This window comes from Lonchura striata, chromosome 21 (assembly GCF_050655825.1).
Source record: "Lonchura striata isolate lonStrDom1 chromosome 21, ASM5065582v1, whole genome shotgun sequence".
NCBI lineage: Eukaryota > Metazoa > Chordata > Aves > Passeriformes > Estrildidae > Lonchura > Lonchura striata.
Genome location: NC_140723.1, coordinates 541,127 through 677,472, shown reverse-complemented (window position 1 = coordinate 677,472; position 136,346 = coordinate 541,127). Strand labels below are relative to the sequence as shown.

At 57.2% G+C, this 136,346-nt stretch overlaps 3 protein-coding genes and 2 long non-coding RNA genes across 21 annotated transcripts; 3 read left to right on the top strand and 2 right to left on the bottom strand.

The window, feature by feature from the left end:
* The first annotated feature begins 15,944 nt into the window (after positions 1 to 15,944).
* Positions 15,945 to 18,968, top strand: LOC146765658 (uncharacterized). The gene is made up of 3 exons (XR_014949752.1): positions 15,945 to 16,845; positions 17,980 to 18,092; positions 18,415 to 18,968. It is a non-coding gene; the product is annotated as an uncharacterized LOC146765658 (long non-coding RNA).
* An 11,706-nt stretch (positions 18,969 to 30,674) lies between these two features.
* LOC116184405 (uncharacterized) lies at positions 30,675 to 35,846 on the bottom strand. Its single transcript, XR_013341141.2, has 2 exons — positions 33,700 to 35,846; positions 30,675 to 30,959 (listed from the first exon to the last, which is right to left on the bottom strand). It is a non-coding gene; the product is annotated as an uncharacterized LOC116184405 (long non-coding RNA).
* AGRN (agrin) lies at positions 31,858 to 115,001 on the top strand. 9 transcript variants are annotated; one of them, XM_085558634.1, is made up of 41 exons: positions 31,858 to 32,684; positions 38,055 to 38,316; positions 49,921 to 49,941; positions 58,784 to 58,831; positions 62,423 to 62,638; positions 63,474 to 63,695; positions 64,365 to 64,589; positions 65,423 to 65,629; positions 70,441 to 70,662; positions 73,500 to 73,694; positions 75,141 to 75,341; positions 77,573 to 77,718; positions 78,302 to 78,407; positions 79,041 to 79,154; positions 80,933 to 81,097; positions 82,292 to 82,435; positions 83,776 to 83,900; positions 84,160 to 84,265; positions 85,291 to 85,704; positions 85,978 to 86,112; positions 87,063 to 87,190; positions 87,928 to 88,042; positions 88,686 to 88,805; positions 90,064 to 90,666; positions 91,654 to 91,861; positions 92,530 to 92,745; positions 93,226 to 93,455; positions 94,002 to 94,136; positions 94,369 to 94,465; positions 95,039 to 95,203; positions 96,733 to 96,844; positions 98,920 to 98,931; positions 99,651 to 99,767; positions 100,969 to 101,158; positions 101,567 to 101,654; positions 102,213 to 102,236; positions 103,626 to 103,658; positions 104,272 to 104,496; positions 104,674 to 104,777; positions 106,046 to 106,237; positions 114,248 to 115,001. In XM_085558634.1, exons 1-40 carry the CDS (start codon positions 32,475 to 32,477, stop codon positions 106,201 to 106,203), a joined length of 6,564 nt encoding a protein of 2,187 aa, XP_085414760.1. In that variant the 5' UTR covers positions 31,858 to 32,474; the 3' UTR covers positions 106,204 to 106,237; positions 114,248 to 115,001. The 9 variants fall into 9 exon arrangements, with proteins under 9 accessions (XP_085414760.1, XP_085414759.1, XP_085414762.1 ...); XM_085558633.1 differs by lacking the exon at positions 114,248 to 115,001 and having other exon boundaries at positions 31,859 to 32,684; positions 106,046 to 108,437; XM_085558636.1 differs by lacking the exons at positions 49,921 to 49,941; positions 114,248 to 115,001 and having other exon boundaries at positions 31,859 to 32,684; positions 106,046 to 108,437.
* Positions 107,823 to 116,085, bottom strand: RNF223 (ring finger protein 223; the record flags this gene model as incomplete). Its single annotated transcript, XM_085559086.1, has 3 exons — positions 107,823 to 111,292; positions 115,785 to 115,944; positions 116,062 to 116,085. Coding segments are annotated over 3 exons (1,116 nt in total), but the record flags the coding sequence as incomplete, so codon positions are not given.
* A 2,799-nt stretch (positions 116,086 to 118,884) lies between these two features.
* C21H1orf159 (chromosome 21 C1orf159 homolog) lies at positions 118,885 to 130,635 on the top strand. 9 transcript variants are annotated; one of them, XM_085558628.1, is made up of 10 exons: positions 118,992 to 119,140; positions 120,535 to 120,619; positions 122,850 to 122,940; positions 123,879 to 123,948; positions 125,021 to 125,107; positions 125,989 to 126,123; positions 126,513 to 126,538; positions 126,903 to 126,933; positions 127,485 to 127,582; positions 127,631 to 130,635. In XM_085558628.1, exons 3-9 carry the CDS (start codon positions 122,869 to 122,871, stop codon positions 127,553 to 127,555), a joined length of 492 nt encoding a protein of 163 aa, XP_085414754.1. In that variant the 5' UTR covers positions 118,992 to 119,140; positions 120,535 to 120,619; positions 122,850 to 122,868; the 3' UTR covers positions 127,556 to 127,582; positions 127,631 to 130,635. The 9 variants fall into 9 exon arrangements, with proteins under 9 accessions (XP_077644218.1, XP_085414755.1, XP_085414751.1 ...); XM_077788092.2 differs by lacking the exons at positions 118,992 to 119,140; positions 127,485 to 127,582 and adding an exon at positions 118,885 to 118,953 and having other exon boundaries at positions 130,485 to 130,635; XM_085558625.1 differs by lacking the exon at positions 127,485 to 127,582 and having other exon boundaries at positions 118,991 to 119,140; positions 130,485 to 130,635.
* Positions 130,636 to 136,346: the final 5,711 nt, after the last annotated feature.

Below are 136,346 nucleotides of genomic sequence, written 5' to 3'. Positions count from 1 at the left end.
GAACCCCATTGAACCCCATTGGACCCCATTGAACCCCACTGAACCCCACTGAACCCCACTGAACCCCATTGAACCCCATTGAACCCCATTGAACCCCATTAAACCCCACTGAACCCCATTGAACCCCACTGAACCCCATTGGACCCCATTGAACCCCACTGAACCCCATTGGACCCCACTGAACCCCACTGAACCCCATTGAACCCCACTAAACCCCACTAAACCCCATTGAACCCCACTAAACCCCATTGAACACCACTGAACCCCACTGAACCCCACTGAACCCCATTGGACCCCATTGAACCCCACTGAACCCCATTGAACCCCACTGAACCCCACTGAACCCCATCAAACCCCACTGAACCCCACTGAACCCCATTGAACCCCATTGAACCCCATTGGACCCCATTGGACCCCATTGAACCCCACTAAACCCCATTGAACACCACTGAACCCCATTGAACCCCATTGGACCCCATTGAACCCCATTGGACCCCATTGAACCCCACTAAACCCCACTGAACCCCATTGAACCCCATTGGACCCCATTGAACCCCATTGGACCCCATTGAACCCCACTGAACCCCACTGAACCCCACTGAACCCCATTGAACCCCATTGAACCCCATTGGACCCCATTGGACCCCATTGAACCCCACTGAACCCCACTGAACCCCATTGAACCCCACTGAACCCAACCAAACCCCACTAAATCCCATCAAACCCCACTAAACCCCATTGAACCCCACCAAACCCCACTGAACCCCACTGAACCCCACCAAACCCCACTGAACCCCACCAAACCCCACTGAACCCCACCAAACCCCACCAAACCCCACCGAACCCCACTAAACCCCATCAAACCCCACTGAACCCCATCAAACCCCACCAAACCCCACTGAACCCCACTGAACCCCACTGAACCCCACTGAACCCCACTGAACCCCATCAAACCCCATTTCATTGCCCCCAGCCCGCCCCGAATTGGGGAACGCGGCCGGAAAGCGGCGCGGCCCAAGGGGGAGGAGGCGGATAAAGGGTCCGGGGGCCGGGCGGGGTTTTGGGGTTTTGGGGTTTTGGGGCCCCGTGTCCCCCCGTTTCTCGGGGGCTGCTCAGCCCTGGGCGCTCCCTGCCCGGGCCGGGCTCTAACCCCGGCACCTCCCGGCCTCCGTGTCCCCTCGGGACGTGTCACACGGCAGAAATGAAGATGTTAAGGGCTGGCAGCTCGCGAGGAGGCTTGGTTGGGGGTTTTTGTTGGTTTTTTTTTTGGTTTTTTGGGTTTTGGGTTTTGTGTTTTTTTTTTTTTTTTGGCGGCCCATAATGGGGAACAAATTACAGCGCAGCCTCCAGCCCCGAGCATCCCCGGCAAACCTCCCGTGGCCTCTTTTGTCCCCGCGGAGTTTCCAGCTCTAATCAGCTGAAATTAATTAGCAGGGGTCACGTGGCCGCCAAAATCCTCCCCCCAAACAGGGCCAGGGCCGGGAAGGGCGCCGGGGAGGTTTTGTGTCCTGGTCTGTCCCGGTGCTGTCCCATCCCTGCTGAGCTCTGCTTCCCCCACCCCCCCAGTGCCAGCTGGAGACGTCTCCAGCAGCGTCAGAGCAGGGAAAATCCAGGGAAAATCCGCAGGGACGGCTCCAGCCCGGCCATCTCCCAAAATCTTATCCAAAATCTGGATATTTCCAGGTGCCTCCGCAAAGCTCCGCAGTCTCACGGGCCAAAGGCTCTTCCATCTTTTATTTCTTTCTGATATCAGTTAAAAAAGATCACGGGAAGGGCTGTAAACATTGGGAATGGGCACTGGGGAGTCCCAAATCCCTGGAATTGTTCGGGAATCGCTGGAGGACATCACGGACGGCCTCAAGGCCTTTCCCAACCTTTAAAATTCCAGCCTCGCCGGATTCCAGGGATCCAGAGCCGTGCCCCGAGGCGCTCCAAGGGCCTCCCTCATTCCCGACTTCCTCCCGGATCCCGGAGCCCCCAGCCCCAGCACCCAGGGAACCAAATCCCAGCAAAGCCCGGGGCTGCGAGGGGAGATGTTTCCAAAATTCCGTGTGCACCGACGGACTCCTCTTCATCGCCGCCCTGCCTCCTCTCCCCGTTAGAAATGGAGATTTTGGCGGGGCGGTTTTTTTGCTCTTTTTCACGAGGAAGCGAATGGGCTTTGATTTCTTTTCTCCCCTCCTTTCCTCCTTCCCCGCCCTTGGAAATGTTCCTGCGAGGAAATTGCGGCGGCGCAGACAAAACCCCCTTTTGGAAGGTTTTGCCCCGGTTTTGTCTCTCGGGGCGCTGAGAGCTGAGGAGGAGCCGCCGCACAGAATAGCCCAGCTGATTGAGACAGATGTTCCCTTCTTCTGCCAGCGCCGAAATCGCTGCCCGAGCGCGGATCTGCTGACTTTTCCTCCCCTGGAGAACATCTTGAGAAGGCGGCGGGGCGGGGAGGGGGAGCGGGGCCGCCCCGTGCCCGGTTCCCCCAGCCCGTGCCCCTCTCACGGGCTCTGCTCCTGGGCACAGAGAACGGGGCTGAGCCTCAGGAGGCAGAAAATAAAGCCAATTCCAGAAAACCTCCTGCCCCTGATGTTATTCTGTTATCCGAGGGGTTAAAGCCCAGCGCAGACCCGGCTGCTCCCAGTGCAGAGCCCAAAATCTGCCCCGGGAGGTGCTGGTGGGGATGGGGCGGTCTGGCGGGGCTCCAAGTGAGGGTTTTGTTGGCCTCGCTTGTTTGGAGTTTGGTTTTTGTTGGTTGGAATCCAAATGTGCCCTGCCCGAGGGGTTCGGCCGCTGCTGGGTGAGGTCCCCTGGTTCATCCCCCTGGATGGGCGTTTCCAGAGCTCGGGAATCCCAAATTCAGCGGGACGGCTCCTAAGGGACACAGCAGCATCGAAACCTCACGGAAATCCATAAATCCATCTGGAATGCCGTTATCCCTCCGGGTGACCCCCATCCTGCCCGAACAGCCTCCTGAGCATCCAGGGCGTCTCCCAGCCCTTCCCCCGAGCTCCCTTCACCCCCAGCCCCCTGTTCCCCAACCTGGGAAAGGAGGGAGGAAAAGGCACCCCGCTATTTGCTTTCCTTGGAGCACATTTGTCATTTTGCCATCTGCAGGCGAGCGTGCTCCCCCACAATGGGGTTTGTTTGACTTCCCTGCTAAAAGAGTCCCTGAGGGATTTTTTTTTCTTTTTTTTTTGGTTTTTTTTATTTTCCAGGCCCTGTCCACGGCTTTCCCCGCCTCAATCCTTCAATCCTTTCACCGGGGCTGTTGATGAGCTTGGCCTAATCAGATTAACTCAACCCAGACACAGCAGCGGCAGTTTATTCTCTTTTAAAAGGACTCCACGGCTTCCTACAAACTTTTTGTAAACTCCTCATCTCCGGCTCAGCTCCTTTGTCAGCTCGGCCTTTGAGAGGCCTGAGGAGCTGTTAGAATGGGTCACTAATCCAGAAGAGGGGAGAAATTCCTTTAAAGCCGAGGCAGCCGAGAGGCGCTGGAGTTCCCCCAGAGCCGGGACATCCCGTTCCAGGCCTGAAATGGAATTTTTGGGGAAAGTTCGGCTCCTTTGCAGGCCTGGCTGTGTCCCTGGGTGCTGGGACACGCTCTGGGGTCTGTCCTCTGCCCCTTCCCATCAAAGAACCCTCGGGAGAAGCAAGGAAAACAAACGGCTCCAGGATTTTGGAGTTCTGGGTCTTCACCCCATTCTTCTTCTGGCAGGCACCAGGAAAAAATCTGTTTGGGATTCTCACACAGCAGAATTCCCAATCCACATCCGGAATCTGGGATCCACATCCAGAACTCCCAATCCACATCCAGAATCTGGGATCCACATCCAGAATCTGGGATCCACATCCAGAATCTGGGATCCACATCCAGAACTCCCAATCCACATCCGGAATCTGGGATCCACATCCAGAATCTGGGATCCAAATCCAGAATCTGGGATCCACATCCAGAATTCCGGAGTCACCGAGGTTGGAAAATCCTTCCAAGGTCACCGAGTCCAAGCTGGGCCCATTTGTCCCCACCTTGTCACCTCCAGGGACAGGGATCCAAACCTCCTTGGATGGCACATTCCCAAAAACCCCTTTGGATGGCGCATTCCCAACTTTCCCGGCCTTCCCTGGAGCAAATTCCTCTTCCTCCCATGGTGACACGGAAGGGAGGCGGGGGCTCCTGGCCGGGATGGGTCTGGAGGTGGTTCCTGGGATAGTGGGAAGCGTCCCTGCCCATGGCACATGGGAATGAGAAGAGCTTTAATTCCCTTCCAACCCAAACCATTCCATTCCCTCGGATTCCCATTCCTCCTCGTTAAAATAAAAAAACCACATTATTGAAGTTCCTTCTGTTTGCACCATTCCAGACCTTTTCCCCCCAGAATTTCCCCTCCCGCGGCCGCCTGGCTTTGTGATTGGCACCTCGGGGCGGCCTCATTGTGGGCAGGATTTCATGGCACTCACGGCGCTTTCCACCTCTTTAGAGCAGATTAACGTCGCGCCCCGTCCCGCCTTTGTCCCGAGTCCCTCCGGCCCTTTGATAAAACTCGAACCCAGCAAAAAACCCCACAAAGAGCGCAACAACTCCCTGAAAAATCCCCCATTGTCTTCCCGGCGAAAAGATGCTCATTTTTCACGGTATCAGCTTTATATTAAAAATTCAATGGGACGGCAAAAGGCGCTGCCTTGGCGGGGAGGGACGGGCGGGACACCCGAACTGGGCCACCCCAGGGTGACAGTCCCCAGCAGCACCGGGAGCACCCGGCTTCTCCCGGAGCTCTGCCCCGCGGGCCTTGGAACCTGGATGCCCCAAAGCCTCCTTGGAGTGCGGAAAAAAATGCTAATTTTTGTTCCCGTTTCCCTTCCTGGAGAAAGGACGCCCGCAGTGGAAGCTGTTGGAAAATAAAATGGGGAATAACCGAGTGCGGGGTTCGGATTTGGGTTTTGAACTCGGTTCGTCCTCAAACTGAGCTCAGCGTGGCTGGTGGCGCCAAGGGACCTGGTGAGGTGTGGGGGAAGGAAAAGGGACCCATCCAGGGGGAAGTGGCCAAAATCCCAGCACGGTTTAAGCTGTGAGGTCCCAAAAATCTGCCCATGGAGTGGAGACATCAGCCCAGCACCCCCAAACCTGTGCCCAGCAGGGATGGGGGTTCCCACTTCCCCGAGCAGCCTGAAAAGGGAATTATTCCCACCGGGAAGGGCTTTTCCAGGATGGGAAACTCAGCCAGCCCCTCTGGAGAGCTCCAGGACCATCCAGCCAGCTCAAGGGGACGCGGAATTCCCAACTTTCCGGGATCTTCCCAAGTGTCCCAGCAGCTGCCTGGTCAGTCCTGGGCTGGGATGTGATCCTGGATCCAAGAACAGCTTGGTCCTCACCCCCGGGTTTGAACAACTGGAAACCTTTTGTTTAAAAAAAAAAACAAACCCTAACAAAAACCACAAAAAACCCACAAAAAAACCCCAAACAACAACAAAAAAACCACCAAAATAAAACAAACAAACAAACAAAAAAAAAAAAAAAAAAAAAAAAAGGAAAGAAAGGGAATTGGGCCTTGGGAAAGCCAGGATTTACCCCGACCTCATGATATGCTAATTGGGATTTTAAGGAGGCTCGGCCAGGCCGAGCAGGTGGCCGGTGACAATAATTGGTGACAATTGGTGACAATTGGGGACAATTGGTGACAATTGGGGACAAGGTGGCTGTGGCAGCGGAGGGAGCGCTGACAGCAGCAGCGGCCGGGGATGCGCCGGGCTCCTCCCGGCTGCGGCTGCCTGCCCGTCTGGCGCCCCATGAATAATTAATGAATCGCTAATGAGACACCTCTGCTGGCGCTAAAGGCGGGGGAGCCGGGACTGAACCGGGATTGAAGCGGAGCTGGGCAAAAAGCGGGAGCGGGCTCCGGGTGGGGACCCCTGGGAGCTCTGGGGAACGTTCTGGGATTCCACCCTGGAAGTGCGGTCAGGATGGATATTTGGGATCGGGATGGATGGAAACCGTGGCCATGGGGACGCTCGTGGAGCTGGGAGGGAAATGCAGCTGGAGGTGGATGGGAAATGCAGCAGGAGATGGATGGGAAATGCAGCAGGAGATGGGAGGGAAATGCAGCTGGAGGTGGATGGAAAATGCAGCAGGAACTGGATGAGAAATGCAGCAGGAGATGGATGGGAAATGCAGCAGGAACTGGACTGGAAATGCAGCAGGAACTGGATGAGAAATGCAGCAGGAACTGAATGGGAAATGCAGCAGGAACTAGACTGGAAATGCAGCAGGAACTGGACTGGAAATGCAGCAGGAGATGGATGGGAAATGCAGCAGGAGATGGATGGGAAATGCAGCAGGAGATGGATGGGAAATGCAGCAGGAACTGGATGAGAAATGCAGCAGGAGATGGATGGGAAATGCAGCAGGAGATGGATGGGAAATGCAGCAGGAGATGGATGAGAAATGCAGCAGGAGATGGATGAGAAATGCAGCAGGAGATGGATGGGAAATGCAGCAGGAACTGGACTGGAAATGCAGCAGGAACTGGGAGGGAAACGCAGCAGGAAGGAGCTCGTGGGGAGAAGAAGGAACATCTCCAGGCCCTTCCATGCCCTCTGAGCTCTCCTTTCCCTGGAGCCGCCCGAGGTGCAAAATCCCAGTTCAGGCGCCCGCGGTCTGGCCGAGCTCCAGCCACGAACCCCCGGCGCTCCCCGGGATGCTCGGAGCGCTCCCGGAGCCGGCAGCGACCCAAAATTCTGCTGCAGCCATCCAAAATTCTGCTGCAGCGACCCAAAATTCTGCTGCAGCGATCCAAAATTCTCCTGCAGCGATCCAAAATTCTGCTGCAGCCATCCAAAATTCTGCTGCAGCCATCCAAAATTCTGCTGCAGCGATCCAAAATTCTGCTGCAGCCATCCAAAGTCCTGCTGCAGCCATCCAAAATTCTGCTGCAGCCATCCAAAATTCTGCTGCAGCCATCCAAAATTCTGCTGCAGCCATCCAAAATTCTGCTGCAGCGATCCAAAGTCCTGCTGCAGCGATCCAAAGTTCTGCTGCAGCCATCCAAAATTCTGCTGCAGCGATCCAAAGTTCTGCTGCAGCCATCCAAAGTTCTGCTGCAGCCATCCAAAGTTCTGCTGCAGCGCCGCCGGGAGCTCCCAGGCCGGGAGCCAGCCCCGGGGCCGGCTGGGGTCGGGAGAATCTGGAATTCCAGCCAGGCTGGAGCTCGAGCGGGATTTGCCCGGAGCTGGGAAATCCTCCATCCTCTCCCAACGTGCCGGGCATATCAACACCCCCTTCCCCGGTGCGTGGCGGGGAGAAAGGCTTTCATGAAAAATGTAAAGGCCGGCGTCTTAAAATAAATTCCAACCCCGGCTGAAATTTCACAGCGGCTGCTAAATGTCTCTTTTCTCTCTCTCTCTCTCGCTCCGGGACTTGTGAGGGGGCAGAGAAACAATCGCTCCCCTTCCGAGGGGGAATAAAACGGGCCGAGCTGGGCTGGGGCCGGAGCCGGCGGCTCCGGAGGGCCGGGAGGGGATGGATTAATTAAAACCCCGGGGGACGGGAAAGGGGGCAGGGGGACACAGGAGAACAATGAACGGACGCCGCTTATCTCGCGGCTGAGAGCTGATCTCCCCGGACGTGCAGCATATGGGATTTTCAATAATGGATAAACACTTCCAAGGGGACCTGCCCGTGTCGGCTTTTAGCGAGATGTGCCCGAATCCCCCCCGAATTCACCTTTTCTCTGCTGCCCCAGCAGTGCCCAGGTCCCGGCACAGCTGCCAAAGACCCCGAGGGCTCCAGAGGGAAAATAAAATTCCCCCGAGCTGGATTTGGGCCAGGCCAGCAGGGCCAGCTGTGCCGAGGGTCTTGAATTCCCCTGGAATTCCCAAAGCGCCGTGGGTTCACCAGCACATTTCGTGTTTGGGGCCCTCGGGAGCTCCGGCTTGTGGCTCTTCTCCAGGTGATCCCTGTGGAAAAGGGACGGGATTGGGATTGTCCCAGCAGCAGGGCTCGCTTTGCCGAGCTCCAGGGGTGCCAGGCGGGAGGAAATGTCCTGGCACGGCCCCTCCTGCTGCCCCCGAGCGCTCCGGACCAGCAGCGAGCATCCAGGGGGCATCAGGGGAATCCTCAGCCCCGAAAAAACGCGGCTCAGCCTCCCAGACCTGAGCAGCTGGAGCCTGGATTCCCACCAAAAACATTCCCAGAGAAAAGCCGGGAATGCCTGAGGAGCTCCTGGCTGCACTGACACCTTCCATGGAGCCCCTGGAGGTTTTCCATGGATGGGATTCCATTGAAAGCCCAGGATTTTCCTTTTCCCCCGCCAGAGGAGCCGTGCCCGTCCAGCAGAACCCCGGGGAGCGGGGAGGGGTGCAGGGGACCCCGGGAAGCGCTTCCCTCCCTTCCCAGGGCAGATCCCACCCAAATCCTGGATCACAAGGGATGGCCGAGCTGCTTTCCCCTTGGAATTGCAAAAAGAAGGAAAATTCGTGGACCTCAGCCGAGGCCAGAGGAGGAGGAGGCTGGGTGAGGGTGGGAGCGGGCCCAGGGTGGGCACAGGGTGGGCACAGGGTGGGTTTGGGCACCCTCCATCCCCGCCGCTGGCAGCTCTGGAAGGAAATTCCCATTTTAATCATCTGGAGCAAGGCCAGCGGAGGGGGAAGGGCAGTGCCCAGCTCCTCTGCACAGGGTTGAAGCAAATCCACTTTGGAGCTCAGCTTTGAGCTGGCACAAATCCCCCAAAGCCCCGGCGCTCCCGCGGGCGCCGCGCTCCATTTCACGCCCTAATCCCCGCCCGTGTGCTTGTCCCTGGCATTATCGGGCACTTCTGCCTCGCCTCCATCCCCCGGTGCCCCCCCAGGGCCCGCTGGCACCGCTCTGGCCTCGGTTTTTGTGGGTCAGCCTCGTCCGGACGTTCCCTGGGGAAGGAAAAGTGCCCTGGAGCTCATCCCATGAGGATTTAGAGGTGGAGAGCTCCTGAGCTGAGTTTGGGGATTCTGGAGCTCATCCCATGAGGATTTAAATCTGGAGAGCTCCTGAGCTGAGCCTGGGGATTCTGGAGCTCATCCCATGAGGATTTAAAGCTCCTGAGCTGAGCCTGGGGATTCTGGAGCTCATCCCACGTGGATTTAAATCTGGAGAGCTCCTGAGCTGAGCCTGGGGATTCTGGAGCTCATCCCATGAGGATTTAAAGCTCCTGAGCTGAGCCTGGGGATTCTGGAGCTCATCCCATGAGGATTTAAATCTGGAGAGTTCCTGAGCTGAGCTTGGGGATTCTGGAGCTCATCCCATGAGGATTTAAAGCTCCAGAGCTGAGCTTGGGGATTCTGGAGCTCATCCCATGAGGATTTAAAGCTCCTGAGCTGAGCTTGGGGATTCTGGAGCTCATCCCATGAGGATTTAAATCTGGAGAGCTCCTGAGCTGAGCCTGGGGATTCTGGAGCTCATCCCATGAGGATTTAAATCTGGAGAGCTCCTGAGCTGAGCCTGGGGATTCTGGAGCTCATCCCATGAGGATTTAAAGCTCCTGAGCTGAGCCTGGGGATTCTGGAGCTCATCCCACGTGGATTTAAATCTGGAGAGCTCCTGAGCTGAGCCTGGGGATTCTGGAGCTCATCCCATGAGGATTTAAAGCTCTTGAGCTGAGTTTGGGGATTCTGGAGCTCATCCCATGAGGATTTAAAGCTCCTGAGCTGAGTTTGGGGATTCTGGAGCTCATCCCTCGTGGATTTAAAGCTCCTGAACTCAGCTTGGGGATTCTGGAGCTGATCAAACCCCACATCCCCGGCTCCCCTGACCCCAGAGAATTCCCCATCCCCACCTTCCTTCCCGGGGAATCCGGGGGTGTTGGGAGCACCCCAAACCTGCCCGATTTTGGGGCGCTGCCCCCGTTGGTGGCAGCTCCTCAGGGGCCCCGGGCAGGTACCGGGCAGGGCTGGGAAAGGGGCACCGAGGATCCTTAATCCCCTCGGGCTTCCCCGAGAGCAATTCCAGCCCAGTGACAGAGCCAGTGAGCGCAAATTGATGCACGTAATTAAAATCCCCGGGGGAGGGCCGGGGAGATGGGGGCGCAGGGAGGAGAAGCGCTGAGGAACCGAGGGAGGTGTCGGGACAGGGGCCTGGGCTGCTTTAATTAACGAAAGAAAGAGTCTAGGGACTTATTGGTGATAAATTCTTCTATTTCCCTCTCAGAGAATTTAAACCCCCACGGATTTCAAGCCTGAAGGACAAACAGAAGCAGCAGCTCTGAGCTGATGCGCGAAGCCAGGTTTGCTCCAGCCCTTCCCAGCACAAAACCTCGGGGTGCCCAAGGAAGGGGCTGCCGCAGCCGTGCTGGGATCCTTTAAAGCTCTCCCAGGAATCCCAGAGCTCCGGGATCCCGCGGAACTTCCAGGGGCAAGGGGGGAGTGGACCAGGCCTGGTTCTTCTCCCTCTTCTCCCCTCTTTCAAATCCCTTTTTTTCACCCTTTTAAGGCCCTTTCCCCTCCTGCGCAGCCCCTTTGGAGAGCTCCGGGTGGGTTTTTTGTGGGCTTTTCCTGGAGGCAGCGGTCTCCAGGGAAAATCAGGGAACACCCGGGGCTGGGGCCGTTCTCTGGTGCTGCTCTGAGCCCAGCCTGGAGCGGCGATTCCCGGGGGGATGCAGGAGCAGGAGCCGGCCCGGAGCGTCCCAGGAATTCCCAGCTGCGTTCCGGAGCCCGGGGAAAGGACGGGGCGGGTTTGCGTCCTCACCCCGAGGAGAGCCTGGCCAGCCCCGGGACCAGCCCCGGGATCAGCTCCTGCCCCTCCCTGAGGATCCGCCGCTCTCCAGAGGGACATCCCCTCCCCATGCCCCTCCCCGCGCTGGGCAGGGATGGGAAATTCGAGGAATGCTCAGATTTTCCTCATTAGCCCAAACTCCCGCTGGTCCCGGTTTAAAACAACCCGCGGGGGCTTCCCTTGATCGCTGATGGATGCGGGGCAGCCGCGGGGCAGGACAGACACCGAGCCGGGAGCCTGCCCGGGGCCGGCACCGCTCACCGGGACCACCGGGCACCTCCCGGTCTGTGCCACCCCTCGGCTGCTCCTTCCCCTTCTCCCGGGGCTCTGGGAAGGGCAGGGGAGAGGCCGTGCAGAGACACGAGCACCCAAGGGATCAGCGAGGGCAGCGGGGCCTTGTTTGGGCACCCAGAGATCAGGGAGGGGAATGGGATCTCGTTTGGGCACCCAGAGATCAGGGAGGGGAATGGGATCTCGTTTGGGCACCCAGAGATCAGGGAGGGGATGGGATCTCGTTTGGGCGCCCAGAGATCAGAAGAGCCTTTTTTGAGTGCCCCAAAGATCAGGGATGACACTGGGATTTTGTTTGGGCACCCCAAAGATCAGGGAAGGGATGGGATCTCGTTTGGGCACCCCGAGATCAGGGATGACACTGGGACCTCGCTTGCCACAGCTGATCCAGCCGAAGCCATGGCACCCCTCCATCCCAGACTGGTTTGGGCTGGAAGGGACCTCAAATCCTGCCCGGTGCCCGGGATCCGCTGTGCCCGGTGGGATCCGCTGTGCCAGATGGGATCCACTGTGCCAGATGGGATCCAGGATCGCTGTGCCCGGCAGGATCCACTGTGCCAGATGGGATCCAGGATCCGCTGTGCCCGGTGGGATCCAGGATCGCTGTGCCCGGCGGGACCTGCTGTGCCAGATGGGATCCACTGTGCCAGATGGGATCCAGAATCTGCTGTGCCCGGCGGGATCCGCTGTGCCCGGCGGGATCCAGGACCCGCTGTGCCCAGCAGGACCCGCTGTGCCCGGCAGGACCCGCTGTGCCCGGTGGGATCCAGGACCCGCTGTGCCCGGCGGGACCCGCTGCCCGTCGTGCGGGCTGTCGGGGCTGGGCTTTGGTTGTTGTTGGGCTGTTTCGGGGAAGGTCGCGGCTGTCCCGGGTTTTTCTCGGGGCTCTGCCGGGAAGCAGCCGGGGTTCCACGAGCGCCCCAGCCCTTCCGTTCCTTTCCGCGGATTCCCTTTGATGCTTTTGTTCGCCGGGGCTGCCTCACCCCTCCGGGGCTGCCCCGCTTTCATCTCCGAGCCCCCCGGCACCCCCGGCTCTGCCCCGGCCGCATCCGGCCACAGCATCCCCGCCCGGGGCCGGCACCGCCCGGCTCCCCCGGCTGCTCCGTCACCCCCATCTGCTGCAAAGCCAAATTGACCCCGGCAGGCCGCTGCCATCGCAGCCCGCCCGGCGAACGGAGCTTTCCCGGGGGGTCTCCGGGTGCTCGGGCCCGCGGGGACGGGACAAGGGCCACGCGGCGGCAGCGGCTGCACGGCAGAGCCGGGCCGGGCTCCGGGAGCCCCGGCAGAGCTCGGAGCCGAAACACGGCGGGTAATGGACGGGGAGGGGAGGCGGAGGGCTTCCAGCGCCGAGGGAGGGGAGGTGGAGAAGTTTCGGCACCGAAATTCCTTCTCATGGCAGTTCTGCAGCGCTGCGCGGCACAGCCCGGCACCAGAGTCCCCCAGTTTGCCCACAGAGATTTCCCATTCCCTTTCCCCCTTTCCCCCATTCCCCATTCCCCATTCCCCATTCCCCATTCCCCATTCCCCATTTCCCCATTTCCCCCTTTCCCCGTTTCCCCATTATTTCCCCATTATTTCCCCCTTTCCCCCTTTCCCGTTTCCCATTCCCCATTTCCCATTCCCAGGAAATGGAGATGGGCTCTCCATCCTCCCTGCGATCCATGGGATGAGGCCGCACCCGGGAGCAGCAGGAACGCGCTCAGCTCCTGGGAGCAGCCATGGCATGGGGCTGGGAAAAGCCTCCCTGGCAGCTTTTCCTGGCCGGTGTCTGCCCAGGGCATCCCGGGCACTTCCCAGCACCTCCAGAGCCGCGGGGCCACTGCTGGACAGGATCAGGGATGCTGCTGCTTTCCCAGGGCCTAGAGTTCCCAAATTTCAGCTCCACTTTTAATTTAAAGCCTGTGACCCGCAGTGGTTTGGAGCTGAAGAAGGTCTGGAAGAGGCAGAGGGGTTTTTTTTTATCTTTTTGCAGAGCACAAACCGAGCTCCATTTCCTTCCTACTCATCTTTCAAACCTCCACGGGTTCTTCCCACCGAGCTTTGCTGCGAGTCTCCCTCTTCAATCCATCACAATTCCCGGGGTTTAACAATGGGATGAGAGACAGATCCAGGCAGGAAAACCCCGGGCCAGAACGTTCCGTGTCTCTGCAGCTGCAGCCGTGAGCGTGGGGGAGCAGAGTGGGTGGAAATTTCCCAGCACGAGCCACACGCTTCCAAAAAAGAAGAAAAAAAGGAAAAAAAAAATTAAAATTCCCTGCTATAAAAACCAGTGGGGAAAGCACACAGGCTGGTGAGAGGAGCCGGGGACTCGGAGCAGCTCATTCCAGGGGATCCCAGCCAGCACCTGCACCTCGTTCATCTTCTTTTCTTGCCCTCTCGCAGCTCCTGGCTGGCTTTTAATGCAAAGCCCGATTCCCCCCTTGGAAAGAGACATTTTCCAGGCCTCCCGAGTGCTTGGGAACGCTGCTGGCCCTGTCTCCCGGCCAGATGAAGAGGCCAGGAGAAGGATTTGGGATCAGGGGTGTGATGAAAGTGTTTTCCCCGTCAGAACTTCCCTCAGGTTGTCCCAAGCACAGCCCGGGCCGCAGGGTTGGGATCCAAACGCAGATTTTCTGGAACTGCACCTTGGCACCACTCAGCCCCGAGGCAGCTCTGGAGTCTGGGTCTGAAAATCAGGATTTTCTCCCACTTCCAGGATATTTTTATCCCTACGGCCTTCCCCCTGAGCTGGAGGAGGCAGTGCCGGCAGCGCTGGGACTCCTTGTCCAGGATCCCCTTCCCGGTGGGACCACGCTGGGATGCAGCTCAGGGCAGAGCTCCAGAAGCCCTCGGAGCCCAGGGGTGGCTTGTGCGGGGCTGGGAGGGCTGGATGGGGGATCATCCCGGCCCCCCGGGGGCAGAGTGTGCTCTGACATCCGCGGGGCTCAGCCCTTGTCCTTGTTCTCTCCTCTGCGCGGAAAGACAAATCACCGCCTTTAATCCCATTTTCCAGCTCCCACCGCAGAGGGGAACAGCCCCGCGTGAGGATGGGGCTCGGGGTGTCCCCCGATCCGGGTCTGGGGTCCCCTGAGCCTCGGGGTGTCCCCTGAGCCTGGGGTTTGCCCAGGTGGGGGATGGTGGCAGTGCTGGGGGCACAGAGTGACCTCGGAGCGGGGAGGTGACCCAGCAGGAGCAGCCCGGGCTCCTCTGGCACCTCCTGGGCTGCTGGAAGGTGTCCCTGCCATGGGTGGCTTGAAGGTCCTTCCAGCCCAAACCACCGCATGGTTCCACCACACGGAGTGTGACGTGGATTTTGTGCCACCCGTGGGTGCTCCACCTGAATTTCAGCACCGACAGAGGCTCCTGTCCCCGGTGCCCCCGGTGCCCCCGCTGTCCCCCGGGCCGCGCTGGCCCTGTCCCACCCGGTTCCTGCCCCCGGTGCCACCGCTGTCCCCGCTGTCCCCGGGCCGGGCTGGCTCCTGCCCCCGGTGTCCCCGGTGCCACCGCTGTCCCCGGGCCGCGCTGGCCCCGTCCCGCCCGCAGCAGCCCCGGGGAGGCTCCGGGGCCGCGGGGCGTGGGGAGCAGCCGGGTCCCGCAGCCCCACGCGGCTCTGCCCGAGGCTGGAACGTGACCGGAGCCGCGGAGGGTGGGTGGGATGAGACGCGCACGACCCGCAGCCGGCAGAGGCGTGGGCAGCATCCTGGGGATGATTAATGCGGGGAGAGGCGGAGAGAGCCCGCCGGGAGCGAGGGAGGGAGCGAGGGCTGCGGAGACAGCGGCGGTGACAGCGACGGTGACAGCGACGGTGACAGCGACGGTGACAGCGAGGACCTGCCCGTCAGTCACGGCCAGAATTCCCCCCTCGGGAGATGATAAATCGGGTTTGCCACCTGCTCCCACCTCTGCTGACTCAAACCATGGGATACCTGCGCTCCCACTCCCAGATTTTCCAGGCTTTGTTTATTGGAGGCTCGTCATTCACAGGAGAAAATGGAAAATCTCGTGTGCTGCCTCTCCCGGGGCAGCTGCCTCCCGGCCCCCAAAGCGCGCCAGGATCCAGCTGATCCCTGAAACCTCAGTGTGGATCCAGCTGATCCCTAAAACCTCAGTATGGGTCCAACTGATCCCTAAAACCTCAGTGTGGAGAGCTGGACCCTGGAGAATTCCCTGAGGATGAGGGTGGGGGCAGGAGTGGGATGAGCTCCGAGCAGCTCTGGGGCTGCTCCTGCAGGACCTGGCAGGACCTGGCAGCTGCAGGAAGGAATCACGAGCAATCAGCGTTCTGCCCTTCAGCCGGGAGCCGCGGCCGGAGCAGGAGCCTCGCTGGGATCAGCGAGGAGCTCCCGCCGGGCTCCCGGGCACGTTCCCGGTGGGATCTGCAGCCGCCCCTCCCCAGCGCTGTTGGGAACGGAGGAGCCTCAGCGGCCCCGCCCGGCCCGGCCAGCGGGAACCGGGGATTACCGGGGAAGGGCACAGCTCCTTCCCGGGGCTCTGTGGCCGGCCTGGGCCCTGCGGGGCTGCCCCGTCCCGGAGCAGTCCCGGGGCCGTCCCGGGCCAATCCCGGAGCAGTCCCGGGGCCATCCCGGGGCCAATCCCAGAGCAATCCCGGGGCCATCCCGGATCAGTCCCGGGGCCATCCCGGGGCCATCCCGGATCAGTCCCGGGGCCATCCCGGGGCCAATCCCGGATCAGTCCCGGGGCCAATCCCGGAGCAATCCCGGGGCAGTCCCGGGGCCATCCCGGATCAGTCCCGGGGCCATTCCAGGCCAATCCCGGAGCAGTCCCGGGGCCATTCCAGGCCAATCCCGGAGCAGTCCTGGAGCCATCCCGGGGCCATTCCAGGCCAATCCCGGAGCAGTCCCGGGGCCATTCCAGGCCAATCCCGGAGCAGTCCCAGGGCCAATCCCGGGGCCATTCCAGGCCAATCCCGGAGCAGTCCCGGGGCCATTCCAGGCCAATCCCGGAGCAGTCACGGGGCCGCTCCGGCGGCGCGGCCGGGCTGCGAGTGCCCCCGCGCGGTGCCGGGGCTCGGGATGGGGATGGAGCCGGGATGGGGATGGAAATGGGATCAGGGATGGAAATGGGATCAGGGATCGAGCCGGGAATGGGGATGCAGCCGGGAACGGGGATAGGGATGGATCCAGGAATGGGGATGCAGCCGGATTTGGTGCTGCAGTGATGGGAACCAGACCAAGAGGAGAAACCCCGGGAGGTGATGTGGGGCTGGAAGAAAGAGGCCTCAAGGGAAGTTTGGTTTGGATTTTACAGAGAAAAGCTTTTCACTGCAAGGCTTTGGAGCTGCTCAGGGCAGCGGTGGAATCGCCACCCCTGGAAGTGTAAAAATCCTTCTGAATTTGGGGATGTGGTTCAGCGCTAGGGAATGTTTGGATTCGCTGGTCTTGGAGGTGTTTTCCAACCTTCCCTCCCCAGGTTGTTCCCAGCCCCTGGAGCAAAGCCGAAACTCCCCGGAGGAGACCCCAGGAGCAGGACAGGGAGCAGGAGGAGCTGGAAATGCCCCGCTACCCCTTCCCTGCCGGGCACAGCTCCGGGACGGGCAAATCCCGGGATGGGCAAATCCCGGGATGGGCAAATCCCGGAGTTCGCCTGCAGCCAGCAGGGAAAGGGGGAATTCTGCAGGCCCGGGGCCGGCGGGAAGGGGCTGTGGTGCCTTCGGCCCCTCCCCGGATTGAACCTGATCCTCATTAGCCTGAAACCCATCGCAATTAAGCCAGGCTGGGCTCCTCCTTTGTCTTGCCTTTAATTGGACCCTTCCCGCTGCTAAATGGGCAGCTTGAGACCCTGAGAAAAACCCGCTGGGGCTGGGAAGTGCAGGAATAACAGAATTCCCGGTAAATAAGAGGGATAATCAGGCTTTTCCTCTTTGTGGCTGTCCCCACCCCTTCCCTCTCCTCCGTGGGGTTTCATGGGCCCTGTCCCCATTCCCCATTCCCAGTTCCCCCATTCCCTGCCCCATTCCCAGTTCCCCCATTCCAGTTCCCCCATTCCCAGTTCCCCCATTCCCTGCTCCTTCTCCTTCCTCCCCTCACCACCTTTGTTCCAAGCTGGGAAAGACGAGCCCAGCCTGGAATTTCCTCCTTTAAAGGAGAATATTTGGGAATTCTCGGCTCTATCCCGTCCTCTGCTCTGAATTTCCCTCCTCCACCCTCTCGTGTTCTGCAGTTTTAAATTTCGGATTTATCCACCTCGTTTCCTTCCCACGTGCTCTTCAACTCCGTTTTTTTCCCCAAAAATCCCATCCCGCCTCCCGAGCCCCTTCCAGGAGCCCCTCGGTGGCCACCACGGGCCGGCTTTGGGCTAGCAAAACTTCCCAGTCTCGGTGGGGGAATATGTGAAGGAACTGGGCGCCCGTGCATCCATTAATTGGCTCTCACGCACAAATTAATTAGCCGACATGAATAAATTAATTTTGCGCCCATGCATACATTAATTGGGTGCCCATGCACGAAATAGTTGCGGGCTCATGCGTGCTGCCATTGGGCATTCATGCATAAATTAATTGACGTCATTAGGCGCTCATGCATACATTAATTGGGCGGTCATGCATAAATTAATCGGGCGACCACGCATAAATTAATTGGGCGCCCAGGTGTGATGGCGAGGTGGCCCTAACGAGCTCACACAAGCGCGGCCTAACTGAGCGATCAAACATGAATTAATTGCGCGGGGCTCATCAGGTGCTGTGCCTGTGCTAATTGGGCCTGGTGCATTAATTAGCGGGGTGGAGCTTTGGGGGCACGGAGGGGTTTGGATCCCGTGGGGTCCCCCGGGCAGGGTGGGTTTGGGAACCCCCGAATGCATTGGTGCCCCCCAAATTCCCGTTCTGGGGTCAGAGGGGATTTGGCAGCTCCAGCAGGGACCCCCGAGAATTCCTGAGCTGTCCGTGCTGGGGAGGGCAGGGCCCGGCTGGGAATTTGGGAATTGGGGAATCTGCTGCCTTCACCCATCCCTAATTCTCATTTCAGGACGCATCCACAGCCTCTGGAGCCTCCCGCGTTTTCAGGAACCTGGGAAAAAAAGCCAAACCCACCCGGGCCTTCAAACCAACTCAGTGGCACTTGGGGGGGAAAAAAGCTCAGTAAATCACACTTAATTAACATTTAATTAATTCCCTCCCTTTCCCCCCCTTTCCTCCCCCTTTTCCCCCTCTTCCCCCCCTTTTTCCCCCCTTCTCCCCCTTTCCCCCCTTTTTTCTTTTTTTTTCTTTTCTACCTTTTATTCCCCCTTTTTCCCTATTTTTTTTTTTTTAATTTTCTTCCCCTCCCCCCCTTTTTTTTTTTTTTTTGGTTATTGAAGAAATGAATTTTAAAAACGGGCATCACTTTTCCCTTCTGCTGGGGATGAAACCCCTCGCCATTCAGAGCAGGAACCAGAGGGGGTTTTATTTTATTTTTTTTTAGGATTCCCGCTCGGAAAGGCCCTGCCTCCGCGTGAGCCCCGGGCGCTGAATGAGGAACCTCCCAATTAAAAAGTTCCCCTTGCCGCCGCCTGATGAGCGCTCGCTCCGCGGCCGGGCCCTCAGCGGGCACCGCGGATCCCCCCAAAATTCGTGCACCTTCCTCGGGGGCCTTTTCCCTCCGCTGGAGCACAAACCTCGAACACGGCCGCTCCCGCCGCTCCTTGGGGCCGGCGGGGCCAGCGGCCACCGGGCCACCACCGGGGCACCACCGGGGCACCACCGGGGGAACCACCGGGGCACCACCGGGGGAACCACCGGGGCACCACCGGGGACAGCGGCCACCGGGCCACCACCGGGGCATCACCAGGGCCACCACGGGGCCACCATTGGAGCCATCACCGGGGCATCACCGGGGCCACCATGGGGTACCACCGGGGCATCACCGGGGCCACCACGGGGCATCACCGGGGCCACCATTGGAGCCACCACCGGGGCCACCATTGGAGCCACCACCGGGGCCACCACCGGGGCCACCATGGGGCACCACCGGGGCCACCATGGGGCACCACCGGGGACACCATGGGGCACCACCGGGGCCACCACCGGGGCACCACCGTGGCCACCATGGGGCCACCATTGGAGCCATCATCGGGCCACCACCGGGGCCACCACCGGGGCACCACCGGGCCACCATGGGCCACCACCGGGGCCACCACCGGGCCACCACCGGGCCCACCATTGGAGCCATCATCGGGCCACCACCGGGGCCACCATGGGCCACCACCGGGGCACCACCGGGGCCACCACCGGGGCGCAGCAGCCGGCCCTGCTTGGATTATCCAGGAATTCCATGGAAAAACGCGGGGATGGAGCTCTGAGCCGTGCCACAGTGAAACGCCGGGCTCGAGGACGCTTCTGGTGGCACTTTGGTGGCACTTTGGTGGCCCCAGGGAAAACAGAGCCGCCCCTTCCCCTCCCACCCGCCACGGAGGGGATCGAGCTGGGGACAAAAACAGCCCCGGGACGCTGGAGGGCCTGGCTGACAGCTCTGATTGTCGCGGCCTCATTAAGCATGCTAATTAGCGGCTGGCGGGGGTGGGCTCTGCATGATTTATTGGGGATTCAGCCCAGGAAAGGCGGATGAAAAGCGGGAGAAGGGAGTGCGGGAACGCGGCGGGAACGCGGCGGGAATTCTGCGGGAATTCTGCGGGAATTCTGCGGGAATTCTGCGGGAATTCTGCGGGAATTCTGCGGGAATGCGGCGTGCGGGGGCAGGAGCTGCTCCGGCCTCTGCCGCGCCCACGGGACTCGTCCCGGGGATCCCGGTGGGACAGGAGGCAGCTGAGGGTCCTCGGGGGTTGTTCCCATCCTGGAGGAGAAATTCAGGTTATTCCCATCCCAAGAGGGAAATCCAGGGGTTATTCCCATCCTAGGAGGGAAAGCCAGGGGTTCTAGCCCTGGTTTGCAGCCTCAGACTGGGCTGGATGGGAATAACTCCACGATTCCCAGCCCTAGGAGGATCAGCCCCTGGATTTCTGCTCCAGGCTGGGAACAACCCTGGATGGACACTTTCCATCCCTGGCAGGGTCCGAGGCGGGCTCGGAGCAGCCGGGGGTGGTGGCAGCGTCGTGGCTCCTGTGCAATTCCTGCTCCTGTGCAATTCCTGCTCCTGTGCAGTTCCTGCCCCATGTTCTCCTGTGCAATTCCTGCCCCGTGTGCTCCTGTGCAGTTCCTGCTCCTGTGCAGTTCCTGCTCCTGTGCAATTCCTGCTCCATGTGCTCTGCAGATGCCTGCGGCACGTGGAGGGGAAGATTCCAAAGGCAAGGGACCCAAATGAAGGCATAAATAAATCCAATTTAACACCCCTGTTGAAAAAGCTCAGGGCGAGATTCCCTTCCTCTGGCTGATCCTAACCCCCACTCCGTGACCCTGCGGTTATCCCGTGGACCTGCCGGAGCAGGGATGTCCTCCCTCGCCCCTCCTGCAGCTCGGGGATGGGGAGGGAGATGCCCGGCCGTGCCCAAATTCCCTGCTCACATCCCTGCTTGGTGGCAGGAGCCGAGTGCCACCCGGGTGTCCCCGCGCTGTCCCCACCCGCCTTCCTGGGGACCCTCTGCTGCCCCACAGCTTCTTCCCTTCCCAGTTTTCCTGCGCTTTTCATGGATCTGCAGCGCGGTTTCCATCCACCAGAGGCCACTTTCCTCTCGCGTTTGCTGCTGCGGCGCCGGGGAAAGGCTGGGAAGAGGAACCTGGCGCAGGATGTTCCTCCCAGTCCGTGTGGATGTTCCTCCCAGTCCGTGTGGATGTTCCTCCCAGTTTGGGTGGATGTTCCTCCCAGTCCGTGTGGATGTTCCTCCCAGTCCGTGTGGATGTTTCCCCCAGTTTGTGAATTTTTGGGATTTCCCGCCCAGCTCCTTCCCAACTTTTCCTCACTTCTCGCCAAGAAGGGAGGAATTGGTGTGAAACTTCTCTGGAGTTTTTCCTTGGGGTCGTATCTCCTGAAAGAATTCCTTTGGCATTGCAGGGAGCCAGGCGGGAGCAGAGGAGTCTGGAGGTTTGCATCCCACTGCTGGTGTCAGCAAATCCAGCGTGTCCTGCCGTGGGAAAGCTCAGCTGGGAATTCCAGAGTGGTCTGGATGGGCTGGAAAGGACCTTCAATCCCACCCCACCCCAGCCCCTGCCATGGAAATCCTCAGCTGGAATTCCAGAGTGGTCTGGGCTGGAAAGGACCTTCAATCCCGCCCCACCCCAGCCCCTGCCATGGAAATCCTCAGCTGGAATTCCAGAATGGTCTGGGTTGGAAAGGACCTTCAATCCCACCCCACCCCAGCCCCTGCCATGGAAATCCTCAGCTGGAATTCCAGAGTGGTCTGGATGGGCTGGAAAGGACCTTCAATCCCATCCCACCCCAGCCCCTGCCCTGGAAATCCTCAGCTGGGAATTCCAGAGTGGTCTGGATGGGCTGGAAAGGACCTTCAATCCCATCCCACCCCAGCCCCTGCCCTGGAAATCCTCAGCTGGGAATTCCAGAATGGTCTGGATGGGCTGGAAAGGACCTTCAATCCCAGCCCAGCCCCTGCCGTGGGCAGGACCTTCCCCTCCACCCTTCCAGGAGGATCTGGGTCCGTGTCCCTCAGGCTGGGCCCGCGGAGCGCCTGGAGCAGAGCCCAGAGCCGCTGCAGTCCCTGCCGAGCTCTCCCATTCCATGAATCCTGCTGTGCCCTGCTGGAATGACCCCGGCAAGGAGGGCAGAGACCCCTCCAGGTGTGCCCGGGGACAGGAGGAACCCGAAATCACAGCGGGAAAAGCCTGGGGGGGACAGGAAATTCCCTCTGGGCAGGAGCAGAGCTGCCCTGGGCAGGGCCCGGGCCCTGAGAGGGGTGGATGGTCCAGAGGGATGGTCCAGAGGGATGAGGATGTTCCAGAGGGATTGGGATTTTCCTGAGGGGTGGGGATGTTCCAGAGGGATGTTCCTGAGGGATTGGGATGTTCCAGAGGGATGAAGATGTTCCAGAGGGATGTTCCTGAGGGATTGGGATGTTCCTGAGGGGTGGGGATGTTCCAGAGGGATGTTCCTGAGGGATTGGGATGTTCCTGAGGGATTGGGATGTTCCAGAGAGATGAGGATGTTCCAGAGGGGTGGGGATGTCCCAGAGCCACCTGGGCACCCTCCTGTGCCCTGGGATGGCCCTGCCGAGATGGGCTCTGGGGTTCCTCCCGGAATTCTGTGAATCCTGCAGGGGAGCAGAGGGAGGCTGGGCCTGCCTCACCCTCCTGATTCCTTTTCCTCTCCTCGGCCTGTGCCAGCACCTCCGTTACTCATCCCGAATCCCCAATTTCCCGCTGCACTGCGGGCTCCATCCTTTTCCCAGGGACTGGCAGCGACAGCCACTCTCGTCCTGGCTGCTCCCCGCTTCTGGAGCTCTGTGGGATTTCGTGGCACTCAGCCCTGCTGTGCCAGGGGCTCCAGCCAGCCCTTCCATTAAATCTGGCTCAGCCGCTGCTGATCTGTAATTGAACCTTCTCTGCTCCTGCTCATCCCGCCCTGGCGGCTCCAGGGCCGCGGGAAGGGAAAGGATGGAGGTGGCACTGGCTGAGCCCCACCCTCACTGGGGTGAGGAATCGGGTGGGAACGATTTGCCCCGGGGGGATGGATGGAGACGTTTTCTCCTGGAGGTAGCACAGGGAAATCCACTTAGGTTGGCATTTCTGGGAGGAAAAATGGGAATTTCTGGGAGGAAAAATGGATATCAGGAGCCAGGGCTTGCTGAAGGAGGAGAGTGATGAGGGAACTGAAGGGGAAAGCCCTGAGGAAAATAGGATCAGGTGTCAGTTCCTGGCGGCACTGAACAGGTTTCCCAAAAATGCTGCTCCTGGATGCCAGGAAGTGCCCCAGGCCAGGCTGGAGCACCTGGGACATGGGAGGTGTCCCTGGAAAGGCAGGGCTGCAATGGGGTGATCCTGAGGGTCTCTCACACCCCAAACCATTCCCTGATTCCATGAAAACGAGGGAGGGGGTTTCACCTGCAGAGAGCTCTGCCCTCTCTGCTCTGGGGCCTCTTCCCTCGGATCCCTCTGGCACGTCAGGCTTGATCCCTTCTGATCCCAAATCCGGGCCCAGCACTGGGGTTGGCCCATCCTGAAACATCCCCATGGCTCTGGCAGAACTCCGGGAGCAGGGGAAGGGGCAGAGGTGCTGCTCCCACCCCCCTCCCCAGCTCCTGCTCCATGCTGGACCACCCAAACTGGGAGAAAACCAGTGCAGGAAGGACCAGCCCAGCTTTAAAGTGGTTTTTTGCTGGGGTGGAGCAGGATGTCAGAGGGAGGTGAGGGTTTCTGTGCAGGGCCCAGCCTGGTTTGGCCACGTTTGCTGTAAAAAGCAGAAATGTAATGGATATTTGTGCCCTGCCAGCCTTTCCCAGGCTGAGCCCCTTGCCATGGAGAGTCCCGGGGCGCTCCTGCTTTCCAGCAGGGTTTGTTACGAGGCCAGCAGGGACAGGGAGCTGCTGGCAGCCAACCCTGCCCGACTGGACGGGGAGCAACCCTGGGCAAGGCTCTGGTCCCAGGCTGGGCTTTGATTTGAGCTGGGCCTGGGCAGATTTCCTTCCCTTTCATCAGAGCCTCGGCATTCCAACCTCTGCCCCTTCCATTTGGGAGCATTCTCCTTCGGGAATGGGATGGGGTCGCTCCCAGGCCCCAGAGCTCTGCAGGACAGGATCCTGCTCCCCACCGCAGACCGGTTTGGGGTGCAAGGGGCTTTGAAGATCCCCCCATTCCCACGGGCAGGGACACCCCCCAGCACCCCAGGGTGCTCTTGGACACTCCCAGGGATGGGGCAGCCTCAGTTTACCCAGGAAATCTCTTCCAGGCCTCCCCACCCTCACCGAAAGCTCCCTCAGCTCCCTCATCCCCAGGGCCGGGGGCGAAGCAGCCGGGATCCTTCCGTGGAGCGGGAGCCGAGCTCCTGCGGCCCCGGAGCCTCCCTGCTGCCCACATCCCCTCCCGTGCCACCCTGCCCGGCTGCCCAGCCCCGCCGTGCCAGCGGTGCCCCTGCGGCCGCCCGGGCGGGCTGAGGAGCTGCCCCGCTGCCAGCCCGCCTCTCCAGCCGGGATTATGTGTCTGGACAAGCCCTCGGCAGCTGTTCCCCAGCTCTTGCCTAACAAAGAGCACTTTCATGGCTCCAGGAAAGGAGCAGGAGCGGGCTGGCAGCCGAGCCAGGGGCGGAGGGGCTCAGCAATCCCCTGGGCGGGGGTGTGGGCACTCAGGGTGGCAGGGGCAGGCTCTGTGCCCCTGGCACTGCCCTCCCTGCCCGCCCCAGAACGTCCCCAAGCTTTCCTGGGCGCTGCACCAGCCCCGCTTTTGCCCTAAGGCCGAGCCCAGCCAGCCTGGGGCTGGGCAATCCGGGTTTCCCGGGTGGGCTCGGCTTTTCCCCTCTCCCCGCTGCTTGTGCCCCTTTTCCCAGCTGGAACAGCCCGGCAGGGGAGGAGAAGAGCCGGTCTGGAGTGCCTGAGTCAGAGCAGCCCTAATGGATGAGGCTGCGGCTCGGGAGAGCACTTTGGATAATTGGGAGGCTGCGCCAGGATGCGCTGCCCGGGCGGCTCCCGAGGCTCCTTGGCTCCTCTCCCGCTCCCTGCAGCAAACTCGGGGCCTCGGTGGCACCGGGCCCTTCCCCAGGTGGCTGCAGCTCAGCTGAGGGTTGGGGAGGTTTGGGGCAGGTTTGGGTCCTGGCAGAGGTGAGGGAGCTCCCCGTGGCTTCCCTCCTCTTCCACAGCCCAGCAAAGGATCGGAGAATCCTGGAATGGGTCGGGCTGGAAGGGACCTGTAAAGGTTCAGTCCCACCACCCTGCACTGAGATTTCCCCCGGATTTTTCCCTTCCTCTCTTGCCACCTTTTCAAATTCGGCTTTGGGTTTTTAAAATTGGGATTCAGTGCTTTGCAGGGGATCCAAGAGGCAGATCCAGGGAAAGGAGCAGGCTGCTCTCCATCTGTCCATGGAGCCATTCATGGATCCATCCCTCCATCCATCCATCCATCCATCCATCGATCCATGGAGCCATTCATGGATCCCTCTATCCCTACATCCATGGATCCATCCCCACATCCATCCATCCCTCCCTGGATCCCTCCCTGGATCCCTCCCTGGATCCCTCCCTGGATCCCTCCATCCCCTCACTGGCGATCCCTCGGCTCTCCCGAGCCTGTCCCACCGGGGAAGGGAATTCCCGGGCAGGGAATTCCTGCCCAGACCCCTCTCCCTCCCTGGCCAGCAGCCGCAGAGCCCCCTCAGCTCCCTTTCCCTGCTCCCCCTCTCCCTGCGGGCCGGAGCCGAGCCCGGGGAGGATTCCCGGGGAATTTTGGGTTTCCGCCTCCCCGGCCCAGCCTCCCCGGCGTTTTCCCGTTCCAGAGCGGCCGGTGCCGCGGGCAGGAAGGGGTTAAAGGCGCTGCCCGCTCCCTGTGTGCGCGGAATGCCGAATGCAGAGCCCAGCTCTGGGCTGATCCATCCCGGCAGGATGAAATATTCCCTGGTCATTCCCTGTGTGTGACTCACAAGCTGATTCCAGAGGGAAGAAATCTTTTCAGCCCTCACTCTCAATGTCTTTTTTATTCTTCTCCCCCACCCCCCTGCGACCCTTTTCTCCCTCTCTCTCTCTCTTTTTTTTTTTTTTATATTTTTCTTTTGCCCACGCAGCAGCTGCAGGAAGGGTTTGGGATAAAATTCCACACAAAAGCCTTCATCTCCTGGAGAGCTGGGCCAATAAATCCTGCTCGGAGGAAGAAACGGGGTCGGGGGAGTGTGAAACCACATTTGGGAGGGCTGGGTCCCTCTGTGCCCAGCCCTGGGCATTCCAGTCCTTCTGGGACAGGCTCCAGCAGCTTCCCAGGGGTTGCCAAGGGCCCTCGGAGGGACGGGGAAAACCTCGGCTCCTTCAATCCTCCAAAAAAAAACCAACAAAAAAAGAGGGAGAAAGGGAAAAGCTGGATCCCTGCATGCTCTGAATCTTAATCTTTCCTCTTTCAGGCCATTCTGCTCCCCAGCACAATCCGTGTTTTCCATCAGGGAGCTCCTGGAAGCTTTGTGGGATTGGGCAGTGCCGGCCCTGGGCACCCCGGGACCCCCGGGATCCCCCCGGAGCGTCACTGCTGGGAGCTGGCACTGCCCCGGCTGTGGGATTTCCCTGATTCCCGTGGCTTTAAAGGTCATGGCAGAAGGAAACCAGTGGGATTTGCCAGGAGGAGCTGTGGATTGACCCCTGGAATCATCCAAGGAGCAACCTGGGATAGTGGAAGGTGTCCCTGGAATGGAGGGGGAGGGATGGGATCAGCTTTTGGGTCCCTTCCCACCCGAACCATTCCAGGACTCCCCATTTCTCTCGGACAGGGCCGGGTTCTCGGCTCCTTGTGATAAATTTGAGGCAAATTTGACGTTCCAGAGATGGTGACAGCCCCCAAATGTCCTTGGCATGGCGTGGCCAGCTGGGAAATCCAAACCCAAACAGCTGGGAACACACTGGCACAGACCAGGGGATTCTGGAATTTAAAGCAGGAAAGGGTTTTGGTGTTTTACCCCAGATATTCCTCATCTCTGCATCCATGGCTCCCACACTGAATCCTGGGAATTCTGTGCTGGGATGAGAGCAGTGACTGGGGATGTCCAGGTCCATCTGGAAAAAATTCCCAATGTCCCTCACACGGAAAATGGGCTCAGAAATTCTCTGGAATTTAAAGCAGGAAAGGTTTTTGGTGTTTGACTCCAAATATTCCTCATCTCTGCACCCATGGCTCCCACACTGAATCCTGGGAATTCTGTGGGATGGGAGAAGTGATGTCCAAATTCCTGGACAAAATTCCCTGTGTCCCTTACACTGAGCGCAGGAATCCCTCCGGCATTTAAACCAGTGTTTCATTCCAAATATTCCTCAGCCGCACTGGTGCATCCGTGATTCCCAGCCCAAATCCCGCTCCGTTTCCCGAGGCTCTCCCCATCCCCGAGCCGGCAGAGCCGCGTTTCCCCTTGCTGGGAATGCAGAAACGCTGCGGCTGCAATTTCCCTGCCCAGCTAATCCCATTTGTCTCCTGGCTGCTCCCAAAATGCCTTTTAAGGATTCCCAGCAATGCAGCAGAGAAATCCATTTGCAGGCACGAGGCAGCCGGGAGGGGAATTTTGATTTCCCGGTTATTAGCGGATGACAAGGTGAGGGACCGGGGGAAGATTGATCACCCAGAGAAGCATTTTTTACTTTGCCCAATTAATCCTGGCTCGGCTGTAATCAATCCAGGGCCGGGAGGAATCGGGTGGGAACGCTTCCCTCTGCGGCTGCCTCGCGCGGGGGGATGGATGGAGACGTTTTCTCCTGGATGTGGCACAGGGAAATCCCCTCAGATTGGGATTTCTGCGAGGAAAAATGGATACCAGGAAAATCTCCTCAGATTGGGATTTCTGCAAGGAAAAATGGATACCAGGGGCCAGGGCTCTCTTTTTCCTGCAGGGAGAGCGGATTGAGGCCATCAATCCACATTAGGGAGGCCGCACAGAATTCCAGCAGGAGGAATTCCAGCAGGAGGAATTCCAGCAGGAGGAATTCCAGCAGCCCCCCAGGCGTTTTTGAGGATGGGCTTTGATCCTGGGGTTTGCCCTCAGGTTCACTCTGGGTTTTCCTTCTGCTTCTCTCCTTTTGCCCTGGGCCGGGTCAGGTCAAACCCTGCCAGAGGCTCAGGGCAGCTAAACCCGGCCCAGAAACACCTGAGGGGTGTGGGGGGCTCCGAGCCCCAGGATCTGGGGCTAAAAATTCCCAAAATCCGGGTGTGACCGCAGCCCTCGATCCCATTCCAGGCGGAATTCCTCCCAGGCTGTCACTAGAGCTGTTTTGGGGTTTTCTCTGCAGCCCAGAGGATTTGGGCCCATTCAGCACAATTCCCAGCTTTTCCTGCCTGGATCCCAGGCGCTGCAGGAGATCAGTGGGGATTTTTAACCCATTGTAACCCAGGTTTAACCCAGTTCAAGGCTGTCGGCCCAAGCCGGGGAGGAAAATGCTGAATTCTTTTTTTTTTTTTTTTCTCCAGGATGTGAATTTAAAGCAGGAAAGGTTTTTGGTGTCCTACTCCAGATATTCCTCATCTCTGCATCCATGGCTCCCACATCAAATCCTGGGACAAGCCAGGGAATTGTGTGCTGGGATGAGAGGACATCCAATTCCACCTGGACAAAATTCCAGTGCCCTTTGCACTGAACACAGGAATTCCTCTGGAATTTGGGCAGGAAAACATCAAAATCTCAATTTTTTTCTTTTCTCTCCAGGATGTGACAGCTCCCTGTGAGTTCCTAGATTTCTTTTTTTTTTTTTTGGAAAAGCCAAAGTTTTCCTGTCCCCCCAGCACAGCAGAGGGACAGTGACCCCCCTTGGGTGCTGCAGTGGCCGAGGTGAAGCTGCTGTGGGGTGAAACCCCCAAATGTGGGGCTGCTCTCAAACCTTATCCCCATTCTAATTAACAGAATTACTAATTTGGGGCTCATTATCCCAGAGCATCCCAGGGGCAGCTTGTTCCAGCTGCTCCTGAGTGACATTTCCAACAGCACACAAAAGGAATTGGACAGTGGCAGGGAGTACCGGGAGGGATTAAATTTGAAAGAGAAATACAGCGGGGAAAAAAATCACATTAAACCATTTTGGAGCTTGTAGGGATGGAGCAGGGATGGGGACGCTGGAAATGAGGGATGGGGATGCTGGAAATCCGGGATGGGGATGCTGGAAATCTGGGATGGGGATGCTGGAAATCCGGGATGGGGATGCTGGAAATGAGGGATGGGGATGCTGGAAATCTGGGATGGGGATGCTGGAAATCCGGGATGGGGATGCTGGAAATGAGGGATGGGGATGCTGGAAATCTGGGATGGGGATGCTGGAAATCTGGGATGGGGATGCTGGAAATGAGGGATGGGGATGCTGGAAATCTGGGATGGGGATGCTGGAAATCCGGGATGGGGATGCTGGAAATCCGGGATGGGGATGCTGGAAATCTGGGATGGGGATGCTGCTGTCACCTCTGGGGCTGGGTTTTCCTCACCAGGGCCTTTATTTGCTTTCCAGGCAAATATTTGGCTCCAAACCCTGAAGGGTTCCTGCCCTGACATGTGGGCAGTGCCAGGCCCTCCCTTCCCTCCCCCATTTAGCCCCCCCCCTCCAAAAAACCCCTTGGAATTCCCACCCAAAATCACGCAGAAGTGTGGGGAAGCAAACCCTGCCCAATTCCTCGCAGTTTTCCCCGATATTTTGATTTCCCAGCAGCAGACTGAGCCACAACCAAAGGCATTCCCAGAAGTTTTCCCGAGCCCCAGGTTCACAGGGAAGAGCCAGGACAAACCCCGGTGTTTTGTGTATTTTTGGGAGCTGCTGTTTATTTGTTTTGGGCGCTGATTTGCTAAGGAATTTGCCTTGGTTTTCCCACAGAAACATCCCAGGGTTTTTTTGCCTGTTTCTCCTTTTATCAGCTTGAGGCTCAGCAATTCCCTGTGGGAATGTGCTGCTACCTGCACACTGGCCCTGAAAAAGGTGATTTTCTTCTTCTCCTGCCTTTTGGAAATTCCTTGTCCTCTGAATCCCATGAAAACCCCACAAGCAGATCGAGCTCCTCACCAAAAAAAAACCCTCAAGGCCAAAAAATTCCAGTCAAACCACACCAGATTGGGGGCAAAAACATCAAAAAACAAAAGCTGTGAAATCCATTTTTCTCCTCACATGCCAGCTCTGAAAGCAGATGGAGGGGTGGGGCTAAAAGGAGAAACAACTCAAACCCAGAAAATTGTCCAAATCCAGCAGAAATAATTCCTCTCCTCTCCTGCTCTCTGAGTTTCTGGAGCAGGGAGTCCCAGCTGGTTCCTTCGAGCTCAGCTTCTTCCTGGTGTTTCCACTCCAGCAGTGCTCGAGGAATACAATAAAAATTAATTATTAAAACAGCAGGATTCAAAAAAAAATCAGCTGCCAGGACGCTGAAATATTTTTAGCTGATTGCTGGAGATTATAAACACAGGGATGGAGTCATGGAGCTCCACTCTGAGGAGCTGTGGGGCCTGGGCCTGGATTTGAGGGATTGAGGCTTCCCAGTGCCCCTCAGCCAAAAATCCAGGGGTTTTTTAGGCAGGCTTTTTGGTAAGAAAGTGGGATGACGTGGATTTTCTCCAGGTCACTTCATCCTGGAACTTTTTGGGGGAATTTTTGAGTGGAAAGAGCTCTGGGATGTGAGGCCTGTGGGGCCTGGCCTTGGCTTTGAGGGATGGAGGCCTCCCAGTGCCCCTCAGCCAAAAGTCCATGGTTTTGGGGATGTTTTTGGTGAGAAAATGAGAATTTTCTTTGGGTCACTTCATCCTGCAATTTTTGGGGGGTTTTACAGTGCAGGAAAATCTGGCAGGTTTGGAATTTATTCCTTAAGAGGTTTCCTGCAGGCCTGAGCAGGCTCTGGGCCACTTTTTTGGGGGAAATGAAGCCTTTTTTGATAAAGATTTTCTCCCTGAGGTGATAAAACCCTGCCTGCTTTGGATCAGCACCTTCCCTCGGTGCTGAGCTGGGAAATTCAGATTTCCAAGGGAGAAATGGAAGTTTTGGGTGGAAACAGAACTGGGAGAAGCCACGGCGCTGCACTGTGGGAATGGCTGGGTTAAGACAGAAAATGTCCAAGGTGCTTTCCCTGCAAACCCCACAGGATCTGGGATATTTCCAGGCAGATTTACGGGATCTCTGGCGCTCCATCCTCTTCAGGGACAAACTATGCAACACTCAGCAAGACTCATTTATTTCCACATATTAAATAAACGAGAGACGGGGTGGAAAAGGAGTGTGACACCCACAGGGGCAAGCAGCACGGAGCGCTCGGGATTTAGGGAACGAATGATTCGAGAATTTAGGGAAGGACAGGAGCACACAGGGCAGGATGCTGCCCTTGTTCTTCACCGGAGGACGTGGGGACACCTCGTGTGTCACATCCTGGGCTGGCAGGTGCTTCACCTTCACCCTGGGATCAGGAGCTGGGTCACACCAGGAGATTCTTTTAGGGCTATCAAGTGAAACAGAGGGGATTTTTTTTTAGGGCCATCAAGTGAAACAGAGGGGATTTTTTTTAGGGCCATCAAGCCTCGTAAAGCGCCTCTGGGGGCTGATTTATGGAGGGCAGAAACAACATCCCTCCCCCGGTGCCACTTAACTTTTCATTTTCTCTGTGCCCTAATTGCTCGGGACAAGTGGGAAAATCGCCCTGCAGCCCCCCAGGGGAGCCGGGCCACGGGGAAAGGGTGGGATGAGATGATTTTAAAGTTCTTTTCTAATCATTCCATGGTTCCACGGGTGGCTCTGTCACGGGTCACAGCGATGTCCCCAGTGCGGGTCACCCCTGTGCCCAGGGATGGATCCGGGGGGTCCCTGCGGGGCAGGACCAGCCCTGCCTCAGTTTCCCCGTGAGGAAAACCTGGGAGCATCCTTGGGGTGGAACTGGGGGTGACAGGGAGGGAAATGCCGGGGTGTCAGCCCCCTTTGAGCACCTCGGGGCTGCGGGATGGAGGGGACAGGGCTGGGGACAGCTGCCATTCAGAATGGGGGGTGACAGGGAGGGACAAACCCTCCTTTGGGCACCTCGGGGATTCAGGATGGGGCAGGGGACACCCCGGGACAGGGCTGGGGACAGCTGCCACTCAGGGGGTGACAGGGAGGGACAAACCCTCCTTTGGGCACCTCGGGGGCTCAGGATGGGGCAGGGGACACCCCGGGACAGGGCTGGGGACAGCTGCCACTCAGAGTGGGGGTGACAGGGAGGGACAAGCCCCCCTTTGGGCATCTCGGGGGTTCAGGATGGAGGGGACAGGGCTGGGGACAGCTGCCACTCAGAGTGGGGGTGACAGGGAGGGACAAACCCTCCTTTGGGCATCTCGGGGGTGTGGGATGGAGGGGACAGGGCTGGGGACAGCTGCCACTCAGGGGGTGACAGGGAGGGACAAGCCCCCCTTTGGGCATCTCGGGGGTTCAGGATGGGGCAGGGGACACCCCGGGACAGGGCTGGGGACAGCTGCCACTGCCGGCGAGGGGGTGGCGGGCCCGGCTGGGTCCCTACACCTTTAAAAGTCTCCTCACGTCGCGGCGCTGATTATCCATTAACCGCGGCTCCTTTCCCGGGGCGGCGTTCGCACCGAGCGCTGCCAGCAGGGCGGGCGGCCTCCCTGCCTGCCTCCCTGCCTCCCTCCCTGCTCTCCCCCTTCACCCCGCTCCCTCCTTATCAGAAATTCAGATTGCATGCAAATCTGCGCTCTTTCTTCCCGGGCAGAGAGCGCCGAGCGCGGCTCGCCGCCCTCCCGATCTCCTCCTCCTCCTCCTGGGATTTTCCTCCCTTCTCCCCTCCCCTCGCTCCCTCCCTCCCTCCCTCCCTGCTCTCTTTCTTTCCTCCTTTTCACCTCCTGGAACAAAAGTGGCTCTTTCGGCTGCGCCAGCGCTGCCGTAGGAGCGGGGCCGCTTTGTCTGCCGGGGTGAGCGGCACCGAGCGGGCACCGGCACCGGCACCGGCACCGGCACCGGCGGCACCGGCATGGGCGCACGGCGGGCGGGCGCCGGCCGGGCACGGCTGCTGCTGGCACTGGCACTGGCGCTGGCACTGGCACTGGCACTGCCGCCGGCCTGCGCCAGCTGCCCCGAGCGGGAGCTGGAGCGGCGGGAGGAGGAGGCCAACGTGGTGCTCACGGGCACGGTGGAGGAGATCATGAACGTGGACCCGGTGCACCACACCTACTCGTGCAAGGTAAAGCTGGCACCCGCCGCCCCCTCCCCGGGGGGATCGGGGCTTTTTGGGGGTGCGGGAGGCTCCAGCTGCGGTGTGGCCGGCAGAGCGGGGGGAGGAATCTCCAGAGGTTGCTTTTTATGGGCATTTCCCTCCCGGGCTTTGGCGTGATGCGGAGCTGCCTCCCAACTTCGCTGCCGGGAAGGTGCTGGGAGCCTCCGCTGTTGACTTGAGCAGCATCTCGAGTTCCTGCGGCCCGGGCTATTGTTTAACCACCGACCTGGCCTCGGGCTCTGGGGGGTTTTTTTATCTCCCCCCGAAGCGGGAGAGACGCTGAAGTCCCGAGCAACCTGAAATCCCATCCGCCCGCTTGACAGAAAACGCGCCGGATGCCTTAACCCTTGCCGGGGCAGGAATCCCGCTTGCAAGGACACGCTCTTCCCTCGCCTTTTCCTCCTCTCCGCCTCCCCCTTTTCCTGCTAAAAATCCTGCTTGGTGCCGAGCAGCGCCGGGGGCGACGCTGGTTTTGGTGAAGTTTCTGGCGCATCCCCCCGGCCCCTGCCCGCTCCCAGCGCCCCCCGACCCATCTGCAGCTCGCAGCCCCCCCGGGCCCGTCTGTTCGCAGTGTCTGGCACATCCTGGGTGCTCCGCCGAGCATTAATGAGCCTGTGGGGCACGGATGGATGTGGCCACCTGAGGCCGGCGCGAGGTGGCCACGGGAGGTGGCCCAGTGGCGCTGGTGGCCAGGCAGAGGTGGCAGGGTGAGAAATAAATCGCTTTTCTCCCACTGCGGACTCCCAGCGAGGTGTCTGCCTGGCAGAAAATCATCCTGCAGCAGCAGGGCAGGACTCTGGGCAGGGAAAAGCTGGGGTGGGGGAAAAGCTGGGGTGGGGGAAAAGCTGGGATGGGGGAAAAGCTGGGATAGGAAAAGCAGCTCTGCCTTTGCAAGGTGCAGTCCAGCCCCAGCTGGAGCAGCCAGCAGTGGGATGGGGCTGCCCGGGGTGGCTTTCCGTGAAGCACAATCTGAATTCCTTACCCTGGGAAGGGAATCGCTTCCCGGCCTTTCCCTGAGCAGTGCCCAGGAGAGGTTTGTGCTGCTTGCTCTGGAGTTTGGGATTTTGCTCCTGCCTGTTCCTGAAAGGGCACAGAAAGGCCTGAGAGATCATTCCAGTTTTGGAGTCGTGTGAAAGTGAAAGCAGGAGAGCTTTCATCCCATCCCATCCCATGGCGGTATGGCAGCGCTGTGACATTCAGGAATTTTCACAGGACAGCAGCTCCCTGTCCCTTTCCCTGCCCATCAGTCCGTCCTGCGTCATTTGTGGTGTCTGCCGGGAAAAACGGCTTTGGGATGGGATTTGGGATGTCCCAAGGACCTGGGAGCAGATAAATTTCCCGTCACTGCAGTGACTTGGGGATGTGCGGCTCTGCAGCAGCTCTTGGCTCATTGCCCTCCTCAGCTCTCCCAAAGTCTTGGAATGGGAATCGTGTGCATTTGCCATGCCTGCAGTTTATTTTGTTTTGTTGTGTTCTGTTTTTAACCTAAATTCCAGCAGCAGTTCGGGATTAAACCTGACCCCCGGCTCCTGCTGGCCTCGCACGGCCCCTGGGGGAGCTGGGAAGAAATCCAGGATCTTGTGCTGAGGAAATTCCTGCCCCAAATCCTTCTGTTCCTGCCCTGCTGCTCCCCAGACCCCGCCGTTATCTCCTGCCAGGCTCTGCCTTATCTGCAGAGGAGAGGCGATGTGGGGAGCTCCCACACCCAAAATCCCGAGTTTTGCTGGAGCTGGGTGGTCCGGGAGCAGCGGGCACGTGGGGATCCGAGAATTCCGTGCTCCGGGGCATTGTTCTTCCCAGCTCGGCTCCGAACCCTTCGATAGAGGCAGATAAGCAGCGGGAGAAATGTGAAGTTAATGTTAGATAAACACCCCGAAATAGCTGCCAGCCGTGCCTGTGCTGCCGGGCGAGCTGGGGGAAGGAGGAGCAGGCTGACGGAATTCCCGAAAAGTGGCTGCTGAGCCCTTTTTCCAAGGGGTTTGACATTCCCGAGTGCTTTTTCTGTCTTTGCACAAAGCTGCTGCTGCTGCTGGCATTGTCCCTTCCTGCTCTGGCCCCCTGAAGTGCCTTTTTCTGGGCCGTCCCGGTGTTTGGGAAGGCAGCTGCTGTTTGTAGGAGAAATCCAGGTTCTGCGGGTGTGGGAAAGGCTGTGCATCCCGGTCCGGACAATGGAGCACAGATTTTGGGGGTTTTTTTAGGAATTGCCGAGTACTGGGGAAGGGGCAGGGAAAAGGCACAGAGAGAGAGAGAGAGAGAGAGAAAGGGGAGAGGATAGGGTTGGAAGCAGAGCTGATCCTGGCTTTTACCTCCCAAAATTCCCAAAAATTGTGGAAGCAGAGCTGATCCTGGCTTTTATCTCCCAAAATTTCCTGGTGACCCCTTTCAGCGCTTCCCATCCCGAGTGACAGCTCCTCCAGAGGGGACTTTGCTCCAACTTCTCCGCTGGCTTTACAAAACCAAAACTGGCGCTAACTCCTGGCAGGAATGTTCCTTTACAGGTGGTCCCTTTCCCTATTAGGGCACGCATCTCCCTGGCACGTCGGGAAATCCTTTTATTTCTGGGGTTTTTAGTTTTCCCCCTGCCTATAAAACACACCCGCGCCTGGATAAAGTTGTGGCCGCTCCTCCTGTGCGTCCGCGGAGCTTTCAAACCCCTCTGAAACCCAGCGTTTTCTGCTCTGCTTGGAAAAACAGAGCGCTCCAGGGCAGGGTCCTCCTCCCAACAGGTCCCAGCCCAGATTTTTTTCTCCGTCTCCCTTCCTTTTCTGCCGCCGGTGAGTCAGCCGTGACAAAGTCTTAATTGCGCCGCGCTGATGAATGGGCTGCCCCGCAGGTAATTGCCGGGGCTCGGGCGCCCTGCGCATCCATCCATTCATCAGGGTGGGAGGAGCCCGCTGGACTCTGATGTTCCTGGCAGCCACGCCAATTCACGCCAATTAACGCCAATCCCCATCTGCTGCAGAGCAGAATTCACAGAATTCAGTTTTCCCACCTTAAAAAAACCCAAAAAACCCAAACCCCGAGCTGTGCAAATGCCCCGCACGAGGAGCCAGCCCCGGGCTGCGCTTTCTGCTGCTGGAAAAGGTGGTTTTTATCCCCACCCCCCGCATTCTTCCTCCTTTGTCTGGCTGGGTTCTCGCCCTGCGCGGCGGCTCACCTGCCCTGGGGCGGGAGGAGGTGGGGCCGGGGAAGGTGCCTGGGCTTGACTGCGGGGATGGAGCGGCCGGGAGGGGAGAGAGCGGCCGGGGAAGGGAGAGGAGAGCGGCCGGGGATGGGAGAGGAGAGCGGCCGGGATGGGAGACAGCGGCCGGGAGGGGAGAGGAGAGCGGCCGGGAGGGGAGAGGAGAGCGGCCGGGGATGGGAGAGAGCCGCTCCGAGGCTGCGGGAGCCGCTCCCGAGGCTGCGGGAGCCGCTCCGGGGCTGCGGGAGCCGCTCCGGGGGCTGCGGGAGCCGCTCCGGGGCTGCGGGAGCCGCTCCCGAGGTTGCGGGAGCCGCTCCCGAGGTTGCGGGAGCCGCTCCCGAGGTTGCGGGAGCCGCTCCGGGGGCTGCGGGAGCCGCTCCGGGGGCTGCGGGAGCCGCTCCGGGGGCTGCGGGAGCCGCTCCGGGGCTGCGGGAGCCGCTCCGGGGGCTGCGGGAGCCGCTCCGGGGCTGCGGGAGCCGCTCCGGGGGCTGCGGGAGCCGCTCGGGGGCTGCGGGAGCCGCTCCGAGGCTGCGGGAGTCGCTCCGGGGCTCCGGGAGCCGCTCCCGAGGTTGCGGGAGCCGCTCCGGGGCTCCGGGAGCCGCTCCCGAGGCTCCGGGAGCCGCTCCCGAGGCTGCCGGGCTGCGCAGAGCAGGGCTGTGCCCCGCACTCCTGCACACCTTCCCCGGGCTCACCGGGGCTGGCCCGGGCGGTTCCTGTGCCCGGGGGTGCCGCGGTTCTCTGGGGGCAGGGAGGCTCTGCCCGGCTGCTCCAGGGAGTCCTGGAGTGGTTTTGGGGTCGGCAGAGACTCCTACCCCTGTGGAAATCCCACCTGGGATAAAATTCTATTTTTATAAAACTCTATTTTTATAAAATTCTGTTTTTGTAAGAATGTATTTTCGCGATTCTAGTTTCACAAAATTCTAGTCTTACAATTCTAGTTTTCCAATTCCCTTTTCCTGCTGGAATTGATTCCCTTTTCCTGCTGGAATTGATTCCCTTTTCCTGCTGGAATTGATTTCCTTCTCCTGCTGGAATTGATTCCCTTTTCCTGGCTGAATTGATTCCCTTTTCCTGTTTTCCTGCTGGAATTGATTCCCTTTTCCTGCCTGGCTCTGCCCTGTGGCTCCGGTGCCCACCGGGAACTGGCCCCGGCCCCGTCCCGCCCTGCCAGGGACACTCTGGAGGAGTTTGGCTCAGGCTCAGCCTGAACTTTGAATTCTCCTCGATCGGGGCTGGAATTCTGCAGCTCGGGCAGCGAAAAAACCCAAAATAAATCCCCGAGATTGCTCCCGGATCTGGGATTTGCGTTCCCAGCCAGGTTTCAGCCCGGGTTGGACTCTGTGCCCTCGGATCGTGGCCGGAGGTGCCGAGGGAGGAGTTTGGCACGGGGGAAATCTCCGGGGGGAATCTCCAATCTCCGGGGGGAATCTCCAATCTCCGGGGGGAATCTCCGGGGGGAATCTCCAATCTCCGGGGGGAAATCTCCAATCTCCGGGGGGCAATCTCCAATCTCCGGGGGGGAATCTCCAATCTCCGGGGGGAAATCTCCAATCTCCGGGGGAAATCTCCAATCTCCGGGGGAATCTCTGTGTCTGAGCAGCCCTCGGGTCCGGGGGCAGCCGGGGGCACCCGCAGGAAACTGGGAATGGCTCCTTGATCTCCAGGGGGATCCAATCTGCCTGCCAGGGCCGCCAAACCTTGCCAGGGCCACCAAACCGTGAATGCCAGGGCCACCAAACCTTGCCAGGGCCACCAAACCTTGTCAGGACCACCAAACTTTGTCAGAGCCACCAGTCCTCATCTGCCAGGGCACAAACCATGAATGCCAGGGCACCAAACCGTGAATGCCAGGGCCACCAAACCTTGTCCGGGCCACCAATCATTGCCAGGGCCACCAAACCTTGTCTGGAGCACCAAACTTTGTCAGAGCCATCAGTCCTTATCTGCCAGGCCACCAAACTGTGAATGCCAGGGCCACCAATCATTGCCAGGGCCACCAAACCTTGGGAGCCCAGGGAGGGAAAAGAGGAGCCCAGAGAGGGAAAATGGGACTCAGGGAGGGGAAATGGGACCCTGGGAGGGAAGATGGGATCCCAGGGAGGACATCCAGGATCCCCGGGCACAGCCACCCGGTGACCTCTCCCTCGCCGTGCCAGGTGCGGGTGTGGCGCTACCTGAAGGGCAAGGACATCGTCACCCACGAGATCCTGCTGGACGGGGGCAACAAGGTGGTGATCGGGGGCTTCGGGGACCCGCTGATCTGCGACAACCAGGTGGCCACGGGCGACACGCGCATCTTCTTCGTCAACCCCGCGCCGCAGGCGCTCTGGCCGGCGCACCGCAACGAGCTGATGCTCAACTCCAGCCTGATGCGCATCACGCTGCGCAACCTGGAGGAGGTGGAGCACTGCGTGGAAGGTGAGGCTGTTCTGAGGGTTTTATGATTTTTTTTTTGGTTTTGTGAGGTTTTTATGGGGTTTTTGTGGGGTTTTGTGGGGTTTCCAGCCCCTGGATGGGCAGTGCAGCTCCAGGCTGATGCGCAGCCTGGAGGAGGTGGAGCACTGCGTGGAAGGTGAGGGTGATCGGGGGCTTTTGAGGGATTTTTGTCGGTGTTCTGGGTTTTGTGAGGTTTTGTGTGGTTTTTGTGGGTTCCCAGCCCCTGGATGGGCAGGGCTGTGTGTTTGAGGGGTGTCGTTGCTGGTCCGTGTGTTCGGGGTGCTGGTGGCGTTTGGGGTCGGTGGGCGATGGGCAGATGATGATTTAGGATCTTGTGGCGTTGGTCTCGTTGCTCTGTGAGCTCCCATCACAGCCCCTCGGGGTCAGTGGTGCGTGCACAGGTGATTTAGGATCACCCTGCCCTGCTCTGTGTGTTTGGGGTGGAGCTGCCAGCTCCTGGCCAGGTGATTTAGGATCTCTCAGCTCCTGGCCAGAGGATTTAGGATCTGCCAGCTCCTGGCCAGGTGATTTAAGATCTCTCAGCTCCTGGCCAGGTGATTTAGGATCTCTCAGCTCCTGGAGAGGTGATTTAGGATCTCTCAGCTCCTGGCCAGGGGATTTAGGATCTCTCAGCTCCTGGCCAGGGGATTTAGGATCTCTCAGCTCCTGGCCAGGTGATTTAAGATCTCTCAGCTCCTGGCCAGGTGATTTAAGATCTCTCAGCTCCTGGCCAGGGGATTTAGGATCTCTCAGCTCCTGGCCAGGTGATTTAAGATCTCTCAGCTCCTGGCCAGGGGATTTAGGATCTCTCAGCTCCTGGCCAGGTGATTTAGGATCTCTCAGCTCCTGGCCAGGGGATTTAGGATCTCTCAGCTCCTGGCCAGGTGATTTAGGATCTGCCAGCTCCTGGCCAGGGGATTTAGGATCACCCTGTGTGTTTGGGTGGCTCACTCTGCACTCCGAGTTTTTCCAAGCAGTCCCAGACATCCCCGAGCTCTCTGCGGTCTCTTCCAGCCCCGCTGGCTCCTGGAAAAACCAACAAATCCCGGCCTGAGGAGCTGCCCTGCCCCCCGGGAGCCATTCCCGAGCTCCGGGCTGGGAGCTCAGCTCCAGCACTTGTGTGTGGGTTTTCCCTCAATAAAGTGATTTTTTTCCCCTTTCCCTTCCTTCCTCCTGCTCTGTTTTCCATCAGAGATAGCGAGAGCAGCGTCAGCACCTCGCTCCCAGCAGCTGGGGAGTGTGGCAGAGGGGAAGGAAGGAGGGGAGAGGGAAAATCCAGCACTGGACAGCCCTGGGCCCCTTCCTGCTGCCTCAGCCAGGGCAAGGAAGGAATCCTCCCAGGGATTCCATGGAAAACGCTCTTGGAAGTGCTGCAGAGGCCGCCCTGCCCTGTGTCCCTGTCCCCATCCCTGTCCCCCAACCCAGGGTCCCTTCCCTGCCTCCCTCCCTCCCTGTGGCAGAAATGCCAAACATCCCGGGCGTGCTGAGCAAATTCCTGTGGAATTTTCATCGGGAGTGGGAGGCTGGGAGGGCTCCTGTGGCCCTGCCAGCCTGGAATTCCAGCTCTGCATCCCTGGGATCCTGCCCTGCCAGCCTGGAATTCCAGCTCTGCATCCCTGGGATCCTGCCCTGCCAGCCTGGAATTCCAGCTCTGCATCCCTGGGATCCAGGATCCTGCCAGCCTGGAATTCCAGCTGTGCATCCCTGGGATCCTGCCCTGCCAGCCTGGAATTCCAGCTCTGCATCCCTGGGATCCAGGATCCTGCCAGCCTGGAATTCCAGCTGTGCATCCCTGGGATCCTGCCCTGCCAGCCTGGAATTCCAGCTCTGGATCCATGGGATCCTGCCCTGCCAGCCTGGAATTCCAGCTCTGGATCCATGGGATCCAGAATCCTGCCAGCCTGGAATTCCAGCTCTGCATCCCTGGGATCCACAGCAGCCTCCCCCTGGCACCCTGCCCCGACCTCTTCCCGGGAATTTGGGCAATGCCAGAGCTCCAGGGGATTTGGGCACTTTCCAGGGCTGTGAAAGGAAAATCAGGATTATCATTGGTGCCTCAATTCCAGGGAATGTGGGGAATTCCCAGGGCTGTGAGGGGAAAAATCAGGATTATCATTGGTGCCTCAATTCCAGGGAATTCGGGCAGTTCCCAGGGCTGTGAGGGGAAAATTGGGATTATCACTGGTGCCTCGGTTCCAGGGAATGCCAGAGCTCACCCAGGGGTGCGGGGGATGCTGGCAGGCTCCTGCCCTGCCCGGAGCAGCTTTTCCGGGAGGATTTTCCCAGCCTCGTGGCCGTGCTGGGCGCGGGAAGCGGCCGTGCCTGGGTTTTCCGTGGCTCCATGGCGATGGAATTCTCTCCCGGCCGTGGGCCGGATGTGTCCCGTGGCGAGGCTCCTTTGGTGTTTTTATCTCCCGAGGCCCAGCTCCGCTCTGGAGCCGCTCGGAGCATCAAAGGCTGGATTTTCCCAGCCCCTTCCGCAGGAAGCGCAGGGGCTGGGCCGGGTCCAGGGCTGATTTTGGGTGCAGAGCTGGTTTTGGGTCCTGATTTTGGGTCCAGGGCTGGTTTTGGGTCCAGGGCTGGTTTTGGGTCCAGAGCTGGTTTTGGGTCCAGAGCTGGGCTGGGTCCAGGTCTGTTTATTGGGGTCCAGAGCTGGATTTGGGTCCAGAGCTGGTTTTGGGTCCAGATCTGTTTATTTGGGTCCAGAGCTGGTTTTGGGTCCAGGGCTGGTTTTGGGTCCAGGGCTGGTTTTGGGTCCAGAGCTGGGCTGGGTCCAGATCTGTTTATTGGGGTCCAGATCTGTTTATTGGGGTCCAGAGCTGGTTTGGGTCCAGATCTGTTTATTGGGGTCCAGAGCTGTTTTTTGTGTCCAGAGTTGGTTTTGTGTCCTTCTTTTTGGGTCCAGAGCTGTTTTTGGGGTCCAAAGCTCAATTTTGGGTCCACAAATGTTTTGTGCCCAGGCCTGGTTTTTGTGCCCAGGCCTGGATTTTGTGTCCAGAGCTGGATTTTGTGTCCACAGCTGGATTTTGGGTCCAGGGCTGATTTTGGGTCCAGGTCTGGTTTTTGTGTCCAGAGCTGGATTTTGTGTCCAGAGCTGGATTTTGAGTCCAGAGCTGGTTTTGGGGTCCAAAGCTCAATTTTGGGTCCACAGCTGTTTTGTGCCTAGGCCTGGTTTTTTGTGCCCAGGCCTGGTTTTTGGGTCCAGAGCTGGATTTTGTGTCCAGAGCTGGATTTTGGGTCCAGGGCTGATTTTGGATCCAGGTCTGGTTTTTGTGTCCAGAGCTGGATTTTGGGTCCAGAGCTCGATTTTGGGTCCAGGGCTGGTTTTTGTGCCCAGGTCTGGTTTTTGTGTCCTGGGCTGTTTTTGAGTCCACAGCTGGTTTTTAGGTCCAGAGCTCTTTTGGGGTCCAGGGCTGGTTTTTGGGTCCAGAGATGCTTTTTTGGTGCAGGGCTGTGTTTTAGCCCAGAGCTGCTTTGATCAGGGACACATCCCAGACCTGCTGCCTTCTTTTTCCTTCCCTGGACAGATGGACCCAGGTTCCTGCTCTGCTTCCCCGGGGTTTGCTCAGGGAAGGGAAAAGGAGCTGGAATTTCCCTGCTGCTGGAGTGGGATGCAGCATTTTTTGGGACTCTCTCCGGGTTTCATGTCCTGTCACAACAGGATCCTTCCACTTGGGAGTGATGGATAAAAGCTGCCGGGAGGTTTGGGAGGGGTTTGCCCTGCTCCAGATCGAGCATTCCTGCCAAATTCCCTTTAAACTCTGCATCCCAAAGCTCCCGCTGCCTCCAGCTGATCCCCTCGGCGCTGCTGTGGCAGCCCCCAGTTCCCAGGCAGAAATCCCAGCTGGAATTGTTTTTGCTGGAATTGTTTTTGCTGGAATTGTTTTTGCTGGAATTGTTTTTGCTGGAATTGTTTTTGCTGGAATTGTTTTTGCTGGAATTGTTTTTGGGTTTGGGGTTCCCTCCTGCCCAGCTCCTCCTTTTCCATGGAACTTTTCTCCTCCTTTTCTACGGAGCTTTTCCAGCCTGGGCAAGGGAGGAACCCGAAAGGGAGGAGGAGCTTTAGGAGGGTGGTGGGGCATTCCTGATTTTCCCCTCACAGCCCTGGAAATTCCCCAAATTCCTGGGAATTGGGGCACCAGGGATAATCCTGATTTTCCCCTCACAGCCCTGGAAAGTGCCCAGATTCCCTGCAGCAGCAGTGGATTAGCTGCAGCCTTTTTTACCCATTTTTTACCCATTTTTTACCCATTTTTTACCCATTTTTACCAATTCTCCACCCATTCCAGCGCTCAGCTGCAGCACAGCAGGCTGGGACCATCCCCAGGGAGGATTTTGGGACATTCCAGGCGTGGGAACCCTTTGGAGAAGCTCTGGAATGCATCCCGGGGTGAAAGAATCACATCTGAGGGCTGGAATGGGTGGAGAACAGATAAAAAATGGGTAAAAAATAGATTAAAAATGGGTAAAAATAGATAAAAAATGGGTAAAAAATAGATTAAAAATGGGTAAAAAATGGATAAAAATGGGTAAAAAATAGATTAAAAATGGGTAAAAAATGGATAAAAAGTGGGTAAAAAATAGATAAAAAATGGGTAAAAATAGATTAAAAATGGGTAAAAAATGGATAAAAAATGGGTTAAAATGGATAAAAAAATGAGTAAAAAGTGGGCAGAGACTGAGCAGGCCAGGCTGGAGCAATCTGGGCCAGTGGCAGGTGGAGCTGGCTGGGATTTCAATCCCTCCCAAGCCGAGCCTGGTGACTCTGGTGGCCCTGGGGTGGCTCTGGGGTGGCTCTGGGGTGGCTCTGGGGTGGCTCTGGGGTGTCTCGGGTGTCTCTGGTGGCTCTGGTGGCCCTGGGGTGGCCCTGGGGTGACTCTGGGGTGGTTCTGGTGGCTCTGGGGTGGCCCTGGGGTGGCTCTGGTGGCCCTGGGGTGGCTCTGGGGTGGCTCTGGGGTGGCTCTGGTGACTCTGGGGTGACTCTGGGGTGCCTCTGGGGTGGCTCTGGGGTGGCCCTGGGGTGGCCCTGGGGTGGCTCTGGGGTGGCTCTGGTGACTCTGGGGTGGCTCTGGTGGCCCTGGGGTGGCCCTGGGGTGGCTCTGGGGTGGCTCTGGTGACTCTGGGGTGGCTCTGGTGACTCTGGGGTGACTCTGGGGTGACTCTGGTGACTCTGGGGTGGCTCTGGTGACTCTGGGGTAGCTCTGGTGGCTTTGGGGACCTGCTCCCCCCTTCCCCGGCGGGCACATTCCTGGGCCCTGACTTCAAAGGCTGTTGGTGGATAACAGAGCCCGGCAGCCTTGGCAACCCTGGCACGAGCCCGGGCAGCTGCTGCTGGTGCCCCCCAGTGCCCCCAGTGCCCCCAGTGCCCCCCAGTCCCCCCCAGTCTCCGTGGTTTGGGACAGGAGCCCTTCCCCACCCCTGCTGCCCCTCTGCCCCTGGGGCCGCAGATTTTGGGGTGAGCCCCTGCTCTGGGGCTGAATTTTGGGGTGAATTTCTGGGGGAAAATGTGTGATTTTTGGGGTGAATATCTAGGGGCTGGGCTGGAGAATTTTTTTGGGGGAATCTCTGCTCCAGAGGGAGGGGGCTGCAGCATTTTTGGGGTGAGGGTCCTGCCCACACCCAGCAGAGCCACGCTGGGCTGTTGGGGCAGGGCCAGGGCCTTTTCCCCAGCAGGATTTTCCCCAGGAGGATTTTCTGAGCAGAATTTTTTTCCCAGCAGGATTTTTTGAGCAGGATTTTTTCCCCAGGAGGATTCTCCCCAGGAGGATTCTCCCCAGCAGGATTTTTGAGCAGGATTTTTTCCCCGGTCTGATCCAGCTGTTTTCCCTGTGTTTTTTTCCATGTGCTGCCCCCGTGTCCCACCGATGGATTGTGGATTATTCCTTAGGTAAGAACATCATTCCTCTCCTCTTTGGGACGGAGATTGGGGCAGGGAGCACAAGGATGGATCGTGTGATTCCTGAGCTCGGTGGGGGTGGGATTCCTCGGATCTGCCTGTTCCACACGGAGGGGACAGGGTAAAATCCCTCTCTCCCCCTTGCTGGGTATAAAATTCCCACCTCCGGGGTGCTGAGGCTGGAGTCCCCTTGCTGCTGGAAGGGGAAGAGGGAACCTGGTCATTCCCTCCTGGAAAACAAAGCCCACGTGCCTTTGGGATTTATGGATTTATGGGGCCTGCTCCAAATCCTCAGGGTCACTTGGTCAAGTGGGGTGAATTGGGAGAGCTTTGCCCAGGGCTGTGACACTTAATTAACTCCAGGCTGCCTGGGAAACCCGAGCCTGGGAATGGCTGGGAATGGCTGGGAAGCAGAGATTCCTCAGTTATTCCTGGGGTTATTTCTCAGTTATTCCTGGGGTTATTCCTCAGTTATTCCTTAGATTATTCCTGAGGTTATTCCATAGGTTATTCCTCAGCTATTCCTTAGGATAATCCTCAGGTTATTCCCCAGTTATTCCTTAGATTATTGTTTGGTTATTATAATTATTCCTTAGGTTATTGCAGGACCCCACTGTCCTGGGAATTCGCTCTGGAGTTAAATCCTGGGAAGGGAGGCAGCTGCCCTCCATGGGACTCTGGCAGTGGCAATTCTCCAAAGGGAAAGGGAATGAATTTTAATGGAATCTTGGAAGACTTTTAAAATTTTCATGTTCCCGTCAATTATTCAGGACGGCGGCAAAGCGACTTTAAAGCGGCGTAAAGAGCGCAGGAAAAGGAGAGGCCGCTGGGATTCCCGGAGGGAATTTGCATGTGGGAAGGGGGGGAATTGGAAAGGCTCTGCTGCTGGGCAGGAGGGATTTTGGGGAGCCGGGATGCGCTGCCTGGGGCGGGGCAGGCTCCGTGCTGGGAATGCGGGCTCAGAATTCCGGGTGGGAGCTGATCCCGCTTGGTTTTAGCGACACCAGAACTGTGCCAGCAGCAGGAGGGATCTGGGGGTGTCCGTGCCGGAACGCCGGGGCAGGGATCCATTCCCAGTTCCTGCCCGGGAAGGGTTTTTGGGGTCCTGAAGCCCACGGCTCTGACCTTGTGGGCTCAGAATTCCCTGGGGAGCCGATCCCGGATGGATCCAGGGGTCCGTGCTGGAACAGAGATCCATTCTGGTCGGGGATCCATTCCCAGTTCCTGCCCTGGAAAGGGTTTTTGGGGCCCTGAAGCCCATGGCTCTGACCCTGTGGGCTCAGAATTCCCTGGGGAGCCGATCCCGGATGGATCTGGGGGTCCGTGCTGGAACAGAGATCCATTCTGGTCGGGGATCCATTCCCAGTTCCTGCATGGGAAGGGTTTTGGGGGCTCTGAAGCCCACGGCTCTGACCCTGTGGGCTCAGAGTTCCCCAGGGAGCCGATCCCGGATGGATCCGGGGGTGTCCATGCTGGAATGCTGGGTTGGGGATCCATTCCCAGTTCCTGCCCGGGAAGGGATTTTGGGGCCCTGAAGCCCATGGCTCTGACCCTGTGGGCTCAGAATTCCCTGGGGAGCTGATCCAGGAGGGATGTGGGGGTCTGTGCTGGAACGCCGGGCCGGGAATCCATTCCCAGTTCCTGCCCTGGGAAGGGAAGGGTTTTTGGGGCCCTGAAGCCCATGGCTCTCACCCTGTGGGCTCACAGAATTCCCTGGGGAGCCGATCCCGGATGGACTGGGGGGTCCGTGCCGGAATGCTGGGTCGGGGTTTTTGGGGCTCTGAAGGCCATGGCTCTGATGCCGTGGGCTCAGAGTTCCCCGGGGAGCCGATCCCGGATGGATCTGGGGGTCCGTGCTGGAACAGAGATCCATTCTGGTCGGGGATCCATTCCCCGTTCCTGCATGGGAAGGGTTTTGGGGGCTCTGAAGGCCATGGCTCTGACCCCGTGGGCTCAGAGTTCCCCGGGGAGCCGATCCCGGATGGATCCGGGGGTCCGTGCCGGAACGCCGGGCCGGGATCTCTCCCCCGCGGGTGCCCCAGCGCTGCCCGGCCGCGGCACAATCGCGGCTCTGAGGAGCCCGGCCCTGGCAGAGGGCCCGGAGCAGAACGGCAAACAGGGAGAGAGAGAGAGAGAAAGAGAGAGACAGAGAGAGAGAGAGAGACAGAGAGAGAGAGACACGGCAAACACAGAGAGAGACGGCAAACAGAGATGGCAAACAGAGACGGCTTTGTGAGAGCCAGCGAGGGAACAGGGACACGGATGGGGACAGGGGACAGGGACAGGGACACAGCCCGTGCTGGGGCCAGGGGACACCTGGAGCCCCTGGAGCAGCCCCAAAATGGGGAAGGAGCTCCTGGAGTGTCCCAGCTGTGAGGCAGAAGTTCCTGGAGTGTTCCAGCTGTGAGGGAGAAGTTCCTGGAGTGTCCCAGATGTGAGGGAGAAGTTCTTGGAGTGTCCCAGCTGTGGGAAAAGAGCTCCTGGCGTGTCCCAGATGTGGGGAAAGAGCTCCTGGAGTGTCCCAGCTGTAGGAAAGGAGCTCCTGGCGTGTCCCAGTTTTGGGGAAGGAGCTCCTGGCGTGTCCCAGTTTTGGGGAAGGAGCTCCTGGCGTGTCCCGTGCCTGTTCTCCCCGTTTGCACCGGGACTTTTCACCGGGACGGTGCCAGGGACTGCCCTCCGAGCCCATTTCACGCCTCATTTGGCCGCGGCCAGGCAGGAAAGTGGGATTTAGGCCGAGTTTTTCCAGCTTAATCCTCCGGGATGCTTCCAGATCCCTCAGCCCGCTGCCAGCCCGGGCTGAATAAACTTTCCCTGCCTCGATCCCAAACGTTTGTGCAGCACAAACTCTGCCCTGAGGAGTTTTCCCCTTGTCCCGGCTCCTCGGAGTGTTTTTGGTGGTGACAGAGGGGAAACCTCAAATCCTGGCGAAGCAATTACCGCTAATGAGACACTTCCTCCACATCTGCTTCCAATCCTGGGGCAGGGAGGAGGGAGCGCAGCCCCGGCCTCTTCCTCTCCCTCAGTGGCTCTGGGGATGCTCCCGAGCTCCAATCCCAAAATCATCTCAGCTCCGATCCCAAAACCTCAGCTCCGATCCCAAAGTCTCAGCTCCTGATCCCAAAACCTCAGCTCCGATCCCAAAATCATCTCAGCTCCAATCCCAAAATCTCAGCTCCAATCCCAAAACCTTGAGCTCCAATCCCAAAATCTCAGCTCCAATCCCAAATCTCAGCTCCCATCCCAAAACCACAAGCTCCAATCCCAAAATCTCAAGGTCCTGATCCCAAAATCTCAGCTCCAATCCCAAAATCTCGAGCTCCCAATCCCAGAATTCCTTAATTTCTACTAAAACAAGTGAGACAATTTTAAATTCTTGATGAAGTTGCTGCTTTTGAGATAATCAGTTCTTGGTTCATCAAGGGACTGAGGAGTCACTGAGGAGTCTCCCACCCCCAGGAAACACAATTGCAGCTTCAAACCAGGACAGGAATCTTTGTTGCAGTCCAGCTCCATCCTCCCACCCTTCCCAGGAAGATTCCTGCTCCTCCTGCCCGGGAAATGTTCCACCGACCTTGGATCGGAGCCTCCCGCTCTCCTTTCGGGTTTTGTTGTGTTTAATCTGTGCTAAAACAAACTTCTGCTCCCTCTCCTGGTGCTCACAGCTGCCCCACAGCTCCGTGAAGGGGAAAAGCAAAGCTGGGGGAATTTCTGCAGGGCCTGAAAGGAGGGGATTGTGTGGGAAGGGCTGGAGTGTCCATCCAGAGCCGTGGGATAAATGGAATTGTGTGGGAAGGGCTGGAGTGTCCATCCAGAGCTGTGGGATAAATGGGAATTGTGTGGGAAGGGCTGGAGTGTTCATCCAGAGCTGTGGGATGTTCAGGAATTGTGTGGGAAGGGCTGGAGTGTCCATCCAGAGCTGTGGGATGTTCAGGAATTGTGTGGGAAGGGCTGGAGTGTCCATCCAGAGCTGTGGGATAAATGGAATTGTGTGGGAAGGGCTGGAGTGTCCATCCAGAGCTGTGGGATGTTCAGGAATTGTGTGGGAAGGGCTGGGATGTCCATCCAGAGCTGTGGGATGTTCAGGAATTGTGTGGGAAGGGCTGGAGTGTCCATCCAGAGCTGTGGGATGTTCAGGAATTGTGTGGGAAGGGCTGGAGTGTCCATCCAGAGCTGTGGGATAAATGGGAATTGTGTGGGAAGGGCTGGAGTGTCCATCCAGAGCTGTGGGATAAATGGAATTGTGTGGGAAGGGCTGGAGTGTCCATCCAGAGCTGTGGGATAAATGGGAATTGTGTGGGAAGGGCTGGGAAGTCCATCCAGAGCCGTGTCCCTTGGAGCAGAAAATCCGTGGGATTTAAGGGAATTCATGGGAGTTCTGAGCTTTTGGCTGTGCCTGGGACATTCCCCAGGATTTCCCCGAGTGCCAGCTCCTCGTGGATCAGCTCCTTGTGGATCAGCTCCTGGGGATCAGCTCCTCATGGTTCAGCTCCTGGGGTGCTCTGGGGGCTCTGTGCCGTGCTGGCTCAGTTTCGGTGTCCTGGGGTGCTCTGGGGGTGCTCCTGGGGCTCTGTGCCGTGCTGGGCTCAGTTTCGGTGTCCTGGGGTGCTCTGGGGGTGCTCTGGGGGTGCTCTGGGGGCTCTGTGCCGTGCTGGGCTCAGTTTCGGTGTCCTGGGGTGCTCCAGGGGTGCTCTGGGGGCTCTGTGCCGTGCTGGGCTCAGTTTCGGTGTCCTGGGGTGCTCTGGGGGTGCTCTGGGGGTGCTCCTGGGGCTCTGTGCCGTGCTGGGCTCAGTTTCGGTGTCCTGGGGTGCTCCTGGGGCTCTGTGCCGTGCTGGGCTCAGTTTCGGTGTCCTGGGGTGCTCCCCCCGGATTTTCGGGGCCGGGTTCGCTGCTGCTGCCCGCGGGAGCAGCGGGACCCGGCTGCCCGTGGCCCTGGCAGCTCCTGGTGCCTCTCGGGCATGGCTCGGTCCTCGTGCTCCGAGGTGGGCACGGCAATGAGCCCTGCAGGGGCTCCCCGGGGGCTCGCTGGGGTTTTTGGGGCCACTCAGCCCGAGCCTGGCGTGGGAGCGCGGGTGGCAGTGCCAGTGTCCCTCTGTCCCCCTGTCCCTCTGTCCCGGCTCCTTCCCAGCGGGCTCTGGAGCTCTGGGCGCTTCCCTCCCTCGAGTTCTGTGCTCACCCAGGAGTCTGAGGTTCACTGCCGACCCCAGAGCAGATTTTTGGGGTGACTTGAGGTGGGCAAAGCTGTGCCAGCTCTGCCCTCGCGTGCCAGGGGAGCTGAGGAGAATCTGTGACCAATCCTTGGCCTTGGGTTCCCTTGCTGGAGCTGCTGCAGGTGGGAAAAGCGCCCAGCTCTGCTCCCTGGGACCCCGGAGCTTTGGATGGCTGGGAGCAGGGATACAGAATTCCCGTGGCTGGGAGCAGGGATACAGAATTCCCTGGGCTGGGATACAGAATTCCCGTGGCTGGGAGCAGGGATACAGAATTCCCTGAGCTGCGAGCAGGGATACAGAATTCCCATGGCTGGGAGCAGGGATACAGAATTCCCGTGGCTGGGAGCCTGGCCTGAGGTGGGGCTGGAGGTGCCCCCGTGGCAGAGGGGCCCTGGGGAGGAGGAAAGCTTGGGGGGGCTGCTCCTGTTTCCTGCTTCTAACCTGATTTCTTCTCTCCTTTTTCTCCTCCCCTGCTTTCTAAAGAACATAGGAAGCTTCTCGCCGGTAAGTGGTGGGGCTGTCTGATCAAAAAAACCCAAAATTCCCATTTTCTCCATCCCTGTCAGCCTGGCTTAGCCAGTGCCATCCTCATCCCTGGGGATGTGCTGGGGCCGTGGGAGGCGCCTGAGGAGCCGCCACCGCGGCTGGCAGGGCATGGCCTGGGGGCCCCTGGGGCTGTCCCCTGTGCCCCTGGGGCTGTCCCCACCCTGGGGCTGTCCCCACCCTGGGGCTGTCCCCACCCTGGGGCTGGCCCCTGTGCCCCTGGGGGCTGTCCCCACCCTGGGGCTGGCCCCTGTCCCCACCCTGGGGCTGGCCCCTGTCCCCACCCTGGGGCTGTCCCCTGTGCCCCTGGGGCTGTCCCCTGTGCCCCTGGGGCTGTCCCCTGTCCCCCTGGGGGCTGTCCCCTGTCCCCCTGGGGGCTGTCCCCTGTCCCCCTGGGGGCTGTCCCCTGTGCCCCTGGGGCTGTCCCCACCCTGGGGCTGTCCCCTGTGCCCCTGGGGCTGTCCCCTGTGCCCCTGGGGCTGTCCCCACCCTGGGGCTGTCCCCACCTTGGGGCTGTCCCCACCCTGGGGCTGTCCCCTTGTCCTGTCCCCACCCTGGGGCTGTCCCCACCCTGGAGCTGTCCCCTGTCCCCCTTGTCCTGTCCCCACCCTGGTGCGTGGAGCTGTGCTCTCAGGGCTCCTCACAGTGCTTGGCTCATCTTCCTCTCCATCCTCAGCCTCTCACCTTCACCAGCGGGCAGGGCTCCCTGAGCTGGCACCGGGGCAAACTGGGAGCACTGGGCTGTTCCGGGGGCTGGGGCATCGCTCACATCCAGGGAATTCCTGGCTGGGCTGGGAAGCTCCCGGTGGGAGCAATTCCTGGGGAAGTTCCGGGGAAAAGCGAGGAGAAGCAGGGGTGGGTTCAAGCTGGAGGAGGGTTTAGGTTTGATAGAATAAAGGAATTTTTACAGTGAGGGTGGCAAAACGCTGGCACGGGGTGCCCAGGGAGCTGCCCCATCCCGGGAGGTGGCCAGGGCCCGGCTGGACGGGGCTTGGCTGCCAAAGGAGCTGAGGAGGAGGGATTGAACCTGGAGTGCCCCAGTTTGGGGCTGGGACTGCTCCCCTTCCCCCTTGGCTGCTCAGCCCAGGATTTTAGGATCTCTGCCGACCCCAGAGCAGTTTTTGGGCGGTGTGGGGAGGACGGAGCTGTGCCAGCTCAGCTGCTCCTCGCTGCCAGGGGAGCTGAGGGCGTTGAAGCAGCTCCAGCTGTGGAGGGAGCGGATAAATCTGGATTTCCTGGCTGTGCTCATCCCCGGGCTGGGGACACGGAGCTGGGGACAGGGAGGGGACATGGAGCTGGGGACACGGAGCTGGGACACGGAGCTGGCCGGGGACACGGAGCTGGGGACACGGAGCTGGGGACACGGAGCTGGGGACACCGAGGGGACACGGAGCTGGGGACAGGGAGCTGGGGACACGGAGCTGGGACACGGAGCTGGGGACAGGGAGCTGGGGCTGCGGGAGGAGCACAGGGAAGTTTTTCCAAGCCCACAGCATCCTCTGCTGGCTGCTGCTCCCCGAGCCTCCCGCCCCGGCAGGGAATGCCCGGCAGGGAATGCCCATCAGGGAATGCCCATCAGGGAATGCCAGGCAGAGAATGCCAGGCAGGGAATGCCAGCTGCTTCCCGGGGGCAGAGCCCTGCCCTGGCAGCTCTGGCTGGCACCTTGGGGACAGTGACACCGTGCCAGCAGCTGCCACCCCGTGCCCGGTGCCACACCAGGGCCGTGCTCCCAGAGCTCGTCACGGCCATGCCTGGCACAGGAGCTGCTGCCACCGCCCCTGGCACTCCCTGGTGTCCCCTGGCACTCCCTGGTGTCCCCTGGCACTCCCTGGTGTCCCCTGGCACGCCACCACACCCCTGAGGGCAGCCTGGACATGCCCGGGACAAGGGACACGGGACAAGTGGCACAAGACAAGTGGCACGGGACAAGGGACACGGGACAAGTGGCACAAGACAAGTGGCACGGGACAAGGGACACGGGACACGGGACCAGTGGTGGCAGCGGTGCCCGGTGATGCCGCCGCGGTGGCACCAGGACAGGAGCTGGGGCTGGCTGCTCCTGGCTCTCCCAGGGCTGGCAAAGGGTCAGGATTCCCGGGAATGTCCTCGCTGTGCCAGCGCAGCCCTGGAGCCCCGCGGGCTGCGGAGGTGAAGGGTTGGAAAGGTGCCCCCGTTTGTGCCCCCGTTTGTCCCCCCGTTTGTCCCCATTTGTCCCCTCCTCCCGTGCGGGTCTCTGGAGCTGCTCCGGGCTCCGCTCCCTCTGGAATTCCTGGCACGGGAGGGGAGGGGAAGGGCAGGAGAGGTGGGGAAGGGCAGGAGGGGAGGGGAAGGGCGGCAGGTGGCGGTGCGAGCCCGCGGAGCAGCGCGGCCACCTCGGCTGCTCCTCCCCTCGTGGCGAGGGGCAGGGACACCCTCGGGGGTTGTCACCGTCGCTGTCCTGCAGGCTCCTCCTCCTCCTCCTCCTCCCTCTTCCTCCTTCTCCTCCTTTTTTCCTCCTCCTTTTTTCCTCCTCCTTTTTTCCTCCTCCTTTTTTCCTCCTCCTTTTTTCCTCCTCCTTTTTTCCTCCTCCTTTTTTCCTCCTCCTCCTCCTTCTCCTCCTTTTTTTCCTCCTCCTTTTTTCCTCCTCTCTCCTCCTCCTCCCTCTTCCTCCTTCTCCTCCTTTTTTTCCTCCTCCTTTTTTCCTCCTCCTCCTCCTCGCTCCTCCTTCTCCTTTTTTTCTCCTTTCTTCCTCCTCCTCCTCCCCCAATTAGCTCCCAAACAACAAATCCCAATTATCTCCCTGCCAAACAGGATTAGCGGGGAGGCAGGGGTGACTGACAGCTGTCAATCATCCCACAGCTGTCAATCATCCCACAGCTGTCAATCATCCCCGAGCAGCAGCTCGGCTTTTCGGGGGTTTTTGGGGCTGGGAAGGAATCGAAGCTGCTGCTGTCGCTTCCCAAGGGTGGAGCCGCGTCCTGCTGCTCCCGCGGCAGGGGATGGGGCTTAGCTGGAAATCAGGGATTTTTAGGATTTTTATTGTGTGGTTTAGTGGGGAATTGATGGATTTTTAGGATTTTTACTGTGTGATTTAGCTGGGAAAGATGGATTTTTAGGATTTTTACTGGGTGGTTTAGTGGGGAATTGATGGATTTTTACCATGTAGTTTAGCTGGGAGCTGGTGGATTTTTAGCATTTTTACCGTGTGATTTATCTGGGAATTGATGGATTTTTAGGATTTTTACTGTGTGATTTAGCTGGGAGCTGATGGATTTTTAGAATTTTTACCATGTGATTTATCTGGGAATTGATGGATTTTTACCGTGTAATTTAGCTGGGAGCTGATGGATTTTTAGGATTTTTACTGTGTGATTTATCTGGGAATTGATGGATTTTTAGGATTTTTACCGTGTAATTTAGCTGGGAGCTCATGGATTTTTAGGATTTTTACCATGTGATTTATCTGGGAATTGATGGATTTTTAGGATTTTTACCGTGTGATTTGTCTGGGAATTTTAGGATTTTTACCATGGGGCTTAGCTGGGAGGTGATGGATTTTTAGAATTTTTACCATGTGGTTATGTTGGAAGTCGATGGAATTTTGGGATTTTTACCGTGTGGTTTAGCTGGGAGGTGCTGGAGGTGAAGGACGCAGAAGGCACTGAAGGGTGCAGGAGGTGGGATGGGAAGGGTGCAGGAGAATGGGATGGGAAGGGTGCAGGAGATGGGATGGGAAGGGTGCAGGAGATGGGATGGGAAAGGTGCAGGAGCTGGGATGGGAAGGGTGCAGGAGATGGGATGGGAAGGGTGCAGGAGAATGGGATGGGAAAGGTGCAGGAGCTGGGATGGGAAAGGTGCAGGAGATGGGATGGGAAGGGTGCAGGAGCTGGGATGGGAAAGGTGCAGGAGATGGGAAGGGTGCAGGAGGTGGGATGGGAAGGGTGCAGGAGCTGGGATGGGAAGGGTGCAGGAGCTGGGATGGGAAGGGTGCAGGAGCTGGGATGGGAAGGGTGCAGGAGCTGGGATGGGAAGGGTGCAGCAGAAGGCACTGAAGGGTGCAGGAGGCACTGAAGGGTGCAGGAGCTGGGATGGGAAGGGTGCAGGAGATGGGAAGGGTGCAGGAGATGGGATGGGAAGGGTGCAGGAGGTGGGATGGGAAGGGTGCAGGGGCTGGGATGGGAAGGGTGCAGGAGGTGGGATGGGAAGGGTGCAGCAGAAGGCACTGAAGGGTGCAGAAGTTACTGAAGGGTGCAGGGAGCGAGGCGGGATTCCAGACCAGCAATCTCCTGGGCTGATTTGGGTTTTCCCCCTCTTTCTCTGTTTCTCCTCTGGGACTTGCACCTCGGGGTGCTCCCAGCCCTCAGAGGGGAGCAGGGGGGCTCTGTGGGATGGGTGGGGGGCCGCTTGTGCCCGTCCCGGACCACCCAGAGTCCCCCCGTGGGAGTGATAACCCAGGGTTTTTTTGGGGTGATAACCCAGATTGTTGGATGATAACCCAGTTTTTTGGGGTGATAACCCAGTTTTTTGGGGTGATAACCCAGGTTTTTTGGGGTGATAACCCAGGTTTGTTGGATGATAACCCAGATTTTTTGGATGATAATCCAGTTTTTTGGGCGATAACCCAGGTTTTTGTGTGATCACCTCAGCCCAGGGTCTCCGTCGTCCCCTCAGCTTCCTCCTGCGGGGTTTTCTCGCAGCCTCCCTCCGTGCCGAGGAAGACGGGGCTGCGGTGGCTGAGGAAGGAGCCAGCGCGTCCCGGGGCCCCTTCCAGCGGCAGCAGGGACCGTGCTGTGTGTGGTGCCGGAATTCCATCCCGGCGGAGCCTCACCCGAGGGAGCGCCGGGCGAGCTCCGGGTTTCCCTCGGCCATCCGTGCCCGGAGCCGGCGGCCCCTTTCCCGTGCGGGAAAAGCCGGGAGCCCGCAGCGATGGAGCGCTCCCATCCCTGCTCCTTTTCCCCGCTGCTTTTGGGGAAGCTGTGCCAAATCCGTGCCGATAACATCCGAAAAAAATAACAGCCGGGATTTTCCCTGCGGTTCCCGTGGCTCCGGGCGTCTCCGGGTGGGCGATGCCGGCGGAGGAGCGGGGCAGAGGCTGGAGGGGCTGAGCTCCCACCCCCCCCCAGCCCTCCCTGCCCATCCCGGGGGTCCTGGGGGTCCCCACGCCCTGTTCGGGGTGGGGCCGCGGCTCCTGCGCGACCCCCGCCCGCCGCGCTCTTTGTCTGCGCCGCGCCCCTGCGCCCCCGCTCCCCTTTGTGCCGAGGGTCTCGCCGCGCCCCCTCCCCGCCGGGCCGGGCCGAGGGGCGGGCGGAGGGTCGGGGGGGCTCCGGGGCGGGCGCCGGGCTCCATCCGCGCCGCCGCTGCCTTGTCTGCTGCTGCGCGGCCGCTTCTCGGAGAGCGCCGGGACTGGGGACCCACCTCCCAGCGTCCCTGCCCCGATCCCTCCCAGCCTCCCTCCATCCCTCCCAGCCTCCCTCCATCCCTCCCAGCGTTCCTGCATCCCTCCCAGCCTCCTTTCATCCCTCCCAACCTCCTTTCATCCCTCCCAGCCTCCCTGCATCCCTCCGTGCATCCCTGCCCCAATCCCTCCCAGCCTCCCTCCATCCCTCCCAGCGTCCCTGCATCCCTCCCAACCTCCTTTCATCCCTCTCAGCCTCCCTCCATCCTTCTGTGCATCCTTGCCTCAATCCCTCCCAGCCTCCCTCCCTCAATCCCTCCATCCCTGCCTCGCTCCCTCCATCCCTGCCTCGATCCCTCCATCCCTGCCTCGCTCCCTCCATCCCTCCCAGCCTCCTTCCCTCCCTCCATCCCTCCCTGCGTCCCTCCGGCCGCTCCATGCGGGGCTCGGCGCGGAGCCGCGGAGCCTCCGGCGGGGTCCGGCATGTCCGAGTGGTGTGAGGGGGGCACGGGCAGCCGGCCCCGCCGGGGCCGAGCCGGGCCTCTTCCCACCAGCCCGGGACTCGGCACGGCGCTGCGGAGCCGGGTGAGCCTGCAACGGGAGCGGGGATGTGCTGGAGCGGAGCTGAGAGCCTCTGCCTCGGGCTGAGCTGCATCCTGGCATCCCGGGGCTGATCCTGGGGCTGATCCTGCAATCCCGGGGCTGATCCTGCAATCCCGGGGCTGGTCCTGGAGTCCTGAGGCTGATCCTGGAGTCCTGAGGCTGATCCTGGAATCCTTGGACTGATCCTGCAATCCCAGGGCTGATCTCAGAATTTTGGGCTTCTCTGAGAATCCTTGGGCTGCTCCCGAATCTTGGCTGCTCCCAGAATTTTGGGTTTCTCCTGGAATCCTTGGGCTGCTCCCGGAATTTTTGGCTGCTCCGGCTGTGAGGACCTGCGGAGGGTCAGAGGCTGCCGGACGTGTCCTGCAGGAGCCGCTGGACAGCGGAGGGAGCTGCGAGTGCCCGGAGCGAGGCCGGCGTGGATCCGAGAGGATATCCCGGAGGATCCAAGAAGATATCCCGGAGGATTCTGAGCAGTTATCCCAGAGGATCTGAGCAGTTATCCCAGAGGATCTCAGCAGTTTTCCTGGAGGATCTCAGCAGTTTTCCCAGAGGATCCCAGGGGTTTTCCCGGAGGATCTCAGCAGATATCCCAGAGGACAGCGATATTCCCGAGCCTGGGAGTGCTCCGTGCTGGTGCTGTCCCTGTCCTGCTGTGACATTCCCACCCCAGCGTGTCCTTGTCTTGGGTGGGCTCAGGCACAGATTTGGAGCCCTCAGCGCTGCTGGGAGTTTGGATTGCTTTCTGTGGATTTTGGATTGCTTTCTGGGGATTTCGGTTTCCCTTCTGGGGATTTTGGATTGCTTTCTGTGGATTTTGGTTTCCTTTCTGCGGATTTCGGTTTCCTTTCTGCGGATTTCGGTTTCCTTTCTGCGGATTTCGGTTTCCTTTCTGCGGATTTCGGTTTCCTTTCCACGGGCAGCCGTGCATGGACACCTTGGGGGCTGGCTGAGTGTCCCCGAGCTGTCCCCGAGGCCGCGCCTCTGCCATGGCCCCGCCGGGCACGGGGTGCTGAAGGTGCCCCCATCCTGCTGCCCGCCGAGATGGGAACCTGCGGGACAAGCTAGGCTGCCAGAACCGCGGGGCCGGGGATCCATGTGAGCCCTGCGGCCGCCGAGGCGGGCGGCCGGCGGCCCGCGGGGTGCCAGAGCCCAGCATGACGGCGTGCCAGCACCCCGCGGCAGCCCTGGAGCGGGACCGGCTGTACCAGCACAAGGTGTCCCTGGTGGTGCGCTACTTCATGATCCCCTGCAACATCTGCCTCATCCTGCTGGCCACCTCCACGCTGGGCTTCGCCGTGCTGCTCTTCCTCAACAACTGTAGGTGTCCCCGAGCGGGGCAGGGCCACGCTCCGGGGCTCCGGGGACAATCCCGGCCCTGGCACATCCCTGTCCCGCTGTGCCCTGGCAGGGAAGCGGCAGCAGCGCGGCGAGGGCGGCTCTGCGTGGGCCGGGCAGCGCCCACCTGCTGCTGCACTGCTGCTGCTGCACTGCTGGTGCTGCTGCTGGTGCTGCACTGCTGCTGCCGGCGCGCCCCGTCCCAAATCCGGGCGGGGATCCGGGAACGGGAGGGTTTGGGAAGGGCTGGAGGTGATCTGGGGGATGTGAGGATGATGGAGGTGATGTTTGAGGGGATGTGGGGATTTGGGAAGGACTGGAGATGATCCAGGGGATGTGAGGATTTGGGAAGGGCTGGTGCAGGTGATGATCAGGGGGATGTGAGGATTTGGGAAGGGCTGGAGGTGATCCAGGGGATGTGAGGATTTGGGAAGGGCTGGTGCAGGTGATGATCAGGGGGATGTGAGGATTTGGGAAGGGCTGATGCAGGAGGTGATCCAGGGGATGTGAGGATTTGGGAAGGGCTGGAGATGATCTGGGGGATGTGAGGATTTGGGAAGGGCTGGTGCAGGTGATGATCAGGGGGATGTGAGGATTTCCCCTGAGGTCTGGCTCTGATCCCAGGTGCAGCGACTGGATCCCACCCCTGGCTGTGGATCCCACCCCTGGTGGTGGATCCCACCCCTGGCAGTGGATCCCACCCCTGGCAGTGGATCCCACCCCTGGCGGTGGATCCCACCCCTGGCGGTGGATCCCAGCCCTGGCAGTGGATCCCACTCCTGGCTGTGGATCCCACCCCTGGTGGTGGATCCCACCCCTGGCGGTGGATCCAGGTTGTTCCTGCCACCGGCACAGCTGCTCCCCTTCCCGAGGAGCACCCCAAACTCCGGCCTGCCCTTGGGCTCCCCGAGCCTGTGGGGAGGGCAGCAGCTCCTGCAGCCCGGCCTTGGGAATAAACCCTGGGAACACACAGGAGTGTCCAGGGGGGACACACGGGAGCGTCCAGGGAGTGTCCCACGCACGGGAGTGTCCAGCCTGTGTCCCACGGGTGTCCCGAGGAGCCGGGCAGGAGCTGGGCCTGGGGGCTGCTCCCACATCCCACACCAGAGACGCTCCAGCGCTACCTGGGGCTGTCCCAAACCAGGTTTTGGTGATCCTGGCTCCTCCAGGAGCTCCTGGGAGCCAAACCTGCTCGAGGAGGGATGAACACTATCCCAAAAAGGGCTGGGGCAGGGCTGTGCCCGAGGAGAGGGATGGACACCATCCCAAAAAAGGGCTGGGTTGTGTCTGAGGAACCTGTGACAGCTCTGCTGATTCCTGGGGTTATCCCAGACCAGGTTTTGGTGATCCTGGTTCCCCTTCCTGCCTCCAAGAGCTCCTGGGAGCCAAACCTGCTCGAGGAGGGATGAACACCATCCCAAAAAGGGCTGGGGCAGGGCTGTGCCCGAGGAACCTCTGACAGCTCCACGGTTTTTGTTTCCTTGCAGACAAACCCAACAGTTACTTCACGCAGACGCCGCCGCCGCCGAGGGATGGTGAGTGCCCAGTGTCCCCAAACCCTGGGGACAGCGAGTGCCCAGTGTCCCAAACCCGGGGACAGCAAGTGCCCAGTGTCCCCAAACCCGGGGACAGCGAGTGCCCAGTGTCCCAAACCCTGGGGACAGCAAGTGCCCAGTGTCCCCAAACCCGGGGACAGCGAGTGCCCAGTGTCCCAAACCTGGGGACAGCAAGTGCCCAGTGTCCCCAAACCCGGGGACAGCGAGTGCCCAGTGTCCCAAACCTGGGGACAGCGAGTGCCCAGTGTCCCCACACCTTTGGAGACAGCAGGAGTGTCCCCCGGGCTGGCCCTTCCCCCAGGGAAGCCTCTCCTGACCCCGCTGATCCGGGGGGATTTGGGGGATTTGGGGGATTTGGGGGATTTGGGGTCCCTCCCTGGGGTGCAGGGTTGGGGTGAGCAGGGGGGGCAGGTGCCCCTCAGGGCTCCTTTTCTCTGGGGATTTTCCTGGCTGGAAGCAGGGCAGGGCTGCAAAAGGTGAATTTTTGTGTTTTCATTCTTGCCTCTCCCACTCTCTCACCTTTCCTCTGGTTTCACAGAGAATTTTGGGGTTTTTTGGGGTTTTTTTTTTGTTTTTTCTTTTTTTCTGGAGGTTTTTATCAGCTTCAGGAGCTGCTGGGAAGCCCAGGCTGAGATAAAACCATCACAGGAGCTTTGTTCCTTTTCAAAGCCAGCTTTAAACCCCTGCCTTTGCTGGCAGGCTCCACGTGCACAGATAAGAGCCCGGCAGCCAATTAATAACCTGCTCGTTGCTTTTTTAAAAACTTTATTTTTGCCTCCCCTGCTGGGGGTGGGGGAGAGAAGGATGTGCGAGATAAAATGTGATTAATCTAAAATTGGCATCCCGAGCGAAAAATAAACCCCCACGTGGGCGGAACTCCTTGCTCAGGGCTCCAAAATATGAACAGCCCAGCCCAGCCAGATGCCAGAATTCCAAAAATCCCTGGAAAAGCACAAAATTCTGGGAGGCTGCCGAGGCTCCTGGGGGGGAAATTCCTGCTGGGGGTTCAGGAGGGTTTTGGGGGGCAGGGGGCGCAGGGAGGGTCCCTGCTGCTGCTGGGGTGGGTTTTGCTGGTTTTGTGCCTGGGCTGGGTTTGACGTGGCTCTGGGCGCCCTTGTGAGACAGAGTGAGAATTTAATAAGATAAACATTTATTTAAATTTAAGGAAAAGGTGCTCCTTTGAGCTTGATGAATGTGCTGTTTAGTTTAGCCCAGCTAAAGAAAAGAATACAAATTTCCACACTAAAAATAAGAGATAAGAAAAGCTCCTTAGACCTTGAAATGGATGGGGCAGAGTAACCCAAGAGTTCTTTCTGTACTTTCTGACAAAAGCTAAGTGCAAGTAGAACTAGCTCTAAGAATAAGGTAAAATCAGCATAATAAATATGCATTAACCTATTATAAAATTCTATGCATATAGAAATTAGTAAAAATAATAAAAAAATAACCAAAAGTTCTCAAAAATGCACATGTCCATTAAAGGGCAGTAAGTCCCCACATGCGTCCACAGCGCTATAAATAAACGTGCCCATCCCTAAAAATCTTTATTAAAATTGTAGAGTTTAATTTTTCATCCGCATTTCGTTTGGCAGGTTTAGGACAGGCTTTGGGCTGGGTTTAACGGGGCTCTGGGTGCCCTTGGCCGCAGGGCTGCATATTCGAATATTGATGAGCAGGGCTGAATAGTCAAATATTGTTGGGCAGGATTGAATATTGATGAGGCAGGGCTGAAAATTTGAATATTGATGAGGCAGGGCTGAAAATTTGAATATTGATGAGCAGGGCTGGGCTCCAGCGCCAGCCCAGCTGCTCTCCATGGCAACGGGCACCTCGCTCAGCCCGAGTTAATTAATACCCACCCAGAATTAATTAATGCCCAGCCCTGCCCTTCTTGCTGATCCTTTTGGGCACAAGGGTTTTTTCCCTACCTTTCTACCCTTTTCCCCACCTTTCCACCTTTTTTCCCCTTGCCTTTTCCCCCACCCTTTCTTCCCAACTTCCCTCTTCTTTTCTCCACCTTTATTCCCCTTGCTTTTTTCCTGCTTTTTCCCTGCCTTTTTTCCCCTGCACCCTTTTCACCCCGGCCTTTCCCTCTCCTTTTATTCCCACCCCTTCTCCCTCCTTTTTTCCTCCCTTTTTGCTTCCCCTCTAAGGCAGCTCCATTCCCACTCCCAGCCCCTTCCCTCGGGCTGAATCCCGAAATTCCCATTCCCCCGGAATTTTTACACCTCATCTGCATTTTAAAAAACCCAAAGACAGGGAAGGAACAGCTCAGGCTTTATCCCAGCTCCTCAGAAAAATGGTGAATCCCTTTAGATCCCGGGCAGGAGAGGAGGGGAATCCTTTTCCTTTTGATTTCCTGGGATTTATGGGATTTATCTCGTGCTGGGGTGAGAGCAGAGAATCCTTTTCCTTTTGATTTCCCGGGATTTTTGGGATTTATCCCGTGCTCAGGCAGGAGAGGAGGAGAATCCTTTTCCTTTTGATTTCCCGGGATTGATGGGATTTATCTCCCGAGTCTCCAGGCAGCCAGAGGCAAACCCTGGAGCTGAAGTGTAGATGAGGGGTTTGATCTCAGGGTTCCTCTTCTCCCTTTGTTGTAGGTCAGGCTCTGGTTGTGAGGGTTCTGACTTGTGGGGGGCACTGGGAGGGGGCACTGGGGGCACTGGGGACACCTCAGGGACTGGATGGAGCTGTCCCAGGGAGGGGGAATTGGATTTTAGGGGAAGCTTTGGGGCTGTGTGTGCCCACGCCCACGGGATGTCCCCATGTCCCCAGGGTGCTGGGGAATGCCATGTGTGTCCCCATGTCCCTGTGCCCATGGCTGTCCCCATGTCCCCAGGGTGCTGGGGCATGCTCTGTGGTTTCGGGGCCGTGTGTCCCCATGTCCCTGTGCCCATGGCTGTCCCCATGCCCACGGCTGTCCCCGTGTCCCCAGGGTGCCGGGGCATGCTCTGCAGCTTTGGGGCTCTGTGTCCCCATGTCCACGCTGTCCCCGTGTCCCCAGGGTGCTGGGGCCGTGTGTCCCCATGTCCCCTGTGTGTCCCCGTGTCCCCATGCCCACGCTGTCCCCCTGTCCCCAGGGTGCTGGGGCCGTGTGTCTCCGTGTCCCCTGTGTGTCCCCGTGTCCCCAGGGTGCTGGGGCCGTGTGTCCCCATGTCCCCATGTCCCCTGTGTGTCCCCGTGTCCCCATGCCCACGCTGTCCCCCTGTCCCCAGGGTGCCGGGGCCATGTGTCCCCGTGTCCCCTGTGTGTCCCCGTGTCCCCATGCCCACGCTGTCCCCGTGTCCCCAGGGTGCCGGGGCCATGTGTCTCCGTGTCCCCTGTGTGTCCCCGTGTCCCCAGGGTGCTGGGGCCGTGTGTCCCCGTGTCCCCATGCCCACGCTGTCCCCGTGTCCCCAGGGTGCTGGGGCTGTGTGTCCCCATGTCCCCTGTGTGTCCCCATGTCCCCTGTGTGTCCCCCTGTCCCCAGGGTGCCGGGGCATGCTCTGCGGTTTCGGGGCCGTGTGTCCCCATGTCCCCTGTGTGTCCCCATGTCCCCATGTCCCCTGTGTGTCCCCGTGTCCCCAGGGTGCCGGGGCATGCTCTGCGGTTTCGGGGCCGTGTGCGAGCGCAGCCCCGCGGAGCCGGGCCAGGCCTCGTGCGTGTGCCGCAAGGGTCCCTGTGCCCCGGTGGTGGCCCCGGTCTGCGGCTCCGACCACTCCACCTACAGCAACGAGTGCGAGCTGGACAGGGCCCAGTGCAACCAGCAGAGGAGGATCAAGGTGGTCAGCAAGGGGCCCTGCGGTGAGTGGGGGACGTGGCGAGTCCCCGCGGCGGGCAGGGACACCTCGGGGCGGGCACGGGGCTGGGGGCACCGTGGGGACCAGCAGCGCTGCCTTGGGGGCCAGCAGAGGGGATGAGGAGGGGAAACGGTGGGGAAACAGTGGGGAAATGGTGGGGAAACGGTGGGGAAACGGTGGGGAAACGATGGGGAAATGATGGGGAAATGGTGGGGAAACGATGGGGAAATGATGGAAACTTATCCTTTGCTGCTGGGTTGGGCATTTGGAGGGATGGATTTGGGGGATATTGGGATATATTTGGGTTATTCCACAAGAGGAATGGGACATCCCATGCCAGGCTCTCACCTGTGTCCCCACCTCTGTCCCTCAGGCTCCGTTACTGCTGGATTGGGCATTTGGCGGGATGGATTTGGGGATTGTTTGGGGTTATTCCCAGTACAGGAACAGGAACACATCCCATCCCAGGCTCTCACCTGTGCCCTGTCCCCTCAGACTGGGGCATTTGGAGGGATGGATTTGGGGGATACTGGGATATATTTGGGTTATTCCCAATACAGGAACAGGAACACGTCCTGTGCCAGGCTCTCACCTGTGCCATGTCCCCTCAGATTGGGCATTTGGAGGGATGGATTTGGGGGATACTGGGATATATTTGGGTTATTCCCAGTACAGGAACAGGAACACCTCCCGTGCCAGGCTCTCACCTGTGCCGTGTCCCCCCAGATTGGGCATTTGGAGGGATGGATTTGGAGATTGTTTGGGGTTATTCCCAGTACAGGAACGGGAACACGTCCCGTGCCAGGCTCTCACCCGTGCCCTGTCCCTCCCGTGCCCAGGCTCCAAGGACCCCTGTGCAGAGGTGTCGTGCAGCTTTGGCAGCAGCTGCGTGCCCTCCCCTGACGGGCAGGCGGCCAAGTGCGTGTGTCCCTCGTGGTGCGGCGGCGCCGAGAGCCCCGTGTGCGGCAGCGACGGCCGCGACTACCGCAGCCAGTGCCACCTGCAGAAGCACGCCTGCGACACGCAGCAGGACCTGGCCAAGCAGTTCGACGGCCCCTGCGGTGAGGGGACGTCACCGGGGCAGGAGGGGCGCAGGGGAGGGACTGGGGGTGCAGGGGAGGGACTGGGGTACAGGGGAGGGTCTGGGGGTGCAGGGGAGGGTCTGGGGGTGCAGGGGAGGGTCTGGGGGTGCAGGGGAGGGTTTGGGGTGCAGGGGAGGGTCTGGGGGTGCAGGGGAGGGTTTGGGGTGCAGGGGAGGGACTGGGGTGCAGGGGAGGGACTGGGGGCGCAGGGGAGGGACTGGGGTGCATGAGAGGGACTGGGGGCACAGGGGAGGGACTGGGGGTGCAGGGGAGGGTTTGGGGTGCAGGGGAGGGTCTGGGGGAACAGGGGAAGGAGCAGAGACTGGGAAATTCTGATTTGGGCAGGGAGTGACTTCCAGGGCACAAGGGAAGGTTTGGGGGCAAGGGAAGGTTTTGGACAAGGGAAGGTTTTGGACAAGGGAAGGTTCGGGGGACAAGGGAAGTTTGGGGGACAAGGGAAGGTTTGGGGGGACAAGGGAAGGTTTGGGGGACAAGGGAAGGTTTGGGGGCAAGGGAAGGTTTTGGACAAGGGAAGGTTCGGGGGCTCCTGGGGCCAGGCAGGGAGGAAGCAGAGGGTGGCACGCCCCAATGTGGGCAGGGGTGACGGTTCCGGAGGGCAGGGGTGACTCGTGCCACCCCTGTGCCCAGACCCGTGCCAGGGCGTGCCGAGCGAGCCGGGCCGCGTGTGCCGGGTGGACCCCCGGACGCGGCGCGCGGAGCTGCTGCCCCGGCCCGAGGATTGTCCCCCGGGCAGCGGCCCCGTCTGCGGCGACGACGGCGTCACCTACGAGAGCGAGTGCGCCATGGGCCGCGCCGGCGCCATCCGCGGCATCGACATCCAGAAGGTGCGCTCGGGGCAGTGCCAGCAGCAGGGTGAGTGCCGGGCCCCTCCACCAGCTCCTCCTCCTCCACCATCTCCATCATCTCCTCCATCTCCTCCATCATCTCCATCATCTCCATCATCTCCTCCATCTCCTCCACCATCTCCTCCTCCTCCATCATCTCCTCCTCCTCCTCCATCATCTCCTCCTCCTCCTCCATCATCTCCTCCTCCTCCTCCATCATCTCCTCCTGCTCCTCCACCATCTCCTCCTCCTCCATCATCTCCTCCATCTCCTCCATCATCTCTTCCTCCTCCATCATCTCCTCCTCCTCCATCTCCATCATCTACTCCTCCTCCTCCTCCTCCTCAGTACCTAAAGGGGCTGCCCAGAACAGAGCAGTAGTTTTTAAAATAGCATTAGTTCTTTGTTAAATATATCAATGTGTTATTTTTAATATATTCTTTAATATATCAATATATGAATGTGCAATATATGTAATATATAATAGATAATATCTATTATACATTATAATATACATTATATAATATACATTATATACTATATACTATATACTATATAATATAGTTTATTTCTAATATTATATATTATCTTTTATATATATTATATGTTATATATAGTATTTTATATATTATATTTTTATATATTACATTATATATAATTATTATTGAAGAATATTGTTATTTTTATGATTATTGAATGTATGAGTATTGACTTATTCTTATTCTTATTATTCTTATTATTCTTCTTATTATTATTATTATCATTATCATTATCATTATTATTATTATCATGATAATTATCATTATTATCATTACTATTACTATTGAATGCGTTATCTAACGTGCCCGCCGTCCCCCGCAGACCGCTGCAGGGAGGAGTGCAGGTTCAACGCGGTGTGCCTGAACCGGCGCGGGGCCGCGCGCTGCTCCTGCGAGCGCATTTCCTGCGACGGCGCCTTCCGGCCCCTGTGCGGCGGCGACGGCCGCACCTACGGCAGCGACTGCCAGCGGCGCCGCGCCGAGTGCCTGCGGCAGGCCGGCATCGCCGTGCGCCACCGCGGGCCCTGCGGTGAGCACCGCGGGCGGCCCCAGGGCTGCTGGCCGGGGGGTGGCGGTCCCCAGGTTCTCCTGGGGGGTGGTGGTCCCAAAGTTGTCCCGCAGGGATGTTGTCATGTAGGGATGCTGGTCCCCAAGTTCTCCTGTAGGGATGGTGGTCCCCAAGTTGTCCTATGGGAGAGATGGTGTTTCCCAGGTTCTCCTGTAGGGATGGTGGTCCCCAAGTTCTCTTGTAGGGATGGTGTTCCCCAAGTTGTCCTGCATGGATGGTGGTCCCTCCTGTCCTGCAGGAGTGGAAGTCCCCAAGTTGTCCCACAGGGATGTTGTCTTGTAGTGATGGTGGTCCCCAAGTTGTCCCATGGGGATGCTGTCCCACAGGGATTTTGGTCCCCTCACCCCACAGGGATTTTGGTCTCCTCATCCCACAGGGATTCTGGTCCCCCTGTCCTGTGGGAACGCTGATCCCGCACCCCCCTTGGCCCTTGCCAGGCGCTCCGGGCAGGGTGGCACGCTGCCAGGCCACGAGTGGATGCCCACGGAGGCAGGCGGGGCTGAGCCCGGCGTGCAGCAGCCCGGAGCCTCCCGGCCCCGTGTTCTGTCCCTCCAGCAGCCCTGCCGTGCTCCCGTGTCACTGTCCTGCCCTGTCTGTGTCTGCTGTGTGACACGGGGACACCCGTCCGTGCTGGAGCCAAGTGTCTGTCACTCTCCTCCCCACCACGCTCCCTCCCATCCACGCCATCCATTGCTCTGCCAGGGTAGTGCCAGTCTCCACACCCCTGCCCGCTCTCCTTTCCATGCCTGCCTGCTTCTCTCCGCCGGGATCTCTTCCCTCTGTGCCCTGTCTGCAGCTCTCACTGTGTCTTTGTCTCGTCTCTAGGAGAAGCTCCCCAGTGGACCTTTCTCAGGAGGATGGGCTGGGATGGGGCTTTGGATCCTTGGGATGCTGGCAGTGCCCAGCTGTAAGGTGCTGGAGGGGTTAAAGCAGCCCCTGCGCTGATCTGGGTTACAAATTGTTCATTTTGGCTCACTTTGGGTTTTCCCACCTCTGGAGCTGCGTCCTGCTCTTTTGAGCTGAGGTTTGATCAGGTATCAGCTGGGCTGAGCCTCCTGAAATGCTTGGCAATCAGAATCCCACCTTGGGGATGTGTTTTGTTGGCTTTGTGCTCCTGCTGGAGGCTTTCGAGGCTGCCAGACCCGGCTGCTGGAAAAGAATCTGTCAGGCTCCCAAAATCCCACTCAGAATAATCACAGCTGTTATTTTTAAGCGCCCGTTTCTCCGTGCTCCTGGTGGGGGGATGGCTGGGAGTCAGTTCCCCAGGTTTTCCCTGTGGGAAGGGCTGTGATCCCACGGTGGGGGGGATTTTTTGCAGCCCTGGCTCTCTTCAAACCCTCCCCTGTGCCTCCCTGAGAGGCTGAAAATCCCCAAATTTCTGGGATGAGCAGGGAATTCACGCTGCTCTGAGCGTCAGCCACGCCTCATTCCCACCGTGTTCCGCTGGGCGCAGCGGGATGTGTCCTGTGCACCTGCCATTCCTGTCTCCACCTCCCTCGCCCCGATTCCATCCCCTCCCGGCACACTTCTGCTTCCAGGAGCTGCGTCCTGGTGGGACAGGAAAACCGGGGCTGAAGCAGAACCGGCTTTGCCAAAGCTGGGGTGGCGGAGTGCCTGCGGCAGCTCCAGGCAGCCCGCAGCCCATCCCCAGGAGCTGTGAGCAGATTGCCTTAGCCCCGGCAGCTCCGGCACGGACAAGGAGAAGCTGGAGCTGGGAGCTGCTCCGTGCCTGGGAGCGCTGGGAGCGCAGAGCTGGAAGGGCTTGGCAGTGTCCAAACCCTCACAAGCAGCTGCCTGGCAAACCCCGAGCTCTCCTGCCTTTTCCAGCAGCCAGCCGGGGAGCCAAAGCCAAACAAAACCATCCGAGCCATTAAGGGAGAAGAAGGTGATTGAAAGAACATTTGAAAAACACCTCACACAGGAATTTCGATTTTGTAGCTAGCTGTTAACAGCTCGCTTGTTTGTTCTCAGCTCAGGTCTTCATTCAAAAACAAGTTTTGCAACTTCAATTGGTAAAATAATAATTCTTCATAAGCATTCGCCATCAAATTTCTTCTTTTGAATCCTTCTGGGTGCTGCAGCTGAGAAAGAAGGGATGGGATGAGGCTGACGTGGCCAGGAGGGAAGGAAGGAAGGTGTCTGTAGTTGCATGTGTCTTCTCTTCTCTTCTCTCTGCTGTCCTCTCTCTTTCTCTCTCTCTTTCCTGTTTCGTCTGTGTCTTGTGTTTTACAGTGTTGCCTGTGTGGAGGAAGGAATTCTGTCCTGGCACCACCCTCCTGCTCCCTGCCCGGACTCTGCTGGGAGCTCGCCTCTGCCCCTCCTCGGTGGCCAGGGCTCTCCTGGCTGCTCTCACTGCTCCCACCTCTCTAGTTTGGCCTGGGAGCCCCCGGGACGGCGAGCTTGCCCTGGGGTTTGTCCCACCCCCGGCCCCAAACCCTGCTGGAGTGGAAATTGCCCTTGCCCGATGCTCGCTGTGCCCCCCGGGCAAAGGAGAGTGGGCGCAGAGGTGGGTGCTGGGAGCCCCCCGCTCCTCAGCCGGCCCCCGGGCTGCTGCAGCGCTCTGGGCTGATCTCCCCTCTCCTCCTGCTCCCAGCTCGCCCCTCTGGCTTCCCCAGCTCCTGCCCGGGGCTGCCCCAGCTGTGCCACCCCAGCTGTGCCACCCCAGCTGTGCCGCCCCAGCTGTGCCCCAGCTGTACTGCCCCTGTGCCCCAGCTGTGCCGCCCCAGCTGTGCCGCCCCAGCTGTGCCCCCCAGCTGTGCCCCAGCTGTGCCCCAGCTGTGCTGTGTGTCCTGCTCGTCCCCTGTGCCAGCCCAGGCCTCGGAGCCCCTCAGGGCTCCCAGCTCCTCTCCCAGGCTCTTCCCTGGGAGCGTTTCCCTGCGGAGCCGTGCTGGGGGTCCCAGGCATGGATTGGTGGGCTCAGTGCCTCTTCCCCAGCCCTGATCCAGCTCACATCACACCCTGGAATCACCCAGGTGCACAAAGAGAGTTTGGCTCTCCCCGTGCCTCAGTTTCCCTCCCTGCAGGACCCAGAGCAGGTCTGGGTTAAAGCCCAGCTCAGCAGGTCCTCATTGCCCCCAGCCACAGCCAAATGGGTGCCAACCCCCCCTGGATGTCTGGAGGTGCCCAGGGCTGCGTGTGGGATATTCCAGGCTGGGATTTGGGAATTGCAGGTGCTGCATCTCCAGTGGAGATGGACAGGGAGTGTCAGGGCCGGGTTCTCCTCCAGGCTGGCCTCTCTCTGTGCTCCCACAGGGCAGGAGGCCGAGCCTGGATCTCAAACCAGGGATTGTCTTTGCTTCATGCCCAGGAAAAGTGTCCAGAGGGAATTTCCCCCTGGAATCGGTGCCTCCGTGCTGGGGGATGTGGCTAGAGGACAAAAACGGGAAACAAACATGGGGACAGCACCCCAGGGAGCAACTCCTGGTCCTTGGGAAGAGCTCAGAGCTGCAGGGAAGCTGGGGACAGAGCTGGAGCTGTGTCCTTGTGCCCGAGCTGGTTTGGCACAGAGCTGTGTCCTTGTGCCCGAGCTGGGGACAGAGCTGGAGCTGTGTCCTCGTGCCCGAGCTGGCACAGAGCTGTGTCCCCATGCCCGAGCTGTCCCCTCTCCCTGTCCTTTGCAGACCCCTGGCTCTAGGCTGGGCCTGGGCAGGCAGATCCTGACCCAGCCGTCCCAGGCTGCCTGGCACAGCGGTGCCACAGCGGTGCCAGGGCCGTGCTGTGGGCAGGGATGGTGCCAGGGCCACACCGTGCTGCGGGCAGGGACGGTGCCCAGGGCACTCCCCAGGGACCTTGCCCAGCTCCCTGCCCTGCTGCCAGGGCTGTGCTGTTCTGCTGTCGCTCCGTCTCCTCCGGGCTGCCTGTCTGTCCCCACCCATGTCCTTGTCCTGTGTCCGTGTCACTGTCCAGCCCTGCTGTCCTTCCCTTGTCCCACGGGGTCACTGGGCAGTGCTGGCTCTGTCCCACGGGGTCACTGGGCACTCCTGGCTCTGTCCCCCAGCACGGCCGCTCCCTCCTGGGTGCTGGGGGAGTTCTTGGTTGGGAGCTGGGGTGAGCCCCGGGATGTCCCTGCCAGCAGGGAGGGGGACACGGCCTCTGCTCTCTGCACTTTGTCACCGCTGGGCTCGTGGATCCGGAGGGAGTGCTGCTTCCAGCCAGGGAATTCCCAGCCCTGGAGTCCCTTCCCGAGGGCTGGGCTGAGGGGAGGACAGGGATGTCCCCATCCTGCCCCACAGCAGCTCCCTGGGGAGGGGGTGGCATGGGGCCTCAGCAGTGCTGGAACCAAGTGTGACCTCCCCGGCCAGCTCCTCTCCACCTCAGGGAAGGTGCAGGTTGGACATTAGGAAAAAAAGAAAACCAAAGCACTGGAATTGTCTTCCCAGGGAGGTGGTGGAATCACCATCTCTGGGTGTGTTTAAAAAAGACTGGCGATGGCTGAAGACTTGGTGCTCTGGTTGAGGTTGTTAGGGCATGGGTTGGGCTTGACGATCTTGGAGGCCTCTTCCAACCTCGTGATTCTGTGATTCCTGGGGAGCCCCATGAGGTTTTTGGGGAGCAGCGTGACCCCTGGGTGTGGCTACAGGGAAAGGAGCCCTCCCATCCCGTGGGAGCTCGGTGCGAGGCTCTGCTGCCGTTTCTGGCCAGGGGATGAGGTGGCAATCCCAACCCCAATCCCAATAATCCCGCTCCTGTTCCCGTGCCCATCCCTGGCCCGTGCACGGCGGGGCCGGGGCTCGGGGCGCCCGCCACCCGCGCCTCTCCTGTGCCCTCTGCAGACCTGGGCGCGCCCAGCCCCTGCCTGAGCGTGGAGTGCTCCTTCGGCGCCACGTGCGTGGTGAAGAACGGGGCGGCGGCGTGCGAGTGCCAGCAGCAGTGCCAGGGCCGCTACGACCCCGTCTGCGGCACCGACCAGCGCACCTACGGCAGCCCCTGCGAGCTGCACGCCATGGCCTGCCTGCTGCAGAGGGACATCGGCGTCCGGCACAGGGGGCCCTGCGGTGAGACTCGGGGTGGGACTGGGCTGGGGGTGTCCTCAAAGGGACATCGGGGTGAAGGACAGGGGGCCCTGCGGTGAGACTCGGGGTGGCATGGGGCTGGGGGTGTTTGGGGTGTCCTCAAAGGGACATTGGGGTGAAGGACAGGGGGCCCTGCGGTGAGATTCAGGATGGGGTGGGGCTGGGGGTGTTTGGGGTGTCCTCAAAGGGACATCGGCGTCCGGCACAGGGGGCCCTGCGGTGAGACTCGGGATGGGACTGGGCTGGGGGTGTCCTCAAAGGGACATCGGGGTGAAGGACAGGGGCCCTGCGGTGAGATTCGGGATGGCGTGGGGCTGGGGGTGTCCTCAAAGGGACATCGGGGTGAAGGACAAGGGGCCCTGCGGTGAGATTCGGGATGGGATTGTGCTGGGGGTGTTTGGGGTGTCCTCAAAGGGACATCGGGGTGAAGGACAGGGGCCCTGCGGTGAGATTCGGGATGGCGTGGGGCTGGGGGTGTCCTCAAAGGGACATCGGGGTGAAGGACAAGGGGCCCTGCGGTGAGATTCGGGATGGGGTGGGGCTGGGGGTGTTTGGGGTGTCCTCAAAGGGACATTGCCATCCGGCACAGGGGGCCCTGCGGTGAGATTCAGGATGGGATTGTGGTGGTGGTGGTGGTGATGTTAGTTGTGTCCACAAAAGGGACATCAGGGTGAAGGACAAGGGGTTCTATGGTGAAATTTGGACTGGTGGTGGTTTTGGGGGTCGCTGTGTCCTCAAAGGGACGTCAGGGTGAAGGACAAAGGGCCCGATGGTGAAATTTGGACTGGTGGTGGTTTTGGGGGTTGCTGTGTCCTCAAAGGGACGTCAGGATGGAAAACAAGGGGCCCTGATGTGAGATTGGGCTGGAGGTTGTTTTTTGTTGTTTTGTTGTTGTTGTTGTTGTTGGCCTTTGTCCTCAAAAAAAAGAACACCAGGGTGAAGGACAAAGGAGCCTGCGGTGAGATTTGGGCAGGGGGATTCCTTTGTTGTTAAAATAAAAACCTCCAGGCCACCATAAACACATCCAGGCCAGGATAAAAACCTGGATAAAAACCTCCAGGCCAGGATGAAAACCAGGATAAAAACTACCAGGCCAGGATGAAAACCACCAGGCTGGGATGAAAACCTCCAGGATAGGATAAAAACCACCAGACCAGGATAAAAACCACCAGATCAGGATAAAAACCAGAACAAAAACCTCCAGGCCAGGATAAAGGCCAGGATAAAAACCAGGATAAAAACCTCCGGGCCAGCAGCAGGAGCGGAGCAGGGGGTTGGTGCCTCCTCCTCCCCCATGCCAAGGCAGCAGCTGCCGTGAGCAGGAGAAAAGCAGGAAAAGCACCTCGGAGCCAAATTCCTGCTGCAGTGATGGCAGGAGGGAAGGGAGGTGTGGGGAGCAGAGATGGAGCAGAGAATCCCAGGAGCCAGGAGCTGCTGGAGGGGGATTTTGGTACAAAATCAAGGATTTTATGTGCCCCCAGAAGAAAAACCTGATGTGGAGCTCAGACCCACACAAGAAGGCAGCACGGAATCTGAAAAATTGAGAAGCTAAAATGTGAGGCATCAGTACAGAGTATGGTAAATAGAAAAGAAAAAAACCTGAGGTATCAGTAGAGAATCTGAAAAATAGAAAAGCCAAAACCTGAGGCGTCAGTAGAGAATCTGATAAATAGAAAAACCAAAACCTGAGCTATCAGTGCAGAATCTTCAAAACTGGAAAGCTAAAACCTGAGCTATCAGTATAGAATCTGATAAATGGAAAAGCCAAAACCTGAGGCATCAGTAGAGAATCTGATAAATAGAAAAGCCAAAACCTGAGGTATCAGTAGAGAATCTGTAAAATTGAAAAGCCAAAACCTGAGGCATCAGTAGAGAATCTGTAAAATTGAAAAGCTAAAACCTGAGGCATCAGTAGAGAATCTGTAAAATTGAAAAGCTAAAACCTGAGGTGTCAGTACAGAATCTGATAAACAGAAAAGCCAAAACCTGAGGCACCATTTCCACCCTTCAGGGGCTCCACAAGGCCTCCACCTTGTCCAGCCTCTATTTAAACATTCCCTAATAATCGATATCCAGTAACGGACAGGCGGGGAGGCTGCCAGAGGAGCCGGGGCCGAGGCAGAAGCTGCCCCAAGAACGAGCCCGTGTTTGGGGAGGGCAGAACAAGCGGGCAGAGTGAGCCTGTGTTTGAGGAGGGCAGAATGAGTGGGCAGAACGAGAGGGCAGAACCAGCCCGTGTTTGAGGAGGGCAGAATGAGCGGGCAGAGTGAGCCTGTGTTTGGGGAGGGCAGAATGAGCGGGCAGAACGAGAGGGCAGAACCAGCCCGTGTTTGAGGAGGGCAGAACAAGCGGGCAGAGTGAGCTTGTGTTTGAGGAGGGCAGAAGGAGCCTGTGAGGAGTGGGCAGAACGAGAGGGCAGAATGAGCCAGGGTTTGGGGAGTGGGCAGAACCAGCCTGTGTTTGAGGAGTGGTCAGCCCCGGGGCGGGCAGCGGTGCTGGACCCGTTGGGCAGCGGTGCCAGACCCATTGGGCAGCGGTGCCAGACCCGTTGGGCAGCGGTGCCAGACCCATTGGGCAGCGGTGCCAGACCCGTTGGGCAGCGGTGCCAGACCCGTTGGGCAGCGGTGCCAGACCCATTGGGCAGCGGTGCCAGACCCGTTGGGCAGCGGTGCCAGACCCGTTGGGCAGCGGTACCAGACCCGTGGGGCAGCGGTACCAGACCCATGGGGCAGCGGTGCCGGACCCATGGGGCAGCGGTGCCGGACCCGTTGGGCAGCGGTGCTGGACCCGTTCTGACCCGGTTCCGGGTTGCTGCGCAGAGCGCTGCGGGACGTGCCGGTTCGGTGCCATCTGCGAGGCGGAGAGCGGGCGCTGCGTGTGCCCCACCGAGTGCGTGCCCTCGGCGCGGCCCGTCTGCGGCAGCGACGGCAACACCTACGGCAGCGAGTGCGAGCTGCACGTGCGGGCCTGCACCCGGCAGCAAAACATCCAGGTGGCAGCGCAGGGCCCCTGCGGTGAGTGTGCCATTGTCTCCCATGTGCCACTGTCCCGTGTGCCACTGTCCCCTGTGTGCCACTGTCCCCCGTGCCACTGTCCCCTGTGCCGCTGTCCCCCGTGTGCCACTGTCCCCCGTGCCACTGTCCCCCGTGTGCCACTGTCCCCCGTGTGCCACTGTCCCGTGTGCCACTGTCCCGTGTGCCACGGTCCCCCGTGTGCCATTGTCCCCCGTGTGCCACTGTCCCGTGTGCCATTGTCCCCCTTGTGCCACTGTCCCATGTGCCACTGTCCCCCGTGTGCCACTGTCCCGTGTGCCACTGTCCCATGTGCCGCTGTCCCCCGTGTGCCACTGTCCCGTGTGCCACTGTCCCCTGTGCCGCTGTCCCCTGTGCCACTGTCCCCCATGTGCCACTGTCCCCCGTGTGCCACTGTCCCCTGTGCCACTGTCCCGTGTGCCACTGTCCCGTGTGCCACTGTCCCCTGTGCCACTGTCCCGTGTGCCGCTGTCCCCCATGTGCCATTGTTTCCTGTGTGCCACTGTCCCGTGTGCCACTGTCCCGTGTGCCACTGTCCCCCGTGTGCCACTGTCCCCCGTGTGCCATTGTCTCCCATGTGCCATTGTCCCCCCTGTGTCATTGTCCCCCGTGTGCCCCGGGCCGTGCCACCCGCTCCCACTCCCAGTCCTGCTGCTGCTGCTGGGGTTTGGTGGCTCTGTGTTCCTTCACTCGCACACCCTGCCCGAGCAGTTTTCCCTTTTACCCCGGGGAATTGGGTCTCTCCAGCCTCTCCAGCCGCTTGGGTTCGGTTTTCCCCTCGCTGGAAGAGCCCCCTCGTGTTGTTTGTCTGAGCCAAGCAGAGAAATTGGATTAATGTCCACGGGGCCAAGGCAGGAATTAGGCTAAAAACGCGTTAACAGGCAGCAGCAGAAGCGAGAGCAGGGCTGTGTCTGATCCTCTCCCTCCCCTCCGTCCCCTGGGCTCCATTCCTCTTTGTTCCTGCTTTCCTCCCCACTCCCCAGCCCGCCTGGGCTCATTCCTTAATGAATCCAAAGCCCTGCTTAGGACAAGAGCTGCAGTGCTGATTGAGCCCCTCCAAACCTGTCCAGCTGGGGCTGAGATTCCCCCAGAGCTGGGGGGAGGACGGGTGAGCTGGAGGTGGCAGCTGCTCCCGGAGGAAACCATGAAATGGGATTTTTCTCCCTCTGGAAGGAGCCGCTGGGAATCCAAAGCGCTCAGGGTGGGCACCCAGGTTGCACGGATTAAATGAGGAATAGCACAGGGATAACAAATTCATTGACAACGCCAACGCCCCCGGCTCTGTGACAGAGCCCGGCGGCGCGGGCACCCCTCGGCGCGGCTGACGTGTCCCCCCGTGTCCCCCATGTCCCCCTCTCCCCCCGTGTCCCCCGTGTCCCCCATGTCCCCCATGTCCCCCCCCGTGTCCCCCGTGTCCCCGTGCCCCAGGCTCGTGCGGCAGCTCGCCGTGCTCCTTCGGCGGGCGCTGCGAGGGCGGGCGGTGCCTGTGCCCGCGCTGCGAGCGCCAGCCCCCGGCCCCGGTCTGCGGCTCCGACGGCCTCACCTACCCCAGCCCCTGCCAGCTGCGCGCGGCCTCCTGCCAGCTGCAGAAGAGCATCCAGGTGGCCAGGACGGGGCCCTGCGAGGACGGTAGGTTGGTCCTGCTTCTGCAGGGCGTGGGCAAAGGGAGCGGGCAGCCAGGGCAGCTTCCCTTGCTGTGCCCTGTGAGACCCCAGAAACCCAACAGAGCAGCGGGTCCTGTGCCAGCCACGCTTCTCTGTGCCCTGTGAGACCCCAAAATCCCCATAGAACAGTGGGTGCTGTGCCAGCCACGCCTCTCCTGTGCCCTGTGAGACCCCAAAATCCCCATAGAACAGCGGGTCCTGTACCAGCCACGCTTCCCTGTGCCCTGTGAGACCCCAGAAACCCAACAGACCATCAGGACCTGTGCCAGCCACGCTTCTCTGTGCCCTGTGAGACCCCAAAATCCCCCAGAGCAGCGGGTGCTGTGCCAGCCACGCCTCCCCTGTGCCCTGTGAGACCCCAAAATCCCCCAGAGCAGCGGGTGCTGTGCCAGCCACGCCTCCCCTGTGCCCTGTGAGACCCCAAAATCCCCATAGAACAGTGGGTGCTGTGCCAGCCACAATTCTCTGTGCCCTGTGAGACCCCAGAAATCCAGCAGACCATCAGGACCTGTGCCAGCCATGCTTCTCTGCTGCCCCTCTGTGCCCTGTGAGACCCCAAAACCCCCAGAGCAGCGGGTCCTGTGCCAGCCACACCTCTCCTGTGCCCTGTGAGACCCCAAAATCCCCCAGAGCAGCGGGTCCTGTGCCAGCCACGCTTCCCTCACTGCCCCTCCATGCCCCAAAGCACCCCCAGCCCCCCCCGTCCTGTGCCAGCCCCCTTTAACTCCAACCCCCATTCCTCTATCCCAGTTTTTTCCAGTTCTAGCCAAACTACTTTGGGCACCTCCAGAGATCTGGGCACCCTGTGCCAGGACCCCCCCACCTTCACAGGGAGGAATTTTTTCCCCATATCCCATCTAACTTCCCAGTTTCTTAGTTTGAAGCCATTCTCCCTTGTCTTGTGTCTGCATCCAATATAAATTTTCCCTTTTTTCCCCATATCTCACCTAAATTTCTCGGTTTTCAGTTTGAAGCCAATCCCCCTTGTTCTGTGTCTGCATCCTGTGGTAAATTTTCCCTATTTCCCACCTAAATTCATTGATTTGCAGTCTGAAGCCAGTCCCCCATGTCCCATCTCTGCATCCAGTGTGAATGTTCCCTTTTTTCCCTATTTCCCCCCTAAATTCATTGAATTGCAGTCTGAAGCCCACCCCCCATGTCCCGTCTCTTCATCCAGTGTAAATTTTCCCTCCCCAGTGCCACTCCTGCCCCTGGCAGGGATTTGGGACTGGAGGATTTTTAGGTTCCCTTCCAACCCAGCCCATCCCACGGCTCTGTTGCCTCAGCAGAGCTCCAGGGAAGGTTTTGGGGTCGGTTCTACCTTTTTTGGTGAGCCTAAAAATAAAGAAGCCGCCGAGTTTTCCCCCTCAGGGAGGGAGCTGAGGGTTCTGCTGGCGCAGGGAGGGAGCTGAGCTTGCCTGGCACACGGGGGGAGGATGTCAGAGAGGGAAAAGCAGAGCAGGGTGTTTGATCCCAGCCCTGCTCGGGGGTTTCAGGTTGCTGTCCCTCCTCCTGAATAATTCTGTGCGTGATGCCAGAGCCCAGCCTTTGATCTCCATGAAAAGGGCCAGGTCCCCTTCCCCCAGCCCTTGTCCCCTTCCAGCAGCCTTTGAAATCAGCCATGGCTCTGCTGCTGCTGCTGCAGCTCATCCTGCCCCGCTCCAGGGCATTCAGTACTCTCCCAGCCCCAGATCCCAGCTCCAGATCCCAGATCCCAGCTCCATATCCCAGATTCCAGCCCCAGATCCCAGATCCCAGATCCCAGATCCCAGCCCCAGATCCCAGCCCCAGATCCAGATCCCAGCCCCAGATTGGATTGGGTTGAGTTGGGTTGTATTGGGTTGGATTGGGTTGGATTGGATTGGGTTGGATTGGGTTGGATTGGATTGGGTTGGGTTGGATTGGCCACCAGGCTCAATCAATCCTCACCAGAACCCAACCCAGCATCACCCCAGGGAAACAATTCTCCACACACATTGCACATGGGAAAACAAGGAGCAGGAATAGGAATTGTTTTCTCCTCTCTGTGCTCCTCCGTGAAAAATCCCGAGAGGGAGCAGGATGTCCGTGTGGCAGGAAGGCGAGACAGGCGATGGTTTCCGCTCCTCCCGGACCTTTCCCGGGCCCAGCCTGGCAGGAATCTTTCCCTCTCCCTGTGGCTGAACGAACATGCCCGGCGCGTTTCCCTGTCCCCAGAGTGCGGCTCGGGGGGCTCGGGCTCGGGGGACGGCGGCGACTGCGAGCAGGAGCGGTGCCGGCGCTTCGGGGGCTGGTGGGACGAGGACGCCGAGGACGAGCCCTGCGTCTGCGACTTCAGCTGCGCGGCCGCGCCCCGCGCCCCGGTGAGCCCGTGCTGCCGTGGTGTCCCCTCCTGAGCTGTCCTGAGCTGTCCTGAGCTGTCCTGAGCTGTCCTGAGCTGTCCTGAGGTGTCCCTGAGGTGTCCTGAGGTGTCCCTGAGCCTGTGCTGCCATCATGTCCCCTCCTGAGCTGTCCTGAGCTGTCCTGAGCTGTCCCTGAGCTGTCCTGAGGTGTCACTGAGCCCGTGCTGCCATCGTGTCACCTCCTGAGCTGTCTTGAGCTGTCCTGAGCTGTCCTGAGGTGTCCCTGAGCCCATGCTGCTGTGTCACCTCCTGAGGTGACATGGTCTGAGCTGTCCTGAGGTGTCCTGAGGTGTCCCTGAGCTGTCCCTGAGCTGTCCCTGAGCCTGTGCTGCCGTCGTGTCCCCTCCTGAGCTGTCCTGAGGTGTCCCGAGCTCTGTCCTCCTGTGTCCCCTCCTGGGGCAGCAGGGCCTGAGCTGTCCCCTCGCTGTCCCCTGACCTGTCCCCTTGCTGTCCCCACTGTCCCCTCGCTGTCCCCTGAGCTGTCCCCTCACTGTCCCCTCGCTGTCCCCTGAGCTGTCCCCTCTGTCCCCCCGTCCCCGGGCAGGTCTGTGGCTCTGACGGTGTCACCTACGCCAGCGAGTGCCAGCTGAAGAAGACGCGGTGTGAGAAACGCCAGGAGCTCTTTGTCACCGGCCAGGGAGCCTGTCGGGGTGAGTCCCCTGGGGGCCACGGCCACCCCCGGTGTGTCCCCGGTGTGTCCCCGGTGTGTCCCTGGTGTCCTTTCCCTGGGAATAAGCAGGAATTGTTCTCAGGGGCCACACCCCTGTCCTCGTGCCCTGCTGTCCCTGTCCCCATGCCCTGCTGTCCCCATGTCCTGCTGTCCCTGTCCCCATGCCCTGCTGTCCCCGTGCCCTGCTGTCCCTGTCCCCATGCCCTGCTGTCCCTGTCCCCGTGCCCTGCTGTCCCGTGCCCTGCTGTCCCCATGTCCTGCTGTCCCTGTCCCCTGCCCTGCTGTCCCTGTCCCCGTGTCCTGCTGTCCCTGTCCCCGTGCCCTGCTGTCCCTTTCCCCATGTCCTGCTGTCCCCATGCCCTGCTGTCCCTGTCCCCATGCTCTGCTGTCCCTGTGCCCATGTCCTGCTTTCCCTGTCCCCGTGTCCTGCTGTCCCGAGCCCTGCTGTCCCCGTGTCCTGCTGTCCCTGTCCCCGTGTCCTGCTGTCCCATGCCCTGCTGTGCCCTGGCCAGGGCCTCACCTCCAGTTCCCAGCATCTCCAGCGGGATTTCTGGGAGCGCTGCGGGACCCCGGGTGCCACGGTGACCTTGGTGTCCCTGTGCCCTCCCCGCAGCCCTGGCCACCACCCCGCCGGCCCTGCCGGCCCTGCACTGCAGCCAGAGCGTCTACGGCTGCTGCCCCGACAACGTCACCGCGGCGCTGGGCGTGGGAGCCGCCGGCTGTCCCAGTGAGTGCCACCCCGGGGACACCGCGGGCTGGGTGGGGTCTGTCCCCGGGAGATGGAGCTGGAGCTCCTCAGCTGTGGGACAGGGCGATGGTCAGGCTGGAAACGCCCTCCCGAGTTGGTCACCACACAATCCTGTCCCCAAATGCCACATGCCCAGGGTTTGAGCTTTCCCAGGGATGGTGATTCCATTGCTGTGGGGTGTTCAGGCTGGAAACACCCTCCTGAGTTGGTCACCACACAATCCTGTCCCCAAATGAGCTTTCCCAGGGATGGTGATTCTATTGCTTCCCTGGGCAGCCCATTCCAAACCTGACCACTCTTATTGTGACCAAATCTTCCCAAATGTCCAACCTGAAGCTCCCCTGGTGCAGCTTTTCCTCTGCTCCTGTCCCCTGTCCCCGGGAGAAGGGACTGACCCCACCTGCCCCACAGTCTGCCACCGCTGGTGATCCTCCCGTCCTTCCAAAATCCCTGAGGCAGCTCCCAGGCCTCGATTCCTTGGGAATGCAGGAGGCCAGGGGGGTGGAGGGGACACTTTGGGTCTTCTGGCTGTCCCCAGAGGCGCCTCCACGTCCTCGGTGCCTTCAACCCCTTGCTGGGCTCAGGGATTTCCACCTGCCTGGGTGACAGGAATATTCTGTGGAGGAAAACCTGTCACCCTCCAGAGCCCCAGTGGCAGCTGGGTGACCCCTGGGCAGGAAGCTGAGCTGGCCAGGGGCTCATTAATATTTATTCACTAATTACTCGAGCCAGCAGGAGCTTTTATAAGGGCTCTCAACAGCTGAGGCTGTGGCTGCTTGATGGGGGAAACATCAGCCGGTGGAGAGACAGCTCCAGGGTGGGATAATGCCTGGCTGCTGGGCAGGGAGAGCTGGATAATAGGGGGGAAAACAGCTGGATAATGGGGGGAAAACAGCTGGATAATGGGGGGGAAAACAGCTGGCTAAGGGGGGAAAAAACAGCTGGATAATGGGGGGAAAGCAGCTGGATAATGGGGGAAAAACTAGACGGATAATGGGGGAAACAGTTGAATAATGTCCCCCCGTGTCCCCCTGTGTCCCTCCATGTCTCTTTGTGTCCCTCCGTGTCCCCCTGTTCCCCTTTGCTGGGACAAGGACGCCTGGCTGTCTGTCTTCCCTCCATCAAGCTGCTCGTTAATGAATTAATAATCTCCCTCTAATTGCTTCCTGCCCCTTTGATGTTAATGGAGAGGAGCAGCTGGTGACACACGGGTGACAGTGTGACACGGGTGTCCCCTCGAGTCCCTCTGTGTCCCCTTGTGTGTCTCTGTCCTTTCATGTCCCCCTATGTCCCTCTGTGTCCCTCCGTGTCCCTTCCCGCTGGGACAAGGACAGCGCCTGGCTGCCAATCTTCGGCTGCTCGTTAATGAATTAATAATCACCCTCTAATTGCTTCCTCCCCGTTTGATGTTAATGGGAGAGGAGCTGTTGGTGACAGCCTGGGGAGCAGCTGGGTGGCACCGGGGTGACAGGGGTGTCCCCCCAGGCTCGTGCCAGTGCAACCCCCATGGGCACGGGCCAGCGCTCTGCAAGCCCTGGGGCTGGTGGAGGGGGCAGCGGGTGGCACTGGGTGTCACCTGGGTGTCACCTGGGTGCCACCCAGTGCCACCAGTGTCCCATGGCTGCCCGCAGGCTCGTGCCAGTGCAACCCCCACGGCTCGTACGGGCTCGGGGCAGGGGTCCTGCAAGCCCTGGGGCTGGTGGAGGGGGCAGCGGGTGGCACTGGGTGGCACCGGGGTGACACGGGTGTCCCCGCAGGCTCGTGCCAGTGCAACCCCCACGGCTCGTACGGGCGCTCGTGCGAGCCGGGCTCGGGGCAGTGCTCCTGCAAGCCCGGCGTGGGCGGCCTGCGCTGCGACCGCTGCGAGCCCGGCTTCTGGAACTTCCGCGGCATCGTCACCGACGGCCGCAGCGGCTGCACGCGTGAGTGGCGCCCGGGGACACGACACGTCCCCCGGGGACAGGGACAGCCAGGGACAGGGACAGGGACACGTCCCCCGGGGACAGGGACAGCCAGGGACAGTGATGGGACACATCCCCCGGGGACAGGGACAGCCAGGGACAGTGATGGGACACGTCCCCTGGGGACAGGGACAGCGATGGGACACATCCCCTGGGGACAGGGACAGCCAGGGACACATCCCCTGGATGACAGGGACACGGACACGTCCCCCGGGGACAGGGACAGCCAGGGACAGCGATGGGACACATCCCCTGGGGACAGGGACAGCCAGGGACAGTGATGGGACACATCCCCCAGGGACAGGGACACGGACACGTCCCCCGGGGACAGGGACAGCCAGGGACAGTGATGGGACACATCCCCTGGGGACAGGGACAGCCAGGGATGCGTCCCCTGGGTGACAGGGACAGGGACAACTAGGGACACCCCTGAGGGACAGCAACAAGGACAGCAAGGGGACACCCCTGAGTGAGAGGGACAGTGAGGGGACAAAGGGACACACACCCCCTGAGTGACAGCAACAAGGACAGTGAGGAGACACCCCTGAGGGACAGGGACAGTGAGGGGACACAGGGACACACCCCATGAGGGACAGGGACAGCAAGGGGACACCCCTGAGGGACAGCAACAAGGACAGTGAGGAGACACCCCTGAGGGACAGGGACAGTGAGGGGACACTACCGAGGGTGGGGCAGGGGTGGGACACTTCCCTGAGTGACAGGGGTGGCACATCACCACCCCCCTTCCCCTTTCCCACCCTATAATGGGGTTTTCCCATTTTCCCACCCCATAACTGTATTTTCCCCCATTTCCCCCCCCCATAACTCTGTTTCTCCCCATTTTCCCCATTCCCCATAACTCTGTTTTCCCCATTTCCCCCCATAACTCTGTTTTCCCCATTTTCCCCCCATAACTCTGTTTTCCCCATTTTCCCCCCCATAACTCTGTTTTCCCCATTTTCCCCATTCCCCATAACTCTGTTCTCCCCATTTTCCCCATTTTCCCCCATAACTCTGTTTTCCCCATTTTCCCCCCCATAACTCTATTTTCCCCATTTTCCCCATTTCCCCCCATAACTCTGTTTCCCCCATTTTCCCCCATAACTCTGTTCTCCCCATTTTCCCCATTCCCCACGACTGCGCCTCCCGCCGCAGCGTGCGGCTGCGACCCCGCGGGCTCGGTGCGGGACGACTGCGAGCAGATGTCGGGGCTGTGCTCGTGCCGCCCGGGCATCTCGGGCATGAAGTGCTCGCGGTGCCCCGCGGGCAGCAGCCCGGGCAGCGCCGGCTGCCAGCCCGGTGAGCGCTGCGCGGTGGGTGGGGGGCTGCCTGGGCTGGGGCTGGGGGCTTTGGGGTTGGGGGTTTGTTTGGGGTTTGGGGTTTGTTTTTTGGGGTTTGGGGCTGGTTTGGGGTTTGGGGCTGGTTTGTCTGGGGTTTGGGGCTGGTTTTTTGGGGTTTGGGGCTGGTTTGTCTGGGGTTTGGGGCTGGTTTGTTTGGGGTTTGGGACTGGTTTGGGGTTTGGGGCTGGTTTGTCTGGGGTTTGGGGCTGGTTTTTTGGGGTTTGGGGCTGGCTGGGCTGGGGCTGGGGGCTTTGGGGTTGGGGGCTGGTTTGTTTGGGGTTTGGGGTTTGTTCGGGGTTTGGGTCTGGTTTGTCTGGGGTTTGGGGCTGGTTTTTTGGGGTTTGGGGCTGGTTTGTTTGGGGTTGGGGGCTTTGGGGTTTGGGGCTGGTTTGTTTGGGGTTTGGGGCTGGTTTGTTTGGGGTTTGGGGCTGGTTTGTCTGGGGTTTGGGGCTGTTTTTTTGGGGTTTGGGGCTGGTTTGTTTGGGGTTTGGGGTTTGTTTGGGGTTTGGGGCTGGTTTGTTTGGGGTTTGGGGTTTGTTTGGGGTTTGGGGCTGGTTTGTCTGGGGTTTGGGGCTGTTTTTTTGGGGTTTGGGGTTTGTTTGGGGTTGGGGGCTGGTTTGTCTGGGGTTGGGGGCTGGTTTGTCTGGGGTTGGGGGCTGGTTTTTTGGGGGTTTGGGTCCTGGTTTTTGAGGGTTTGGGTCCTGTTTATTTGGGGCTTTGGGGCTTTGGGGCTTTGGGGCTTGGGGCTTGTTTGTTTGGGGTTTGGGTTTTGTTTGGGGTTTGGGTTGTGTTTATTTGGGGTTTCAGGTTCTACTTGTTTGTGGTTTGGGGGCTTGTTTTTATTTGTGGTTTGGGCTTGTTTATTTAGGTTTTGGGTCCTGCTTATTTGGGGTTTTGGGTCCGACATATTTGGGGTTTTGGGTCCTGCTTGTTTTGGGTCTGGGGCTTGTTTATTTGGGGTTTTGGGTCTTGTTTACTGGGGGTTTGATTTCTGAATAACTGGGTTTTGGCTCTTGCCTAACTGGGATTTTGGCTCCCATGTATTTGGGATTTTGGCTCCTGTGTATTTGGCATTTTGCCTCCTGTCTCTGGGATTTTGGCTCCTGTCTGTTTGGGATTTTCTCCCTGACTGGGATTTCCCTAACTGGGATTTCCATAACTGGGATTTTGATTTCCCTGTCTAACTGGGATTTCCCTGACTGGGATTTGGATTTCCCTGTCTAACTGGGATTTCCCTGGCTGGGATTGCCCTGGCTGGGATTTCTGACTGGCATTTCCCTGCCTCCCCCTCTTCCCCAGACCCCTCGGCCCCCCGCTCCTGCCAGGAGCTGAGCTGCGATTTCGGCGCCTCGTGCGTGGAGCTGAACGGCCGCGCCCACTGCGAGTGCCCGTCCCCGCTGTGCCCCGAGGGCAATGCCACCAAGGTTTGGGGACCCCCGGGGGGACAGGGACCGGGGAGGGGGGACAGGGACTGGGGAATGGTGACAGAGCCCAGGGAGGGGTGACAGAGCCCGGGGAGGGGGGACAGAGCACAGGGAGGGGGGACACGCGGGTCACAGATGGCCCCTGGGTGCCTCAGTGCCCCAGAGGAGCCCCCCAGAAACGCTGCCAGCGTTGGGAGTGTGGCACCAGTGTCACCCTGGGAGGCCCCAAGGCACAGCTCTGCTGTCCCTGTGTCCCCAGGTGTGTGGCTCTGACGGTGTCACCTACGGGGACCAGTGCCAGCTGCGGACCATCGCCTGCAGGCAGGGCCAGCACATCACGGTCAAGCACGTGGGGCAGTGCCAGGGTGAGTGCCACCCCTGGGAAGGACACTCAGTGTCCCCTGGGAGTGCCAGGGTGAGTGCCACCCCTGGGAAGGACACTCAGTGTCCCCTAGGAGTGCCAGGGTGAGTGCCACCCCTGGGAAGGACACTCAGTGTCCCCAGGGCAGTGCCACGGTGAGTGCCACCCCTGGCAGTGCCACTGAATGTCCCCATGGCAGTGCCAGCCCCGTGTCCCGAGGCTGGCCCTGCCACCCCTGGGACATCCCCTGTCCCCTCTCGCTGGTCCCTGTCCCCTCTCCCTGGTCCCTGTCCCCTCTCGCTGGTCCCTGTCCCCTCTCCCTGGTCCCTGTCCCCTCTCCCTGGTCCCTGTCCCTCTCCCTGGTCCCTGTCCCCCTCCCTGGTCCCTGTCCCCCCTCCCTGGTCCCTGTCCCCTTTCCCTGGTCCCTGTCCCTCTCCCTGTCCCCTCTCCCTGGTCCCTGTCCCCTCTCCCTGGTTCTTGTCCCCTCTCCCTGTCCCCTCTCCCTGGTCCCTGTCCCCTCTCCCTGGTTCCTGTCCCCTCTCCCTGTCCCCTCTCCCTGGTCCCTGTCCCTCTCCCTGGTCCCTGTGCCCTCTCCCTGGTCCCTGTGCCCTCTCCCTGGTCCCTGTCCCCTCTCCCTGGTCCCTGTCCCCTCTCCCTGGTTCCTGTCCCCTCTCCCTGTCCCCTCTCCCTGGTCCCTGTCCCTCTCCCTGGTCCCTGTGCCCTCTTCCTGGTCCCTGTCCCCCCTCCCTGGTCCCTGTCCCCTCTCCCTGGTCCCTGTGCCCTCTCCCTGGTCCCTGTGCCCTCTCCCTGGTCCCTGTCCCTCTCCCTGGTCCCTGTCCCCTCTCCCTGTCCCCCCTCCTGGTCCCTGTCCCTCCTCCCTGGTCCCTGTCCCCCCTCCCTGGTCCCTGTCCCTCTCCCTGGTCCCTCTCCCTGGTCCCTGTCCCCCCTCCCTGGTCCCTGTCCCTCTCCCCTGTCTTTGTCACCCTCCCGGTGCCACCCTCCTCACCTGTGCCCTGTGCTGCTCCCCAGAGCCCGTCAGCCCCTCGAGCCCCCCGGTGCCCCCCACGCCGCTGCCCACGCTGGCCCCGGACCGGCTGCTGCTGCCCGCGCCCCCTCGGGCCACCCCGCGGGCCCCGGTGGCCACCGGCTCGCCGCCGGCCGAGCCCCCGGAGCGCGGCCACCCCTCCACGCGGCGCGCGACCACGACGGCCCGGCCGGCCACCGCGCCCTGGGTCACCCACGGGGCGCACAGGGCCACCGCCCGCCCGCCGGCCACCGCGGCCACCGCCCACCTGCCGGCCACCGCGGCCACCGGCCAGCCCGGCTCCGGCCAGCCCGGCTCCGGCCAGCCCGGCTCCGGTGAGTCTGGCAGCGCCGAGGGCAGCGGGGACCTGGACATGGGCACCAGCGGTGACCAGGAGGCCAGCGGGGCGGGATCAGCCGGTGAGTGCCACCCCGGGCTCTGCGTGCCACCTGAGTGTCCCCAGGGCACCGAGTGTCCCCAGGGCACCGAGTGTCCCCTGGGCACCGCGTGTCCCCTGGTGGTTTCAGCCCCCCCACCCTGAGTGTCACCGCAAGCAGAGTGGGTGGCATGCAGCGGTGCCACCGCTGGCTGTCCCCAGCTGTCCCCAGTGACAGAGCAGTGTCACTGCTGGCTGTCCCCTGGAGTGGGTGACACACAGCGGTGTCACCGCTGGCTGTCCCGGCTGTCCCCAGGTGAGGAGGAGCCGGACGAGGCCCAGGTGCCACCCACGGCTGCCATCGAGAGGGCCACGTGCTACAACAGCGCCCTGGGGTGCTGCTCCGACGGCAGAACCGCGGCGGCCGACAGCGACGGCAGCAACTGCCCCGGTGGGTGTGGGGCTGGGCGTGGGTCTGGGCATGGGGCTGGGCGTGGGGCACTGCCCCGGTGGGTATGGGGCTGGGCGTTTGGGATCCCTCAGGGAGGATGACACAGAACACCCCAGGTGGGTTTGGGGCTGGTTTGGGAAGCTTTGGAGTCCCTTTGGGGTCAGGAATTTGGGATCTCTCCAGGTGGGAGGACACAGGAAAATGAAAATGGAACGGGAGAGAGAAAGGGGAAGGAAAAGGGGAAAGGGGAAAGGGAAAAGAGAAAGAGAGAGGGAAAGGGGAAAGGGAAAAGGGGAAAGGGAAAAGAGAAAGAGAGAGGGAAAGGGGAAAGGGAAAAGGAGAGGGAAAAAGAAACCAGAATGGGAGAGAGAAAGGGAGAAGGGAAAGGAAAAGGGAGAAGGAAAAGGCAAAAGGGAAAGGAAAAGGGAAAAAGGAGAAGGGGGCAGAAAATGGAAAGGAAAAGGGAGAAGGAAAAGGGAAAAGGGAGAAGGAAATGGAAAAGGCAAAGGCAAAGGAGCCTCCTGAGAGGCTCCCACAGCAGGATTCTCCACCCTCGGCATCACAGGGCAGGCTCCAGCCCTGGCACTCCCGGTGCAGCTCCCGGCGGGTTTGGCAGGGCCGCGGTGGCCCGGTGCCAGGCGTCCCCCGGCCCCCCGTGCCCGCGGGTGCCCCGTGCCCTCTCTAACGTGTCTCTCTTGTCACCCAGCGGTGCAGGGGCGCTGCTCTCCGCGCCGGAGCTCGCAGGAACCCGTCTGGTAAAAGCTGCCATCTCCAGCCTGGTCCTTGCCATCCGCTCCAGCACTAATCCTCCATGGCTGCGCCCGTCCCATCCCGACTAACCCGGCACTGGCACTACCCCCACGCCGCCATCCCCCCTGCCCAGGGGCTCCGGCGCTCCCTCGCCGCCCCTGCCCCGCTCACCGCCTTGTCCTGTGTTCCTCCCCCCGCAGCCACCAAGGTGTTCCAAGGAGTGCTGATCCTGGAGGAGGTGGAGGGCCAGGAGCTGTTCTACACCCCGGAGATGGCCGACCCCAAATCCGAGCTCTTCGGGGAGACGGCGCGGAGCATCGAGAGCGCGGTGAGCCCTGTGAGGGACCCTGGCACCTGGCACGAGGGACCCTGCCCGTGCCCCGAGAGCTGCCCCGCGGGGGACAGGACAAAGCTGGGCTTCGGCAAAGGGATCCCCTCCACGGATCCACCGTGGGCATGGCCAGAGTGGTCACAAATGGACCATGGCTCCCTGGCCCGGTCGTGTATGGATCCTGTTCTTCTCCTAAAGAGCAGCTGGAATTGTCCCAGAACATCCCTGTCCCACTTCATTTATGGATCCTGTTCTTCTCCCAAAGAACAGCTGGAATTGTCCCAGCCCATCCCTGTCCCACTTCATTTATGGATCCTGTTCTTCTCCTAAAGAACAGCTGGAATTGTCCCAGCCCATCCCTGTCCCACTTCATTTATGGGTCCTGTTCTTCTCCTAAAGAGCAGCTGGAATTGTCACAGAACATCCCTGTCCCACTTCATTTATGGATCCTGTTCTTCTCCTAAAGAGCAGCTGGAATTGTCACAGAACATCCCTGTCCCCTCCCTGTCACCGTGCCAAGGCTGGGCAGCAAATTCCAGCCTGGATCCTTCCCTGGCAAATCCCAGCCTGGATCCCTCCTGGCAATTCCCAGCCTGGATCCTTTCCTGGCAATTCCCAGCCTGGATCCCTCCCTGGCAATTCCCAGCCTGGATCTCTCCTGGCAATTCCCATCCCGGATCTCTCCTGGCGGGATCCCGTGCCCGGATCTCCTGTTAACCCTTTCCTGCCCCCAGCTGGACGAGCTGTTCCGAGGCTCCGAGGTCAGGAGGGATTTCCGGAGCGTCCGCGTGCGGGACCTGGGCCAGAGCAGCGCCGTCAGGGTCATCGTGGAGGCCCACTTCGACCCAGGTAGGGCCGGGTTCCCCGGGCATTCCCAGCGGGAATTCTGGCCGGGAATCCCTGGGGAGGAGGAGGGAAGAGCCATCCCAAAATTCAGAGGGGTTGGGACTTTGATCCTGCAGAATTTCCATGTGAGCGCAGCTGGGAGGGATTTCCATGGCAAAGGAAGTTTATTTTCCTTGGGAAATGAGAGTTATTTTCCTTGGGAAAGGGGGATTATTTTCCTTGGGAATGGAAGTTTATTTTCCTTGGGAATGGAAGTTTATTTTCCTTGGGAAAGGAAAGATTATTTTCCTTGGAAAGGCAGATAATTTCCCTGGGAAGGAAGGGTTCTTTTCCTTGGGAATGGAAGTTTATTTTCCTTTGGAACTGAGGGATTATTTTCCTTGGGAAAGGAGAGTTATTTCCTTGGGAAATGAGAATTATTTTCCTTGGAAAAGGAAGATTCTTTTCCTTGGAAAGGAGAACTATTTTTCTTGGAAAGGAAGATTCTTTTTCTTGTAAAGGACGATTATTTTTCTTGGAAAGGATTACTTCCTTGGGAAAGGAGGATTCTTTTCCTTGGGGAAGGAGGATTATTTCCCTGGGAAAGGAGGGAATTGGGAAGGGAATTCCTGTTGGGATCCTCACTGCTGCTTCCCTCCTGCCCCAGCCACGTCCCACACGGCCGCTGACATCCAGGGGGCTCTGCTGAAGCAGCTCCGAGCGTCCAGGAGAAAAACCATCCTGGTGAAGAAGCCCCAGCAGGAGCACATCAAGTTCATGGATTTCGGTGAGCCCCAAACCGTGGATTTTTGGGCTGGGGGGAAGAATGCCAGCAGGGCTCTGCTGCTCCTGCCCAACCCTTCAGAACTTCCCGGGTGGGTCAGGAGCAACGGTGGAATTTGGGAATTTGGGGTTGGGAGGGACCTGGAAGGGATCTGGAGGTGGGCAGGGAATTCCAGAGGGGGCTTGGGCACTTCCAGGGGTCTGGGAAATCCATTCCAGGGGCTCCCCACGCCCTGGGCAAAGCAGGAAACCCCAACTTGTGTTTGCTTTGAGGCCTGGCACAGGCACAGCCCCGCTGCCATATCCCAAAAATCCCCAGATTGGGTCTGCTTTGCATGGCCCCGCTGCCATATCCCAAAAAACCCAGACTGGGTCTGCTTTGCATGGCCCTGCTGCCATATCCCAAAAAACCCCAAAGTGTGTCTACTTTGCATGGCCCCGCTGCCATATCCCAAAAAACCCAAACTGGGTCTGCTTTGAGGCCTCTTAGACTGCAAATCCCTCCTCCGTGACCACCCCGGCTGCTCCTCTCATCACCCACACCTGACCCCAACCCAAACCCTAAAACCAGCCCATAGCTAACCCTAAACCTAACCCACACCTAACCCTAAACCTAGCTCATACCTGACCCTAAACCTAACCCACACCTGACCCTAAACCTAGCTCATACCTGACCCTAAAGCTAACCCACACCTAACCCTAAAGCTAACCCTAAACCTAACCCTAAAGCTAACCCACACCTAACCCTAAACCTGACCCACACCTAACCCACACCTAACCCTAAACCTAGCTCATACTTGACCCTAAACCTAACCCACACCTGACCCTAAACCTGACCCACACCTAACTCACACCTAACCCTAAACCTAGCTCATACCTGACCCTAAACCTAACCCACACCTGACCCTAAACCTGACCCACACCTAACTTACACCTAACCCTAAAGCTAACCCACACCTAACCCTAAAGCTAACCCTAAACCTAACCCACACCTGACCCTAAACCTAGCTCATACCTGACCCTAAAGCTAACCCACACCTGACCCCACACCTAACCCACACCTGACCCTAAACCTAATCCATACCTGACCCTAAACCTGACCCACACCTAACCCTAAAGCTAACCCACACCTAACCCTAAAGCTAACCCACAACTGACCCCAATCCCAGCTGACCCAAACCCCAACCCCAGCTGACCCAAACCCCAATCCCAGCTGACCCAAACCCCAACCCCAGCTGACCCAAACCCCCGCTGTGTTCCAGACTGGCTCCCCCGGCTCGTCACCACCACCGTCACCACCACCACGGGCACCACCGCGGCGCCGGGCAGCGCCCGTAGGGTGCCCGCGGCCACCGCAGTGCTGGGCCAGCCCGTGGGCAGCCCCGGCGAGCCCGTGGGCACTGTGGGCACTGCCGGCCACCCTGGCCGGCCCACGGGCACCGTGGGCAGCCCCGGTGAGCCCGCCAGCACCGCCAGGAGCCCCGCGGGCACCGCCAGCACCGCCAGGAGCCCTGTGGGCACCACCAGGAGCCCCGCGGGCACCGCCGGCACCGCCAGGAGCCCCGCGGGCACCGCCAGGAGCCCCGCGGGCACCGCCGGCACCGCCAGGAGCCCCGCGGGCACCGCCAGGAGCCCCGCAGGCACCACCGGCACCGCCAGGAGCCCCGCGGGCACCGCCAGGAGCCCCGCGGGCACCGCCAGCAGCAGCCGTGCCGCGCTGCCCACCGCGCAGCCGCCGGGCACGGCGCCCGCCCCGCCGCCCTGCGCGTCGCAGCCGTGCCGGCACGGCGGCACCTGCCGGGACGACGGGCACGGCTTCACCTGCAGCTGCCCCGCGGGCACGGCAGGCGCCACCTGCGAGAAATGTAAGCGCTGCTGCCAAAAACCCCCGGGCTGGGAGCCTAAAAACGGGTGTCACCCTATGGTGTGGGTAGGGGGGTACCGCCACCCCAGTGCCAGGTGGGGCCGGGGCACTGCCAGAGATGGCAAAGAGCTGAAAAAGGGCTAAACTGCTAAAAAAAATCAGTAAAGGGAGAAAAAAAAGCAGTAAATGGCTAAAAAAAACCCACAGAACTGCTAAAAAATAATCGCCAAACTGGTAAAAAAAAAATCAGTAAACTGCTAAAAAAACCCAGTAAACTGCTAAAAAAATTAATCAGTAATGCCCCCCTTTCTCCCCCATCCCCCCATTCTTTCCCCCATACTCCCCCCCATTTTTCCCCCATTTCTTCCAATTTCTCCCCCGTTTCTCCCCCACTTCTCCCCTGTTTCTCTCCTGTTTCTCTCCTGTTTCTCTCCTGTTTCTCTCCTGTTTCCCCCATCTCTTTCCCCTTTCTTCCCCATCTCTTCCCCCATTCTCTCCCCATTCTTTCCCCCCCATTCTCCCCCATTCCCCATTTTCCCCCATTCTCCCCCATTCCCTTTCTCCCCCATTCCCCCATTTTCCCCCATTCCCCCATTTTCCCCCATTCCCCATTTTCCCCTATTCCCCCATTCCCCATTTTCCCCCATTCTCCCCCATTCCCCATTCTCCCCCATTCCCCATTTTCCCCCATTCTCCCCCATTCCCCATTTTCCCCCATTCCCCATTTTCTCCCATTCCCATTCTCCCCTGTTTTCCCCCATTCCCCATTCCCATTCTCCCCCATTCTCCATTTCTCCCCCATTCCCCATTTTCCCCCATTCTCCCCCATTCCCATTTCTCCCCCATTCCCATTTTCCCCCATTCCCATTCTCCCCCGTTTTCCCCCATTCCCCATTCCCATTCTCCCCTGTTTTCCCCCATCCTCCCCCATCCCCATCCTCCCCCATCCCCATTCTGCCCCGTCCCCGTCCTGCCCGTCTCTCCGCAGCCGCGCTGCCGGCCGTGCCCGCGCCCTTCGTGCCGCGCTTCGGGGGCGGCTCGGTGCTGGCGCTGCGGACGCTGCGGGCGTACCACACGCTGCGCGTGGCGCTGCAGTTCCGCGCGCTGGAGCCCGCGGGGCTGCTGCTCTACAACGCGCAGCGCCACGGCAAGGACTTCATCGCGCTGGCGCTGCGCGGCGGGCTCGTGCAGCTGCGGTGAGCGCGGCCGGCGGCACGGCCACACTGCCCGGGGGGTGCGGAACTGAGCTCCGGCGGGGCCCAGGACGGGAACTGGCATCCCAGGAGGCATCAAAGGGGACAAAAGTCAGGATTTATTCTTGTTTTGGGGGGTGGGTGCGGAACTGAGCTCAGGTGAGCCCCAGGACAGGAATTGGTATCCCAGAAAGCCTCAAAGGGGACAAAAGTCGGGATTTATTCTTGTTTGGGGGGGTGGGTGTGATACTGAGCTCAGGTGAGCCCCAGGACAGGAATTGGCATCCCAGGAGGCATCAAAGGGGACAAAAGTCGGGATTTATTCTTGTTTTGGGGGGGTGGGTGCGGTACTGAGCTCAGGTGGGGCCCAGGATGGGAATTGTTATCCCAGAAAGCCTCAAAGGGGACAAAAGTTGGGATTTATTATTTCTTTGGGGGGGTGGGTGCAGTACTGAGCTCAGGTGAGCCCCAGGACGGGAACTGGCATCCCAGGAGGGAGAGGAGGAGGGGGAGAAGGAGAGAGGAAGAGGAGGAGGGGGAGGAGGAAGGAGCGGGGAAGAGGAGGAAGGAGCGAGGGAGACAAGGAGGGAGGGCTCCCCAGCCGCTCGCGGTCCCGCCTGGCACGGCCCGGCTGGCACCCCGGGGTCACTGACTGAGGCAGCTCCCCGCAGGTTCGACACGGGCTCCGGCACGGGCACCGTCACCAGCCGCGTGCCGGTGGAGCCGGGCCGCTGGCACCGGCTGCTGGTGACGCGCAACCGGCGCACGGGCACGCTGGCCGTGGACGGGGAGCCCCCCGTGAGCGGGCACAGCCCCCCGGGCACCGACGGGCTCAACCTGGACACCGAGCTCTTCATCGGCGGAGTGCCCGAGGAGCACAGGGCGCTGTGAGTGCGGCACGGGGAGTGCCGGGGGCACGGGGACCGGGAGGGGGCACGGGCACCGGGAAGGTTGGCACTGTCCCCGCAAAAGTGGCACTGTAAGGGTGGCACTGTCCCCATGAGGGTGGCACTGTCCCCATGAGGGGGGCACTGTCCCCATGAGGGTGGCACTGTAAGGGTGGCCCTGTCCCCATGAGGGGGGCACTGTCCCCATGAGGGGGGCACTGTCCCTATGAGGGGGACACTGTAAATGTGGCACTATCCCCATGAGGGTGGCACTGCCCTTGAGCATGCCCTGCCCCTGTGCACGTGGCACTGTAAGGGTGGCACTGCCCCATGACTGGCACCGTGGCAGCCTGGCACCATGGCACTGTGGCACCGTGGCAGCCTGGCACTGTGGCAGCCTGGCACCATGGCACCGTGGCAGCCTGGCAGCCTGGCAGCCTGGCAGCCCGTCACGGTGCCATCCTGTGGCACTGTCCCCAGGGCACTGGAGCGCACGGGCGTCGCGGGCGGGCTGCGGGGCTGCGTGCGGGCGCTGAGCATCAACAACCGCGGGCACGAGCTGCGCCCCGGCGCCGCCGACGTCCTCTACAGCAGCGCCGTGGGCGAGTGCGGCACCGAGCCGTGCCAGCCCAACCCCTGCCACCACGGGGGCACCTGCCGGCCCCGGGACGCCGACGCCTTCCAGTGCCAGTGCCCCGAGGCGTACGCGGGTACGGGGCGGGCACCGCGGGCGTTTGGGGTGGCACAGGGGTTGGGGTGGGCACTACGGGGTGTTTGGGGTTTGGCACTGTGGGGTTTTGTGGTTTGGGGTGGGCACTGTGGGGTTTTTGGGGTTTGGGGTGGGCACTGTGGGGTTTTGTGGTTTGGGGTGGGCATTGTGGGGTTTTTGGGGTACTGGGTGGGTTCTGTGGAGTTTTTGGTGTTTGGGATGGGCACAGTGGGGTTTTTGGGGTTTGGGGTGGGCACTGTGGGGTTTTGTGGTTTGGAATGGGCACTGTGGGGTTTTTGGGGTTTGGGGTTGGCACTGAGGGGTTTTGTGGTTTGGGGTGGGCATTGTGGGGTTTTTGGGGTACTGGGTGGGTACTGTGGGGTTTTTGGGGTTTGGAATGGGCACGGTGGGGTTTTTGGGGTACAGTGATGGGCACGGTGGGGTTTTCACCCCTCTGGGGGGTTCTGAGGGAGTTTCTGGGGTCGCTGTTGGTGCCCGCGGGGCCAGCGTGGCCGCGGGGGTTGGTGCCAGCTGCCTGTGCCCGCAGGCCCCACGTGCGCCCTGGAGCGGAACCCGTGCGAGCCCTCGCCGTGCCACGGCTCTGCCACCTGCCAGGTGCTGCCCGGGGGGCGGTTCCTGTGCGCCTGTCCCCTGGGCCGCCACGGGGACCTGTGCCAGCAAGGTGCGACGCTGTCCCACCCCCTGTCCCCTCCTGGATGACCCCATTGTGTCCCCACCTGGCTGTCCCCACCTGGCTGTCCCCACCTGGCTGTCCCCACCCCGCTGTCCCCACCCCACTGTCCCCACCCCCTGTCCCCTCCCTGCCATCCCCACCCCCTGTCCCCTCCCCGCTGTCCCCCCGTGCCTGGGGACACGGTGTCCCTGAGGGTGCCCGTGTCCCGCTGTGTGCCCAGCGTCGGAGCAGGACCCGGCCGTGCCCTTCCTGCCCCAGTTCAGCGGCTCCTCCTACCTGGAGCTCCCGGGGCTGCAGAGCTTCGTGCCCGGCCTGCCGTGAGTCAGGGACGGGGACACGGGGACACGACGGAGGGACAAGGGACACGGGACGGAGGGGCAGAGAGACACAGGGACACGGGGACAGGGGTGGGGGGACAGAGGGACAAGGGACAGGGGGACAGGACGGAGGGACAGAGGGACAAGGGACACGAGGACACGACGGAGGGACAGAGGGACATGGGGACAGGGGGACAGGACGGAGGGACAAGGGACACGGGGACAGGGGTGGAGGGGCAGAGGGACAAGGGATGAAGGGACAGAGGGACACAGGGACAGAGGGACAGGGGCGGAGGGATGGAAGGACAAGGGACAGAGAGACCAGTAATCACTAATCAAAAACCAATACTTAATAACCCCTAATCACTAATCAATAGCCAATAATCACTAACTAATAGCCAATAATCACTAACCAGTAACCAATAATCACTAATCAATAACCCCTAATCTCTAACCAGTAACCAATAACCCCTAACCAATAAGCAATAACCCCTAATCACTAATGAAGGAGCAATAATCACTAAGCAATAGCCAGTGCCCCCGATCGATAGCCAATAATCGATCCCCTCGCAGCGATCGGATGTCGCTGGAGCTGGTGCTGCTGGCGCGGCGCCCACAGGGGCTGATCCTGTACAACGGGCAGAGGAGCGACGGCGGCGGCGACTTCGTCAGCCTGGCACTGCACGGCGGGCACCTGGAGTTCCGCTTCGACCTGGGCAAGGGGCCCGCCCTGCTCAGGTGAGACCCCGGCACCGCTGGCACCGCTGGCACAGCTGGCACTGCCAGCACTGCTCAGGTGAGGGCACAGCTGGCACTGAGCCATGGGCACCTGGAGTTCTGCTTCGACCTGGGCAAGGGGCCCGCCCTGCTCAGGTGAGACCCCGGCGCCGCTGGCACCGCTGGCACAGCTGGCACTGCCAGCACTGCTCAGGTGAGGGCACAGCTGGCACTCAGGTGGCACTGCCAGCACTGCTCAGGTGAGGGCACAGCTGGCACAGCTGGCACTGAGCCGCAGGCACCTGGAGTTCCGCTTCGACCTGGGCAAGGGGCCCGCCCTGCTCAGGTGAGACCCCGGCGCCGCTGGCACTGCCAGCACTGCTCAGGTGAGGGCACAGCTGGTACTCAGGTGGCACTGCCGGCACTCTGGCCATGCCCAGGTGAGGGTGCTGGTGGCATCGGTGGCACTCAGGTGGCACCGCTGGCACTCTGGCCGTGCCCAGGTGAGGGTGCTGGTGGCACTGGTGGCACCGGTGGCACTCAGGTGGCACCACTGGCACTCTGGCCGTGCCCAGGTGAGGGCACCGGTGGCACTGGTGGCACCGGTGGCACTCAGGTGGCACCACTGGCACTCTGGCCGTGCCCAGGTGAGGGCACCGGTGGCACTGGTGGCACCGGTGGCACTCAGGTGGCACTGCCGGCACTCTGGCCGTGCCCAGGTGAGGGGGCTGGTGGCATTGGTGGCACTCAGGTGGCACCACTGGCACTCTGGCCGTGCCCAGGTGAGGGTGCTGGTGACACTGGTGGCACTCAGGTGGCACCGGTGGCACTCTGGCCGTGCCCAGGTGAGGGCACCGGTGGCACTGGGACCGTCCCGTGTCACTCAGCTGAGCGAGGCTGCAGTTTTTATGGATTTTAAATGGATTTTAAGGGGTTTATATGGATTTTTTTCAGATTTTAAGATGTTTTTAAAATGGATTTTTAATGGACTTTTTTTACTATTTTTAGGTTTTTAAAGGATTTTTAAATGGATTTTTGAATTGATTTTTTAATGCATTTTTAAATGGATTTTAAGATTTTTAAGGATTTTAAGGATTTTTAATGGATTTTTAAAGCAGATTTTAAGGGGTTTTTATGGATTTTTTCCAGATTTTAAGATTTTTTTAATGGATTTTTTTACTATTTTGAGGTTTTTAATGGATTTTTAATGGATTTTTTAATGGATTTTAAGATTTTTATGGATTTTAAGGATTTTTAATGGATTTTTAAATTTGTTTTAAGGTTTTTATGGATTTTAAGGATTTTTAATGGAGTTTTAATGGATTTTAATGTTTTTATGGCTTTTGAGGATTTTTAATGGTTTTTTTAAATGGATTTCAAGGTTTTTATGGATTTTAAGGATTTTTAATGAATTTTTCAATGGATTTAAAGGTTTTTACAGATTTTAAGGATTTTTAATGGAGTTTAAATGGATTTAAGGTTTTTATGACTTTTGAGGTTTATGAGCGGGCTTTCGACGGGCCGGGGGATTTAACCCTTTCCCTCCCCAGGAGCAGGGAGCCGGTGCCGCTGGACACGTGGGTCAGCGTCCGGCTGGAGCGCAGCGGCCGCAAGGGCGTCCTGAGGGTCGGCGGCAGCCCCGCCGTGAGCGGCGAGTCCCCGGTGAGTCCCCGGTGAGCGGCGGGACCCCGGTGAGTCCCGGGTGAGTCCCGGGTGAGTCCCGGGTGAGTCCCGGGTGAGTCCCCGGCGAGTCCCCGGTGAGTCCCGGGTCAGTCCCGGGTGAGTCCCCGGTGAGTCCCGGTGAGTCCCCGGTGAGTCCCGGTGAGTCTCCGGTGAGTCCCCGGTGAGTCCTGGGTGAGTCCCGGGTGAGTCCCCGGTGAGTCCCGGTGAGTCCCGGGTGAGTCCCCGGTGAGTCCCCGGTGAGACCCCGGTGAGTCCCGGGTGAGTCCCGGGTGAGACCCCGGTGAGACCCCGGTGAGTCCCGGTGAGTCCCCGGTGAGTCCCGGGTGAGTCCCGGGTCAGTCCCGGGTGAGTCCCCGGTGAGTCCCGGTGAGTCCCCGGTGAGTCCCGGTGAGTCTCCGGTGAGTCCCCGGTGAGTCCCCGGTGAGTCCCCGGTGAGTCCCGGTGAGTCCCCGGTGAGTCCCGGGTGAGTCCCCGGTGAGTCCCCGGTGAGACCCCGGTGAGTCCCGGGTGAGTCCCGGTGAGTCTCCGGTGAGTCCCGGTGAGTCCCCGGTGAGTCCCGGGTGAGTCCCCGGTGAGTCCCCGGTGAGTCCCGGGTGAGTCCCGGTGAGTCTCCGGTGAGTCCCGGTGAGTCCCCGGTGAGTCCCGGGTGAGTCCCCGGTGAGTCCCGGGTGAGTCCCCGGTGAGTCCCCGGTGAGTCCCCGCTGAGCGGGACCCCGGTGAGACCCCGGTGAGTCCCCGGTGAGTCCCGGGTGAGTCCCGGGTGAGTCCCGGGTGAGTCTCCGGTGAGTCCCCGGTGAGCGGGACCCCGAGCGCCCGCGGGGAACCGGGGCCTCGGCATTGAAACGGCTCCGAGGGGAATTCCTGGGCCTGCGATGGGAATCCTGGGCTGGAGCGGGGAGGAGTGGAGCTCTCGGGCTCCTGGGCTTCACAGCTGGGGAAGCGGGATGAAGGTGGAAACGGTTTGAAGGTGGAAAAGTGGAATTTCCCAGTTCCTGCCTTTAAATTCTGGATTTGAGTGGAATTTCTCAGTTCCTGGGCTGTAAACTCTGGATTTGAGTGGAATTTCTCAGTTCCTGCCTTTAAACTCTGGATTTGAGTGGAATTTCTCAGTTCCTGCCTTTAAACTCTGGATTTGAGTGGAATTTCTCAGTTCCTGCCTTTAAACTCTGGATTTGAGTGGAATTTCTCAGTTCCTGCCTTTAAACTCTGGATTTGAGTGGGATTTCTCAGTTCCTGCCTTTAAATTCTGGATTTGAGTGGAATCTCTCAGTTCCTGGGCTGTAAACTCTGGATTTCAGTAGAATCTCTCAGTTCCTGGCTTTAAATTCGGGATTTGTGGAATTCCCCCCCTGTAATTAAGCCTGAAGAGCCCCCAGCAGGCAGAGGAGCTCAGGGCGCAGGACAGCCCCAGCCCTGCTGCTGCCTCAGGGCTTCCTCGGCTCCTCTCCCAGGTGGGAATTCTGCAGCCCTCCCTGAATTCCCGGGCATCCCTGGACATTCCCGGGCATCCCTGGGCATTCCCGGGCATTCCCGGGCATCCCTGGGCATTCCCGGGCATTCCTGGGCATTCCTGGGCATCCCCGGACATTCCTGGGCATTCCCGGGCATTCCCGGGCATTCCTGGACATTCCCGGGCATCCCTGGGCATTCCCGGGCATTCCCGGGCATTCCTGGGCATTCCCAGGCATTCCCGGGCATTCCTGGGCATTCCCGGGCATTCCCGGACATTCCTGAGCATCCCTGGGCATCCCTGGGCATTCCCGGGCATCTCTGGGCATTCCCGGGATCCCTTCCCTCCTCCTTCCCAGGAGAAGGCAGGAAAGGCTCGTCCCTAAACCCTCAGGACCAAAATCCGGGATTTTCCGGGATTTTCCTGCCCTGGCTGTCCCCTCTGAGGGCCAGGCAGTGCCCCGGGGGCAGCGACCCTCCTGCCAGCGCCGCGGTGGCAGCGGGGCCGTGCCAGCCCTGCCCCTCGCGGTGCCAGCCCACTGATGTCCCTTTTCTCTCTCTTTTTTCCCTCTCCCTCTGATTTCCCTTTGTTTTCTGGATCCCAGAAATCCCGTAAGGTACAGATAAGTATGGACCCCCGCCTCCATCTCATCTGCCATCGGCACCTCCTTCCTCTTTTGGGGTTTTTCATCTTCCCCGTCCAATTTAGGATCCCTGTAGTTTCCAGCCCCTCATCCCTTCTCCTGTCCTTCATCCCCAGCCACTTGTCACCTTTTCTTTTGGGGCCATTTCAGTCAATCTGCTCATTTTATTTTGTGTTAATCCCACGGAACATTAGCTGGCCATCCATGTCACCCCGTCCTTGCTGTGGCCCTGGCTCCAGCGTGGAGAATTCCCGGGAATCCTGGGGCTCTGACAGCAAGGAGGGGATCTCCTCCTCCAAAACCACCACGTGGGCTGCAGGAGAACCTCCTCAAGCCCTGGGGAGCAGGAGAAAAGCTGAACCTGCTCCTCCAGGCTGGGCAGCCGGGCTGGAACGAGCTGGGACTGAGCAGCAGGCTCTGGGTACCCCAATTCTGGGGGGCACCCGAAGCAGAGCCCCCCTCAGGCCTGAGCCTGTGGGAAGAGCCTCTCCCCAAAATTCAATCCAGGGAAAACCTTTCCCAGGCGGAGCTGGCGCCCTCGGCATGAGGAGGTTTCCTGGCGGCTCCATCCGTAGAACCATCAATAAAATACCAAATCCAATCAATTCTCCTCGAGCAGCCCAAACTGCAGCGCCACGAGGAGGGGCACGAGGAGCTGACCCCGTGTCCCTCGTGTCCCTCGATGTCCCCAGGTGCCCCACATGGTGCTGAACCTGAAGGAGCCGCTCTACCTGGGGGGAGCCCCCGACTTCTCCCGGCTGGCGCGGGCGGCCGCGGTCTCCAGTGGCTTCGAGGGGGCTCTGCAGAAGGTGGGTGAGATCCTGCTGGCCTGGCCAGTGTCCTGCTGGTCACTCCACAGTCCTGCTGGCCTGGCCAGTGTCCTGCTGGTCACTCCAGAGTCCTGCTGACCTGGCCAGCGTCCTGCTGGTCACTCCAGCGTCCTGCTGGTCACTCCAATGTCCTGCTGGTCACTCCGGAGTCCTGCTGGTCACTCCAGTGTCCTGCTGGCCTGGCCAGTGTCCTGCTGGTCACTCCAGCGTCCTGCTGGCCTGGCCAGTGTCCTGCTGGTCACTCCAGCGTCCTGCTGGTCACTCCAGCGTCCTGCTGGCCTGGCCAGCGTCCTGCTGGTCACTCCAGCGTCCTGCTGGTCACTCCAATGTCCTGCTGGTCACTCCGGAGTCCTGCTGGTCACTCCAGTGTCCTGCTGGCCTGGCCAGTGTCCTGCTGGCCTGGCCAGTGTCCTGCTGGTCACTCCAGCGTCCTGCTGGCCTGGCCAGTGTCCTGCTGGTCACTCCAGCGTCCTGCTGGTCACTCCAGCGTCCTGCTGGCCTGGCCAGCGTCCTGCTGGTCACTCCAGCGTCCTGCTGGTCACTCCGGAGTCCTGCTGGTCACTCCAGTGTCCTGCTGGCCTGGCCAGTGTCCTGCTGGCCAGCCCAATGTCCCACCTGTCCTGGGATGGACCTGGGAGCTGTCCTGCTGGTGGAACAGTGGCACCAGTGGGGGACAGAAGGGGAGTTCGGGGACGCTCGGAATAGATTCCCATCATCTTAGGGATGGGATCCCACCTCAGGGATTCCTTCCACAGGGATGGGTTCCCATCATCTCAGGGATGGATATTCCCACCTCGGGGGTGGATTCCCATCCTAGGGATGGGTTCCCACCATCCTAGGGATGGGATCCCACCTCAGGGGTGCATTCCCACCACAGGGATGGGTTCCCATGATCTCAGGGATGGATATTCCCACCTCGGGAGTGGTTTCCCATCCTAGGGGTGGATTCCCACCATCCTAGGGATGGGATCCCACCTTCTCCTGTCCCCGTGGACACTGCCCAGTGTCCCAGGGACAGAGGTGGGTGAGGCAGGACCCTCCGTTGACCCCATCCTGGTTGGGTTGGAGACCCCCCCAGGCCCCCCGTGCCCGGGACCCCTCCGGCCGCGCCGGGGGCGCTGCCCGGGCTGGAATTCCCGGTGCCGGGGGAGGCTCCGGCTGAGGCGCGGCCGCCCCGCAGGTCTCGGTGGACGGCGTGCCGGTGCTGCGGGAGCAGCACGTGCAGGCGGCCCGGCAGGTGGTCCCGTTCCGGGGGCACCCCTGCACCCAGGAGCCCAACCCGTGCCAGCCCGGCGGCGCCTGCCGGCCCAGCATGGCCACCTACCAGTGCTCCTGCCACGCCGGCTTCGCGGGCGCCCGCTGCGAGAAGGGTGCGTGCCACCGGGGTGGCCATGGGGAGCTGGGGGTGGTCCAAGGGGCTGGAGGTGGCCATGGAGGATTGGAGGTGACACAAGGGGTTGGAGGGGGCCATGGGGGCTTGGAGGTGGCTGTGGGGAAGGTGGAGGTGGCCCAGGGGGGTGCTGGTGGCCATGGGAACCTGGAGGTGCCACAGGAAAGGTGGAGGTGGCCATGGGGAGCTGGGGGTGGCCATGGGAGGTTGGAGGTGGCCATGGGAGGTTGGAGGTGGCCATGGGAGGTTGGAGGTGTGGCCGTGCCACTGTCCTGTCGGGGGTGGTGCTCAGGGGGGTTTGTCCCATCTCCCAGGAGCTCCCGGCCTTTCCCAGCCCCTCTTTTCCCACCTCCCCTTTCCCCCGTGTCCATCTCTCATGTCCCTGCAGCCATCATCGAGAAGGCAGCGGGGGACACCGAGGCCGTGGCCTTCGACGGCCGCACGTTCCTGGAGTTCCACAACGCCGTCACCAGGAGGTACCGGCCCGGCTCCGCAGGGATGGGATCCACCGCAGGGATGGGATCCACCGCAGGGATGGGATCCACCACAGGGATGGCTTCCCATCATCTCAGGGATGGGTTCCCATCATCTCAGGGATGGGATCCACCTCAGGGATGGGTTCCACCGCAGGGATGGGCTCCCATCATCTCAGGGATGGGTTCCCATCATCTTAGGGATGGGTTCCACCTCAGGGATGGCTTCCCATCATCTCAGGGATGGATTCCCATCATCCTAAGCCTAAGCCTGTCATTCCATGGGTGTGTGTCCCTCCCTGGTTGTCTGTCTGTCCGTCCCCAGGTGTCTGTCCCTGTTTGTGTCTGTCTGTCCTCTGTGTCTGTCCCTGTTTGTGTGTCTGTCTGTCCTCTGTGTCTGTCCCTGTTTGTGTCTGTCTGTCCCTCCCCAGGTGTCTGTCCCTGTTTGTGTCTGTCTGTCCTCTGTGTCTGTCCCTGTTTGTGTCTGTCTGTCCTCTGTGTCTGTGTCTGTCCACCCCTGTCTCTGTCCCCTCTCAACGTCGCTGTTTCTCTGTTTCCAAGCCACCTGAGCAATGAGATCCCAGCGTGAGTACGGCCCCGCCACCCTCACCACGTCCCCATTGTCACCCCAAACCCCGGGGCAGCTCAGGGCAGGGCTGGGGGAGCCCCGGGGCCCCTCGGGATGGAGCCCTGGAAAACTCTTCCCATTCCGGGGGCAGGAAGGCTCGGCTGCCCAGGGCAGCTCGTGGCGCTGGGCAGGAGCTGCGTCCCCTGTGCCACATCCAGATGTTGTCCCAGCCCTGCCACAGCCAGCTGTTGTACCCCAGCATGGCTTCAGGGCGTTTGCAAGCGTGGTTTTAACGAGGATGAGCACCGGGAAGGAAACCCCTGCGGTTTCCAGCTCCAGCAGCAGCCCGAGGCTGTTGGAGATGGAAACTCGGGGTGCTGATCCCGATTTTCCAGCGTGGATGTGGCACTGGGAACCCCTCCAAACATCTCCCGTGTGTTTGAGGGGTCAGGAAAAGGCTCAGGGCAGGAGGACGGGGAGAAATCCCAATCCCTGCACAACTCAGATTTGCCGTGGGTCTGTCCTGCGTGGAAGGGAAGCCCTAAAAGGGATCCCAAAATTCCCTGCTGTGGGAAGGGGGGATCTGGGGGATTTGGAGGGATCCCACGCCACCCCATCCCATCCCACCTCATGGGTGCCCTCAGGGCCGTGGGGCTGAGCCGTGCCTGCGCATGGGGGGCTGCGGAGCCGTCACCTGCATGTCCACGCCGCCGGGAGGGGCTGGAAAGGGATTGTAGGAATCTTGGGAGACTTGGAGGGGCTGGAAAGGGATTGTAGGGAATCTTGGGAGACTTGGAGGGGCTGGAAAGGGGTTTTTAGGAATTCTAGGATTATTCTGAGCCGTTCTGCTAAGCTCCAGCACTGTGAGCTCACAGTTGTCCCTGTGCCCCCTTCCTGAGCCACATTCCTGCTGCCTCCTGTCCCTGCAGAGGGAATGTCACCATTCCCAGCCCTTTTCCAGCTTTTTCTCAGCCTTTTCCCAGACCTTTTCCAGCCTTTTCCCAGCCAGTTTGGGCTGTGCTGCCCCATCCTTCGAGGGAGCTTCTCCCACACCCCGCTGCTGCATTTGGCTGCCCATAAAAGTGATTTTTCCTCCTCTAGGGTGAGGAAAGGAAAAAGGAAAAAGGAAAAAGGAAAAAGGAAAGGAAAGGAAAGGAAAGGAAAGGAAAGGAAAGGAAAGGAAAGGAAAGGAAAGGAAAGGAAAGGAAAGGAAAGGAAAGGAAAGGAAAGGAAAGGAAAAAGGAAAGGAAAAAGGAAAGGAAAAAGGAAAGCAAAAAGGAAAGCAAAAAGGAAAGCAGAGGAGGAGGAAAAAGGAAAGCAGAGGAGGAGGAGGAGGAGGAGGAGGAAGGCAGGGTCTCCTGGCTGCCCCTGGCTTATGGCTCGCTCCCCTTTTCTCCCCATCCAAGTCCCGAGGTGCCGGATTCCCCCTCAGAGCCCAGGTGAGTGTCCAGGCTGTGCCTGTCCCCGCTCTGCCCGTGCCTCGCCGTGTCCCCGTGTCCCTGTCCCTCGGCATGTCTGTGTCCTCTGTGTCCCTGTCCCGGCTTTTTATCCCTGAGGGATTGGCAAAGGGCCACCAGCCCCGGGGTGAGTGACCCTGCAGGGACAGCCAAGGGCCACCAGCCCGAGTGACCCTGCAGGGACAGCCGAGGCCACCATGGGTGAATCCCAGAACGGGATGGAGATGATCCAACATCTGGCAGCTTTAGGGCACAGACCGTATGGGTGAATCCCAATTCCAGGAATGGGATGGAGATTATCCAACATCTGGCAGCTTTAGGGAACAGACTGTATGGGTGAATCCCAATTCCAGGAACGGGATGGAGACCATCCCAGCTCTGAGCTGCCCGGTGGGATGGAGTTATCCCAAAACCGGAGACCCTCCAGGCCAGCGGGTGGGGACAGGCCGGGGGGTTTGTCCCAGCTGGCTCGGGGGGAGGAGGAGGAGGAGGAGGAGGAGGGGAGGAAGGGGAGCATGAGGAGGAGGATGAGGAGGGGAGGAGGATGAGGAGGAGGGGAGGAAGGCGCTGCAGGGCTGCCCGGCTGTGCCCGCAGTGAGAAGGCGCTGCAGTCCAACCACTTTGAGCTGAGCATCAGGACGGAGGCGACGCAGGGGCTGCTGCTCTGGAGCGGCAAGGGGCTGCAGCGCTCCGACTACATCGCCCTGGCCATCGTGGACGGGCGCGTGCAGCTCAGCTACGACCTGGGCTCCAAGGGCGTCACCCTGCGCTCCAGCGTGCCCGTCAACACCAACCAGTGGGTGCGCATCCGCGCCTCCAGGTCAGCGCCAGGGGGATTGGGATCGGGATTGGGACTGGGATTGGGATCGAGATTGAGACTGGGATTGGGATTGGGAGCAGGATCTGGAGCAGGAGCTGGATTGGGATTGGGATCGGGACTGGGATCTGCATCTGGGCTGTTCCTGAATCCCTGCTCTTCCTCCCTCCCCGGGAGCAGGGTGCAGAGGGAAGGCTCCCTGCAGGTTGGCAACGAAGCGCCCATCGCCGGCTCCTCTCCGCTCGGGGCCACCCAGCTGGACACGGACGGGGCGCTGTGGCTGGGTGAGTGCAGGGAGGGACATTCCCGGTGTCCTCAGCAGGGCTCGGAGCTGGAATGGGGTGTGGATTTTGGGGATGTCCCTCCCTCCCTTCAGCACCACTGAAAATCCCTACAAACATCTCTGGTGGTGGCACTGAGGGAGCAGTGCCAGTCTTTGCCATGGCACCGTGTCCCCCGAGGGAATTCCAGTCCAGCTGGTGCTGGAAGGGACCTTGGTGCCCTCCAGTGCCACCTCCAGACACGTCCCAGTGTCCCCAGGTGCTCCAGCCCAGCCTGGGGCACTCCCAGGGATGGGGCAGCGCCGGCTGCCCTGGGAAATCCATTCCAGGGAGGGACAGGGACAGGTCCCAGCGTGGCAGTGCTGGGGCCAGGCTGTGTGTGACAGTCCCCAGTCTGTGTGAGCTGTCCCCAGCTAAGCCCGTGTCATTTCCAGGGGAGCTGTCCCCGTCCCTGTCCCTGTCCCTGCCCTGTCCCCGTCCCTGTCCCTGCTCTGTCCCCGTCCCTGTCTCTGTCCCTGCTCTGTCCCTGTCCCTGCCCTGTCCCTGTCCCTGTCCCTGCTCTGTCCCTGTCCCTGCCCTGTCCCTGTCCCTGCCCTGTCCCTGTCCCTGTCCCTGCTCTGTCCCTGTCCCTGCCCTGTCCCCGTCCCTGTCCCTGTCCCTGCCCTGTCCCCGTCCCTGTCCCTGCCCTGTCTCTGTCCCTGCTCTGTTCCTGTCCCTGCCCTGTCCCCGTCCCTGTCCCTGTCCCTGCCCTGTCCCCGTCCCTGTCCCTGCCCTGTCTCTGTCCCTGCTCTGTCCCTGTCCCTGCCCTGTCTCTGTCCCTGCTCTGTCCCCGTCCCTGTCCCTGCTCTGTCCCTGTCCCTGCTCTGTCCCTGTCCCCTCCCCTGTCCCCATCCCCATCCCTGTCCCTGTCCCCCGCTGACCCCACTCTGTCCCTGTCCCTTTCCCTGTCCCTGTCCCTGTCCCTGTCCCCGTCCCGTCCCTGTCCCTGCTCTGTCCCTGTCCCCGTCCCGTCCCTCGCTGACCCCACTCTGTCCCTGTCCCTGTCCCTGCCCTGTCCCCTCCCCTGTCCCTGTCCCTGTCCCCCGCTGACCCCGCTCTGTCCCTGTCCCCGTCCCTGTCCCTGTCCCCTCCCCTGTCCCCGTCCCGTCCCCCGCTGACCCTGCTCTGTCCCTGTCCCTGCCCTGTCCCCATCCCTGTCCCTGTCCCCTCCCCTGTCCCTGTCCCCTCCCCTGTCCCCGTCCCGTCCCCCGCTGACCCCGCTCTCTCCGCAGGCGGGCTGGACAAGCCGAGCGTGCCGCAGCGCCTGCCCAAGGCGTTCAGCACGGCCTTCGTGGGCTGCATGCGGGACGTGCTGGTGGACCGCCGGGAGCTGCACCTGCAGGAGGACGCGCTCAACCGCCCGCGCATTCTGCACTGCGGGGCCCAGTAGAGCCCAGGCGCCTCCCTCCCCCCTGCCTACTGCTGTAATTATTTTCTATTTTTGTAAACTTATTGCTTTTTATATTTTGGGGGGGACGGGGAGGTCAGGAACCCCTTTTTGCTTTCGGGTTCTCGGGGCGGCGAGCGGCGCAGCGAAGCTCGGCCGAGGCTCCGAGGAGCGGCACCAGAACTCTCCCGCTGCGGCGTCCATCTTCTTCATACTTGAAGCTTCTTCGTTCTGGGGTCGTTTTCCCCCTTTTTTGCCTGTTTTTGGGGGGTTCGTCCCCAAAAACAACCCCGTTTTCCCGTGCGGGGGAAACGCTGCCGGTGCTGGCGAGGCGCTCACGGATTGACGGGGTGGGAATTCCCGCCCTGCTCCGGGCTCTGGCTCTTCCAAACCTTCTCCTGGCGCCGCGTTCACCGAATTCCTGCTGCCCCCGTTCCTCTCACTGTAATTTATGTGTGTAAGGATCTCAAGTGCTTTTCTCCTCCGAGCTCTGCTCAAATCAGGGACGGAGCCGGGCCCGAGCTCCGCTCCGCGCTCGCTTGGGACTCTGCTGGACTCAGAGGTGCCGGGGAGGCAAAAATGGATTTTCCCAGCGGTTCTCCTCCTCCTCTTCCTCTCGGACACGCGCAGGAGCAGCTGTGAAACCTCATTGCCACGTTCTGTCTTCATCCCAGACGTGTCCTGACCCCTCCCTGTGCCGGGGATCGCTTGGAGCTCCTCTCCAGGAGCTGGGAATTCTGTCCCTCTCCCGAAAGGACCAGGAAATTCCCTTTTCCCTCCTCAGAGATCTCCTGGGTGTGTCCTTCCACACCCCACGGCCTTCTCCAGCCTCCGGCTCCCAGCCTGGCAAGGCAGAGCTGCCACTGAGCCACTCCCACGAAGAAAATTTGGAATTTTTCACCTCGGACTTGCAGTTCTTGGGTCTTCCAGGTTCCTCTGGATGCCGCCAGCGCAGCAGGAAGGGCTCCAGCAGGAGCAGCAGTGGGGCTGGGGAGGATTTGGGGAGAATTTGGAGCATTTTCTTCCAGGAAAGCAAAATTTTGAGGCCAGTTCTGAAGTTTTTGGGGTGTGGCTGCAGGCTGGGATCTCCTGGAATGTGGAGAAGAGGAGATGGATCCCAGCTCTGGGAGAAATCCCGTTGGGATTCCTTCTCCGTGGAAGGGTTTCCTCGTGCTTTGTGGCCTCAGCTGGAATTTCTCTGTGGAAAAACAACTTTTGGGAATTCTTCTGCGGGATCCCGCCGGGTTCTGGGTGGGAATTCCTGCCCCAGGTGCCAGAATTTGGCTTTTTCCCCCTAAATTTCCACCCCACCTTGCAGGGCACCCCTTGGAATGGGGTTTTGGCACCAACTTTTGAGCCAGGAAAGGTCAAATTTCTTCTCTCAGGGTGAGCTCTGAACAAAGGTGGAACCAAGAGGGGAAACCTATGGAAAAACCACTCGGATCCGCTTTGATTTTGTTTATTTGATTTAAAAAATAATAAATATTCCCAAGCTGTGACATTCCTGTGGAAAACCCGGCGTTAAATCTTCCACGGGGGGCTGTGCCCTGTGTGGGATGAAGGCTCTGCTGTGCCTGGGGGGTTCTGTGGGTGCCAAAATTCCCATTTTTTGGGAGCTGCTGGGTCCAAATTGGGATTCCTGGTGGGAAAAGCTGGGCTGGGCTGGGAGGGCTCTGGGAGTCCCCCAGTCCATATTTTGGGAGCAGGATTCCCAGCTGGGCTGGATGTTCCAGCTCCAGAGGGGCTGGGAAGCTGCTGAAGAAACAGAAAAAAAACCAAAACAAAACAAAAAAAACCAACAACTGAAAAAAATAAATCTAAAAACTCCTCCTGCTTTCGCTGGGGCTTGGAAATGCCTTAAAGCAGGACTCGTGTCCTCATGGGGGAGCATTTGGAATTTCCAGCAGCACGCTTCAGCTGGGTTTTATTTTTAACAACCTTTCTACCACAGCATGTGCAAAAAAAAAAACCCAAACAAACAAACAAAAAAGAGAAACATTGAGGTTGGGTTTTTTTCTAGATTTGATTTTTTTTTGTTTGTTTTTTTTTTTTTGTTTGTTTTTTTGTTTTTTTTTTTTTAATTTAAAACCCCTGAGCTGTCCATGGAGAGGGTGAATTCCTGGCTGAGTTGGGATGGGCAGGAGAGGAGCAGCATGATGTAACCATTACTAACTCGTGTCTTTCGTCGAATCACCCACAAATAAAGTTTGGAAACTATTAAAGAGGTTTTTAAGGGGCCTGCTGCTTTTTTTGTTTTCTTTTTTTTTTTTTTTCCCTTAGGATAGAGGAAAATCCTGCTTTTCCTGATGCTGTCTGCTGGGCAGAGGAGGGTGAAGTCTCCTAAATTCGGTTTTTCCAGGAATTCCAGCCCCAGTCCCAGGGTTTTGCAGGACTTTTGTGTCTTTCCTCCCCCTCCGCGGTGGTTTCAGCTCATGGGAGTCTCCACTTATCCCCTCAGCACCGGGGAACCTCCCAGCCTCTGGAATTTGGGATTCACCCTCCCAGCCTCTGGAATTCTGGTGTTTCCCCTTCCCAGCCTCTGGAATTTGGGATTCACCCTCCCAGCCTCTGGAATTCTGGTGTTTCCCCTTCCCAGCCTCTGGAATTTGGGATTCACCCTCCCAGCCTCTGGAATTCTGGTGTTTCCCCTTCCCAACCTCTGGAATTTGGGATTCACCCTCCCAACCTCTGGAATTCTGGTGTTTTCCCTTCCCAACCTCTGGAATTTGGGTTTCCCCTTCCCAGCCTCTGGAATTCTGGTGTTTCCCATCTCTTCATCCAGCCCTCTCCATCCCAGCTCCTCACGGGAATAATCCCGGAGCTGCTCCGGGATGGGGGTGGGAATCCCTTTATTCCCTCAGGAGCCGGAGGAACGGGGGATCCTGGGAAGCTCCGGGCGCATTCCCAGCCCTGCATTCCATGGAGAGCCGGGCAGCGGGACGCGGGGACATTCCAGAGGCACGGGAAGATTCCAGAGGCACGGGAAGGACATTCCAGAGGCACGGGAAGATTCCAGAGGCACGGGAAGGACATTCCAGGGGCACGGGAAGATTCCAGAGGCGCGGGAAGGACATTCCAGAGGCGCGGGAGCGCGGTGTGTGGGATGTGCGACCTGCCCACAATCCCAGGAATGCAGCGGCTCCTGCTTGGCACCGCCGCGCTGCGGATGGAGCAGATCCAGGGAAGGTTTTTGTCCTGTCCCTTGTCCCCATCCCAGAGCAGACTCAGGAACTCCTGCTGGAACGGGATTTTGTCCCAGGTCCTGTCAGGACAGCAGCTCCCATCGCTGTTCCCTATCCCTGAGCAGATCCAGGGGCTGTGGCACTGCCGGACTGGGATTTTGTCCCAGGTCCTGTCAGGACAGCAGCTCCCATCCCTGTTCCCTATCCCTGAGCAGATCCAGAGGCTCTGGCACTGCCACAAATGGGGATTTTGTCCCAGGTCCTGTCAGGACAGCAGCTCCCATCGCCGTTCCCTATCCCTGAGCAGATCCAGAGGCTGTGGCACTGCCACAAATGGGGATTTTGTTGCAGGTCCCGCCGGACAGCAGCTCCTGTTCCCTATCCCTGAGCAGATGCAGAGGCTCTGGCACTGCCGGAACGGGATTTTGTCGCAGGTCCCGCCGGACAGCAGCTCCCATCGCTGTTCCCTATCCCTGAGCAGATCCAGGGGCTGTGGCACTGCCGGAACGGGATTTTCTCGCAGGTCCCGCCGGACAGCAGCTCCTGTTCTTCATCCTGAGCAGATCCAGAGGCTCTGGCACTGCCGGACTGGGATTTTGTTGCAGGTCCCGCCGGACAGCAGCTCCTGTTCTTCATCCTGAGCAGATCCAGAGGCTCTGGCACTGCCACAAATGGGGATTTTGTCGCAGGTCCCGCCGGACAGCAGCTCCTGTTCCCTATCCCTGAGCAGATGCAGAGGCTCTGGCACTGCCGGAACGGGATTTTCTCGCAGGTCCCGCCGGACAGCAGCTCCTGTTCCCTATCCCTGAGCAGATCCAGGGGCTGTGGCACTGCCACAAATGGGGATTTTCTCGCAGGTCCCGCCGGACAGCAGCTCCTGTTCTTCATCCTGAGCAGATCCAGGGGCTGTGGCACTGCCGGAACGGGATTTTGTCGCAGGTCCCGCCGGACAGCAGCTCCCATCGCCGTCCCCCGTGGCTAGGGGAAGGGCGGCCGCGTGGCCGGGGCCGCGGTGGCCGCGGGCAGCGGCAGCTCGGGCCGGCCGCCGGCCCGCGCCAAGCAGCGCAGGTTGCCGGTTTTCAGCGCGCACTGCACGGGCCACAGGACGATGCAGAAGAGGATGATGAGCAGCGCCGAGAGCAGCACGATGCGCTTCCAGTCCTCGCAGACGTCGCAGCGCGCCAGGCGCCCCGCCAGCCCCGCCGGGGCCACCTCGGCGCTCTCGGCCTTGGCCATGGCCACGTCGATGGAGTCGCACGAGTCCGGGTTCTCGGCGTCGGCCGAGGCGCGGCGGCAGCAGAGGCGGGTGCCGTCCATCCACAGCTGCCGCTCCCGCTGCAGCTCGGGCGGCAGCGTGGCCAGCAGCGGGCGGCTGGTGGGCAGCCCGGGCGCGCCCGGGCCGGGCAGCCGGGTGGGCTGGCGGCACAGCGGGCACGGCAGCGCCTCGTGGCCCGCGGCCAGCGCCGCGCCCAGCCGCGCCACGCACTCCAGGCAGAACACGTGCGAGCACTGCAGCAGCTTCGGCGTCTTGAAGGAGTTGTCGTACGGCGTGAAGCAGATGGAGCACTCCACCGGCGAGGCGGGCTTGGGCGAGCCCAGCGGCGAGCCCAGCGGCGAGCGGCCGCGCTTGCCCGGGGGCAGCGATGCGGGGCTCGGGGGCAGAGATGCGGGGCTCGGGGACAGCGATGCGGGGCTCACGGGCAGAGATGCGGGGCTCACGGGCAGAGATGCGGGGCTCACGGGCAGAGATGCGGGGCTCCCGGACCCCGAAGCGGGGCTCCCGGAGCCCGAAGCGGGGCTCCCGGGCGGCGGGGAGGCGGCGGCGGGGCTGGCCGGGCGCTCCGCGGGGCGGGAGCGCCGCAGCTGCGGGAAGCAGGACATGGCGATGGAGCCCCGGGCTCGGGGAGCGTCTGCGAGAGAAAGCGCGGAGTGACTGCGCGGCGATCCCGGCCTTGCTCTGCCCGGTTCTGTTCCTCGGATCCTACATCCTATATCGTACATCCTACATCCTACATCCTACATCCTATATCCTACATCCTACATCCTATATCGTACATCCTACATCCTACATCCTACATCCTACATCCTATATCCTACATCCTACATCCTATATCCTATATCCTAGATCCTAGATCCTACATCCTACATCCTACATCCTATATCCTACATCCTACATCCTAGATCCTAGATCCTACATCCTAGATCCTACATCCTAGATCCTACATCCTATATCCTACATCCTACATCCTATATCCTATATCCTAGATCCTAGATCCTACATCCTACATCCTACATCCTATATCCTACATCCTACATCCTAGATCCTAGATCCTATATCCTATATCCAATATCCTATATCCTATATCCTATATCCTATATCCTATCCTATTCTATTCATTTGATTTTATTTTATCCTATATCCTATATCCTATATCCTATATCCTATATCCTATATCCTATTCATTCTATTCTATTCTATTCTATTCTATTCTATTCTATTCTATTCTATTCTATTCTATTCTATTCTATTCCATTCCATTCCATTCCATTCCATTCCATTCCATTCCATTCATTTTCTTTTATTTTATCCTATCCTATTCCGTTCTGTTCTATTCTACTCTCATATTCTATTCTATTCTATCCCATTCTATTCTATTCTATTCCATTCCATCTTCATTTATTCTATTATATTCTAATTTATTTTATTTTATTCTATATTCTGTTCTATTTTTTATTTTATTCTATTTTATTTCATTTTATTCAATTTTACTTTCATTATCTTCTTTTATTATTTTATTTTACTTTATCCTTTTGTTATTTTATTCTTTTTCTTATTTTATTTTTATTTATTCAGAATCACCTGCTTTTAATTTAATTTTATTTATTTATTTTATCCTCCTCATTCCTCAACTTTTGGCCAACCCCAAAAAATCCCATCAATGATCCCAAAAAACCCTCAGGGATCCCCCAAACCTTTCCCGGCTGGAGCTGCAGGGACAGGAGCAAAATTCCCCCAAAATTCCTCCTTTTTTTGGGCAGAAAATTCACAAAAAATCCAACGTACCCCGGGCGCGGGGAGGCGGGAGCAGAGCAGAGAATTCCATGGGAATGGCTAATCCCGAGCAGAGAATTCCATGGGAATCGCTAATCCCGAGCAGAGAATTCCATGGGAATCGCTAATCCCGACTTTAGGGAGCTTGAGCCGGGCCTAAGAGACAGAAAATGGGGAAAAAGCTTTTTTGGGGATTTGGGCCCGGAATTCCGGGAAAACCACGGAAGGGAGGGAGGAAATTCAGGATTTTCCTGGGGAAAGTCAGGAATTCTCGGGAGGAAATTCAGGATTTTCCTTGTGAAAGTCAGGAATTCTCGGGAGGAAATTCAGGATTTTCCTGGGGAAAGTCAGGAATTCTCGGGAGGAAATTCAGGATTTTCCTGGGGAAAGTCAGGAATTCTCGGGAGGAAATTCAGGATTTTCCTTGTGAAAGTCAGGAATTCTCGGGAGGAAATTCAGGATTTTCCTGGTGAAAGTCAGGAATTCTCGGGAGGAAATTCAGGATTTTCCTGGGGAAAGTCAGGAATTCTCGGGAGGAAATTCAGGATTTTCCTGGTGAAAGTCAGGAATTCTCGGGAGGAAATTCAGGATTTTCCTGGGGAAAGTCAGGAATTCTCCACCTGGAGCTGCAGCTTGGGCTGGGTCGGGAGAGGGAAAAGCTGCTGGGCCTGGAACCCCCAAAATTTGGATTTTTTCAGGCATCACCTGCACCCAGAGACAAATGTTGAGCTTCATCCTTCTCAAAACCCCCAAATTTGGGTTATTTTAGGCAGCGTCTGCATCCAGAGCCAGAATTTCAGCTCCTGTCCCTGAAGCCCCCCCAGCATCCCCCAAAATTCCGATTATTTTATCTCCAGCCGCATCCAGACCCGAATTTTGAGCTTCATCCCCCTTGGAATCCCCAAAATTCGGATTATTTCAGGCATCACCTGCATCGAGAGCCAAATTTGGAGTTTAATTCTTCTTCAAATCCCCAAAATTCAGATTATTTTTCTCTCCAGCCACATCCAGACCCGAATTTTGAGCTTCACCCCCCTCAGAGCCCCAAAATTCGGATTATTTCAGGCTCCACCTGCCCCCAGCCCCAATTCCTGTCCCGAGCAGCCGGAAATTCCCGGAAATTCCCGGAAATTCCCGGAAATTCCCGGGGCCGGCTCCGGGGGATTTTTCCGGGATGTGTCACCGAGATCAGCTGCTTCCGGTAATTACAGCTGGCCCCGCAATTAAACCCGAGCTTAATTAAGGGAGGTCAATTATTCCCCGCGTTCCACAAGGGGAAAAAAAACTTCATTATTTATATGGAATTATTTATGAGTATTAGCATTTATAATTTATAGTAATGGCATTATTTGTAATTATTTCTATTATTTATGTAGTTTATGATCTCCTTTTCTGTTATAATATATTTATATTTATATTCATATTTATATCTATATTTATATTTTCTAGATCTATATTTATATTTATTTATTTTTCTAGATCTGTATTTATATTTGTATTTATATTCATTTCTCTCTATCTATTTATATCTATATTTATATTTATATCTATTTATATTTAGCTCTATATTTATATTTAGAACTCTATTTATAGTTATAGTTAATATATTTCTATAAAATCTCTTTTCCATTTTGATATATTTATTTATTCTGTATCCCCCTCCAGAACTTCTCTTTTTTTGGGCTCCTCTTCATTTAAATATGGAATTTTTTTGTTAGGGTGCAGCTCTAACCTGCTGGGGTTAAATTTTGTGTATTTTCCATGAGTTTTAATGGCTTTTAATCAATTTTTAACATTTTTTTCCTGCTTACAGATAAATCCCAAATCCAAGCCCGAACCAGCACAAAGGGGAGGAGAGCCTGAGGGAGTTTTCCCTTTTTTATCTTGGTTTTTTGCCTGAATATTCCCTTTTTTCTCCATCCCCTCAATGCCATTTTTCCTGGGAGTCTTCCAGGGATTTTCAGGAATTCTGAGCAGCTGGGAAAGGGAGAAGCCTCGGCTTGCCCAGGTTCTTATTGCACAATTATGAAATTAATGATGAATTACGAAATTATTAATGATGAAATGATGAATTATGAATTGTTAATTATGAAAACCTAGGAGCTCTTTCCTGGCCTGGCCTGTGTCAGCTCCGGCCCGGCAAAATCCCAAATTCAGCTCCACACTTACCCCAAAATTCGCTTTTAAATAAAAATTCAAATTTTCCAATTTTCTAAATGCCACCGTGGCGTCCTTGGGTTGATTAAATTGAGATTTTTGCTTAATTTTATCCTTTTATTTGGCTTAATTTTTGTTTGATATTTTGATTTTTGGGCTTTGGGGATCCGCAGGGATTTGGCTCAAGCTGAAGATGATTTTAAATTCCTCCACCTCCCCCTCCTCATTTTTAACAGAATAATTTTGGTTTTAGGGGCTTTTTTGTTGGATTTTCTGATTTTTTTTCAATCCCGAGCCTCTCCTTTCCCCAGAATTTGACTGGGATATTCCAGGAGCTTTGGGAAGCAATGAAGCCATCCAGGAGAGGAATTCCAGGTTTGTGTAAATTCCAGGGATCTTTCTGCACCGTGAAAGCAGAACTGAGAGGGGCACGTCCGGGCTGGGATTTGGGATTTGGTGAACTGGGATTTGGGATTTGGTGAACTGGGATTTGGGATTTGGTGAATTGGGATTTGGGATTTGGTGAACTGGGATTTGGGATTTGGTGAATTGGGATTTGGGATTTGGTGAACTGGGATTTGGGATTTGGTGAATTGGGATTTGGGATTTGGTGAACTGGGATTTGGGATTTGGTGATTTGGGATTTGGGCTTGTCCTGTTCCAACAATACCAGTCCCAACAGTCCCAGTCCCAGTGATCCCAGTCCCAGTGATCCCAGTTCCAGCAATCTCTATTCCAGTTCCCCAGTCCCGGTGATCCCACTCCTACAATCCCAGCCCCAGTTCCCCATTCCCTATTCCCAGTTCCCCAGTCCCAATTCCCAGTTCCCCATTCCCAGTTCTCCATTCCCAATTCCCCGTTCCCAATTCCCAGTTCCCCGTTCCCAGTTCCCCATTCCCCATTCCCAGTTCCCCATTCCCCGTTCCCAGTTCCCCATTCCCAATTCCCAATTCCCAGTTCCCCAGTCCCAATTCCCAATTCCCAGTTCCCCAGTCCCAATTCCCAGTTCCCCAGTCCCAATTCCCAGTTCCCCATTCCCCATTCCCAGTTCCCCATTCCCCATTCCCAATTCCCTGTTCCCCATTCCCAGTTCCCCATTCCCAGTTCCCCATTCCCCGTTCCCAATTCCCCATTCCCCATTCCCAGTTCCCAGCGATCCCTCGGTGGAATTCCAGCCCCCATCCCATAAATACCTGTCCAGGTGCTGTCAGCGGTGCAAAACCATCTCCTGCTCTCCCAGTGCCTGGAAATACTCCAGGAATCCACAGAAATCCTCAAAAAATCTGGAAACCCACCAGAAATCCTCCAAAAACCCGGAGATCCACAGAAATCCTCCAAAAATCCTCCAGAAATCTGGAAATCCACCAGAAATCCTCTAAAAATCCTCCAAAAATCTTCCAGAAATCGGGAAATCCACCAGAAATCCTCCAAAAATCCCTTAAAAATCCACCAGAAATCCTTCAGAAATACCTGGCAACCCCAGCCCGGCTCCGGTGAGTTTTATCCCAGCCCTCTCCGGTGGGTTGGGATTTTATCCCAGCCGGCTCAGGAGAGTTGGGATTTTATCCCAGCCGGCTCAGGAGAGTTGGAATTTTATCCCAGCCCGCTCCGGTGGGTTGGGATTTTATCCCAGCCCGCTCCGGTGGGTTGGGATTTTATCCCAGCCGGCTCAGGAGAGTTGGAATTTTATCCCAGCCGGCTCAGGAGAGTTGGGATTTTATCCCAGCCCGCTCCGGTGGGTTGGGATTTTATCCCAGCCGGCTCAGGAGAGTTTTATCCCAGCCGGCTCCGGTGGGTCGGGATTTTATCCCTGCGTGCCGCGGGTGCCTTTTCCTGCTCCGCCCGCCCGGCCCCATCCGCTGAATCACGGCCCGAGCGCTGCGGGACCCGCCCGGCCCCGGAATTCCCATTTGCTGCTCCTTTTCCAGCCCTTCTGCCGCGGAGCCCTCTTTTCCAGCCTGGGAAATTCCATTTTTGAGGGTTTTTAAATGAATTTCAGCCTTTTCCCATCCATTTCCATATTTATCCCTCTTTTCCAGCCTGGGAAATTCCATTTTTTTAAAGGGACTTAAAATTTATTTTTTTTTTAAAAAGGGACTTTTTAAATTAAAAAGGGAATTAAAAATTTTTTTAGATTTTCCTCTCCTTTTCCATCTTGTTCCCTGATGGAATTCCTGGGAATTCCAGGAGTTCGGGAATGCTGCAGGGACAGAGCTGGGAATTGTTTCTCTGGAGCCGGGAGGAGAAAAGTTTGGGAACCATTCCCAGCCTGGGGTGGGAATTCCCAGGAATTCCTGGAGCCAGGAGGAGCACAAGGCTGGGAACCATTCCCTGTTTCCAGCCTGGAGTGGGAATTCCGGGAATTCCCGGCACAAAGAGCTGGAATTTTCTCGGGAAAAGCTGCTAAGAGTGGAGAGCTCAGTGGGTTTTCCCGGGACATTTCCAGTGGGTTTTCCCTGGATTCCAGGAGCTAGCGAGCGTGGAGGCAGGACCTGCTGGAAAATAAGAAATAAATAGGAAATACTTAAGAAAGAAATAAGAAAGGAATACGAAATAAATAAGCCACAAATAAGAAAGAAATGAGAAACGAAGAATGAGCAGGAAATAAATGGGAGCGCAGGGAGGAACACTGAGGCAGGAGCAGCCCGAGACGTTAATGAGGTGATAATTAATCCACGGGATGTACTCGGGATTTTTATCCCGCTCTCTCCCGCTTCCCAGCTCCGGGCTCTGTCACTGCCCCGTGCCTGGCCCGTGCCTGGCCCGCTGCAATCCCGCTGGAATGATTCACTTCCCTCCGCGCTCACCGCCCGGGAATGAGCCGGGAATGAGCCGGGAATGACTCGGGAACCACCCCGGGAATGGGACCGGGAATGGGACCGGGACCGGGACCGGGAATGAGCCGGGACCGGGACCGGGACCGGGAATCACTCCGGGAATGCCTCGGGAATTACTCCTGGAACGGGACCGGGAATCACTCCGGGAATGCCTCGGGAATGGGACCGGGACCGGGACCGGGAATCACTCCGGGACCGGGACCGGGAATGAACCGGGACCGAGACCGGGACCGGGACCGGGAATCACTCCGGGAATGCCTCGGGAATCCCTCCGGGACCGGGACCGGGAATCCCTCCGGGAATGCCTCGGGAATTACTCCTGGAACGGGACCGGGAATCCCTCCGGGAATGCCTCGGGAATCCCTCCGGGACCGGGACCGGGAATCCCTCCGGGACCGGGAATGAACCGGGACCGGGACCGGGAATCACTCCGGGAATGCCTCGGGAATTACTCCTGGAACGGGACCGGGAATGAGCCGGGACGGGGACCGGGAATCACTCCGGGACCGGGACCGGGAATGAGCCGGGACGGGGACCGGGAATCACTCCGGGAATGCCTCAGGAATCACTCCGGGACCGGGACCGGGAATCCCTCCGGGAATGCCTCGGGAATCCCTCCGGGACCGGGACCGGGAATCCCTCCGGGATTCTCCGGGGCCCCCCGCTCCTCCTCTCGGCTTTTCCCGACCTGAGCGAACCCTGCGGCCCCTGCCGGCAGAATTCCTGATTTTCCCGATCCATGGGATCCCGACAGCCATTCCTGCTGATCCCCATTCCTGCTTTTCCTGACAGCCATGGATTCCCCATTCCTGCTTTTCCAGCATCCATGGATTCCCCATTCCTGCTTATTTCCCTGAGGGAAATCGGGAGCTTGGAAAAGTCGAATTTCAATGGATTAGTGCTCTAAAAAAAAAAAAATTAATTAAAAGGAGATTTTTAAAGGGAATAAACCACATTAAAAGGAGATTTTAAGGGGAAATAAACCACATTAAAAGGAGATTTTGGAAGGAATAAACCACATTAAAATAAGATTTTTAGGTGAAATAAGGCACATTCAAATAAGATTTTTAGGGGGAAATAAGCCACATTAAAAGGAGATTTTAAGGGGAAATAAGCCACGTTAAAATGATATTTTTAAGGGCAATAAACCACATTAAAAGGAGATTTTTAGCGGAAATAAACCTCATTAAAAGGAGATTTTTAGAGTGAATAAACCGCATTAAAATAAGATTTTTAGAGGAAATAAACCACATTAAAAAGAGAATTTTAAGGGAATAAACCACATTAAAATCAATTCCCGGGATTTTTGGGGCGCCCAGGCCTCGGCCCCGCCGCGTCAGCGTTGCCAGGCAACGCCCAAAATGGCGGCGGCGCGCGCGCGGGGTGCGCCGGGAGTTGTAGTGCGCAGAGCGCAACGCCCCCGCGCCCCGCCGGCAGCGCGGGACTCGCTTTCCCAGCAGGCGCCGCGGGGCCGCGCGGAACAGGCTGAGAGAGCGCGTTTACCTGCGGGGAGTGGGGGGAACAGGTGGGGCGCGCCGCGGGAGCTGATGGGATTTGTAGTTTGCGAAGGAGCGGCCGCTAGGCGAAGCGGCGAGGCGGGCGGCGGCCGCGGGACTACAGCTCCCAAGGTGCCGCGGGGCGCAGCGGGCTGGGCGCCGGTGGCGGGCGGGGGGTACGAACGGGAACCCCGGCGGTGCCCGGGGGATGCTCAGGTGAGCTCCCAGGTGAGGAGGAGGAGGAGGAGGAGGAAGAAACGGGAGGGGGAAGGGGCGGCGAGCCCCGGGGGGAGCGGCGAGCCCTGGGTGGGGCTCCATTGTTGGCGGTGGGCAGCGGTTCCCGATGGAGTCACCGCGTTCCGCGGGGAAATCGACACCGGGCGGGTCGCAGCGTTTGGTTTTGGGATTAAAAGTCGCCCCTTGTTCCTTCTCCTTGCCCAGCGAATTTGGGGCCAGCTGGTTCTTGCTGCGTTTGGAAAGGAATCCTCTCCTTCTTATCTCCCCCCGTGCAACTTTTATTTCCTAATAATTGAACTCGGTTGGAGACAATTTTTCGCCAAGCTGAGGTTATTGAGGTCGCGGGTATTTGGTGATGTTGTTTTGGCTTGTTTTTCCTGGCTAAGCTTCCCCCCAAATGCACATCCAAGTAATACGGATTTAGGGGTGAAAAAACCCCAAATTGGCCATAGAAACATTGGGATTGTTGAGCTTGGAGAGGGGAACCTTCGGGGCGACCTCTCCGTGACCTTCCCGAGCTACAGAAACCGGAATATTTCCAAAGGATGGAGTGACAGGACGAGGGGGATTCACTCCAAGCCACACGGAGCGGCTTTAGGATGGATTTTGGGATGAAATCCCTCCCTGGGAGGGATCCTGGCACTGGTTATCCCATGGATATCCCATCCCCGGGATGCCCAAAGCCAGGCTGGACAGGGCTGGGTGGCCCAGCCCGTTCCTTTGTCCCATTTCCAAACTGCTTTTCCCTCTGGAATATTCATCTCCCATTCCCAAACCGCTATTCCCTCTGGAATATTCATCTCCCATTCCCAAACCGCTATTCCCTCTGGAATATTCATCTCCCATTCCCAAACCGTTTTTCCTCTATGGAATATTCATCTCCCCTTCCCAAACTGCTTTTCACCTCTGGAATATTCATCTCCCATTCCCAAACTGCTTTTCACCTCTGGAATATTCATCTCCCATTCCCAAACCGTTTTTCCTCTATGGAATATTCATCTCCCATTCCCAAACCGTTTTTCCTCTATGGAATATTCATCTCCCATTCCCAAACCGTTTTTCCTCTATGGAATATTCATCTCCCATTCCCAAACCATTTTTCCCTGTGGAATATTCATCTCCCATTCCCAAACCGCATTTCCCTGTGGAATCTTCACCTCTCCTGGTTTTCCTGCTGCAGCAGGGCTGCGGGAGCAGGAGGTGTCCCAGCCCTAAATACAAAGGCAGGCTGGGCAGCCCCTGCAGCAAAGCCGGGCTTACGGTGCCCGTGGTGAAACCCAGCTTTGCACAACCCCGGCGCTGGGGCTGGAAAAACGAGTCCAGCCGGGGCTGCTCCAAGTTTGTTTTCTGCAACTCTGTGTGTGCCACGGCAGGTTCCTGGTGCCATGAGCAGCGGAGCACGAGCCGCAGGTGTTGGCTGAGCTGGGCGAGGTGCACAGGGCTCCTGGCAGCCCGCAGGTGAGTGGCACCTGCAGCTCTTGCAGTGCTCCTTCTGCTCTGCAGCTTTAAATTGTTCATTCTGCTCTGCAGCTTTAAACTGCTCCTTCTGCTCTGCAGCTTTAAACTGTTCCTTCTGCTCTGCAGCTTTAAACTTCATTCTGCTCTGCAGCTTCTAAATTGTTCATTCTGCTCTGCAGCTTCTAAACTGCTCCTTCTGCTCTGCAGCTTTAAACTTCATTCTGCTCTGCAGCTTCTAAACTGTTCATTCTACTCTGCAGCTTTAAACTTCATTCTGCTCTGCAGCTCTTGCAGTGCTCCTTCTGCTCTGCAGCTTTAAACTGCTCCTTCTGCTCTGCAGCTCTTGCAGTGCTCCTTCTGCTCTGCAGCTTCTAAACTGCTCCTTCTGCTCTGCAGCTTCTAAATTGTTCCTTCTGCTCTGCAGCTTCTAAACTTCATTCTGCTCTGCAGCTTCTAAACTTCATTCTGCTCTGCAGCTTTAAACTGCTCTTTCTGCTCTGCAGCTTTTAAATTGTTAATTCTGCTCTGCAGCTTTTAAATTGTTCATTCTGCTCTGCAGCTTTAAACTGCTCCTTCTGCTCTGCAGCTTTAAACTTCATTCTGCTCTGCAGCTTCTAAACTTCATTCTGCTCTGCAGCTTTTAAATTGTTCATTCTGCTCTGCAGCTTTAAACTGCTCCTTCTGCTCTGCAGCTTTTAAATTGTTCCTTCTGCTCTGCAGCTTTTAAATTGTTCATTCTGCTCTGCAGCTTCTAAACTTCCTTCTGCTCTGCAGCATTTAAACTGCTCATTCTGCTTTGCAGCATTTAAACTGTTCATTCTGCTCTGCTTTATCATTGCCATGGCTAAAACCCGTACATTCTTCTCTCAGTTTTATCATTTCAGCTTTTAAAACCCTTTCATTCTGCTCTCAGTTTTATCATTTCAATGTCTAATACCCTTTCATTCTTCTGTTTTATCATTTCAGCTTTTGAAACGCTTTTATTTTTCTCTCAGTTTTATAATTTCAATGTCTAAAACCCTTTAATTCCTCTCAGCTTTATCATTTCAGCTTTTAAAACCCTTTTATTCTTCTCTCATATTCATAATTTCAAATTTTCTCCTCAATTTTATCATTTCAGCTTTTAAAACCCTTCCATTCTTCCCTCAGCTTCATTATTTCAGCTTGTAAAACCCTTTCATTCCACTCTCGGTTTTATAATTTCATCTTTTAAAACCCTTTAATTCTTCTCTCAGATTTATCATTCCAACTTTTCTCCTTATTTTTATCATTTTGCTTTCCCAACCCTCTCTGCTCTCAGCCTTGTCCCTTATTTTATGAAGCAGCTTTTGGGTGTGATGTGGTTCCAAACCCAGGGAATGGTGGCACCACCTGAATTCCAGGGACAATTTCTCTCCACTTTCCTCCTTTTCCAGCTGCGGAAGGAATTCCCAATTTCCAGCAACATTTTCAGTGAGAAAAATGCTGAGAATGCAGCAGGAAAAAAGGAAACAGTGAAATAATGAAAATATTTTGCCTGCAGCAGGGGGAGGAAGGCCCGGAGCTGTTGGTGTTGCTTTTGAGCAGCAAAAGAGGCAAATTCCTCAGGGAATTCAGAATTCCTCAGGGATTTCATTCCCTGGAGATCCCAGCTGGTGGAAATTTGGGATTTGCTCCAAAGGTGAAATCCTGGCTGGAATTCCCAAATCTGCCTTTGCCAGGCTGAGCTGGCAGGGAAATCCTCAGGGATTTTCTGTCTTCTCATTCAGGCACAGTTGAGTGTGGAAATGTTGAATTATCAATGTTTAAAACCCTTTAATTCTTCTCTCAGTTTTATCATTTCAGCTTTTAAAACTCTTTTATTTTCCTCTCTGCTTTAGAATTTCAACTTTTCTCCTCAGTTTTATCATTTCAGCTTTTAAAGCCCTTCCATTCTTCTCTCAGTTTTCAATTTCATCATCAATAATCCTCATCTGTGTTTTGTTCCTCTTTGAATAAGGTGTTGACAAAAATCTGAATAATTTAATTTTATTCTATTTTATCATCAATAATCCTCATCTGTGTTTTGTTCCTCTTTGAATAAGGTGTTGACAAAAATCTGAATAATTTAATTTTATTCTATTTTATAGTCAATAATCCTCATCTGTGTTTTCTGACTCCTCTCCTTTTCCCCCTGAACCTCTTTACCAAAGGGCAGCCAATTCTGGTGTCACCAATAAATAACTGGAATTTATTCCCAAATTTTCTGCAGATCCCCGATTTCCCTGGGCATGGAGGTGTCCTTTGTGCTGCTCCTGGGCCGGCTTGTGGCTGAAGTGGCTGGAAAATCCCCGGAAAACTCAGTGGGTGCTCCGGATTTTAATTTTATTTAATTTATTTTCAGGTTTTATTTTTATTTTTAATGTTTATTTTTAAAATTTTTATTTCTTTTATTTTTATTTTATTTTTAAAATTTTAAAATTTTAATTTTATTTTTTAAAATTTTCTTTATTTTTTTAAATTTTCTTTTTTCTTTTTTTCTTTTTTTCTTTTTTTCTTTTTTTCTTTTTTTCTTTTTTTCTTTTTTTCTTTTTTTCTTTCTTTTTTCTTTTTTTCTTTTATTTCTTTATTTTCTTTAAATTTTTTTATCATTACTATATTTTTTTACACTAGTTTTTTTTTAATCAGACATTTTCTGTATTTTTATTTAGAAAATAAAAGTCAAATGGATTTATAGAAGTAAAATGGATTTATAAAAGTAAAAGATTTATAGAAATAAAATGGATTTCTAGAAGTGAGCTGGATTTCTAAAAGTAAAATGGATTTGTAAAAGTAAAATGGATTTGTAAAAGTAAAATGGATTTCTAAAAGTAAAAGTAAAATTGATTTCTCAGATAAAAATGGATTTCTAAAAGTCAACTGGATTTCTAAAAGTCAACTGGATTTATAAAAACGAAATGGATTTATAAGAGTAAAATGGATTTATAAGAGTAAAATGGATTTATAGAAATGAAACGGATTTCTAAGATAAAAAGGATTTCTGAGATAAAAAGGATTTCCAGGAGTGAACGGGATTTCTGAACTGAACCAAGCCCACAACCACAGGGAATTTGCTCCCTGCCAGAGCAGGATGCAGCGGGATTCCGGGGGATTCCGGGGGACTCCCGGGGATTCCCGGGGGATTCCGGGGGATTCCGGGGGATTCCCGGGGATCTGGGAGCCCTGGGATCGAGTTCTGGATCTTGGGATTTGTCCCAGTGCGGGCGCGGTCGGAATTCGGGGATTCGGGAATGTCCCGCAGGTGCCGGGAGCCCCGGGATGCTGCGAGGGGAGGCCGGACCCCAACGGCTCCTGCCCGCACTGCGGCCCAGGTGGGAATGCGGGAAATCCCGGGATGCGAGCGCCCTTTCTCCCGGGAATTAGCTGGGGGTGAAATCTGGGAGCGAAATCTGGGAGCGAAATCTGGGGATGAAATCTGGGGATGAACATTGGGAGTGAACACTGGGAGTGAGCACTGGGAATAAGATTTTGGGAATAAAATTTCGGGGATAAGATTTGGGAATAAGAATTTGGGAATAAAAATTTGGGATGAAATTTGGAATAAAATTTGGAATAAAACCCCTTCAGCATGGGCAAAGAGCACCCAGGTGCTGTTTGTAACCCCAGAAAGGGAATTCCTGCTTTTCTTTCCCCTGTAAAATCCGGGAATTGGCTGGAATTCGGGAATTACGTGGGTTTTCCCCTCTGAATTGCAGGAATTGGGTGAAAATCAGGAATTCCATGGGTTTTCCCGTGTAAAATCTGGGAATTGGCTGGAATTCGGGAATTCCATGGGTTTTGCCCTCTGAACTCTGGGAATTGGGTGGAAATTGGGAATTCCATGGGGTTTCCCCTCTGAACTCTGGGAATGAGCCGGAAATCAGGAATTCCGTGGGTTTTCCCATGTAAAATCTGGGAATTGGCTGGAATTCGGGAATTCTATGGGTTTTCCCCTCTGAACTCTGGGAATTGGGTGGAAATCAGGAATTCCATGGGTTTTGCCTATAAAATCCCGGGATTGTCAGGAAATCAGGAATTCCGTGGGTTTTGCCCTCTGAACTCTGGGAATTGGGTGGAAATCAGGAATTCCATGGGTCTTCCCTATAAAATCCCGGGATTGACAGGAAATCAGGAATTCCGTGGGTTTTCCCCTCTGAACTCTGGGAACTGGGTGGAAATCAGGAATTCCATGGGTTTTGCCTATAAAATCCCGGGATTGTCAGGAAATCGGGAATTCCGTGGGTTTTCCCCTCTGAACTCTGGGAATTGGGTGGAAATCAGGAATTCCATGGGTTTTGCCTATAAAATCCCGTGATTGTCAGGAAATCGGGAATTCCGTGGGTCTTCCCTATGAAATCCCGGGATTGTCGGGAAGCCCTGGGAGCCTTTTCCGTGTTTTTTCAGGCTGCGAGCGGCGCTGGATGGAGGACGGGAGCGGCGCCGGCTGCGCCCGGTGCCGGAACCAGAGCCTGGGGCCCCTCGGCGCCTGCGGTGGGGCCCCAGCCCCTTCCCCTCATTAATTACTGCTGGCGACTAATTGGGGGATCTGGGGCTGGGATTCATTAGCGCGAAAATCGCCTCCAAAATGGAATTAAGTGCGATCAATTCATTGGTATTAACCAGTGCGAAAATCGCCTCCAAAATGGAATTAAGTGCGATAATTTTTATCGATTAACTGGTATTAATTCCTGTAAAAACTCTTCCAAAATGCAGCAAAAATATGGAGATTTTTGAATTCTTTTTGTTTGAATTAATTGTAATAATTTGTATAAATTTATTGGTATCAAATACAGCAAAAATCGCCTCAAAAATGGAATGAAGTGCAATCAATTTATTGGTATTAACTAGTCCAAAAATCGCCTCAAAAATGGAATTAATTGTGATAATTTGTGTCAATTTATTGGCATTAATTAGTGCAAAAAATTGCCTCTAAAATGGAATTAATTGTAATCGTTTGTATCAATACAATGGTATAAATTAGTGCAAAACTCCTCAAAAATGGAATGAATTGTAATAATTGGTATAAATTAATTGGTATCAATTACTGCAAAAACGCCTCAAAAATGCAGCAAAAAATGGAGATTTTGGAACACTTTTATTTGAATTAATTGTAATATTTTTTATCAATTTGTTGGCATCGAATATATAAACAATATATAAATATAAAAATAATATAAAAATATAAAAAAATAAATAAAAAATATAAAAAATAAAAAATAAATAAAAATATAAAAAAATAAATAAAAATATAAAAAATAAATAAAAATATAAAAAATATATAAAATATTAAAAAATGTATAAAAATAGAAATACATGAATTTAGCCCCTGGTGAAAAGAGATTTTTCTCTCTTTTGCCCCTTTGGCTTTCCAGGGGGCCCCGAGGTCGCGGCTTCGCTGATTTTGGGGACGTTTCTCCTCAGTTTGGTCCTGATCCTCTCGGTGGCTTCTTTCTTCTACCTCAAACGAGCCAACAAACTCCCAAAGGTTTTCTACAGGGGCAACAAAGGTAACAATCCGCTAACGACGCCTTCCTTAATTAACTCCGCTCTGCTAATTGATTGAAATGGGGATTGTTCCTGCAAAACCCAAATTTTGGGCTCAAAAATTCCCATTTTGTGCCAATAAATTCCCATTCTGTGGAGCAAATTCCCATTTTTTTGCCCAAAATTCTCCAGTTTTGAGAGTCCCACACCCAACAAATTCTCCAGATGGGATTTTTGAATATTTTGGTTGGATTTTGGGAGAAAATTCCTTTTTTACCAAGAAAATCAATCCCTCCATGGACAAATTAATTGAAATAATTAAAATATAGTTATTAAAATAAAATTAAAATATAATAATTGAAATAATTCAAATTTATTAAAATGATGTTAATTCTTTTTTCTTCTCTTTTAGCATCTGTTCTGCAGCCTAGTGAAACAGTGAGTGAATTCTGCTTTTAAATGAATGAGAACTTCCAATTTAATTAACGAAAATTTCATTTAATTACCAAGAATTTCATTTAATTAGTTATTTTTCCAAGGAAGAAATCTGTACACAGTGAAAAACTATAGGAATCCTAAAAAATTCCTGAATTTTCTAAGGAAAATCTGTTTAAAATTGTTGGTTTTTTTTAACGGGAATATTATTGGAATTTTAAAAATTCCTGATTTTTTAAAGGAAAATGTGTTAAAAATGGGGGTTTTTACAGGAATATTATTGGAATTTTTAAAAATTCCTGATTTTTTAAGGAAAATCTGTTAAAAATTGGGGGTTTTTTGACCTTCCTCTTCTCCTGCCCCCCAGGCATCCATGATCCCTCCTCCTGCTTCTTCAGGTGAGGAAATTTCCCCTGGAATGTCCCAAAAATCACCAGAATTCCCAAAAATTCCCGGGAAAAGGGGCGGGGACTCGGGTTTAGTGGGGTTGGGCTTGAGATTTGTGGGTTTCGTTTGGGTTTGGGGGTTCGGTGTAGTGGGTTGAGTTTGGGTTTAGTGGGTTGACTTTGGGTTTAGTGGGTTTAGTTTGGGTTTAGTGGGTTTAGTTTGGGTTTAGTGGGTTTAGTTTGGGTTTAGTGGGTTGAGTTTGGGTTTAGTGGCTTTGGGGTTTAGTTTAGTGGGTTGAGTTTGGGTTTAGTGGGTTGACTTTGGGTTAGGTGGGTTGAGTTTGGGTTAGGTGGGTTGACTTTGGGGTTGGGATTTGGGGATTTAGGCTCGGTTTTGTGGCTGGGTTTTGGTTTTGTGGGGTTCATTTTGGGTTTGGGGTGAAAAACCACCAAACCCAACCCCAGCCCCCGCTGCTCCCCAGTCCCACATCCCGCCTCCTCCTCCCTTCGGGAATTCCCTCTCCAATCCCATCCCTGGAATTTTTTGGGATGTGTTCCCGCAGTGCGGAAGCCGCGCTACGTCCGCCGCGAGCGCTCGCAGGGCCCGGCCGAGAGCCGGGTCAGCAACGTCTGAGCCCGGCCGGAGATCCCGGAGATCCCGGAAATCCCGACCCTGGAAACCCCGAAAATCCCGACCCTGGAAACCCCGAAAATCCCGACCCTGGAAACCCCAAAAACCCCGAAAATCCCGACCCTGGAAACCCCGAAAATCCCGACCCTGGAAACCCCGAAAATCCCGACCCTGGAAATCCCGAAAATCCCGACCCTGGAAACCCCGAAAATCCCGACCCTGGAAATCCCAACCCTGGGACATCCCAGCCCCGGGAGATCCTGGGAGATCCCGATCCCGGAAAATCCTGATCTTGGGAAATCCCAATCCTGGGAAATCCCAATCCCTGGAAATCCGGAGGATTCCTAATGGATTTGGGGGATTTTTGGTGTTGGGGAGAATTCCTGAGGGATTTTGGGACTTGTGGGGAGAATCCTTAAGGAATTTGTGGGATTTTTCCTGTTTGGGGAGAATTCCTGAGGGATTTGGGGGATTTTTCCTGTTTGGGGAGAATTCCTGAGGGATTTTGGGACTTGTGGGGAGAATCCTTAAGGAGTTTGGGGGATTTTCCCTCTTTGAAGATAATTCCTGAGGGATTTGTGGATTTTTCCTGTTTGGGGAGAATTCCTGAGGGATTTGGGGACTTTCCTTGGGATGTGACCCCAAAATCCTGGGATTTGGGATGTGGATCCATTCCGGGCTGGCAAAGGGATCCTCTCAGGCCCCACTGCTTTAAGCTGGGACAGCAATTAATTATGCTAATTAATCATGCTAATCAATTATCCTAATTAATAATGCTAATCATGCTGATTAACGATGAATAATGAATTATTTCAACAATGAAGATGCAGAATCCTTTGGAAGCAAATCCCAGATCCCGCTGGGAGCGTTTTGGGATAATCCAGGCCTGATCCCAAAGCTTGGGGTTTTTTTGGGATTTCTTGGGAATTTTTCCAGCTCAATCCTTGGATTCGGGGTTCTCCAAGGGATAATCCATTCCTGGTGGAATTGGGAATTCCTGCTTTTGGGATTTTTGGGAGGAGCCACAGGGATCGGGACAACTCCTGCCAGTGGAAAATGGGATTTTGGCTTTGGGAAATCCCTGGAATTCAAGCTCCAGAGGCATTCCCAAATTCCAGAGGCATTCCCAAATTCCAGGCAACTTCTCCCCTGGAGCTTGATCCTACTGGAGTGATTTTGGGAATTTCAAACAGTTGGAAAAGGAATTTTTTCCTGGCTGGGTCTCCCTGCTGCCGCTTTTCCTGCAGCCGGAGGGTCCCAAATCCATGGAAAAGTCACTGGCACCCCCTGGAATTCCAGCTTTTCCTCCTGGATCCCAAATCCATCCCAAATCCCTGGAATTCCTCTTTCCCCCTGGAATTCCAGCTTTTTCCAGTATTTTTTACGGAAAGATGAGCACAAACCTGGATCTGCTCCAAACCCTCTGAGAGGAGAATCCAGGATGGGCAGAAATCCATTTATCCCATGGAATAATCCCATTTTTTCTGGGAATTTTGGGGCAGCCGGATTTGCTTCGATCTCCTGAAGATTTTCTGAATTCCAAAGGGGAAAAAAAAACAAAAAAAGGAGGAACTATGCAAATAATTCCAAGGAATTTTAGCTCTGGAGCTGGGAATTCCTGTCCTGCCAAATTGCTGAAAATTTAATTTATTGAAGGATCAGCTCCTTTTTCCGGCTCTTCTCGTCTGGGATTTGTTGTGATTGTCGAAAAATGGGATTTGTGAAATTAAAAATCTAAAAATGGGTTTGGGGCTAAGGTTGGGTTTTTTGGGTTTGGTTTTGGGTTTAAGTTTTGTGGGTTTAATTTTGGGATTTATGGGGTTGAGGTTTGGGGGTTTAGAGAAGTTTGGGTTTAATTTGGGGTTTTGTGTTGAATTTTGTGGGTTTGGTTTTGGTTTTATGGGTTTAGTTTTGGGTTTTGTGGGTTTAGTTTTGGTTTTGTGGGTTTAGTTTTGGGTTTAATTTGGGGTTTTGTGGGTTTAATTTTGGGTTTGGGGTTTAGTTTTGGTTTTATGGGTTTAGTTTTGGGTTTGGGGTTGGGTTTTGTGGGTTTAGTTTTGGTTTTGTGGGTTTAGTTTTGGGTTCGGGGTTGGGTTCTGTGGGTTTAATTTTGGGTTTTGTGGGTTTAGTTTTGGGTTTGGGGTTGGGTTTAATTTTGGGTTTTGTGGGTTTAGTTTTGGGTTTAGTTTTGGGTTTTGTGGGTTTAGTTTTGGGTTTAGTTTTGGGTTTTGTGGGTTTAGTTTTGGGTTTAGTTTTGGTTTTGTGGGTTTAGTTTTGGGTTTGGGGTTGGGTTTAATTTTGGGTTTTATGGGTTTAGTTTTGGGTTTAGTTTTGGGTTCTGTGGGTTTAGTTTTGGGTTTGGGGTTTAGTTTTGGGTTTTATGGGTTTAATTTTGGGTTTGGGGTTTAATTTTGGGTTTTGTGGGTTTAGTTTTGGGTTTAATTTTGGGTTTTGTGGGTTTAGTTTTGGGTTTTGTGGGTTTAGTTTTGGGTTTTGGGTTGGGTTTAATTTTGGGTTTTATGGGTTTAGTTTTGGGTTTAGTTTTGGGTTCTGTGGGTTTAGTTTTGGGTTTGGGGTTTAGTTTTGGGTTTTATGGGTTTAATTTTGGGTTTGGGGTTTAATTTTGGGTTTTGTGGGTTTAGTTTTGGGTTTAATTTTGGGTTTTGTGGGTTTAGTTTTGGTTTTGTGGGTTTAGTTTTGGGTTTAGTTTTGGGTTTAATTTTGGGTTTTATGGGTTTAGTTTTGGGTTTAGTTTTGGTTTTGTGGGTTTAGTTTTGGGTTTGGGGTTGGGTTTAATTTTGGGTTTTATGGGTTTAGTTTTGGGTTTAGTTTTGGTTTTGTGGGTTTAGTTTTGGGTTCGGGGTTGGGTTCTGTGGGTTAGTTTGGGCTCGGAGTTGACCTTGCTTTTATGGGTTCAATTTGGAATTTTCAGGGTTTCTCCTTCCTTCCCACCACCCGGTTCCCTCCCCAGAGCTCTGGGCTCAGCTCAGTAAAACTCAGTTTTAAACCTCGAGTTTAACCCCAGCATTGCCTGGATTTGTGTCTTTGCAAAAAGTGCCAAAATAAAGAGATCGAAACTTTGCCTTTTTGCCTTTTCTGCTTTTTTTGGGCTTTGCTTAGGAAATAAAACGGGAAAAAAGTTGGGAAAGCTGCAGTTCCAAAGCTGGGCTGCCCCTGAGGGAGATGTCCTGGTGGAAAAGCCCGGAGCTCCAGAGAGCTTTAATTAGGAGCAGGCAATTAGCTGGCATTAATGAAGGTGTTTACAGCGAGCAGCTACAGCCAGGCTTCAATTCCCTTTTCCCACTGGGATCAGATCTGGGATCTGGGCTGGGCCTTGGGGAAATTCCCACTGCAATTCCCAGGGAGGATTTTGGGCTGATTTCCTTGGAATTCCATGGATTTCCTTGGAATTTCTTTTTTATTCCATGGATTTCCTTTGGATTCGATGGATTTCCTTGGAATTCCCCAGATTTCCTTTGAATTTCATGGATTTCCTTGGATTTCCTTGAATTCAATGGATTTCTTTTTAATTTCTTTTTTATTTCATGGATTTCCTGTTAATTCCATGGATTTCCTTTTAATTCCTTTTCATCTCCACGGATTTCCTTTTAATTCCACATATTTCCTTTAATTCCACCCAATTTAATTTATTTTTAAAATTTTTATTTCCTAGATTTCTTGTTCCTTGTAGCTGGGAAATCCCTGGAGCCACTGGGGGGAGTCAAAGTCAAGGAGATTCCAGGGAAGTGGAGCTGGGAGCCAGAATTCCAATAATTCCTGGGAACAGGTGGATCATCCCACGGAATTCCTGGAAAAAACAGGTCATTCATTGCCTCTGGATCAGAAATCCCGGGAGTTTGCCTCTGGATCAGAAATTCCAGGATTTTTGCCCTGGATCAGCAATCCCAGGTTTTGGCCCTGGATCAGAAATCCCAGATTTTTGCCCTGGATCAGTAAATCCCAGATTTTTGCCCTGGATCAGAAATCCCAGATTTTTGCCCTGGATCAGCAATCCCGGGTTTTGGCCCAGGGCACGGAGCTTTTCCTGCGCTTTTCCCGGGAATTCTCCCGAGCTGCTGATCCTGGGAAAAGCAATCCTGGGATTTGGCCTTTGGATCAGAAATCTCAGGAATTTTGGCCCTGGATCAGCAAATCCCGGATTTTTGCCACAGATCAGAAATCTGGGATTTTACCTTTGGATCAGAAATCCCAGATTTTGGTGCAGGGAACGGAGCTTTTCCCGTGCTTTTCCCAGGATTAATATTAATTCCCTGATTAATATTATTTTGTTTTAATTATTCTTCCATTTTTCTCTGATGATGATGAGGATGATGATTATTTATTATTATTATTCCCCTTTTCTCTGGAATGTCCTGATTTTTTAAATTTTCAATATTTTTCCCTTTTTCTCTGCAATATCCGTATTTATTCCCAATTTCCCGTTCATCATTGAGGACGGCCACTCCCAGCTTGGCGATCCCCACGTTCACCACGGCAAGGATGTAAAATAGCAATAAATAAAATTATAAAAGAATAAAACCCAATAGAAGTGAGTTAAACCCACAGAATTTTCGCTGCGTCCTCCCCCCACCCAAGGCTTTTTTCCAGCCGCTTTTCCTGCTCCAAGGACCCAGAGGCAATTAAAAACTTGGGATTTAATGAAGCTTTAATTGCGCAGGTGCTCGGTGGCTCCCAGGTGCCGAGAGGAAAAACAAAAGAGAAATTGGATTTTCCCAGCAGCACAACAGGGGATCTGTATGGGGCTCAGCTGGCTCCGCCACACGCAAATCCAGGAATTCGTCTGCTGGGATTTGGGGTGGGAATAAACAACAGAAACCAAAAGAATTCAAAATAAACCCATTTCTTACCCGGGGGGAGCTTGAGCCTAAAAACCGGGGATGGGGCAGAGAATCTTCCAACTTCGGGAGGAATATTTGGATTTTCTGGGGGGGTTTTGCTCAGGATTCCTCATCCCAGAAGGAAAATATCCCCTAGAAATCCAATTTATCCTTTTCATCAGTCCGTGGATTTCTTTGGAATTTCCACTTTATTTCCTGGATTTCCTTGGAGTTTCTTTTTTATTCCGTGGATTTCCTTTAATTCCATGGATTTCTTTCGATTTCTTTTAAATTTCATGGTTTTCCTTTTAATTTCATGGATTTCTTTGGGATTTCCTTGGAATTCCATGGATTTCCTTGGAATATCATTTTTATTTCATGGATTTCTTTGGAATTTCATGGATTTCTTTGGAATTTCCTTTTGATTTAAGGTGAATTCTCCCAGTTTGTGAGGGGAAAGTGCCTGAATTTCAGCCCCCAAAGATGTAAAAAGCATAAAAATCACAATAAATTGTGTTTTTACCAATTTAAGTGCTCAGAATTGTGAATTATTTTTATTTCAGCACCTCCAAGGGGATTTGGGCCTTTTCCTTGGCCTGCATTTTTAAATATTTCCTTTTTATTTTAAGGTGAATTCTCCCAGTTTGTGAGGGGAAAGTGCCTGAATTTCAACTCCTAAAGATGTAAAAACATAAAAATCACAATAAATTGTGTTTTTACCAATTTCAGTGCTCAGAATTATTTTTATTTCATCCTCTGAGGGGATTTGGGCCTTTTCCTTGGCCTGCATTTTATGAATATTTCCTTTTTATTTTAAGGTGAATTTTCCCAATTTGTGAGGAGAATGTGTCTGAATTTCAACCCTCTAAGAGGCAAAAATCACAATAAATGGTGTTTTCCCCAATTTCACTGGTCAGAATTGGGAATTCTTTCAGCCCTTCTGTGGGGATTGCGCTGCTTCAACCACAAGCCAGGAAAATAATTTGTATTTTAAAACCAAGCAGAAACTTCCTGAAGTTTCACTCTGTTATCTCCTCAATTTTCCAGGAAAATTCTTCCAATCCTTTCCCCTGATCCCCTGGAAACTGGGAATTTATGGGATAAAACATAAGAATTTCCCTCATTTCCCCCTGAATAAAATAAAAATAAATAAATAAATAAATAAAAACTGCTGTGCCAGGAAATAAATAACAAACCCAATTTATGGGATAAAAAATAAGAATTTCCCCCATGAATAAAATAAAAAGAAATAAATAAAAACCCCAGTGCCAGGAAATAAAGACCAAACCAAATTTATGGGATAAAAAAGAAGAATTTCCCCCATTTCCCCCCTGAATAAAATAAAAATAAATCAAGAACCCCGGTGCCAGGAAATAAAGGCCAAACCCAATTTATGGGATAAAAAATAAGAATTTCCCCCATGAATAAAATAAAAATAAATAAATAAATACCCCGGTGCCAGGAAATAAAGGCCAAACCCAACCAAGCAGAGCCGGGAGCTTCTCCTCAGCGGAGCCCAAGTTAAAAATTATTCCGAGTGGAATTCCGGAATTCCTGCCCGGCGGCTCCGGCTGCGCCAGGCCGAGATTCCAGCTGCAGGAAAGGGGCAGAAATTCCCAAATCCGAGATTCCAGCCGCAGGTAAGGGGCAGAAATTCCCAAATCCGAGATTCCAGCTGCAGGAAAGGGGCAGAAATTCCCAAATCCGAGATTCCAGCCGCAGGAAAGGGGCAGAAATTCCCAAATCCATCCCCCTTTGCCTCCATCGGGACCAGCCCTCGGCCTCTCCTGCCCTCGGATCCCGATTTTCCGGAGCGGGGAGGACGGAGACCAGGGAACGGCGCCTCCAGCCTCCCCAGAGGAACCCTTCCATTTTAGTTTTGGGTTTTCCTGAGGGATTCTTGGATTGGGATTTATTTTTTTAGGGCGTTTAGGAGCAAAAAGGATAAAAAAAATCCTAATTTTTCTTGGAGTGTAAAGGACAAAGAGGAGCGGGCGCCACAAGTAAGTGTTGGACTTTATCCTCTCCAAAGGAAGGATTTATTTTTTTTTAATTTTTTTTATTTTTTTATTTATTTTTCTGAGGGATTCTCGGGTTGGGATTCATTTTAGGCCATTTAGGAGCAAAAAAGATAAAATAAAATCCCGGATTTCGAGGTGGATTTTAACAGGGGAACGTCTTGAGGTGTTGATTAAAGTGGTTTAAAAGAGATTTTTCCCGATTTTCTGCCGATTCCTGGGAATTCCCAGCCGTGGGTGCAGGAAGGGAATTCCCACTGGAAAATAAAGGGATCAGTCCCTTTTCCCCCATTTTTTGGGAATTTTTGGGATGTGTTGTGGCTTTAGGATTAAAACGATGATTTTAGGATTAAAGCAATGAATTTTTGATTAAAATTATGATTAATTATTAAAATCATGATTTTAGGATTAAAATTATTACTTGAGGATCAAAACCATCCCGTGATTTCAGGATTAAAAGGATGAGTTTAGGATCAAACCCACCCCATGGTTTAGGATTAAAATGATGGATTTGTGATTAAAATGATGATTTTAGGACTAAAAGGATGACATTAGCATTAAAACTACCCTGTGGTTTCATGTTTGAAACGAGGATTTTAGGATTAGAAAGGATGGGTTTAGGACTGAAATCCCGGTTTTCTGCCTAGAATGCAGTGTTGTGGTTAGAATCCCGATGTTATTCTTGAACGGGTGGCGTTACCGGCCTCCCCTGCGCGTTTCCCGAGGTCCGCGGTGGATTTGGGATGTTTTCCGGGGCTTTGACCCTCGGCATCCAAAGGGCCGGGCCGTGGGTTTGGTTCCGGGCTGGATTTCACCGGGAATTGCTCCGCTGGAAGCTCCGCTTTAACCATTTCCTGCCCGGTCTGGGCTTCTCCGGGGCCGTTCGGGCTGTGGGATGGGGAGGTGACTCAGAGCTGGCACACCTGGCACACCTGGGCACACCTGGCACACCTGGACACACCTGGGCACACCCGGCACACCTGGGCACACCTGGGCACACCTGAACACACCTGGACACACCCGGCACACCTGGGCACACCTGGGCACACCTGAACACACCTGGACACACCCGGCACACCTGGGCACACCTGGGCACACCTGGGCACACCTGGGCACACCTGGCACACCCGGCACACCTGATCACACCTGGCACACCTGGGCACACCTGGCACACCTGGCACACCTGGCACACCTGGCACACCTGGCACACCTGGGCACACCTGAGCTCGGGCGCTTCCGGCTCCGCGGGCGCCGCGCCCGGGGGAAGCCGGGCTGGGCTGGCACGCGATGGCCGGGCCGGGGAACTGGGGACAGATCCGCCCTGGGATGGCATTCCCAGAAAATCACATCCCTGGATATCAGGAGTTGGGAATCCGGGAGAAATCCTCATCCCTGAGAAATCCCTGGGGTGGCATTCCCAGAAAATCCACATCCCTGGGTATCAGGAGTTGGGAATCCGGGAGAAATCCTCATCCCTGAGATATTCCCTGGGGTGGCATTCCCAGAAAATCCACATCCCTGGGTATCAGGAGTTGGGAATCCGGGAGAAATCCTCATCCCTGAATGCCAGGGCTCAGAAATTCGGGAGCAATCCTGCCCTGGGATGGCATTCCCAGAGAATCCGTGGCTGCTCCAATCCTTGTGCCTGTTTGGGTCACAAATGTGGGAGAAATCCTTCCCTGGGTATTCCCAGAGAAGCCATGGGAGGCCTGGGACTAAATTTGGATTTTTGTTCCTCTCCAGCTGCTCCAGGAGCAGACAAAGGCAGGGAAAGGATGGCCTGGAAACAAATCTGGGATTAAATTTGGATTTTTGCTCCACTCAGCTGCCCCAGGACAAAGAAAAGCAGGGAAATGACCTGGAAAACCTGGGATGGGCTGGAAACCAATCTGAGATTAAATTTGGGGTTTTGTTCCTCTCCAACTGCCCCAGGAGGGG

Excerpts from the sequence above, each read along its gene's own strand:
- AGRN (XM_085558634.1), top strand. The coding sequence starts at position 32,475 with ATGGGCGCACGGCGGGCGGGCGCCGGCCGGGCACGGCTGCTGCTGGCA. Across the intron at positions 78,408-79,040 it reads CGGCCAGGGAGCCTGTCGGG|CCCTGGCCACCACCCCGCCG; the intron begins GTGAGTCCCCTG and ends CCCTCCCCGCAG. Across the intron at positions 95,204-96,732 it reads AAGGGGCCCGCCCTGCTCAG|GAGCAGGGAGCCGGTGCCGC; the intron begins GTGAGACCCCGG and ends TTCCCTCCCCAG.
- C21H1orf159 (XM_077788092.2), top strand. The coding sequence starts at position 122,869 with ATGGAGGTGTCCTTTGTGCTGCTCCTGGGCCGGCTTGTGGCTGAAGTG. Across the intron at positions 125,108-125,988 it reads GGGGCCCCTCGGCGCCTGCG|GGGGCCCCGAGGTCGCGGCT; the intron begins GTGGGGCCCCAG and ends TTGGCTTTCCAG. Across the intron at positions 126,934-130,484 it reads CCCTCCTCCTGCTTCTTCAG|GGTTTCTCCTTCCTTCCCAC; the intron begins GTGAGGAAATTT and ends TGGAATTTTCAG.